At 43.1% G+C, this 141,751-nt stretch overlaps 10 protein-coding genes across 14 annotated transcripts in view; 3 read left to right on the forward strand and 7 right to left on the reverse strand.

Moving 5' to 3' along the window:
• Nucleotides 1–493: 493 nt before the first annotated feature.
• setd1a (SET domain containing 1A, histone lysine methyltransferase) lies at nt 494–23,932 on the reverse strand. The gene is made up of 21 exons (XM_080856921.1): nt 23,808–23,932; nt 22,312–22,456; nt 22,094–22,192; nt 21,551–21,821; nt 21,206–21,342; nt 20,305–20,561; nt 18,056–19,910; nt 16,847–17,821; nt 16,254–16,445; nt 15,975–16,062; nt 15,670–15,839; nt 14,826–14,865; nt 14,316–14,511; nt 14,097–14,152; nt 12,600–13,969; nt 11,335–11,746; nt 10,335–10,507; nt 9,945–10,055; nt 5,903–6,022; nt 5,424–5,561; nt 494–2,989 (listed from the first exon to the last, which is right to left on the reverse strand). Exons 2-21 carry the CDS (start codon nt 22,447–22,449, stop codon nt 2,816–2,818), a joined length of 6,972 nt encoding a protein of 2,323 aa, XP_080713047.1. The 5' UTR covers nt 22,450–22,456; nt 23,808–23,932; the 3' UTR covers nt 494–2,815.
• Nucleotides 23,933–26,701: 2,769 nt separating this feature from the next.
• Nucleotides 26,702–31,764, forward strand: gcdhb (glutaryl-CoA dehydrogenase b). 3 transcript variants are annotated; one of them, XM_080856745.1, is made up of 12 exons: nt 26,702–26,727; nt 27,204–27,320; nt 27,439–27,477; nt 27,622–27,762; nt 27,839–27,901; nt 28,318–28,488; nt 28,658–28,787; nt 29,549–29,765; nt 29,879–29,982; nt 30,123–30,248; nt 30,342–30,502; nt 31,088–31,764. In XM_080856745.1, the coding sequence occupies exons 2-12, from the start codon at nt 27,218–27,220 to the stop codon at nt 31,159–31,161; spliced, it is 1,329 nt and encodes a 442-aa protein (XP_080712871.1). In that variant the 5' UTR covers nt 26,702–26,727; nt 27,204–27,217; the 3' UTR covers nt 31,162–31,764. The 3 variants fall into 3 exon arrangements, with proteins under 3 accessions (XP_080712871.1, XP_080712869.1, XP_080712870.1); XM_080856743.1 differs by having other exon boundaries at nt 26,715–26,766; XM_080856744.1 differs by lacking the exon at nt 26,702–26,727 and adding an exon at nt 26,783–27,008.
• A 517-nt stretch (nt 31,765–32,281) lies between these two features.
• On the reverse strand, nt 32,282–33,258 carry syce2 (synaptonemal complex central element protein 2; the record flags this gene model as incomplete). The annotated part of the gene is made up of 3 exons (XM_080855805.1): nt 32,282–32,689; nt 32,926–33,130; nt 33,227–33,258. The coding sequence occupies 3 exons, from the start codon at nt 33,256–33,258 to the stop codon at nt 32,486–32,488; spliced, it is 441 nt and encodes a 146-aa protein (XP_080711931.1). The 3' UTR covers nt 32,282–32,485.
• Nucleotides 33,259–41,368: 8,110 nt separating this feature from the next.
• On the reverse strand, nt 41,369–51,145 carry farsa (phenylalanyl-tRNA synthetase subunit alpha). Its single transcript, XM_080855925.1, has 14 exons — nt 50,789–51,145; nt 50,173–50,310; nt 49,695–49,793; nt 49,417–49,535; nt 47,909–48,001; nt 47,578–47,706; nt 47,268–47,383; nt 46,995–47,079; nt 46,588–46,687; nt 46,297–46,392; nt 44,590–44,758; nt 43,224–43,301; nt 42,795–42,909; nt 41,369–41,979 (listed from the first exon to the last, which is right to left on the reverse strand). The coding sequence occupies exons 1-14, from the start codon at nt 50,933–50,935 to the stop codon at nt 41,874–41,876; spliced, it is 1,590 nt and encodes a 529-aa protein (XP_080712051.1). The 5' UTR covers nt 50,936–51,145; the 3' UTR covers nt 41,369–41,873.
• A 1,594-nt stretch (nt 51,146–52,739) lies between these two features.
• On the reverse strand, nt 52,740–65,839 carry ilf3b (interleukin enhancer binding factor 3b). Of its 3 annotated transcripts, none has more exons than XM_080856723.1 (19): nt 65,686–65,839; nt 63,865–63,961; nt 63,176–63,402; nt 62,729–62,909; nt 62,362–62,509; nt 60,854–60,945; nt 59,642–59,737; nt 59,383–59,494; nt 59,161–59,258; nt 58,873–58,984; nt 58,642–58,755; nt 58,285–58,490; nt 57,932–58,105; nt 56,928–57,065; nt 56,465–56,608; nt 56,129–56,255; nt 55,977–56,024; nt 53,691–54,089; nt 52,740–53,548 (listed from the first exon to the last, which is right to left on the reverse strand). In XM_080856723.1, the coding sequence occupies exons 2-19, from the start codon at nt 63,865–63,867 to the stop codon at nt 53,424–53,426; spliced, it is 2,544 nt and encodes an 847-aa protein (XP_080712849.1). In that variant the 5' UTR covers nt 63,868–63,961; nt 65,686–65,839; the 3' UTR covers nt 52,740–53,423. The 3 variants fall into 3 exon arrangements, with proteins under 3 accessions (XP_080712849.1, XP_080712848.1, XP_080712850.1); XM_080856722.1 differs by having other exon boundaries at nt 53,691–54,092; XM_080856724.1 differs by lacking the exons at nt 52,740–53,548; nt 53,691–54,089 and adding an exon at nt 54,282–55,071.
• Nucleotides 65,840–70,844: 5,005 nt separating this feature from the next.
• On the reverse strand, nt 70,845–75,636 carry ptger1b (prostaglandin E receptor 1b (subtype EP1)). The gene is made up of 3 exons (XM_080857178.1): nt 75,315–75,636; nt 72,821–73,695; nt 70,845–71,936 (listed from the first exon to the last, which is right to left on the reverse strand). Exons 2-3 carry the CDS (start codon nt 73,652–73,654, stop codon nt 71,670–71,672), a joined length of 1,101 nt encoding a protein of 366 aa, XP_080713304.1. The 5' UTR covers nt 73,655–73,695; nt 75,315–75,636; the 3' UTR covers nt 70,845–71,669.
• Nucleotides 75,637–110,307: 34,671 nt separating this feature from the next.
• wizb (WIZ zinc finger b) lies at nt 110,308–131,831 on the reverse strand. Its single transcript, XM_080856429.1, has 18 exons — nt 131,725–131,831; nt 130,995–131,211; nt 130,647–130,851; nt 129,303–129,387; nt 128,702–128,841; nt 126,975–128,546; nt 126,241–126,429; nt 125,361–125,771; nt 124,460–124,822; nt 122,724–122,876; nt 121,632–122,198; nt 119,556–119,999; nt 118,339–118,917; nt 117,468–118,040; nt 116,982–117,193; nt 116,305–116,572; nt 115,837–116,002; nt 110,308–113,317 (listed from the first exon to the last, which is right to left on the reverse strand). Exons 2-18 carry the CDS (start codon nt 131,133–131,135, stop codon nt 112,930–112,932), a joined length of 6,456 nt encoding a protein of 2,151 aa, XP_080712555.1. The 5' UTR covers nt 131,136–131,211; nt 131,725–131,831; the 3' UTR covers nt 110,308–112,929.
• A 1,773-nt stretch (nt 131,832–133,604) lies between these two features.
• On the reverse strand, nt 133,605–136,068 carry pglyrp6 (peptidoglycan recognition protein 6; the record flags this gene model as incomplete). The annotated part of the gene is made up of 5 exons (XM_080856155.1): nt 133,605–133,619; nt 133,920–134,214; nt 134,346–134,556; nt 134,829–135,668; nt 136,005–136,068. The coding sequence occupies 5 exons, from the start codon at nt 136,066–136,068 to the stop codon at nt 133,605–133,607; spliced, it is 1,425 nt and encodes a 474-aa protein (XP_080712281.1).
• An 858-nt stretch (nt 136,069–136,926) lies between these two features.
• Nucleotides 136,927–138,802, forward strand: trappc5 (trafficking protein particle complex subunit 5). Its single transcript, XM_080856773.1, has 3 exons — nt 136,927–136,951; nt 137,396–137,668; nt 137,775–138,802. Exons 2-3 carry the CDS (start codon nt 137,399–137,401, stop codon nt 138,069–138,071), a joined length of 567 nt encoding a protein of 188 aa, XP_080712899.1. The 5' UTR covers nt 136,927–136,951; nt 137,396–137,398; the 3' UTR covers nt 138,072–138,802.
• Nucleotides 138,803–139,225: 423 nt separating this feature from the next.
• LOC308379028 (mucolipin-1-like) overlaps nt 139,226–141,751 on the forward strand; it is a gene marked incomplete at its 3' end in the record, with an annotated part of 9,741 nt that continues 7,215 nt past the window's right edge. Inside the window, exons 1-3 of the mRNA XM_080856075.1 lie at nt 139,226–139,324; nt 139,783–140,033; nt 140,178–140,345. Coding sequence (XP_080712201.1) covers nt 139,270–139,324; nt 139,783–140,033; nt 140,178–140,345 — 474 coding nt within the window. The 5' untranslated portion in view covers nt 139,226–139,269. The remainder of the gene's footprint in view (nt 139,325–139,782; nt 140,034–140,177; nt 140,346–141,751) is intronic.

The raw sequence follows: 141,751 nt of genomic DNA on the forward strand, positions 1-141,751 counted from the left end.
TGAAGGCAACCAGTCACAGCTGTCTGCAATGGTGGAGAGTAATTAAAAGAATCTGCGGTGAAGTTGCCATCTGATATAACTCGTTGCAATCCTGACATAATATCAGGCCTGGTATTTGTTCCATCCTTAATGTTTTTGCCAAATGGTCGATGGGTGAAGGGGTTTTCAAAATATTAAAATCTACCACAATTTGCAGGAAAGAAGGTTAAGAGCACCATTCAACAGGGCATTTGATGAGTTTGAACATTTCAAATGTCACTCAGCACACACAAACACACTAGTCATCCCCACCCATTCCCTTCAGCTCCACGGGGGACCAAATCCCCCCATGGTTGTCTCCAGAAATAAAAAGGTAAAGAGAGAAAGAATAAAATAAATAAAAAAGGCCCTAAAAGTTGAAAGGGCCCCAAATAGTGATTACAACTGAAAAGATTCAAGTGGAGGCAGTCAAGTTTTTTAAAAAATATTTTAATACACCATTAATAAAGGGTCCAACGCATTAATACAAGAGAAATATTGCAAATAATATTAAAATAATAAATCAAATTAGGAGAAAAAAAAATACAACAACAGAAAAACAAAAACCCCAATAAAAATAAGGTACGTGAACAGTAGGTATGTACAGATTTTTTTTCTCGCTCTCTCTCAGGGAAAGTAGGGAAAAAAAGGAAGGACATATTTACAAACTGGAACCTGTGTGTTTCTACGAGAAACAAACACTTCTACAATATTTACACACTTTTCGTGGACTTTATGCTTTTTTTTCCTTTCACTCCAGAGGGTCAGTTTGTACTGAAAGGCTGCTGCAGTGCCTACAAATATTTTACAGGGTTCCCTCTTGCCAAAGCAACTGAGTGCGTTGAGACCATGTGACAGGATAATAAAAAACTAAAACATAAAACTGAAACAAAGTCAATGACAGACGACCAATTTCAGACACACTAAGTGACCTGGCCTGAGCCCAGAGATTCCATCAGGATGGACAGACCGTCTGTCCATGCCTCCTGCCTGAATGACCAGTCAGGTCAAGTCGGGTCAGATTTGGTGAGCACAAAATTCTATACAACCAGTCCCCTGACTTTAGGGAAACTTCTTTAAAATGTCATTCTTATCCACAAAACCTCACCTCCCCTGTAATGAAAAACAGGTTATCTCTGGCACACATTCTCTGAAACACACCCACACACATAAACACACACACTTCATTCAGGGATAAAAGGTCAAATGGAGAGGAGGGTCCAGCTTGGTCCATTAAAAGGGATTATTTGATTTTTTTGTCTTCTAGTAACTTGTCAACAATGTTTAAAAAAGGTCATATAATGATTCTCTGTTGACAGGGCTGCCAATATGGTAAAATAAACATGTATAAAATAAAAATAAAAATTGAATCTACTGCACTTGTCATACATCTCACTGTCCTGTTTATCAGCATTAAAAAGGAAAGCAGATGTTTGTTTTGCGCTTCGTTGGTTCCTGCACAAAACAACAGTTGCATTTCACAAGTTGAGCAGTGAGTTGCATGGGTATGGACTGAGAACAGAAGCGGTTCTATCCACGAAAAACAAGTATGCAAAAATAAAACCAATAAAAGAGCCAACAAAATCAATACCTGCATACAGCGGCAACCAGCCAATGACGAGCACCAGCCAAAGATGGGCACATGTTCACCTTCACTGTATGTTTCTCACAGTTCATGCCAAACTTTAAAAGCCTTAAGGAGTATGGTCATTAAAATACTAATAATGCTGAAGCTTTAACTCAACTGAGAACGACGCTGCAAACTTTGTCCTGAACACGAACACACCTAGCACGTCCAAGTGCTTCCATTATTTGAGAATGCATCCTTAAAGCGGCTAACTCTGGATGAAGCTCAATATGCCTTCCAACTGGCCATGGATAACTCTGGCTACTTGCAGCTGTGCACTTGAAGGTGTAAGCACTTAAGGGAAGAAAAAATGTAATATCTGCTGACATCATGAACATTGTCCGGGCAGATAGCAACAGAGCTGCAGAAGGTGTGAGTGAACTACAGAGAGAGAGAAATATGTGGCATTATCTTTTCAGACAACACCTGGTCATGAACTCCAGACTCTGTCATACATTTAAAAAATATTGATTGAGAAAGATTGAGAAAAAGATTGAGAAAAAAACTCTAAAAGGGCATTAGAACATCGGGGATCTGAAAAACTTTCATTTTACTCACACACCCACACACACACGCACGCACGCACACACACACACACACACACGCACACACCGCTCATTCAATACTGCAGCAAGAGAAAATTCCAGAACCTGGAATTCAGATGAAATTTGTGTTGAACAGACGGCTCCGGGCACACTGCCCAGTCTTCGGGAGAACACCACAGTGCCGAGACGTTCTCAAAGAGTCCTTCTGTGTGTTGTGTTGCTCACACACACACACAGACAGACGTCACCTGTGAGTTGAGTGGGTGACTGCGCGTGTTTACAAGTTCTTCTGCTAGTGAGAAAGCAGCACACTAGAAGAGTCCATGAGGTTGGTAGGCATGTGGGTTTGCCTAGGAGAAGGGCAACTACATTAAACATTTGGAGAAAGCCAGTCGGCACAGACTTCAATCAGCTGCTGGGTAGCGTGTAGTCAATGAATATGAGAAGCAGTGTTCTTTTTCTTTCTTTCTTCTTTTTTTTTGTGGGAAGGTGAGGGGGAAGTGGTGGGGTGGGGTAGGATCTGAATGCTGCGAGGCAGTGCTAACCAGGCAGGGGGAATAGGGGTGTGTGTGTGTGTGTGTGTGTGTGTGAGAGAGCACTGGGGTCCGTCTAGCCATGCGGCCTCTCAGTTCAGAGTTCCGCGGCAGTTTTCCGTACCACACAGGCAGGGGATCTTGTTTTCCTCGATAGGGAACTTGTAGTCGTAGGTGATCTCCTCGTTGACACCGATGGGCTGCTTGGAGTAGATCACGATCTTCTTCTGGGACTCAATGGTGATCACCTTCGCGTAACAGTTGGGCTGTTAGAGAGGGAACGGAAAAGAAGAGTGAGTGAGTGAGTGAACCATTTCCGTTTTTGGGGAGGCCCATTAAAATCAATGGAATATTCAGCAGCATTCTGAAGAGCCGTTTAACGAAGAGCAATAAAAGGAGGCCATAAAACACTCCTGGACGGCTGTATGCCTTTCCACCAATGAGGGAACTCTGACCCAAAACAATCTGATCAGACAGCAGATCTCCTGTCCTTGGACTCGCATGCATGACCATGACCTCCCAGCCATGACGTCACATTAGGACACATTAGACCTACCTTACCTTGACACATAAGAAGCATGTGTTCCAAGAACGACCGGCCATGTAACTCAAGACTAACTGTAAGTTAAAGCTGTGTAGGCAGAACAAGTTTGGGACATTTGTGAACTAAAAACTATAGGGCCTTATACATGTGCCACTGAGATCAGATCAGTTTATCGTATCGTATTCGCGTGTAGGTGTGAAGATTTTCAAGGGAAACGGCTCTTGTCGTTACCTGTATACATGTGCAAAATGTAAAGCGGTTACATTGCCTCGGGCATGCGCAAAGACCACGGAGATGTGCTCCCACCTGGTTTGTTTACTAACAACATCAACGTGGATCCGCATCGGGCACAGGCAGTGTAGTGGCTTAAAGTTCCCTTCTTTCTATCAGCATATAGTGCTTAATATTTTCTTTGAATAACCACTCTCGGATGGAAAGAAAACGAGTCTACGCGTGGATGTGTTTCAACAACGGTAGAAAACTGTGTTTGCTCCGTCTTTTACTGGACTCATAATTATATGACAGTGGTATTAGTTACAGTTGAGACACCCGAAATAACTTGCATGCGCAGCAATCCTGAGACGTGATTTTTAGTTTGCACATGAATCGTAACGTCTTCTTTGATCCCAGGAAATTTGAGCACATAACCCATCTCCCTTACGGAGATATTGGCGAAAGTTAACCTACTTCATTGCAAACGTCTAGTTTTTCAAACGTGTCTAGTTTTTGTGCAGTAGTGAATAGAGTCTCAGTCTACTACACCATACATAGCATATCATGTTTGTAGAAAATGATTAAGGTGCAACAAATGCCAATAAGCATATTTCAATTAAATGATTCACATTGCAAGCAAAATGGTGCGGCTGGAGCACAGGGAGGGACAACGGTGACGCAGTTTGGATGTAGCGACAAACATTTATGTGCTGTAACAAACAGTGTTAACCAGTATGTGAGTAACGTGGCTTTTATTAAAACATAGCGTGTGTAATGTGTAGCTATTTCATTCCGTTTATTAACCTTTCCGGCTGTCTGTATTACTAGCCAGCAGCAGACGTAACGGAAAGGGAGCATTTTACTCCCCGGCAATCTCTCTACAAACTTCCATACAGACGCGGGATCAGCAGAGGAAAATCTACTTTCCTTTTGGGAGAAACCAGGCCAGTCGTTCCCACGACTACAGCACCTTGCAAAACGAATTATATGCGTTCCAGCAACAGGTGCTGCGAGTGAGCGCTCCTTCAGTGCAGCAGGGCGCGTTATAGAAGCCAGGCGAGAGCGCCTGAATCCTGACACTGTAGATGCTATTTTATTCCTGCATAGTGCTAAGACAAATTCTAAATAGAACGAAGGTTAGGCATATCAGCAGAGGTATATTTTGGTTACATTAGGATGGCTACGTTAATAGCTTGCGTTTTGGGCGCACCACAATGCCAAGAAGTTTGTCGCGACTGTAATGGCATATTTCATTGTGGGGGTGATTGATAGTTTAAGGCTTACGAGACACGGTGTTTTCTGATGTTTTACTGAGTCCTCTCTGTCTCTATCACACACACACACACACACACACACACTAACGGAAGCAAAAAAGGTTTAAATTAAGTGACATCCCTCAAATGTCGCGTCTCCCGCAAACCTGCAAGCTATGAGTCAGCTGTCAGTATTGGAAGAAGCCTTAACGTCGAAGATGAAACTTCCTGGGTTATTTTGTTTCGTTAGGCTATTAGTTATATTTTAAAACAGCCAGTCATTGTAGCCTACCACTCATGGAATAAGGAATTTCAAAGAGATGATGGAGTGAACTTTCTAGCCTCCTGTCACCGTCTCCCCCCAGTCACGCACGGCCTCCCCCATGACACATCGGCCTGATTTGACACGCCCTTTTGTAAGACGAATTAACGTGGTAAACCACCTCTCTCGAAAGGCTCAGACGATCGGCGGAAAAACTAACGGTTTACATCTAGACCCCTTATACATGAGGCAATTGTAACACGCTCGCGAGTTTCTATCGTGGTAGGCGCAATGTAACCGCTTTACATTGACGCATGTATAAGGGGCTTATGTGTCTGACAGTAATGATGAGTTTGTGTGAGGGGGATTGGTTATATTTTGTGTATGTGTGTGTTTGTGGTTGAGTGGGTTGCAAATGGGACACTCACCGTGCAGCAGTGGTTGATAAAGCGAGCCAAGTTTCCAACCTTGGTGGCGTCTATGATAGTGTCGTGGTCAACTCTGAATAGATAGCTACTGCCAATGCCCTCTTGAGCGTAGCGCTTCTCACGGTTGTCAGCCACCATCTGCAAAGAAAGCCAAATGGTCAACACACACACACACACACACACTCCTATGCAAACATTAAAACAGCACGGCCTATTGTTTCACCTTCACATCAAAACAACAGTGTTTGCTAGCTAGGCAGCCGAAGCTCAAACTGAAGACCAAATTGGTGAGCAATGACAGACCCAGGTCCTAAAATAGCTCTTTATTCACTATAGGAACATTCATGTCTTGACTCATTGGTACATGGCTCATGGTGTTGCCACTCCTTCCACAAGCAGGAAGACCTGACTAACTGGGTCCTTGATATGATACTTCTTTGAGTATGAATCAAGTATTTTTTTTTCCGAATGAATGTTACCTGTCTGATGTTCTGGCCCACATATTCTATGACCATCTCGTCCGCTGCAATGGGCTCCATGGCAAACAGACCCCATTCGTGGATACGGCTGCGTCCAAAACGTAACTTCTTCTTCCGGAACTGAAAGACACACACAATGTGACACCCTTTTAAAATCAGGTAAAAAACATGTTTTATTACAGTTCCAAGGATAACTAGATAGCTGTATGACCTTAGGGTTGGCGGAGGTTTTACAACTGATATCCATTTTTGCATATTCAACCGTCGCAGAGGTCTCATCTTTGTGACATTTGGCTGGCATCCACTGCATGCCTCACAGGTCTCAGAGAACAGTAGATCTCAGCAGGAATTAATTTAAGGTTAAACAGAGCATACAGCCCTCACCCTTAAATTCAACTGGCATTTTCTCCAGAGCTGAAAGCTCAGTACCTGTTTTGATAGATTACTCAAACTTGAAGGGCGGGGGGAGCTGAAAGACCATGACATCAGTGAAATAGAGTGTCACAACAGTGGCCACCCACACTGAACCAAAAGTTGACTGAAGTGGAACTGGAGTTTGCTTGAGACATTAGATCGGTTTATTTGGTAGATATGAAAGTGGTTTTCCAAGCTTCCAAACTTTCCAAACTTCGAATTGCATACCAAGGGAACATCCTCCAGAAAATGTGTGGGGTACGGTTCTGCTGAACTCCAGTGCAGTTTGTTTTTGGTATGAAAGCTATCCAATCGAAAAATAGGAAGTATGATGTCAAGAGTATTTGTCGGGGGAAGTGCATGTGTTTATACTTGGATAAATTATTTACATAAGGAATACTTGCTCAGAAAACCATACTCCTCCTATGCTTGATTGAACAGTGCCACTCAGAACAGAATCCCAATGCAAGTCCTAAACCACCTACGTTTTTTGAAGAATGTATATAGGAGCAAATCATATATTCAAGTTTGTCTGTTTACACCAGGATCTAATCAACAGCTCTGTTAGTTCTTGTAATTAAGAAAGGCTGATGGTCAAAAACATACAGTTCTCCTATATCCCCTCAATTTCTTTAATTTCACAAATCATAGCAGTGTATTTAGCTCTAGATCTTTAAAGCAATAGATAATAAAAAGGCACACGCAGACAGACATGACTGACTAATTAACCATTTAGATGTCAGAAATGTCAGCCAACTAGTTTTGCCTAGCCATCTACTGCTACTAGGACAAAAGTCACTGGAGAGAAGCTCATCTTTTACGTGTAGTCAAATTACACATTATCTTGTGATAAGCAAGTTTCCCTGAATAATTCACATCTTGTGACTGCCTGAACTTTGGCACGTCAAGTGATATGCGTCATCAGCTGTATATTCAACAGCTCTTCTATTTATGTAGGTGATGCTCCCATAAATACACATATATCAGAGAAAGGCAGTTCCTCATTTCTACTGCAGTTTGTGACATCTTTGTTCACTCAAGAGAAAACTGGATGTTTGAGAGCTGAAATAAAGGACCTGGAGGAGTATCTTCAATGGATACATAATGATAATCAGAGGCATGTGAAACTCATGTTACTGGCAGACACTTTCCCAGTTGGAGAGATGGGTTAACCAATGGACAATGGCCCGTCCAGGTGGAGAGAGGTGCAAATGGTTGCTGTTTTGTGCAAGGGCTGCATCGCCTCCTAGCCAAAATGGGGTACCTTATCGTGTCTATAAAGGAGCACACAATGCTTTAAAGTATGTATGGATAAGCTATAAGCTTATGGTGACTGTATGGAAAAAAGGATCAATTCCAAAGATGTGGCATCGGACAGGTGGTATTTTTTTTTTTCTTTAGTGTGGTTGCATGGAGGCTGGTCTCCTATTTGAAGGTAAATAGCTTGATAGATGTTTCTGTGCGGAACACAGGAATCCCAGGATTTCCCAGATGTATGGAACATAGTAGCATGATTTGGCATCCATTTCAGGCAGCAAAGACAGAAGGTTAGAGACCTCAGTATGGTATTTTTGGATCTCGCTAATGCCTATGGATCAGTGCTGGATGCACCATTTTGCCGTTGGCATACACTACAACAATGGAGATAATTATAAGGGCATCTAAATGGGTTGTTGGTGATGAGAAGCTTCAGGATGGCACCCTGTTATCTCCCATCCAAGCTTATGGGCAACATGATGACTCTTACAACACCTGCTTCGTAAACCTGTCAGCTGTTAGCCCACTAGAATGAAAATCTGAGTGGGCAAGGATGAAGGCAGAGTGAAACCTTGTAAATGTAGAAGTGTTTTTATCTGTAAGGGAAAACTGGTGGAAGAGAGTTTATATATTGATAGTGCAGTGATTCCTTCTATGATAGAGAAACCGGAAAAGACTTAAGGGAAGAGGTATATTCCACATTAAGTGACCAAGGAAAGGTTGAAGAGCTTGGAGAATTAATTGTTAAGGCCTGGTAGATTGAAATTGTGGTGCTTGCAATTTGGAGTTTTGACATACTGTACGTTAGGTTGCCTTTAGGCTGTTTATAAAGTTGCTATTGCAGAGGTGGAGGGCGGTGGGAGCTGAAAGACCATGACATCAGTAAAATGTTCACCCACGCTGAACCCAAAGTTGACACTGCTTTCTTTAGAAGCTTGCTGACTGTGTCTGACCTCTTGCAAGATTGATTTCATGACTAATCATCCTGGTCACGTATTCCAAGGGCCATCAATGTGAGTCATGTGTGGATGTTAAGGGCCCTTAATGTGAGTCATGTGTGGATGTAAGGGCCCCTTAATGTGGGTGATGTGTGGATGTAATTAGTTTGCTTTCAGAGCTAGAGCTTTGGGTGCGGACTGAAGTGGAACTGGAGTTCTTTAGAGACATTAGATCGTTTGTTTAGTTGATATGAAAGTGGTTTTCCAAACTTTATAAACTTTATAAAGTTGCTATTGCAGAGGTGGAGAAATCTGAGAGAATTATGAATAAGGCAGCTAGGGAATGGCTTGGGGTGCTGCGTTGACTAAGTACTGTAGCATTGTATGGAAAAGGACATTTGGATTTACTAATGACAAGCTTGGTGAAGGAGTTCAAATGTGCCAAGACCAGCCCGGAGATACTTTATCTCAATCTAAGCATCTAGCAGTCAAGAACACTGCTACAATGGAGAAGAAGTGGAATCCACGAGAAGCAGTTCAACATGCACAAGGCGCATTACAGCATAGGGATGTTATTGGGCAGGTACAGAGTGAAAGAGCACTCCGTGTGACCTCAGACAGTGGTTGGGCAAAGACTGAAGCTACAAGTTGTGTCTGAGTGTTGGCTCATTGAAATATACTTTGTCTGGTTTTGAACTTGACCCAGGCAGCAAAAGAGCAAAGACCACAAGAGGCAGTAAAGGACACCAGGCACGTATAACCAGGCAAACAGTATTGGCCAATGTGACAAAGTGCAGGATAGGAAATTGTATTAAAGAAAGAAGTAAAGTGTTGAGCAAGATGTTTTGGTGCCTAAGGTCACCAGGGTTCATACATATCCAATTTAATTTCCTTACCCTAACCGTGTTCGTATCCCATTTAATTATCTTACCCTAATCCAGGTTCATAATCCTGGAGGGCTCTCCCAATCCCAACCCCTTCCCTTCCCCTAACCTGGGTTAGTATCCCATTCCTACCCATTCCTATCCAAGTATTGGAATGATGGTTGTAGTGCTAAAATAATGGTTATATAGCCTGCAGTGGCTGCCTCTTGATTCTCTACTTCAGTGTGTTTCCACCTTAAGGAGAATATGAAGCAAGTGACTCATGTGTCTGGTATTAGACTTGTCTTCTAGTGAATTATATTGGGCAAGCCACACAATAAGAGCTCACAACAGGAGCTTGGTGGCTCAGTCGGAGACGGTGGGTTGATTTTTTTTTTTTGTATGACTATGTATGACTTCCATTGTGTATGTGCGTGCGAGCGCGCGCTCGTGTGTGTGCTTGCGTTTGTGTGGGTGTTTGCGTGTGTGTGCGTGTGTGTGTGTAAAAAGGAGTATGTATGTAGTATATGTATGGGTGTGCATCAGTGTGAGTTTCAGAGGATCACCTACTTTGAGCTGATTGAGTTTAAGGAGATCAGAGTCCATTACTGCTGGTGTGCCAATGGCACTCAGGAGACGCCGCTGCTCTGAGCGCCTCTCGGAGAGCAGCCGGTTCGAACCCTGAAACCATAAAGATAGCCGATGGGTAAACAAAGCCATGGGAAAGGCTGCATCATTCTTTTCTTTTATTAAATCAGTTTAGATTCAAATGAATTGTCGTTGAGTAAAGTACAGGTACAAAGAAATACAGTTTGGCAGCGAAGCATAAGTGCAGCACACGACATAAGGGGCTGCCAGGCTGTAGTTGGCAACCACCACCCACCAATCAAAATAGAAGCTACTAATAGAAGAAAAGAAAGAGGGTAGAGCAATAGAGAGAGAAAGCAGATTCAGGCTTACCGTGACGTCATAGTCCTCCAGAGCGGACTCGGGCATGTCCAGGTCCAGGTAGACGTCCTTCTCTTTGCGGCTGATGGCGTAGTAGCCCTCGCTGCGGGCACAGCCGGTCACGTGCTCCCTCAGCTGCCCGTCCACGCTCTTCTTCTTGCGCCGCGGGCTCGGGAGGTTGGTAAGTGCACGGCCAAACGTTAAGGCGTCAAAATGACTCAGTGGGGTCAAACTTTATCATGAAAAGTAAACACTGACTGCAAATGCAGAGGGCAAAAGATGCCAAAAGCAAACACATCTGTTTAGGGTGTGGTGACACTTTGCACAAGAATCATGACTTCACATTAACAGGCGTTTGGCACAATCATGCAAAGCATTTTTGTGGGTAAAATGTAACAGCATTACGTTATGAAAATTTTCTTAGGAATGTTATTTTTGTGCGGAACGCCCAGAGCAGAGGCCAAGGCACCTTTTAAGGCGTTTATTTCTCCAGGGCTTTTTTACCCTGTACATGCTCTTCGCTCTCCTCTATATGGTTCCCCCTCTGCTTTCCTCACAAGTTAACATCTTTGAGTGTGTGTGTCTGTGTATGTGTGAGTACAAAAGTAAAAACGTAGATATAAACACACATTTCTAAAAAACAAAATACAAGCATGCTGCCTTTCCTTGCTGCTACTCATTACACCCCCCCTAGATGTATGCAATTTCCTTCATGCTTATTTTTTCCTTGAACCAATTCTCAAAGCCACAGTACATCTCTGCTATGGCACAATATCACTGTCAGATCAGAAAGCTCGTAACTAATTATTTGACAAACTGCCTAGCTTTTCGGTTGCTCAGAGATTCTAGTTCAAACTGTTCTCAAACTCACAAATGTGCTGCTCTGAATATTCATCTATGCACAGACTGCACTTGGTCGACCGCATTGCGTGTCATGAGGAAGCGTGACAGCTGTGTAACCACTCCCATAGAGCCCCTTTCCTTCCTGTGTTTTTTGAGTGAGCAAGGATATCAGTATGGGGGACCCAGTGGGTGTCGTTGAGCCAGTCAGAACTCTGGTCGTTCAGGATCAGCTTCTCGTACGTGCTCCTCAGCAGCCGCAAATCCTCGCCGTCCAGTCCCGAGTTCCAGATGTCGTACAGGATGGTCATCTGCTCGAACTCGCTGCGCTGGTCGAAGGTGCGCAGCTCCAGGGGCAGCGGCGGCGAAGGGTCGTGCGGTGCATGTAGATGGTGCTGCTGCTGTTGCTTGGGTCGTCGCTGGGACGATGGGGTCATGCCCGCGTCCTGCAAGAAGAGCCGCTCACTCTTGCGCAGCTCCTCGGGCTGGCCGTACAGCTCGTTGTCCGAGTTGGACAGGTCGGAGTCCGAGAGCTCGCCCGATTCCAGCTGTTCCACGTCTACGTCCTCTTCTGGCTCCACATCCTGAGGGAGAGGGAAGAGACAGAGGGAATAGAAAAAGAAGCAATACGGTTAATTATTAAAATGCTCACAAGCCACTTCTGAATGCTCTCCTGCAATTGTTTTGTTGAAACATTTATTTCGAAGCACACATATGACCCCCATGTAGACCATCTATTACACTGGCCTAGCTACAAGAACAAACACACACGGTCCACATTGTCTAGAAGAGCACTGCAAAATATGCTAGGAAAATCACTTTTAAGGTTATTTTTATTAGTTCGGCTTTTTCCCACCAAACATATACAGGAACTACTGCGTTTATTGCTCTTATTGTTTGTGGTTCCCCAACCTCATTTCCTCCTGTTGACAGGAACAGCAATGAACCTTTTCCAGTAAATGACAGATATGCATATATGAATGAACAGGGAGAACAAGGAGAATGTATTTAAAAAAACAATACAAAATGATTTAATGACTTTTGGGCCCGGTTCTGCCAAAACAACAGTTTTGACTTACTGACACTGGTGAACCACTGATGGGTTTTCTGACTTTGGTAGCCTACTGTGGCAAGAAATTAATTACTAACGAAAACGATAATCAAAAGCAAAATTAGCATAACCCTCAAAAGCCACAGGATTCAGTTATTGCAAATCTGGGGGTTCTCTATTTTCAACAAGGAATCGGGTAATGGTTCCTTGGTTTGGTTTCATAACCTGAGGTGCAGGACAAAGCATCCTTTTACGTCTTGCTTTGAAACCCATGTTTAGTAAGAATGAAAACTCAGAGGTTTCCCGCTGCGATCACTGCTTGCAGTCCACAAGGGGCCCGCACGCACTGTGGAAAGGCCATACATGCAACACACCATATCACATACCTCCAGCTTCCTCTTTTTCTGCTTTTTGGTTTCCTTTTCCTTCTGCTTCTTGGGTAGCACCAGTTCCAGGTCCTCAGAGTCTTTTCTCCTCCTCTTCTTCGTCTTTCCTGGTAAGACTGCTTCCAGCTCCGCCTCCCGTGCTGCACTGAAGCCTCTGCGTTTGGCCCCTGGTCCCGGTGGGGCAAGTCTCGCCGCCTTTGCCTGCGTCTCAGTCACATCTCCGGCCTCGCATAGCAGCCCCAGGGGACCGTACAGATCGGCCATGGTGGCCTCCCCGATGACCTCCTCTGGGGCCTCCAGCACGCCCGAGATGGCATGGTGGTTGAGGTCGGAGGGCAGGAGCATGGCTGGCTCCTGCTTGACGGAGGAACCCTTTCTCTGAGATGCAGGGGCAGGTGAGAGGAGGGGAGCTGGGGATCTGAAGTAGTTGTGCTCGGTGAGAACCAGTAGGCCCTCGGGGTGCATTGCTGACGGGGCAAGGGTCCGCCGGGGGGAGAAGAGGAAGTCGTCCTCCTCTAGCTTGTGCTCCTCTGCCTCGTCGGACGTCTCGGTCTCCTCAGAGTCGCCTGTGCCAGCGTCGCCGGGCTCCAGGGTGAGGGCCACGTCGGCCAACACAGAGAGGTCGGGCGTGGAGGCAGAGGCCAGCTGCAGCAGGCTGGAGGCCCCCAGCTGCTCCCTGAGTCTCAGTCTCTGCTCCCGCTCTTCCTCGTCCTCCTCTTCCTCTGGAAGCGTCGGGTGAGCGGGCGAGGGGGCAGAGAAGCTGGAGGTGCGGGGTCGACCTCGGCCACGACCCTTGTGGGCAGGGCTGGGAGGCGCAGGGTCCTCGTAGGCCAGCCGCACCATGGAAGCATGGTCCAGTGGGAGGTTCTGCACGGTGAGACACACTGGGGCGGGTTTGGGGGTGTCTTTGGCCCAGCCGCGCCGCTGCTTGGCGGGGGGCTGGGAGGGTATGGCTGGGCCCTTTTTGAGCTCCTCAGGCCGCAGCGCACGCACCGGAGGTGGCACGGTGAGCACCGTAGGGGAGGAGGGGGACAGAGCATTACCCTCGCCTGGGCGCGAGGCGAAGGGTAGGAGCATGGGGGTTTTGTTCGTAGAGGATGCAGGGAGTGTGGTGGCGGTGGTGGTAGTGGGTGAGGGCTCGGGTAGTTGTGCTTTGATTGGGAAGGGTGGAGCTGACTGGCAGGCAGCAGCAGAGGGGGACGGGGAAATGGGGGATCTGAACCCGGCTTCCTCCGTGGAGAAAGAGACAGTCTTTCGGCGCTTCTTGAGTGGGGGAAGGAGAACAACTGGGGAAGACGGTCGAGGAGGAGGCATTGGAGGAGATGGAGGACGCTGGTCTTTTGGTAAAGGAGTGCCTTCTGCGGTCCCTTCTTCATGAGAGAGAGAGAGAGATAGAGAGAGCGAGAACACAGTTAGAACATGCCTGTATGATTCTTGATCATATTAAATCTAGTCACATGATGAACACAACCTCCTGACGAACTTCACATGACTAACCTGATTTAATCTCTGAGCCAGCAGCTGCAGCTGATTGGTTGACAAGAGCTCGGTCACTAAGAAATGAGAAAGCAAGTATGATGTTATTCTGTAGTAACTATGACACATATTTTTCAAGTTTCTCTGCAACAGTGTGTTATTACTGATACACAGAACATGGGTCTGTCAGTGTACCAGTGTTTTGCCTTGTTCAGTGAGCACCTATATAACCAGCAGTACCTCTCATTCTCCTTCTCCGAGTCCAGTGCCATGCTGTCCATGGTAGACTCATCCATGGTGTCCAGACTCAGCCTCTCCCCCTCTTCCTCCTCCTCCTCATCTTCTGATGAGGATGACGAGGATAGGGATGAGGAAGAGGAACTTTCCGAGGAAGAAGAGAGGCTTTCGTCGTCGCTGTCTGCACTGACTGCTTCATCTAGGAAAAAGACACGATGACAAAGAGGACACGCATGTGTTAGCCACGGACACAACAGAAAAAGACTTTTAGAAATTTAGTGAGAGATTGCTTTGTTTTGCATTTCAAGTCTAAAACAATCCCCTCACATAAACCATATGTTCCCAGAGAATTTATAACCTATTGTGAGGTGAACGCAAAATAGTAGCACATAACAAATGCAACACAATATCAGAAAAATTATAAAATAGGGCCCAAGGAAAAAATGAAGGGGCCAGGATGAATGATTCAAAGTGCTTTGGAAAAGGAAAAAGATCTCTGGGATTTGGTCTAACCTTCTGACTCATCTTCTTTATCGCTGTCTTCCTCATCCTCCTGCAAAACAGTGAAACATCAGAACAGGGGTTACAAAATCTATAATAACTGGCAGTAGACAGTTAGTTGCCCAAAGCTCTGCCAGCATTGTTCTGCTCATTAAAAACAAACTTATCTTGACTTGAAGTAATCAACCTCTAACATTACCGGATTGAGCAGTAAACTGATATATAAAAACGGGCAATAAGTCCAAGCTTCTAGAAATCTAAAATTCCCTGGCAGATGTTACAATCAGAGAATAGAAAAAAATCACACGAAAAGAAATGCTGCCATCTAGCTTCAGGAATACAGTAGCAAAAAATAGATGTGCTGCAGATTGAAACAGTACACAGGCACAGCAAAAAACGGTTAGTAGTATTTTGTTCATACAAAAAAATGTATGTAATTCCCTGGATAATTCAGTGAACAGATGATTTTCAAAGTTTACAAGTTTTGTATGAGATTTGCCCAAATCTTTCCAAACCTTACAGAACATATTTTGCCTGAATTCCTTGGATTATTCAGTGTACCAATATCATAGAGACAACAGATGATTTTTAAAATATTTTTTTTTAGTTTTACTCAAAGTCATGAAAATAAGCCACTTATGAAAGACCTTTCCTGTAGCCCTGTAATTAACTGTGGGATTTTAAAGTGGGAATTGCATGAAAAAAAAAAGATAAAGTTGATGCAATAATCTGTTGGCGTACTTGCCTAAAGTAATGGGAATTTTACTGCTTCCACCACTTATGAAACTGATAACCACCTCATCATATTCCCCCATCTTACCGCCGTGCACTTAGACACAGTGAAAAACGCACAGACCTTGTCAGAGGAGGAGCCCTCGGACGTCTCCTCTCCTTCGCTGTCCAGGTCAAAGCCTTTCCTGCTCTTCGTCCTCTTCTTCTCCCTTCTGCTGCCGCCCCGCTCTGAACCACGACTGTCTCCATCAGCTCGGCCACCGGCACCGTCGGCAACTTTGCCCTGGTAAGAGTCTGGAGGAGGAGACCAGAGGAAGAGAATGTGTGATTGGGGGGGGGCTCAGAACAGGAGCAAACAATGTATCTAGTCTTTTATTTATATGTAATAGGACAACCCATGATTCCAATGTTTTGAACCTAAGAGCCTACCTTCATCTTCCTCATCGGGAGGTGTAGAGGGTCTTTTTATCTTCATCTCTCCGCCATCACCAAGTTCCTGCGGTTCTTTCCTTTTTACCTGACAAAACAATCAAACATACGTGCGTACACACGTCGTGTCACTTTCTGTGCAAATTAATGGGAAAAAATTATTACAGCCTCTTTTCAAAGCAATCGGTTAGGCCACAAAAATACATAATGTCAGGGAACAACCAACCACTTCATGAGTGTTTTTCAGAGTGTTAAAGTATGGTTGTGATTGGTCTGTACCTTGAAAGAAGGTAGTCGTAGCGCCCCCCGCAGGGAGAAGCCCTCCATGCCGCCACTCTTGGCCCAGTCCACCAGGGACATAAGGGGCTCCCGTGGCCTGCTGCTGACCTTCTCCTTCTCTTTCTCCTCCTTCTTCTCCTCTTTCTTCTCCTCCTCCCGCACGGTCACGCCTCGCATAGGAGTCTGGAAGGGCTGAGAGTTGGCAGACACAGACACGGTCACAGATGGAGGTTAAACCAGAGCAGCATCATCTGCAGATGGTCCAACCACTACGGCAGACCCACCCCCAATGTGAGGCAGGGGATGAGCACATTGTCATCATCACACTGGCTTTTTTCTGCCCTTACATGCCAATATTTACCAGACCTATATATATCTGGTCAAGTTCATTCCAAAATACAGAGTTGAAAACATGCTTAACAACCACCTATGGAAAAATTAATTGTGTTCAGTGTGCACTAAGTGTATGCCCACATAAAAACGTGACATTGAACATTGAAGCACAACATTCACATTTGTGTTCAATTTCATAATCCACACATAACAAGTAGTAGGTTCAACAGCCTATGCTTCTGGTCAGCAGCTGCTCTCACCTTGGCCTTCCTCTCCTTTCGTTCCCACCACTCGTCGAAGGTGCCAAAAGCGATGTTCTCCACCATCTTGCGCTTGAGGTCCCTCTGCATGATGTTCTTCATCTCCTGGATGAGCGCGGCCATGACCAGCTGCACCGTGGCCTCGTGCGGCGTCTGGCCCAGCATGGACACCTGAGGGTCTGTCTCTGCCCCGTACGGCTCCCCCTCCGCACCGCTCAGAGTCCCAAAAGGCGGAGGTGGATAGTGCGAGGGGTAGTGCTGGGGAAGGACGTGCGGGGGCCAGGCCGAGTGTGGGGGTGGCAGGGTGTGATGGTGGGGAGGCGGCAGGTGGCCCGTTTGGGGGTCTGGGTACGCGTAGGGCATGTGGGGGGGCATGTAGCGAAGGTCTTGGTCGTAGTGGGTGCCTGCGGTGCCCTCTTGGTCCATGTAGGGGTGGTGTGGCGGGGGCGGGGGCATGCTGTGCAGGTGGTAGGAGGCTCCCGTTGGGGGGGCCTCACCGGGGGGAGGGGCGGCGGTGCCGTTGGAGGACGTGTTGCGCAGCTGGTGCAGGCGGCTCAGCATCTGCGTCTGCATCTGAAAGGACATGGGGGCGCCACCACTGTACTGGCTCACCAGCTCCATGGAGGAGGCGTAGTCGTAGGGCATGTGGTGAGGCGGCGGGTACTCCGAGTGCAGCTCCATGTGCGACAGGGGTGGGGGGATGCCCGGGGGTGGGGGCGGTTGCAGGGAGAAGCCCGGTGGGGGAGGCAGGTGCGGGGTGTAGGAGTGGATGGGTGGCGGTGGCATGGTCGAGTTGAAGTGCTGGGCGGAGTCAGAGATGGGAGGTGGAGTGGAGGAGGGGTCCGACGTCTGAGGAGGCAGGGCAGACTGCGAGGAGGCTGTCGGGGACGAGGAGGAAGACAGGGCTGTGGCGATGGGGTTCACCTCCTCCTCGTCGGAGATCTCCATGTCTTCCCCAGAAGAGTTAGGGGAGGCCTGCAGAGGAGTAAGATGGACGGAAAAGAGGGAAAGACAAATGAAGAAAAGTTGACGTGGAGGCCATTGCTTATTTTAGCCTTCCCTCTAGACATTACATTACATTGCTGTGTCAAAATAAAAAAAGCTGAGGAGCAATTTTTGCAGCCATATTATGACCATGACACTGAATACAATGCCCTCCACACAAACAATTTGAACATCCCACTCCATACACCGCTGAAGGTGGCATACCTGGGCTTGCCCGTTGTAAGTGGGTGGCGTGCGTGCCCCCTTCTTCTGGCTGTCAGCAGGCTCTTCCTGCCCGTAGGAATTGGGGAGGCCACTCTGGACCTGCGGTGACTCCATGGCAGTGCTCGGAGCGGTCAATGAAGAAGGGGTTGCCACGGCGATCACCGTGGGGCTCTTCCTCCCATCCTCTGCTTCATTGGCCCCCTGCTTGCGACCGCGGTGTCTGCGTCCGTCTCTTTCCTTCTCTCCTTTCCTCCGGGGCTCCGCTGTCTCTCCTCTCCTCCTCTGACGCTCCCTCTCTCCGCCTTCCTCCCGGGATTTCCTGCTCCTGCTCTCCGCCGTGCTTCCCCCTGCTCCGGGAGCTGTTGCATCTTGCTGACCTCCTGGGCCTCCTGATCCCTTCACCCTGTCCTCCCCCTCTTCTTCCTCTTCATCGGAAGCCAAAAAGGAGAACTTGGCTTTCTGCTCTTTCAGGAGCATCTCGATACGCGAGTCCAGGCTACTGCTGTGGTGCATGAACGGCAGGCTCTCATTGGTGGAGTCCGGTTCTGGGGAGGAGGAGTCTCGCTGGGGCAGGGAGGGCGAGAGGGAGGCCGAGGAGGAGGAGGGGGGTAGATGGTGGGGCAGAGAGGTAGAGGAGGGTGAGCTGGAGGACGAGGGCACGGCGGGATGGAGCGGCGAAGAGGGTGGTGGGGAGCGGGGAGGGATGGGCGGCGTGCTGGGACGGCGTTTAGGTTTGGTCCATTGCTCCTCACGTACCGGGCTGTCCTGACCAAAGTCCAGTGCACCCAGCGTCTCCGCCACGGCAGCCGCGATCACCGATGCAGGAGGCAGAGGTGGGGGAGGTGGCACCGTCGGAGGGGGAAGGGGAGTGTGGTGCGGTATACCCCGGAAGTCACCGTCAGAGGAGCTTCCCAGGCCCCGGTCCCCAAGACGAGAGGGGGGAGGGTCCAGGCGAGAAGAACTAGGGGGTTCATGGTTGGGTGGTGGGAGATGGTCTTTAGACGCGGAGGTGGAGGAGGAGTAGGGAGGCGACAGGCTGCTGGAGGAGCGGTGGTGCCCTGAGGAGGAGTTGCCGTAGCGCGGGTCGGAGTTGCTGCCGTAGTCGGGCCCGTCGCGCTCCCAGTCGCGCTCCCGGTCCCGGCTGTCTCGCCTCCGGCTGGCCCCGTGGTGGTTGTGGGAGTGGTGGTGGTTCCGATGCCTCTGATGGCCGTGGTCCCCCGAACGAGAGCCCACGCTGTCCCGCCTGTGGCCCCGTTCCCGGTCCTCGCTGCCCCGCCGCTCCCCATGATGTCCGTGGTGCGAGTGGTGGGAATGATATGCGGATTTGGCTGAGGCTGAGGCGGAAGAGGAAGCAGAGGAGGTGGAGGAAGTGTTGGCCTCCTGCGGGTGCTGATAGGAGCCACGGCGGGAGCTGATACCTCCGTAACGTCCACCCGAGTCCCTGTCTCGTTCCCTGTCTCGGTCCCTGTCCCTCCCCGGCCCCCTGTCTCTGTCTCTGTCCCTGTCTCGATCTCGGTCCCGGTCCAACGTGGGTGGCTGCTCGTACTGTGGGACTTGTGAAGGAGGGGGCATGGGTGGGGGAAGGGGCATGTGATGGCCTCCAGGGTTGGCGTAAGGCGGGTAACAGGGTGGCTCGTTAGGGCGGAAAGGACCGGACGGTGGGTAGCCAGGACGACCTCTGTGAAACATTGGTGGCTCCTGAGGGGGCATGTGGGGGTCGTCGTGGTAACGAGACCCCTTGTAGCCTCCCAGTGACGAGGAGGAGGAGACAGCTGAGGAGGAACAAGAGGACGAAGGGAGCATGTCCTGTGGTGGGAAGCCGCTTCCCACAGGAGCCCCACTGTAACCACCATGCCTGTGACAGGGAAAAATGACAATTGGAGAGAAAAACTAAATGAGGACAGATTTCACCCACAGATGTTGCATGACATTGTAGCCTCAAACCTTTATGAGGCTATAAATAAATATACAGTGCCAGTCAAAAGTTTGGACACACTTTACATTTTTTGGAGAATTGTTTTCTTTACTTGTATTATTTTCTACATTGTAGATTAATACTGAAGACATTTAAACTACGAAAGAACACATATGGAATGATGTTTTAAACAAAAAAAGTGTTATCTACAATGTAGAAAATGATAAAAGTAAAGAAAAAACTTTTTGTAAGGTGTGTCCAAACTTTTGACTGGTACTGTATTTAACAGTTTAAAACTACCAAACGGAGTCTAACTTGGAAAATATAAGAATACCTTCCAACACCAAAGCCAGAATCCTGGGAGAAAGGGGTACCAGAGCGAGGGGTGAAGGGAGTCCCTCCTCCCTGGGAGGATGTGGAGCCTGGTGTATACGGCCCACCCAAGGAAGAGGGGGTATTGTCCAAACGCTGATCCCCAAAGCCCGTCTCCGCAGAACCCGGCGTGGTGCTACCAGGGTTGACGGGGGGTACGGGGGGGCCAGAGGGCATCGTCAACTGATCAGCTGAAAGCCGCCGCCTAATATCTGAGGACTGAAGATGAGAGACACAAATAAGAAAGGGGGAAATGTACACCAATTACGACCCTTTTCCCACCTGTATTTTTCACACACTAAACCAAATGAAAGGGAAGCGCCTGTTTATATTTATAACACTATTTAAACTAAATTTTACTAAACATTTGAACCCAGAGGCCAGGTTAAAAAACACCTATGGTCCCCTTTAAGTGTATAGCTGCTAAAAATGTATTCCACTAGTCACAGACCCATTACTGCACACTTGATGTACCAACGTAAACCTTGCAGATCAGAACCAGCTTTTAGATTGGGTTTGCATCCTAAAGGTTCAAAGTGTAGTTTTGTTCTCGTGATCAGAATGTTTCTGATGGAATCAGTCCAAAGAATCATTGAGCGGAGGAACAAAGAACACATTTTCTTATGCAGTTCTGTTCTGTGTTTCACATGTTTTTTTTATGCATTTAACTAAATTCTTCATAGTTTTAAAAGCATAAGGAAATTCAAACTGCTCACATCGTTTTTTGCAAATGTAAACAAATGTTTTCCAACATAACAATGGCTTTGCAGCTTATGTCTTCAGGGAGGACTGTGTACCCTATGCAATACAACATGCACAAGCAGCACTGAGCCTCATGCCCTCAACTTCTGACCTTAACTCACCGTGTCTGGCTGGGCAGGTGCAGGGGCAGGGACAGGAGGCTGAAACCTGTCTGTCAAGGCTTTCCCTCCGGTGGGTACTGTCTGTGGGGTGTATGAGCCGTTTACTATCAGCTCATGATACTTCATCCTCTGCTGGCCTGCACGCGCGAGAAAGAAAATGAATGACAAGCTAAAAGTCAATTCTGAGCTGAGGCAAAAGACATCCATGACCACTTTAACCTGAAGGAACAATGTTCAATCTGAATAACAACCAGCACAATATGGTATAGATTGCAGATTTTAAAAAAGAACCAATGTTTAAATTGCCAACCTACAACAGAATATCAAAATGAAAATAAACTGCACCTTTAATGTCAAGCTGAACATGGACAATGTTGCCCATGACCGAGGTGTTGTGCAGGTGCTTGACTGTGTCCTTCGCCCCCCTAGTGCTGGTGAACAGCACCCGTGCAAGGCCTAGGTGCTTTCTGGTCTTCGGATGGAACAGAATCTCCATCTCCTCCACCTCACCAAACTTGGCACACATCTCCGCCAAAAAGGGCTCCTTGATGTTGTCATTGAGACGAGCAAAAGTCACCTCCTTCAGTGGGATGGGCCCCACATAGTACTCATCCAGCTGTGGTGCAAAGAAGAGACTGATGATGTTTCAGTGAAATGCAAAACACAAAAAAAGACTGCAAATTCAACAAATGATACTGAACAAAAGTGGGACACCCATGAATTGACAAATCTTATATGTTCAAGGATCAAGTGGAAATGACAAGACTCCACAAGATAGTTGTATATCAAAATGTTACAAAGATGTGACTGGAAGGAGTCATGTTAACAAGAAGACAGTTCAGTATCTTACATAAAGCATAGACAGGTGTGGGAACAGCAAATACAGACCTTAAATTTGGGCAATGGTAGCACCATATCAGTATGTCGGGACCAGATCCGGCGTGGTCGGGGGTCACGTAACTCCCCAACAGGTGGGAAACCTGAATCCTGGAGAGGGCAGTACAATTATGTTTATCAACTTGCACTCAATTACATTTCTAAAACATGTAAGAGTAAAGTAAATATATGCAAACAAATACACAATCAAACTGACTCAGACCACTTACTGGAACGCTGAACTGAATTCCATCGTATCTGTAGATTTTCTGGGCAACCCTCCTTATGATCGGGTCCTGAAGAAGCTTGTAGCTCTTCCATTGCAGACTGAGAGCACGTTGTGAGTCTGCCTCACTATCTGGATCCATGCTATTTCTGACAAATGGGCAGAATTCACAATAAGCTGAGAACAGACACCAGTAAAGTTTCAAGAATAATAAGTTATCAAAAGCAAGGGTCTCGTTGTACTTTACTCATGTTATATTCCAAGATATATAAAGTGACAACTTGACATTGAATACACTGGATAAAGTTCGGTGCTTACTTAATTTGCGCACCCACAAAACTAAGTGAGAAAATTTAAGTTAATTTACTTTTCACTTCAGATTAATCTTAATTACAAGTTATCTTATTACGATGAAAGTTAGCATATTGCTCAAAGAACGTCAGCACACTAAAGCATTATATTGCTCGTAACGTCGGTTTGCATTTGACTTGGGCTGTCCACCAGCACTTGCAGCAGGTGACCTGCTTGTTACTGGTGTCATCACTTGCGAGTTGTACCTCAACAATGTTATGCTATCCGTAATAGCTAGCTATCAGTGACAGTCAGGTGGATTAGGTACTGACTGGCTTGTTAGAGTTGTTGTCATCATCATTAAGTGAACAGGGGGCGGAACAGCAAGTGGCAAAGTTAAAAATCTAGCTAACAGCTGACTTACTAGGTCCAACGTAGAACGCTAACTACACAGTTGTCGTGGTTACTTTGCTGGATGGCAACATTAGCTAATGAATCAAATATCCGTTACTGCTCTACCCTAGCAAAGAAAATCACATAACATTAGTGATGCTTGACAAGTTAGTATCAGAAACGTCACGATCTAGCATAATTTACTAAACAGCCAAGTAGTAACCCACCTCCTCAACCTTTAATATTACAGGTAACAGTTAAAAAACATCTAGCACATAACTACATGTTAACAGTATCTTAACTACATTTCAAACCAATTCAACGTTACTATTTTAAAAGGCTAACGTGGGCTAGCTAAATGGTAGCCTAAGTATGTTTTGTTGGCTATCTGCATTTACAGCTCAGGTAAATAGCAGGCGATTTAGCCAACTTATGTGACAGATGAAAGTAAACGTTAGCATGGCAACCGATTGTTTTTTGAACCACGACTGCGTGCTAGGAAGTCAAAGAGAGCTGTAACTAGTAACTAGGCAAATCACTTTGCATCCATTTACATTACCATCAAATTGCAGCTTGTTTGTTTGTTACGTTAGCTATCCCTTGCTATGTTAGCCAAATGTTAACAACAGCTAGCTAACAATAATTTTGAAGTCAGCTAGCTATCGTTAGCCAGCTAATGTTATCTAACAAGCCCTGTGAGGAGTATCTATGGAATAGCTATGTTTGACAAACATTTACACATTGTATGATATTACCACTACTTCTGCATCTCTTTTTATCTCAAACCACCGCCTGCATTTCAGATTTCAAACTCACACAAACAACCCCGCTCCTTTCTAGTCGGGTGCCCGCTTCACCGAACTACCAAACCGCCGCTAGTGAAGGCCTTAACTGAACGGGAAAAACAGAAAGTCCTTTACTAAATTGCGAGTCTGATTCCGATCGAGAGGCCATGTGATCCTCCTACAAAGGTGTCGCTAGAATTCCGGTGCTGTTTCGAAGCACTGGCTAAGGTCAAATTTCACTTCAAAGTAACGTTTTGCTCAAAATCAAAATAATACAGTGCGCGGCCATCGAATTACTAACCAGAAGCCTCGCCTGTTCTCTCCATCAGTCACTGAGAATAACATTCGTTATTTCCTGTGGGCACTTTCTACACTAGTCGATATACTTGGCTAATAATAACATGCGAATAAATGAGTCATAGAACGTACTAACAACAGACGAAAATTATCAGGGCAAAGTCACTGAATATTATTGTTATGCGCATATAACAGAGTCGTAGTGATAAAGGCCGTCTAAAAAGAATCGACTTACCCTTTTACACCTAACAGAATGGCGAATATAGAGTTATGGTTTCATTATTAAATTTACCTACTTTTCAACAACATTTATGTTAGCGGGACGGTCGGGAATTGGCCAGGAGCAGCTTCTCCGAACATTGTATATAACACATTTCGTTGTTTAATCTTCAATGTTCCCGCTCGCATGAACATTAAGTCACCAATGCTTGCCGACAGGGAAGCCACTAGTTTGGCACCCAACTACTTCAACTCAGGTCTTCGCATCCTCACGTTCATCATGTTCTCCTAAGAATGACTTTGCAACGGTTTGTACATAAGAGTCTTCCAACTCACCGCAGGAAATAGCAGTGTGGGTTCAAAAACCTAGGGAAACTACTGTATGGTTTACGTTTGTCTCTTGGTCAGAAAGACTCAATAAGCTAGTTTACCTCACCTGTTTGGAATGATCAAAATTTCTAAGTAGAAACCCTGCAGCTCCAGCAAGGCGACACAAATCTTGTCCACTAAAGTTAACCTTTACATTTTGACATCCAGGCCTACACATATGCAAGTGTCTCCTCATAAACTAGAGCGTAAAGCTACTTTATAGGGCCTACTTTCCCTACAATGTGTAGAGGGTCACCTTTGGACAATTTTCCTTTCAGAGGTTTAGTTAGTGAGGCAAACACTCCAGACATCAACACTGCATAAATGTATCACAAAATAAACTGAGTGCTATACTCTTGTATGACATAGTGCAGGCTACACTCTGAGCATAGCCCACATTTAGTGAAGCACAGGCAAGTACAAGTTAGGTACATTGCTGGAACCTTTGCTAAATTAGAAGCCCGTAGTAAACTATTATCTTAAAGGTTAGCCATAACATGTTGTCACAGCAAATCAACGTGGTTATTTCATCTAAAGCTGGTCGAACCAGAAGCACCATATTGTTAAATTATAGCCAGGACATTTTCTGACGGCAAATAGTATTGAAGGTTAAAGTTTTTGAATTGCTAAACAAAATGTGTGGAGTGGTGTGGCAGATTACAAATGGGGTGCTTTTCAGACTACAACAATATCACTGCTTTTGAGGAGGTTAAAAGGGACTGTATTATCGGATGTTTTAAAGATACAGTCATGGAAGACTGAGCAGAAGGTTTATAGGCTTACTTATCATAAATTTGGTCTATCTCTATTTAGGTTTTAAAATCTGATTCTGATTCATGATTTCAAAACATCACATTCAGTATCATTTGGATATTCAGCTCGGTAAACTTTGGATCAGTTCATCATTTGGAATCCAATGCAATATTTCCAGACCACATAGAATACAGTGAATGTGAATGGGCCATAAAGGGGGTCAAATAGCAAATCACAGTATTTTGCCAGTAGCCAAATAAAATAAATATGAATGTTTGAGTACCTTTTAGCTAGTAGGGTTATTCTTTTTTTAATATTGACATCACTTAGAAGTTTCGAATGATGCTAAATGATTAATATTCTCTCACAAACATGGCTTAGTGGAAACTGGATATTAAATGTTTTGTTAAATAAATGTATGTGAACCTAAAATCTTGAATGTGATTATGGTTGTTATCCCATAGCGATTAAAGAAGTCCAAGGAAAGTACCACTAAACAGCTTAATCCTCAAGAGTATGCTGCAAATTAAACAAAACTTTTATATGTCTAACAGTTTACAATGAGGCCTAGTCACTCATGAAACACAGGCAAATATTTTATTTATCATATACTCAAGATAGACTTGAGATAGAATATGGTCTAGTAGTGCCAATGAACATCCAGCCAATGACAAGACACTTTTGTTAGAAGTATTAGGCCTCTATATGAATCTTTTCTGTTATGCTTATGTTAATATTTAAATATGTTTTTAATTGTATTGTATTATTTTAGTTATTTTCTAATATGTAGGCACTCTGAGATTCCTTTGAATGAAAAGTGCTTTAAAAATAAAATTAATTATTATTATTATTATATAAGAAATGAAAAATGAAAGGATCCCTACGCAGATATTTAAGTACACCACTTTATGAAGTGTATGTTTGTGAAGCTTTGACATCTGCGACAATTTGGTCATGATAGGTACAGAACTGGTTTGTCACACCCCCTTTGTAGAGCCAATCGGACCACAGGAGCAACTCATAGGCATCTGAATTTGGTCGCAAGGTTTCGACCATTTTGAGTGTTCCACAGGAAATAGGGCCAACGTGACGATGTATCAGACTCTTTTATTTGCACATATGATTTAGTATATTTTAGTAAAATTGTATGTTTTATATTTGCATCGAATAATAAGAGGACATGAAGTCACAAAATAATTATATACACACACGTTACCCTTGGAACTTGACTCTTTCAAGATGGCTGTCAACGATTACCACTCCACCCATGGTCTTTCGGAGGAATGGTCAGTGGATTCTCATTCGATAGGCAGGTAAGGGTGAGGAGCTACTACCCCCAAAGAAAACAACTGGTAAACATATCCTAGACATATGTGTTAGCATGCACTCAAGGGGTGAACTGTTTAAAACATAATTTAATAATTAATTGTCGTACTCGACACGTTTAGTTGTACACCATATCTATATCAAGCGCGTTTATATCGGCTTGCAAGCCAGCTAGCCACCAACAGAGCGTTAGCTTAGTCAACAGTAAGCGTAGTCACTGTCACCTGTCCCTGTATGCTAACGGGATATTGGTTTCGTAGTTAACTTTGTAAGTGACATGTGTATCCGGAACAAGGTCTTGATAGATAGGTAGTCAGTGTCTATTGAGGTTATTTCTGATGATGCTATATATTCCCTTTTTGATAAGTGATAGCCTATCACAGCTTATTGGCATTGAGATTTCACCACTGCTTCCATGAAGTGCTAACTGGGACTTTAATTTTGATCAAATTGTTCTCCACAGGAACAGATTCAACTATGGCATTAGTAAGTGGTCTGTGTCGCCTTCTGGTCAATCCTCAGAGAGCAGTTTTCATCTTAGCCTCCAGATCACAGGGAACGGCAGTAACGCCAAAATGGGGTAAGGGTTAATATGACCAGACCTTGAGCCTGTTTGGGTTGAAATATCCAACCTGCCTTTCAGACAGCCTGTGTTATTGCTAGGTTCGTTTTTAACAGTAACGTGCCTTCATTTTTAGAAGCAGAAAAGGAAACCGCAAAGAAGCTTCCCAAAGCACGTATGTTGATCACAGTCCAACCAGAGTAGGCTTTTACTGACAATCAGGTCTTGTAATTTTAACTATCCACTGTGTTCTGTTTGGATAATGATGGTTATGTCATTGAACTGTCCCCTGCTTACTACACTTCAATTCTGAAATTAGCCAAGGTGCAGTTTAACTGGCAAGATGCCTTGAATCTTGAGGGACTTTTGACAGAGGAGGAGATCATGATCAGGGATTCCTTCCGCACCTACTGCCAGGAGAAGCTCATGCCACGCATTCTTATGGCCAACAGGAATGAAGGTACCAGCCAAGACCTAGGCAGTGCATCTGAATGTCATATTTGAATTATGGCTTATATTATGTCTTGTTTTTCAAGTCTTCCACCGTGATATTGTCTCTGAGATGGGTGAACTAGGTGTCCTAGGCCCAACAATTAAAGGTAAGCCAATTGTAAATTCTTCTGGTCATGAATTCCAACAAATAAAAATTAGTCTTTAAGTGTCTTGTTTTTCTTTTTAAAACTGAGCCATGGATATGTGCACACTCTAGGCTTTCTAAGCCTTGACATACATTTAGAGAGTGGATCTTGTGTGGTGCCACAGTACAACTGAGGAATTGCACCATTCCCTTCAGTGCATTTTTCCATGGAAATATACAATTATTGGAGTCATTTTGAAAACCATGTTAGTTATTATTATTGGTCAATTTTCAGTTGGTCATTTTTTTTTTTTTTTTTTAATAATTTAATTATTATTTTGTATTATTATAATAATGTAATCTCTCTCTCGGAGGGAAGATAAACAAAAGTGGCACTCTGACATGTTTACATATCTCCATGTCTCCCTCGTTGTTTAGGCTACGGCTGTGCTGGCACAAGCTATGTGGCGTACGGTCTGATCGCCCGGGAGGTGGAGCGGATTGACAGTGGCTACCGCTCAGTAATGAGTGTGCAGTCCTCTCTGGTCATGCACCCCATCAATGCCTACGGAACTGAGGAACAGAAGGAGAAGTACCTGCCCAGGCTGGGTAAGAGCCAGAGACCCTAGAGTCAGTAACCTTTGGCCATGCCACTAGTTGTGCCAAGCCAAATAAAATCACACGAGAGTCCAAACAAAACAAAAAAAACAAATCCAGTGTTTTTACTGCGTATGCAGAACCACAGGTCATGTTCTGGGGCTTCGTTTTCCTCTTACAGCTCGGGGCGAGATCCTTGGCTGCTTTGGCCTGACTGAACCCAACCATGGCAGTGACCCCAGCGGTATGGAGACGCGTGCCAAGTACAACCCATCCAGTCGCACCTTCACCCTCACCGGCTCCAAGACCTGGTGAGCACATCCTCTGATCCACATCCTGTGCAGCATTACTATTAGATCCCACAAATCCCTTGAACTGTGCTGTGATATTGGTAGAAGGCAAAGAAATGTGGATAGCCACTTGGCTTTTGTTATTCTTGTGTAGTTTTCCATGCAATCATTTTTTTAATCACTAAACTAAATGTCCTGACATGAAATTTGGAAGAAATATAGTTCAGTTGGTCCTCAATGTCTCTGAAGGTAATCAATGGTTTTTTTTATCCACACAGAGGTTTTAAATATTTTGAGTATTCTGCTGGGCAGTTGTTTAAATATCAATGCCAATAAAGTATTATTTTTAGTTCCTCTATTAATAGTGATTGGGTCACATTACCCAAGGAGAGAGACCAGTGTTGTTTGCTTCTGGTCTCTGCATTATGGCTTAATTTAAAGGGAATGACCAAGGGAAACAAACAAAACAAACTGGGAGAAGACAATATAGTCTTCAAAATGAGTTAGAGCCGATTTGTCTGCCTGTTCCTAACCAAGGTTAAATGTGCCACAGTATCTGCCAGACTTGTAAACAAGTACAAAATTCAGTGACTGCAAGAGTCCACATGGTGGTGCCCTTGTGTGACTTCAGGAAATGTAACCTAGCCTCATTTCTGCAATACTTCTATCAGAACTACTCTATTCACTGTCATATTATTATCAGAACGTGTGATTTTAAAATAATAATAATAATAATTCAAATCAGTTATCTCCCCCCATTCTCTGTTCCTCCCCACTTAAAGGATCACGAACTCCCCTGTGGCAGACATCTGTGTGGTTTGGGCCAAGTGTGAAGATGGCAAGATTCGGGGGTTCATCCTTGAGCGTGGCATGAAGGGCCTAAGCACACCCAAGATTGAGGGAAAATTCTCCCTCAGAGCCTCGGCCACTGGCATGATCGTCATGGATGAGGTGGAGGTACCAGAGGAGAACCTGTTGCCTCATGTGTCAGGACTGGCTGTGAGTACCATCATCGTATACACCATTATGAATGTGCCATGGTGTCATTTCTCTGTGAGATACAGAATTGAGTAAATATGAGGATCATCTTTTGTCTGTGTGTCTTCTACCAGGGTCCATTTGGATGTTTAAACAACGCCCGGTATGGCATTGCATGGGGATCGTTGGGTGCCGCTGAGTTCTGTTTCCATGCTGCCCGCCAGTACACAATGGACAGGTTAGAAGACATTGGGTCTTCTTTAGAAATGTTTCCCTCAGTGTTAGATGACTGTTTTATAACAACTCATTTTTGAAGCTTTTAGTGTTATTGAAGCTGTCTAAAGTAATGGATGTATTAACCTCTATGAATGTCCTCAGAATACAGTTTGGAGTGCCCCTGGCCAGAAACCAGCTGATGCAGAAGAAGATGGCGGACATGCTTACCGAGATCACCATTGGATTGCAGGCCTGCTTACAACTTGGCAGACTGATTGATAACAAAAAGTATGAAATTATTACATAACATGATAAATAAGCTTTAAGGCCACTTCCCTGTATTAATTGGTTGACTGGCCTCTTCTGCCTTGTGTTTTCTAGAGCATCCCCTGAGATGATCTCCATGCTGAAGAGGAACAGCTGTGGCAAGTCTCTGGACATTGCCAGACAGGCTCGTGACATGTTGGGGGGCAATGGCATCTCTGACGAGTACCACATCATCCGCCACGTCATGAATCTGGAGGCAGTCAACACGTATGAGGGTAAGTGAGTCTGAGGCAGTGAAAGCGGCAAGTAAATTATATTTATGACAAGCTATCAACTTTTTGTCCCATAAGCAGGTTTCAGTAATGCAATTTTCAACAGTATCTTGATATCTAAGGACTGGAACGTGGTATTGATGAGATTCTTTCACTAGCAGTCCTAGTTGACAGCATTTTCTTAAATCTGGTCTGCTGATAATGGACCAATGGTATTCTCTGCTTTGGGCCACCGTAACTGGCAAATGAGAAGCACTGAGCAAAGATGAAACTGCAGAGATAAGAATACGAAACAGATGCCTGGCTTCCACACATTCATGTTTTTGTGAATGTTTAATCAATATTTAGTAGTGCCTCAGCTTTCTGGAATAAAGTTACGGTACTGAAATCAATTGCATGCCGCCTCATCAAAGTGTTGTTTAATCAAGGCAGGGCAGTTTTTTGAAGGAACAAAGGAAGTGATATCAGCGTCAATTCCAAACCAAAAATATCATGCTTCTGTATTTTGTTTGCAAAATATTTGTTTTACTTATTTCAACTATGTGGCTTTTTTTTTAGTTTTGAAGGTATTGTTTCCTTCTTTGACAGGTACCCATGACATTCATGCACTGATTCTGGGAAGAGCCATCACAGGCTTGCAGTCCTTCACTGTGGGGAAATAGGACCCTGCTTTTCTTTCATGCCTGTGAAGGCTCTTTCAATAGCCAGCTGCTGCCTTTGAGAAAGTGGTTCAAAAATCTGATAGTAGGAATTTCTAAAAACAATTGAACAGGTCTGTATTCACCAACCGGGATATTGTGTTGGAAAGGGAAAATTGTTTGGTTTAATATAAAGTACAAAAGAAAGGAGACGAAAAACTAAAAAGAACCCTGTCAGATATTTTGGACTATGCTGTAGTTCAACAGAGTATTTTTCTATTCACACCATACCTTTACTATCCCAACAAGAGTAGTTTGTATAGCGATTGGTGTTGTAAATATTAGTTTATTGAATAACATAGCTCAGAAAGAAAACACATTTTATGTTCATTTACAAATGACTACTGCATTCTGAGGCAAGACAAAGAGTGCAACACAGTAATAAATCGCATTAAGTATTTGAGATACATATTTACAGTTGATGAATGAACTTTACTTGGGATCGTTTGAAATAATATGATTTCCAATCCACTATCAGGATCTTTTCTCTTGCATGGTTTGAAAGGCATTTGTTTCAAATGTAAAAACTTAAAATGATGCCTTATAAATAAAGCCGGTTGCAGTTTAGTGTTTCTGTTTTTCATCGTGTTCTCTCCATGTTGTAGGTCTCCATTTACATGCCAGGTACAACACACACCTCTGCTGTGATTAACTGGCACAGCTTAAAAGCTGTTTATCCCTAAGCATGTATATCTTGGTATAGCAGAATTACTTATCTTCATGGTCATGTCAGTCCTGGAGTAACAAGAGTGGTACTGTTATTCAAAAATGTTACTGAGCATTATCCTGAAGATTAGTAATGCGATGGGGCGAACCTTTTTCTTTTTAAATGATGCTTCATTCTGCTAGTTTGTGAAGGTGTTGGCCCATCCATGAGCCATCCATATAAGCTACAGCATAAAGCAAATACACACTCTTAACATCCAACAGCCAAATGCAATTCACAAAAGTCACTTAACCACTGTTGAGTGCAATTTGCTTTTATTGTGCTTAATTTGAAATGCAAACTTTCTTGTTGCTATTGCTGCCCCATTGACTATTTAGGTCACATAAAAATGAAACAATTGACTTTATTTCACTTTAACTTGTCAAACTTATAATGTGCCTATACAGTTCCTGTGAACCTCCATATTAATGTATTAACAAATAACATAAAATATACTACATCAAAGCACCACACGCTCCTTGCGCACTGACCTTGTGCAAAAAACACAGCCTACCACATCTGGTGTGAGCAGGTTTCTTTTTAAAGACAGAAACTGTGGATATACAGTTGTCCATTGTGTAACTACTGCTCAGACGTCTGCTGGATTCCCTTGTGGATGGCGACCAGAGTTTGACTGGCACCCTGAAGCTCCACACTGAGCTGGCTGCTCCTCCCCAACACCTCAGACAGCTCCTGCAGCCGGGCCTCCATGCCACAACTCCATGCTCCTTGCTCTTCATACTTACTGAACATGTGGTCCTTCAGTTCCTGACATGTCTCCGTCACCTGCCCATACAAATGAACTGTGTGTGTATAGAGTGCAGGCAAATACAGGCTGTTGAGGTGATAAGTGATGGCTCAAGGAATGCTGTACATCTGAACCAAAGCAAACACAAACTTGTTGGTTTAGACAAATGCAAATAATCCATACTCATCCAACAACCTACAATTAAGCATATTTACAAAACACAACTTGCATTACAAAAAAAATCACAACAGTAGTCCACTTGTCCTGCAGGTACCTTCTTCATCAGTGTGTCCTCAAAGTCAGACATGACTTTCTGGTCCATAGCACGCCTGTGGTTGATCCGCTCTATCAGGTCTTGAGCTTTCTTCCCAATCACATCAATCCTCTTGTTCAGAGGAAAATAGGTAATATTATTATCTTCTGCTTCACTGGTTGGTGAACTGCACAACAAGGTGGAAGTGCAAATGCCCGAGTCTTCACTTTTCATGGAAAGAAGAGGATTGTATCAGAGAAAAATGTATACCATCTTGTCCTATATTTCCATAATAAAGCAACTGAACATTTTTATCTCTTACATCTCTGGTTCATGGCTATCATCCAAAGTCATACATGGCAATGTTTGGTCTGAAGAGTCTTGAACTGTGGCATCTAGATCCTATTAACAAACAATTAACAAAACAAAACAAATTAAAGTTAGCCTAAATAGAGAGCTGGCCTGAAGGCCACTGCTAGAAACAGTTGGATAACTTACAAATTCAAGGTTTCACCAGTACAAAGTTATTTGCTGTATATCATGTCAGAACAATAGCGTTTACAAAAGGAATATTAAAGGATGACCGTGCAAGGTTTAAACTTGCCTTAAATGATGACCGGTGGCGAGTGTTGTTACTTTTTGGTGTAGACTGAAATAGAGGTGAGGATGGCTTCTCAAACAAATGTTGATCCATGTCCTTTAGCTACTAACTAAACAATGGTAGTTAGAGACTGGGCTTGTGAATTTATTTGACGCAAATATTTAAACGAATTATATAAATAAAAAAAACGACTTGTTTACGAGCTATTTGAGTCTACATTTAGTGGATTTGTTATCCAAACTAGGATAGTAACGTAAACTTGTAGCGATAACTAAGTTGACGTTAACTTTAGCTAAGCTACGAAGCACCAGCTAATGCAGAGATTTGACAAAACTTCCTTCTCTGCTTTTATAGAGCTATTTACCTGTAACTTAAATAAACTGTACTAGCTAATCTAATGAAATATTTGGAGGAATTACAAGTTTCATATGACTAAATGGCTAGCTAAACGTAACATGTGTAGCTTTCATGGTAACCTATCTGAGAGGAAAGGGGAGGCTTTCCCTTCTGTTTGCAACGGTCACAAGGATCTTGTTCACGAGCCACAATCTGGTGTCAAAACTTCTGACGTGAAACCTTAAACGGGTTTTAAATCCCCATTGGTTTTTACCATACATATTTCATGAATAGTATACCGCTATGCCACAGTTCTCGGTATTTATTTCATTTTGAATTACCATATCAAACAGAAATGTCGGAGAAAAGAATCATACTTAACATTTGGTTACATTTGTAGTTTTTGGGATCCTGTCAACCATATCAAATGATTTGTCCTTGGACTAGGCTACACAAGGGCTTCCCCCAGAGATCCCTGATGCCCATTTTAAGGTCGCTTATTCATCTGGCCAGTATATAATCCCAATCACAGTGCTTAAACTAGTTGAATTTCCATTTGGGGGAATACATATTTATTTGAGTATTAGCTATTTTCTACCTTATTTTTCAAAGACTGTGAACAGACTGTGCAGCACCTGACTTGAGGTGTGATTTCCTCAAAATTATAACATTGTTATTGCGTTAAAATTGATGTAACTCCGGTAAGAGGACTAGGCTACCCAGGAATTACGTAAATTAGCTGCCAAAGATGGGGGCGTTTATTGCTTACTGGAATTGAGTCCTCAGATAAAACAATTATGGAACAATTTAAATTCACTGAAAGTGAAATTAGATCTCAACTTTAAATGAACAACAAAAAGAACAGCAACACATGAGTGTTTTGCATCAGCAGTGGATCATTTTAAGCACCTAAGAAAAATATCATAAAACAACATATGAGTATTTCAAGAGAAAGTAAACTTTAACACAGTTTTTCATGAAGCTTTTAATTAAAAAAGTAACGCATGATTATCTGATAATACAGTACTAAAACCACATGGCACAGTTCTCAAAATGCTTTTTTCCAATAAAGCTGCAACCTTCTTAGATATCCTGGGACAATGCATGGGATATTTTGTGAGAATAAAAATAGCCCATCACTATCTTTAATTTTCAACCTTTGCAAATGGCTCAACTCAAACAAGGAACCTGAAGTATTTCATTATTCTATCACTTTGCTACAATACAACTATTTCCATTTCTTTGACCCTTATCTTTCAGATCAATCTCTGTATGTCATAATCAAATTTGCCATTAAGAGGCCAGTGATTTGGTCCCAAATGGAACAGAAGCTATTTGTAAAAACTCAATAACACAGAAGAACGCACTATAGGCTACCACACCTGGGGCTTCCATAAGAGGTTCTTTCCTCTCAGGTAAAATAATCACTGTCTAGCAAGACAATCCCCCAGGAAAATCTATCAGCTAATGAAAGTACAGAATAAAAACCACTCATACAGTAGGTGAGGCCTTTCCCCCTCTTTACATTCTAATAGTTTTATATATCTAAACTGTGCTGACACAGATGTGTGTGTCTTTGAATGTGTGTGTGTGTGTGTGTGTGTGTTTTTAAATGAAGGAAAATAAGATGTTGCAGCATTTTGTCTCATTTGCAAAAATCATCACCCAAGTCCAAGAATTAAAACTTGACATTGTTAAGGGTTAGGGTTAGGGTGACTTAAAGAAGCCGATCTAAAACATTCAGATCAACACAATTCTTTACGAGAAGTGAGTATTAAATGTGGCTTTCCTTATCATATTGCCTGTTTGTTTAAGTTAACATAGAAAAGAGACTAGCAGTCAGGCATTTACTGTGTGTATCTGTTTGGTCAGTGATCAGGCTGGACATAACCTGCTGGGCTAAAATAAGAAGATAATTTGCAAGTTTCTGGTCCAAAGTAATAACACATTGGGCTATCGTTTTACAGTTAAGACGTAGAAATTAACCATAACTAGAAAATGCATTTCCTGAAGGAAATACCAGTGCATGAAATGCAAAAGTTAGGAAAGGAAGAAGAAAAGAAAGAAGAGTGAAAGAAGGAAAGAAGAGTGGAAGAAGGAAAGAAGAAAGGATAGAAGAGTGAAGAAAGGAGAGAAGAGAGGATGAAGGAAAGAAGAGTGAAAGAAGGAAAGAAGAAAATAAAGAAAAGTGAAGAAAGGAAAGAAGATGGAAGAAGAAAAGAAAGAAGAGTGAAAGAAGGAAATAATAGTTGAAGAAGGAAAGAAGAGTGAAAGAAGGAAAGAAGAAAGGAGAGTGAAGAAAGGAAAGAAAAGTGAAAGAAGGAAAGAAGAGTGGAAGAAGGAAAGATGAGTGGAAGAAGGAAAGAAGAGTGAAAGAGAAAAAGAGAGTGAAAATATTGAAAAAAGGAGATAAAAATGGAGTGAAGAAGAGAGATTGAGTGTGAGAGAAAGTAGACTGAGAGGGATAGAGAGAAAGATGGAGAGATGGAGAGAAAAAAAGTAGAGAATGGAAGGTGTCTTAATGTTCCTAGTTACAGTTAAATTGAGAGGGACAGAGAAGAGGTTCCTTAGATCTGGCGCAGCTGTCAGTGAAGCACAGGTGCAAGCCAGTTTAAAGACCCTATTATGAAGTCATAATGGCCCAATGTAAGTCAATGGGAAAATTTAGATTCGTTTTTATTTAATACCTTAAAAAGTATAAAGTTTAGAAAAGTGAAAAATACATAGCATAAGTGTCATTTACAAGACCTACGCGACAAAGTTTGAATGAAGTTTCTACGTTAAGCGGTTCGGGCTGAATTAATCGCAGAAAAAGGTAACAAGAATAAGAAGAAGAAGAAGAAGAAGAAGAAGAAGAAGCCTAGGAATAACAATACAGGGCATTTCATGCACTGTAATTAATGACAAATAATTACAGTGCATGAAATGCCCTGTATTGTTATTCCTAGGCTTCTTCTTCTTCTTCTTCTTCTTCTTATTCTTGTTACCTTTTTCTGCGATTAATTCAGCCCGAACCGCTTAACGTAGAAACTTCATTCAAACTTTGTCGCGTAGGTCTTGTAAACGACACTTATGCTAGGCTATGTATTTTTCACTTTTCTAAACTTTATACTTTTTAAGATTTTAAAGAAAAACGAATATAAATTTCTCCCATTGACTTACATTGGGCCATTATGACATCATAATAGGGTCTTTAAACTGGCTTGCACCTGTGCTTCACTGACACCTGCGCCAAATCCAAGGAATCTCTCCTCTCTGTCCCTCTCAATTTAACTGTAACTAGGAACATTAAGAGACCATCCATTCTCTATTTTTTTTCTCTCTCCATCTCTCCATCTTTCTCTCTCAGTTTACTTTCTCTCACACTCAATCTCTCTTCTTCACTCCATTTTTATCTCCTTTTTTCAATATTTTCACTCTCTCTTTATCTCTTCATCCAGAGGCACTCTTGTTCACTCTTCTTTCCTTCTTCCACTCTTCTTTCCTTTCTTCTTTTCTTCTTCCATTTTTCTTTCCTTCTTCCACTCTTCTTGCCTTTCTTCTTTCCTTCATCCACTCTTCTTTCCTTCTTCCACTTTTCTTTCCTTTCTTCGCTCTTCTTTCCTTTCTTCTTTCCTTCTTACACTCTTCTTTCCTTCTTTCACTCTTCCTTCCTTCTGTCACTCTTCTTTCTTTTCTTCTTTCCTTCTTACACTCTTCTTTCCTTTCTTCTTTCATTATTTCACTCTTCTTTCTTTTCTTCTTTCCTTCTGACACTCTTCTTTCCTTTCTTCACTCTTCTTTCTTTTCTTCTTTCCTTCTTTCACTCTTCTTTCCTTTCTTCTTTCCTTCTTCCACTCTTCTCTCCTTTCTTCACTCTTCTTTCCTTTTGTCTTTCCTTCTTTCACTCTTCTTTCTTTTCTTCTTCCTTTCTTAACCTTTGCATTTCATGCACTGGTATTTCCTTCAGGAAATGCATTTTCTAGTTCATTATAACATCGTGATGTTCAATGTCCTACTGCACTGATACTAAAGCTGTAGTTTGAACCGAGGGGCGGGTCGTAGGGTATTCATCCACCAATGGGTGGAGAGGAAAACTTGGTGGACTGACGTCTTTATAAGGCGGACCATTATTCAGCACCAAGGAGAGTGATATGTTGATCCTAAGGCGCGCGCATTATCTCCCTTCTAATGACCAACAATCTCTGGAGCTCTATTCAAAGACACGGCCCAGACACTATCTGGCTGTTGAGGGTAAGATTACGTTTCCTTCATTTTGCTACCAACAGTCAGAAAATAATTTGACACAAATGTACTTACTTTCTGTATACTATAGTACTACCTACTATTCGTGTCAAATGATTCATTCGGCAACTTTTCCTGCATTTGAAAAAGAAACCTGTCTAACTAAACTGTATTCTTACAAATCAAACTTGTTATCATTTATATCCCTTGCTTTTAGACAAGAAAATGAACAACGGAATCTTTTTGTTACGTGTTGGTTTGACGAGGCACATGCGCTGACAAGTTTGTGTTCGACGTAGCCTGCATACCAAAGGAACTCTAGGACTCAAAATACTGTAGCCATGAATTCCTTAAACGTTACAAGCTTTAACCACACGAACCACAAGGGGTATGCATTTATCCCGACGGAGGAACCACTGTACAGGCAGTACAAACCAGTGGCAAGGGACCTCATCCCACTACCAAAGTCAGTGCTGTACATGCTGATGGCTGCGGTGGTGGTCGTCGCTGTGGCGTATGCCATTGTGGGACATCTAATAAAGGATCTTGCGATTGATATTGCAGGTAATATAATCCGAAATTGTCAAATGTTTTTGAAGGCAGTGTATTTGAAAAGTTTGTTTTAATTTACCTGTGAGAGTGAGATAAAGATGGGCTGAGCTGTCTGAACTGAACTGATCAGTTTTATAGCAATTGTCCCCAACACCCTGAGGTGAAAGGTGAGTACCTCCAGGAAATTACAATTCGAACTTCATTGCCATTGATTTTTTTTGTCAAACTTTTGTGTTTTTTGTCATTTTATCACTTGTGCATAGAAATTGCCAAATATAATTTTTGTCTACCACAGTCCCATGACAGAATAATCAAAGGACACAACACCTTCCCCTCTTTTTGAATCTCTAGAATGTATGATTGGCCCTGCAGAGGACCCTACAGAGAAAGCGAGTGATCTGAAAAGTGTCTCCCCCACCCACATATCCTCCGGCATGAACCATTTCAACGCCTTCCATGTCTGGGATGCAGATGAAGTGATTTTTCCTATGCCGGATGATGAAAGTCCCCTGGGCAGCCCGCTACTGATGTCTGCCATGCCCTACATCCCCTTCTTCCCCGCGCACAGCTCCTACAGCAGCCCAGCTCTGCTCGGTAGTCCCAACGTCATCACAGCCCGCCCACAGGACATCTGAAAAGGATCTCAGAAGAGCCGGGCCCATCAGAAACTCTTGTAAACCAAACAAAAAATGAAGACGCTAAGCTGAACTCAAAATGCAATCAGAGAAGATTTAGTGTGAGGAAAGAAGCACTTCCTCAGTCCAATCTCGGCTTTGGAGAAGATGAACTGACATCATACTGACTGGTACTATTATGTTTTTTCCAGCCATGTAAGATGACTTGTTAATGCACAAACCCATCCCCACCCCCATGAAACATCAGGTCACTGTGAGGATTAGGGTGAAGCCACTCTGACCCCTAACAAACCACAATGACTCAACAAGATCAAATGTACTTATTGTACTTGTATGTTTTCATATTTTCCTTACGTAATGTTTTATCCCCAAATTCAGATTGAAATAGACGAGTATCCCTTTTCAGTATCCAGCCCCAAACAGACCTGCATTCAAAAAGTGCTAATGTTTCAAATGTCCGCTTCCCAGTGCACAGCCACATGATACCAAAGGACAAACATAGAAATTAAGAAGGGAACAGAGGTCTGACCAGAGACCATCTCTTTTTTTCGACACTTGGGCTTTTGGAGTAAGGATACAAAAAAACTCACTCATCAAGGTGAAATGAAGAGGGACTTTGAAATGAACAATGTACTGACTTTCACAGAGCCATTTAGGAAAACATTTCCTGCTCTTTGTGTAGGGCAGTGAGCTCTGATTTCAAATGGTCAGAAGTATCTCAAATGAGCAGCTTTCAAGCAATATTGTCTTGTGCATTACGTCACAATTATTTTGGAGGATCTCGAAGGCTAGAATTTTTCTGGAAGTAGTAATGATAACTAAGATGATTGTCTAATCAAATGTGAAAGGGAGCAATTTGCAGTTTTAATTGTGAAAAAAGTCTTTACAAAAATGCTTCAAGACCAACAATTGTTGTGAAATTCTGAATGAATAATAAAAAGATGATGTTCCCAACAAATATGCTCCTGGTTTATTTGATTCTGGCGTTTGTCCTGCATTTGTTTACATTTTCAGGCCATGGCACATGCAATAAAATGCCAGAAACAAAGAAACAAGACCGCAATATTAAGAACTTTGACTTTTGACCATGCCATCAGGAGGATACTCATTGAAGGTCTCCTAGCATTTTTATATTGTCAAGAAATCCTGAGGTGTAATACAAATCAACAGTTATGTCTGACCCAAGGCATAGGACACGTCCAACAGTATGCTAACAGGCCAAAAAAGTGCCTTTCTATGTTGTGCTTTAGATTTGGTAGTAGTAGAAGGTCCTTCTAGTTTCTTCAGTAGCCCAACAAGCTATTTTCGGACAAGAGGGATAAGCTCTCTGAATAACACTAAAGCGGTTACCGTATATTCAGACTTGCCTACACAACATTTAATCCGTCTCACTGGATTTCCTCGATTTCTACACCTGCTCCCTGGCGCAGCATGTTTACTCACAAACTTGTGAAAAACTATTGCCTTTTCATGTTGACAGCACATTATCTTTGGAACAATGTTGTCAAGATGATCCTATGTCGTGGGCTTTAGCCCATTGGTGCACATCTTATATGTCTTGTACTGTGAGCAAGTTGTAGATTGTAAAACACCACATATGGCAACAAGTGCAAACCAGCGGGATTACTTGAGGATTATACCTTAGAATGGAGACTAATTGGGAAATGACATGTAAGCTCAGGGTTAAACGAGAATTTAAGTCTTTAATTAACCTCAGGAATTGCGCATACAAGTTACAGCTTTAGCGCAGTCCTCAAAATATTTCCTAATTAGTTAGTCCGCAGCAAAAAAATACACACATTTCATGCTTCTACCGAGAAGACATCGTTCGAGGAAAGACCGTGTGTGGAAAGGAACCGTAATCCAGTGGGGTTTCCTGGCAACACACAAATAACTTTTAAGTCTTCTTTGGTGACATGCTGCTACAACAACATGTCCATCAGCTTCAGAGAAGATGTCAACTGCAAGGGTTCTTACTAATCAACTTTTAACCTACCCCATTAACACTTGCCATTCGTTTTACACTTAATACTGTATGAAGTAACACTTCATCAGATTTATTTTAACTTCTCGCATTTCAATAAGATAATTAGCACACTGACACCAGTATTCTGGGAACAACTTTAATAAACCACTTCAACCCTGGGTGAATTTCCCTTCTTTCGGGTTCACACAGGTTAGAGTATTGTTTTGTTATGCTTCTTTTTTACAAACATAGCACGGAAAAAGGGAGAGATTAAGATTTTACACAAAGCATCCACTACTGCCAATGCCAGACCCTCAGTCACATCCCTGGCTGATAATACTAATTCCAGGCCAGGGTCATGACAGGTCTATCTGCTAATAATAAATCAGCGTTTTAAGTCAACCATCCATTTTGACATTGACAATCACATATGTGATTTGAAAAACAGTGATTAATAGCCGATATCCCTCACACTGCCTAGAAGACAGAATTCTTCTTTGGCAGTGTAGCCATGATGTGTCCGGCAGCCACACATCGACAGAGGGCAGTATAAATAGGAAACCAGAGGACTGGCCAGCCTGGAAGGGCCAGAAAATATGAGTCCTTAGTTGACAGCTGATCAGGACATGGAGTTGGATACCTGCCCGGTGGAAATTCAAGAGTCTAGTCGACAGATGGGGCTATCGTAGACCATTTGTAGGTTGACCTTGTGTCCCACAAGCTCACGGATGTTGTTGATTCCATACTTGATCATAGTGGGCCTATACAGAAGGAAACAAAAGTCATAATAAAATACATAAGTGAGATATCAGTCTACAAAAATATGTGCATGTCATATGACATATGTCAAGTATGGTTGGAACCTATAATTTTAAGTCATTATATTTCACATCATCCTTTACAATGGATCCCCCATGATGAAAACTATTTCCTACCTTTAATCAAGCAACTGGTAGCAAAAACACACATCAGTTTAAGGTCTTATCATTCTTTTTTCCTGACATTTAAATAATATAACCTAAATGTAAAGCTTTTCCTTTAAATTGGTCAGCTGGGCTCCCAGTGCTGAGTCAGAGCCAGATCCTGGCCGGACAGAGGTTGGATTAGGGCAGGGTACGGACTGTGGCTCCGGAGAAGAGCACACGGCAGAAGCTAAACTGACACTAGTCAAAGGGCATGTGTAGAGCTGCTTAGATGAATTAGGTTGGATGGAGCAGACAGAAGTGTTGTAGAAGAGTCTAGAATATTTTGGCTTTATATAGGATGGAAAACAAAGGTTGGCTCGGATTGTGTCATGAGTTACATGTACGCGCGCCCAACCTTCATGAATGTCCTTTCCTTACATTTAGGTCACAGTAAAGTAACGGCGTTAGAAAACAATCTCTATTCTTAGACCAGCTCACAGCCTGGAACCAGACAAGCGTGTAAACTGATACAACTCATTATTTTCAATATGTTCTACATTCTATTGAGAGCAATAAGCAGCCTAAAAATGAACAAACAAGGTCGCAATAATAATAATAATAATAATTATTATTATTATAAATAATATTAAACGAGTTATGAATAACCGCACCTCTCTAAGGATAATCCCCAGGCAATAACAGACACCTCCTCTGGGATGCCCATCGGCAGCAGCATCTCAGGCCTGAAGACTCCAGAGTTACCCACCTCCACCCACTTCTTCAGCCCTGATGAGAGAAGGGAATAGGGAGGCAACTAAGTCAACTTGAAAACAAACATAGATGCTTCCATATATACTTTTGTTTAATAAATGCTACCCATAGTGAGGGCATTAGGAATCTTAAAACAACTGACACCTCCTCTATGATAACATGAAGAAGATATTTAAAAACTGAATTGGATGCATAGATGTTGGTAGATAAAGCAATGGTTAAATGACGGCTATACCTTCATGGTAGCTGGTAGATAAAGCAATGGTTTAATGACAGCTATAACTTCATGATGGCTGGTAGAAAAAAATATGGTTTAATGATGGCTATACCTTCATGATAGCTGAAAATCTCCAGACTGGGCTCGGTGTAAGGGTTGTAGGCTGGTTTGAAGCGCAGTTTGGAGATTCCTGTAATTATAAAAAAACATATGTTCATGAACATAAAATACTTTGAGAAGCACCAAATTTATATCTAAACTGGTCATTGGAGGATGTATTGAAGCAGTTTAGAAAACTGTTGCAGGCACATCTACAAAGACACTTGGAGAGCGCAGACCTCCACCAAGGCCAAATGTTGTACACCATATATCGCAATGTCAGCTAAAGTTAAACTACATTTGTGTATCTGTCAGCCTATTGGGAATGTATGGGAGAATGTTATGGTGTGTTTCTGGTTTGCGGTGACTAGTGTGCTGTTACATTTATTGATTGCTGTGATTACTTCCTATTGGGGCTAGCCAATTACCTTATTGCTTTAACCTGTAAAAATACCTGGACAATTATCACCAAACCTATCAACGGGATCGAGGGGCAAAGAGGAAGGGTATAAGAAGAGGGAGCTGTAGACATACTGGGTGCCCGGCGGGAACCACGAGACGGGAACGAACGAACGAAAGAAAGAACGAACCGGGCTGGGACAGATAGAGGCAGACGGGTCAAGGTTAAGTCATCGTCGCGGAAAACTGCGGTTGTTGGGTGATCATTGCTCATAATCCCTGAGCTAAGGGACGTAATCTTTCTTTTATATTTTAACGTCCAATTTATACTGTGTACATGGCCTGCGTTCTGTATTGGACCGGCTGAGTTGTGATTACATCTGTGTATGGTGTATGTGGCTGCTGGTTCAGGGAGGACACGACTGACGTCACTGGGGATTCCAGGAAATTCCATCGGCATGAGGGGGCGTCGCCCACGACGTCACGCACCAAGCTCTACACCAAGATTATCACGATCTTGCATTGCTGCAAATGGAACCAGTTGTCTAGGACAGCTTGTGACTGAACCTTCTTATGGATGTTTAATTAATTTAAAGACTGCTTTTAAACATACATTATCTTCAACATTTTAATACAAAATAAAGCTATTTTTATATTTAAATGCTGTTGGTACTTCTGTGTCCTGGGCAAACCTACATTCAAGGAGAGGCCATAGGCCTGACATATCCACCCAGTGAATCTGATGAGCTCCAAATTGAATGGGTTCTTCCTTGGCCCATACTAAACCTTTCCACTAAGTTTCAGGAAAATCGAGCTGATAGTTTTTGTGTAATCCTGCTTATAGACAGATAAACAAGCAGCACCAAAAACATTACCTCCCTAGCAGGCATAAAAACATTTGCTACTAAAATTAAAAGTTTAGAAGGTCGCTATTGAAATAAAAATACATTTGCTACTAAAATGAAAAGGTCAAACCTGACCTAATTTTGTGAAGAACTGATGTAGAATGCCCATGAGGTCACCAAGGGTAAGCCCATAGTCAGCCACCACACCCTCTATCTGATGAAACTCAGCCAGGTGAGTAGCGTCCAGGGTTTCATTTCTGAACACCCTGTCAATGGAGAAGTACTTGACAGGTGTGAACTTTGCCTGAAAGAGACATGAATTAGACATGGAATTAGCACATTAATAGTCAAACAGACTTAAAGTAGTGTAAGCAGTGAATGTAGTAGAAGTATAGTTTTTCCAAGTCTTTTACTTCACGTTGTATAAATGTAGTACTTGCTTTGCTTCATGAATATGAAGCCATTTTATGAGTACAGGCTCATCGCTTCCAAGCTTGAATCTGAATCACAAAAGTGTCATCTTGTGCAAATAAATCTAGCATCAAATCCTATCTGACTGAGCCTCTGGAACCTGATCTTGGTCACAATTTACAGCTTGGCCCACTAGATACGTACTCTGCAAACCATTGAGTCATTTTTAGTACGTTTTATAACTGGTTTTCTATTGCCATTCAACCAATGAAACTCATTTTGTATGCTGTGGTCCTCTAGAATGGGTCAAATTCACTCCCAAGACTTTTACAAACATGCTGAACTCACATGAAACATCTTTTCTGCTCCCCTAGACAAATTGCCCCCATGCTGTTTGATGTGGATACTTACTACTGGACAAATTAATCCAGAATTCATCACTGAATAAGGTCAATGGAAATTCTCAATAGATAGATCAATGTATAGAACCCTATATCTTTCACTTTCATCCCAAACTAATTAACAAAGCAGAAACAGACCCATGTTTTAACCAATATTCAGCATACTATTTCCATGCACCTTAAATAACACACACATAACAACCACTCTTGAACCAATGAACTAAATTCCATAAACCATGCAACACTCTCTCAAACCAATACACACTGAACTACACAAAAACATGCACACAGAAAAACCATTCCCAGAGTTTCCGGTGAAAAATTTGAATTGAATTGTCCTTAGGTTCCTTCAGATGTTAGGTTCCTTTGTATCTTAGGCTCCTTTATATCTTAGGTTCCTTTGTATGCTATTAGACTAACATTCTCCTGGTAGAATTACGCCAATCATCGCTAAAGCTCCACCTTATCAACCTCCAGCTGGTTATTTTATGATGTCATTAAACAGACAAGACAAAAAGTTCATCTCCTCCTCAATGCAATATTGGTTATAGATCAGGGTGATGATCTGCAGAGCTGCTCATGGTAGGCACTGCTTTGCCCCAAAATCATTCCAACAGCAGGAGTTTCCCCTTCCAGTGCTATTAAAAGGAGGCATGATCAAAGAAGAGCTCTTCATCTTTTTCTCTCAAAAAGTGAGCAACATTGACCTGTTTATGGCCCAAAGCAGAAAGGAGGTCCAGAGCATCTGAATCCCCATTAAAGTCACTGAGCCTTTGCTTTGTGTCCATCTGGGTTATTTGACTGCGGCGTGCAGGCAGGTCTGAGTGGCTATTAAATACGATTAGTGAAGCATTTATTATGCGTAGATCGAAACCAGGACTTGTGGATTAACGAAACCAGTGTTTGTGGATTAACGGAACCAGTGCTTGTGGATTAACGGAACCAGTGCTTGTGGATTAACGGAAACAGTGGATGGTTTAGCACAGCACATGCACTCCTTTAACTATAGCACCATCTTGCATGCATCTACCTCTTCGCTTCTTTTTCTTCTTCGTTTACCACCTCTTTTCTTTTTATTTGGTTGCCCTTCTTTTTTCGCTATTTTTTTCTTTTCTTCTTGTAAGCACTGCGGGACAGGAAAACCTCAGCTTCAGAACTTAGAGATGATGAAGCAAAAACTACACATACAAATGTAGGGTCATCCATCTCCAACTGAAGGATTGTACAGATATTTGGTATACAAAAGTGTATGTGAGTGGTCATGTGTTTGTTTGAGTGTGTGTGTGTGGGTGTGTGTGTGGGTGTGTGTAAATATGCATACCTGCTGCGCCAGCTTGTAAAGCATGCGAGCGCTTACAGCTGTGGTGTGTGTGCGGAGAATATTCTTCTGGGCCTCCTCTATCTTCCAGTCATACTTGTATCTAAAATATGAGGACAGTTTTGTTAGAACTAGGGAACTTTAATTTAAGGCCAACATATTATTAGTAAATGTATCTATTCCGAATGGGGATTTAGTAAAGCAGGTGAGATGCTAAAGCATTTCTGTCTCCAGGTTCTTAAATCAATATTATTAGATCAACCAAGACAAAACTACACTTGTCTTGGCTCATTGTATGCAATATTTGGCTATGTCTATATTTCAACCGTTATTCGTTATCAAGCCAGAGGCATTTAAAGATATGTATGCAGACTGAAGCTTCTGTGAATCCATGTCTAAACGAATCATACCCTTGTGATCCATAGCCACCTTCAGAATGGACCTTCTTCACTCTCTCCAGGTAGTCCTGGGGAAACTCATGAGACACAGCGGGGTCTGCAGTAAAGGCAAACATGTTGTCAATATTGATCACATTCTGCTATTAGAAAGAACTTACACTGTTTGCAAGACTGAGAAATGACTGACTTAACACCTTGTTTTTGCTTTACTATGAAGCATAACCTCCCAGGTTTACCTTTGATACAATGTCAAATTAGTCCTAAAGGAACCAACACTCTGCTCACCAGATAAGAAGAATGTATCATGCTGGTCTCTTGCAGGATGCTGTTGCGGCTGGAAAAGGGAGTCGAAATTCCAGAAGGAGCTCTCAATGAAATTGTTTGTGGGCATTTCTGTGAACCTGCAACAAATCAATTTGAAATGAGAGCACAAGCAAACAAGGTGTAGAAATGTGAACTCTACCATCAGCTTCATACAAATGTGTAAAAACGCTTGTTTCACATTTCACATGGATTTTAAGAAACTTGGAACCCAAATGGAACCAGTCTTTTTGTGTTGAGAGGCTCAGCTTATTCCAATGGACAGAGAACCTACCCCATCTCCAAAAAGATCTGTCTGAACTGTGTGCGCACTTTCAAGAGTGGGTGCAGGTGTCCACAGTCCAAAGCTACACCAAGGGCTTCAAAATTGTAGGGTTTGAAAGACTTCTGTCGCCAGCTCCCACTGCGACAACAGACACAGGGCTTTAGTACTTCATATTACAACATAACCTAATAAAAGCTGTCTTGCATCTGTCAGGGTACTAGCCTTACAAGGGCATCCCATTTTAAAACAATAAACAATAAGCCATAAACGGTAACTTACAAGACCCAAAAGCAATATTTCTAAGTTTGTGATCATGGATATAATTTGCAGCCTGCCTCACCTAGCGATCATCTCGGGCGTGAGTTCAGTCTCCTGCTTGGTGATGGTGGTGCTGAAGGAAGGGCCTTTGGTGATCCAGTAGGACTTGACAGTCCTGAAATTCATGCGGAACACATTCATTTTAAGTCAACTGAGAAATCCAAACTGTGGTGCTACCTACAGGTGTTAACACTCTGTTCTCTTTAATGAATACTGGAATAACAGTATTGAAAAATATTTCATGACAAATGTATTTGACAGAAATAGCTTATAGCTCTTTTAAGACATGCAAGTTCTGAAAACCATTATGCACCCCAGATAGAACTTAAGAGAACATACACCCCAGATGGTCACTATAAGAGAACATAGACCCCAGCTGGGCACTATAAGAGAACATAGACCCCAGCTGGGCACTATAAGAGAACATAGACCCCATCATAACAAAAAGGGCCATGGCAGCTCATCCATGTATTAATGCAAGGGACCAGAATCTCCTACCCTTTTAGAGGCTTTTATCTTGGAGAACATGGGGACAAAGCACTGGGGAGTAAATAGGATGGAGATTTGGGGAGGAGCGCGATCTGCACTGTGCTTGGTGTCTAAGCCACATGCAAAAGGCAGGGAACACAGTGTGATTGCATCCATTTATGATATTAAAAAAGCAAATCAAATCACTACCACTCAAGCCCCCGTAAAGCTTCCCAGCTGAAACAGAGCCATGTGGGCCATCTCTGGGCCGAAACACGCCCGCGTCAGCTCAGAGCAGGAGCTGGCACCTCCCACAGGGGAAAAGATGGATTGACTTGTCTTTGTGACAGACAGAAGAATGTCACAGAACTCATGTAACAGTGCTTGACTGCTCTGTGCCCAGGGTCTGGATCAGACAAAGTTAAGCTCCTTTGGCAGACCACAAATGAAACACTATTTGTGAAAGTTATGAAATTGGTATCAGACTAAATGTCCTATTTCGTTTGTAGAAAACTCTACTATGTTTGTTTAAGTTTTAAAATAACTTTTTGGCTATTTCTCTTGTTCTTTCATGCATGGGCCGGTCTATAGCTTGTTGCTTAATGGTAAGCATAATGGAAACGTGAATACTGTGGAATGACAGACTATCGTAACTGCTTAGTGTAATAATAAAACACTTCTGCAATTACAATAAATTTGAAAGTGTTTTTCTATCAAATAAACTTAGAACCCATTTTTAAAGTAAAAAAAATCAACCTGTCATGTCAAACAATAATTCTAAAGGAACTGCAAAACCACAAAATTCTCCAGTATTCCTATACATTCAATACATCTTGAGTGAGTTTTTATTCATGCATGTTAATTTTTTTTTTCAAAGCTTGAAAAGAGAATCAAGACGCATATAATTCGTTTTTCAATCCAAACCTGCAATCTAGCTCCATCTGCTGACCAAAATACTACACTACGAAGGTAAAAAAAAATGTCCGAAGTTATACAGCTCAGTATCAATCACTATTGATCACTGCTCCACCACAGTTAATAAACAGACATGTTGACACTCACACTTCTGTCAACAGTTTACGTTTCTTCAGCTCATTCTTCTCCTTCTCATCCACATCATTAGCGAGGCCCTTCTGGATCTGCGCCATCTTCTCCTGGACGGAATCATCTATTTTCTCCACCTGCCATACATTATCCCAACCAAGGATCACACATTTCATTCTATGCATAGTTATAGCTGTTGATGGGAAAGACAAGAGCAGTAAATATCTAAATACATATGTTTGACAATATAGATAGTCACACATACAGCAATTCACACACACAGCAAAAAGACGCACCATTCTGAAGACTCTGGGCCCACCCTCATGACCTTTGTCCACACGAATCCATTTGTTGGACATGGCTTTGCTGAAGCCCACCTTTCCACTTGGCAGTTTCTACAGGGAAAATGCAGAGGGGCATTAGCTTACAACACTGACACGTTGAAAATGAATCATACATTAGTCCCAATGGCCAGTAGTTAGTCGATTAGTCGTTTGGCAGATGCTTTTATCCAAAGCCGCTTACAAAAGCAGTACAATGCCAAATTAACTCAAGATAAAAACCAGTCAATGAAGTGCTATGAAAAATATGATTACATTTCAGGCTTAGGCCCCAGATAGCCACTCTGCCACAAAACAAACATTATTAATATCAGCTATTAAGTACCCGCAACAAAATGTGGCCTATGGTAAAATGAAAGGATGCGGTCAAGTTCTGTTGCAGTGATGGGCGGTTTGATCCCTGCAGCTGGTGATTTGGGCATTGCAGACTCACCATAAGTTCACTTTGAGGAAGGCCCTCCTCAGGGATAGCGTTGTAGACACGAGCTTCATGACTCCCCTTCTCGGCGGTTTCTTGTCCCTCCCCAGTCAGCTCCCAGTGTTTAGACGAGCGCTGCTCAGCTGAGATTATCTGCAAAATCGCCACAAAGGTGAGATAGTAATGATAACTACTAGCATGTAAACACGTGGAGGTAAACACAAGAGTAGCAATGAAGATGAATGGTTGTTAAGATTAAGTATTATACAGGTATAACTCTCACTATTAATTGGCACGATTATCAAGTACGTTTAGAATTCAAACTTAAATCTCTTTTCCTTCATAGCCCAACATGACAGTATTATTGCAACGTTATGCTAGGGGACAAGAGAAAGCAGCTGCTCCATAATATACATTTTGTGGTGGGAAAAACACAATTGCAATACACTCGAGTAAACTATTTGAAGCGAAAACAACGTTTTATTTCTATTTGCAGAGTATCGCCATACTGTCTGTAATAATTGTAAGTTTTAACAGAGCTATTGCATCAGTTCAATAAGGGCTAGCTACAAATGACGGAGGCAACTACTTCCGCTAGTAGGTAATAGCGAATCGCTATAGTAAAACTCACATCTCCCAAGGATTGGAGACTTTTAACAGCACCGACAACAACTTGGTGGTCCACTGATAGAGCAATGGCCACATCCTGGCTGTCAACACCTCCGTCAACGACTTCTATTCTTTTCAGAAGTAATTCCACTACGCCGGTGTCTGCCATGCTTCAGCCCTTTCAATCTCCCAAATCGTCAGAGGGGCGGATGTGACATCACTGTCGCTACCGTAAATAATATAAATCCAGTGTTATAAGTAACTGTGTTGGTCTCTATTTGGTCTGTGGTGTCATCTAGGTCAGGGGTTTTCAACTGGTTTTGTCCCAGGGACCACCATTCTGACTAGAAAGTAATCCGCGGCCCACTGATGTGCCTACGCGCTCGCGTGTGTGCGTTCGTTCGTGCATGTGTGGGGAGAGGGGACACGCATAGACATGTATACGTATATATATGTCTATGGGGACACGTGTCAGTGTAATATCTGGGCATGGTGAAGTCCACACAGCCTGTCTATTTGTGGCGAAATGGTAGGCAGCGACAGTCTCATATCATTATCTTGCCCTGTACTTATTCTAAAAAAAAAATGCTCTCACACAGGTAGTTTGAAAGTTTGCAAAATACACCTCATTGCTTTTGCAGCAAGCTCTGGAAATTCGGTCTGGCAACTTATCCAGAATTTAGCACAGGCTACCATAGACTGGATAGGTGCAAGGCTACATTATGTCAGCGTGAATCACCTTCAATTTATTTTAAGACATATTTTTCTTATTTCAGGCATTTTTCAAGAGTAATCTGGAAATGTGTTGAAATATCAAAGCAATTTTTTTTAATTTTTAAATCGCGGACCCCCTGCAATACCACCGCGGACCACCGGTTGAAAACCCCTGATCTAGGTGAATTAATTTCCTTTTTTTATTCATTTAAGTGGAATTCTGTGTAGCTCGCACTAAGGTGCATACGTGATCAGCAGGGGAAACGGTGGGCGATGTACTGCAATGTGCACAGGATAAATTAGTAATCAATGAGGAGCGTCATTCTATGTTCTACTAACTAAAGTTATCTCCCTCTGGAACGAAATACTGTTTTCTGATTGGCTAATGGGGTGTACATTAAGTTCGTATAACCGGACACCTTGGACGTAGTCCCAGTAGAAACGTTAAATCGCCGTTCCATATCAATGCTCATGAATGGTTACCATTGACAACCAACGTAACGGTTTTTTTTTCTTCAAAAAACGCACTACTTTCTCTAACGGGAGCACTAGGCTTCAAATCAAGAATTCATCAGGTTATTATGCATATTACATTTCCTAAAGATAAAGGAAATTCTAAATAATAATAAAAATAATAATAAAAACATTTTTGGATGTTGTAAACGGGAGATAAGCGGGATAACGGCCTCCGAGCTGTCCAGTTCTACGAAGTTAATGGACTTCTGCGGACCAACACCACTCCGCTCCGCGTCGTGGTGTTCTTTGCCCCGCAGCGTCCATTAACTTCGTAGAACTGGACAGCTCGTCGGCCGTTATCCCTTACCTAACACCATGCAACAATGACACTTTTTGAGGTGTGGTTTTATAGGCAACTAGTTTTGGTACCATCCTCAAATTCGTTTTGATAGCATATGGTAATGTGAAGGACAGAAACACCCAGTGCCGCTGCTAGGCATTTTGGTGCCCTAATCAAAACACATTCATGATGCTTGTACTGTCGTTGCCATATAATAATGTAATGTATTAACCCGAGAAGATACTCGTGGGCCAGTACAATGAATGACTTCCAAAATGTACCTGTAAAACATTTCCTCCCAGCAGATAGTGTTCTAGTTCACCTCAAAGGGTTCACAACGTGAGCAAATTAAGGAAGCATAGGTGCCAAAATAATTTGTTGGATAATTGGATTTCTAGACAGTGCGGATGACATGCGACTTCTACAACAATGAAACTTCAAGTGATGGACAGCACACTTTCTTCAAAATAAAATTTTATTTCATATAAATTCACATTCAACATTTGAGAAAACACTTCCCTCCCAAACACACTGAATGCTACTTTTGACCTGGAACTCAATTATGTCCGCTTTCACAACTATGTCTGAAATGATTTGCTTGAAAACGAAACTCATATGTGCTAGTAAGACCGATACTCGTGCAGATTATTTCACGAAAGAAAGAGGTAAGGCTCACATTAGGCTACAGAATAAAAACAAAATAAAAAAGTCCAAAACTTAAAAACCTAAAAAGAGGGGGAAACGCTGCAATAAAACGTTCTGAGAATGGGTAGAAACATCATGGGAGATTGTGAGGTTTGGCCCATTCGACGGGATACTGAGAGACATCATCAGCAAAGTTCACATTACAAACATAAGGTCACAACATGCAGGTGATTGATGGAGTTGAGTTTTTAGATGGGCAGTTCACAGGCTTGCACTGATTTAAACATAAAAAATGAAATAAAAATAAAAGATTAAACACAGAAAGACTATTTTACCTTCCCACCACTGACTCACTCAGCTCATGCCCCCTTCGTGAACAAGCGGAGCTCGAACAGGATGTATCGGAGAGCTGGGCACCATGAGGGTCACTGCTACTTTTGTCATTGAGGGAGGAAGTAGAAACTGAGAGGAGAACTGGGGGGGTGGGGGGTTGTCAGTCAGTTTATCTATATTGGTAGTTCATGTTGGGGTCTCCTCGACCGTAGCCCACTGGGTTGTGGTAAGGAGCTGGATTAGCACCATAATTCTGTCCTCCCTGCGTACTGTAGCTTGACTGGCTACTATATCCTGCAAAAATATTACAAACAATGAAAAATGCCATTTAAAACCATAGCTTTAAAATATTTAAAGAATATGAAAGTGACTGAAACCTGAAACAGGGTCATAGACTAACATAATTGAAATGTGAAGTCTTCTTTACTCAACTCACCCTCATAACTGTAGTCCTGTCCTCCAGCTCCTCCAGTGACCTGGCTGGGGTAGGCAGTACTGTAGTTGGAGTATCCCCCCGTCGCTCCTCCAGAGGCCTGGCTGAAGTTCTTTTTGCCCTGGCCGTAGCCTTGTCCATATTGGCCATAGCCTCCCTGTCCTGGAGGTGGAGGGGTGGTCTGGTAGCTTCCTGGGGAAGCTCCGGGAGGTTTGCCCCCCTGGTGCATGGGGGCCTTCTTGCCAGGGGGCTTGGAGGCAGATGGAGTGGATGTGTAGCTGGAGTCGGATGAGTAGTAGGAGCTGTAGCTCCCTGTTCCCCCTCCTCCACTCTGATTGGCTCCTGGGCTTCCTCCTCCTGAAGCGGCGCCACTGCCATTGGCTCCTCCGTTGTTGTAGTAGTCTACTATGGAGCAACAGCATAGGTCAATACATTGATACAACCATTGAAAGAACAGCCACAGTCTACAGACAATACCCAATAAAACACTTCCAAAATAAACAGAAATCAAACAAACATTTACTAAAGTGCACAGCTGAAAGAGGAAACAAAATCTAACACGGGGTAGCAAACGTTTGAGGGACATTTATTTTTTTTACAAAAAGAAGAAAAAAAATGAACAAACATACAAAACAATTTACAATCTCAGTGCAAGACAGCTCCAGGCCAATGCAAATGTTACAGTACAACTCAAGTCAGATGGCAACAAATAAGTCATTCTTCAGTTTAAAATACAAGTACTTCATGATTGTAAAACGTAAATTGAAAAACAAGCAGTGGGATGAAAATATTATAGCTGTTTGTGAAGGCTGTGGATAAATTCATCTTTTAAAAGGGAGTTGTGTGTAAAATAAGGAAATTAACGTTTACAGGTTTTTCTTTCTGTGGCTGACATGTAGAACTCTATCTATTTATGATTGAAAGTCCTCCTGCAAAGGCATCCTTTGAGTAGGGTGGGGGGGGGGGCATCCTGTCAGTCACAATCCTTCAGCGAATCAGACGGCTCTGGTGCTTTGGTCCCATGTAACTGACAGGGGCAGCAGCTAATAGTCGACCACAGGTTATAGGTTTGAGAAATCCTTCGGTTTTCGTGGGCAGGTGAAGGCAAATTAGGGAGGCAGTTTCCATCCATAAGAAAGTGGGATTGGGAAAGTGGAGCGATTCAGGCGCAAATGAGGTACTTGGAAAGGCAGTGCAAGGGAGTTCAGAGTCCAAGGGTGACACGTAAAGAAGTTCCTATTGCTGAATGCTACGCACTCTCCCATCCTTTATCTTGGGGTCTGTGTGTGTGTGTGTGTGTGTGTGTGTGTGTGTGTGTGTGTGTGTGTGTGTGCGCTTTATGTCGCAAACTCGTGGTAGCCATAGCAGTCTGAGACAAAGTCACCTAAAGAGTAAGACAGAGCAGAGAAGGAAAATATTAGATGCTTTTGCCTGCCGCCATCCAGAAATGGCATATGACAGTTACTTAAATTAGCGGTCAGATTTGTGTTGGTGTGTCAATTTCTTGATATTTGTCATAAATGGCAGTTTTAGATTTCTCTGCTCCTGTCACCCCATGACAGTGTGTCCTCAGAACATGCTACTGAGAGGTTGGAGGGGAGGGGGGCCTCATTTTCATTTTTTTAAAAGATGGTCATCCAAGTCCCATGGCTTCACAAAGCAGAGAAATGTAAAATCTTCGCACGAAACAATGTACCACTGAACGTCCTCGTTTTGATAAGGCGTGTGCTTTCACACACACACACCGCAAACACCGCACACACCAGTACTTTTAGTGAGTCGCTGGTGTTGTGTGAGGTGGTCACATTTTCAAGAGCTTGATTTATCCATCATTTATTTTGAAATGAAGGAGCTGTCATCAAGAAGAACAAGTTGCAAACTATAGACACCTCAAAAATCTTTGGCACTCTTCGCAGATGTTTAGAAAAAGGATGTGATAACAGATCTCAGTTGTATTAACATGTACTAAAGTTTATATTAATGCAGACAGGATCAATGCAGAACATTTAGGATTTTCTCATTTCTTGAGGTTTATCAGAGACAGCATGTATGAATTGACATCGCTTATTTACAAATTAAGGGAATGGCAAGTCCTCAAAATATTGAAGTTCTTAGAATTGGTTAACAAGAAATCTTTAGTTAGAAAATATAAATGAATCTCAAGGAAGAGAGATTTCATTGTAACAATAATATAAGAAACAGCAGATTTTGGACATTTGAACACAATGTCTCTACAATTGTTCAACATCTAGAGGGTTACTGTAGGGAAGATTTAAGAAAAATACTCACTATATCCCGAGTTGGCATTGTTTCCATAGCCATATGTTCCATAACCACCTGGAGAAACACATTACAGTTGAAAACCATGACAGCTGACATTCATGACACACTGTTTCATGAAAATTAATATCAGAAGCACAAAAATGCAGGATGTGCTTTACCTTGACTATAACCACCACCGTTATTAAACCCTCTGCCACGACCCCTGCCTCTCCCTCTGCCTCGGCCTCTGGGATTGGCTGCAGTGTCAGCTGGGGGTCCGCCCATCATGCCGAAACCTTGAGCATGCTGTGTTTGAACAAATCAATACTCTTAAGTCTGACAGCTCACTTGTCACAGAGTTAAGTAGTTTAACTCAAACCTTCACTAAAAAGAAACCACAGTGTGGACAAGTTAACAGAGGTACAAAATCTGATAACTCTGGCAAAGCAACTCGGGTGAAATCACTCCGGACACATTTCCGACAGTTCCGAGAGAGTAGGGTTAAGACAACTCACCATAGGAGGGAGCTTCTTCTTTTTGGCCGCTTCAGAGACTGAACCCTCAGGGAAGAGCCTCTCGAGTGCAGCCAGAGCAGCATAAGCCTTCGCCACCTTCTTATTGGAGCCTGAGCCCTGGAACTTCTGTCCATCAATCTCCACCTGCAGAACCAGGAACAGATTGACAGGTAGAGTCCCACACTGATCATAGAAGTCAAGGAGTCATGTGAGAGCGTAGGAGATGAAGGACAGGCGAGGGCAGCCAAACCAAGAGGAAGCCAAGAGTTGAGACGAAATTAAGGACAAACACCAGAGGGAGACATGAAGATAAGGGTAGAGGGTAGAATACTAGACTATAGAAGGTGGAAGAAGGGAGTACATGAACACTGGCAGAAGGAAAGTTCACAGATTCATGAGGCGGAGGAGAAAAGCAGCTGATGGTTGGAGCAGAAGGAACATGGAGAAACAGAGTGGGACGTACCTCCATGACAAAGCGTTTGTCGTGGCTTCCACCCGTCTCCGAGATGAGCTCGTACTTGAGGCCACGGCGCTTCTCATTCAGCTCCATTACAGGGTTTTTCCCATGCTTTGTAAGGATGGGGCCCTGCTGTCTGGCATTCTATTAGAAAGAAGGTAATCATAGAAAAAAAAATGTCAAAAACAAAAAAGAGCAGAAAGCTAACATTTGTAGAGAGAGAGAGAGAGAGAGACAGAGACAGAAAGAAAGAAATACAGACTGAAGTTAATAAGAAAAATACAACCAAAGGCTTATCCACCATCTTTAAGAGTTACTACTTATTTCATGACTTTTCCAAAACTTGAATTTACTAAATGTCATGATGTTTCATGGAAATGTAAAGTTCCATGACTTTTCCAGGATTTCCATGACTGCGGCAATCCCACTTAATAGATAGGTGGCATCCATAGGCATCAAATCTCAAAACGACCAAAAGCACAGCACAGCCTCATTCTCTCTCTTTTACCAACTCCCACTTCAAAAACTGAATATTCCACCAGGTATTTATTAGACATTAGACAGTAAACTGCCTCCATTGTCATTCTGAGGAATGACTTCCCATTATCACTTCTGTGGAGGACACTCAGCACTGCCTGCTCTTGCCTGGAGGGGACTCTAGCCTCTTGAAGAAACCGCTGGGGACTCAGCCCTCATTGGGCAAAAAGCTCTGCCATTATCTCTATACCACATAAATGGTCTAATGGCTGGTCAAATCAAAAGCTTCATGCGTCATGCGGCACTTGCTTTGGAACAATTATTTGGCTGGGCTTATCCAACTTACTTGTAAGTAACTTTAGGTAAAAGCATCACAAATCGTCCATCAAAAGTAGTCCAAAGACAAAAACAGAAAGGCAAGAGGGCAGAGGGGTCCCAAACCTCACTGTGCATGTCCTTACTGAAATAAACCTGAAACTTGAGAAGGCGTGGGAGTGATGGGATGCTCCAGAGAGGTCAGAGATTGGCCTTACCTCAGAAGAATCTGTGGCCTCTGGCTTGGCTGTCGGTGTGGCAGTGTCAATGTCGACTTCAGTGATGGTGACGGCAGGTTCCGTTTCTTCCACGCTGATGGGCGGCTCCTCTATCCTCACAGGCTCGGTCACCTTCTGCTCTGCGCCTGTTGGCAGACCCATGTCCTGCAGGACCTGTGGAGGAATTCCCATCGTTGAATTAAAGACTGAAAATCACTCAATAACTGAATCTCAAAATGCTGGAGAAACCCTCATCATCCTTCAAGACTGTATTAATACATTCAGACTGAAGAAGCAGTTTCTCTGAAAGGGACCCCCATGCAGCCCAGCCCCAGCAGGGGGTTCTCCCTCACCTTGACAGCCACATGCAGTTTGGCAGTGCGTTTGGATGGGCCTGAAGCCTCAAATGTTTTTCCATCCACCTCTACAGCCATAGTGAAAACAGGCACGTGCACGGGGCCGGTCTGTGAGATGAGTTTATACTGCAGCCCTGGCTTCAGCTGGTTCAGACGCATCAGCGCATTCATGGCCTGTGGAGGCTCTGCTTTCTCCTCAGGAGCTGCGATGGAAGCAAATGGAGCAGACGATAAATCTACCCTCTTTGTTTTGTTTCTTTTAGCTTGGAGAAACCTTTCCAGGTGAAACTATTTTTAGAATGAGGGATCTGAGCACATGTGAGGTTGTGGAGCAGGTGAGCTAAGGGGACTTACATTTCTTCTGCAGCTTCTTCTTCTTCTTGTTAGGGCTCTTGTCGTCATTGGTCTCTTCATCCTCGATTGGGCGTTTCATGGGAGGGGCATAGGCTGTGCTGGGTGGGATCTGAACTGAAGGAGCAGAAAATGCAAACCATGCACCTTGATTTAACTGAAATGAACCCAAAATAACCATCACAATTGGTCACAACCACTGGGCTCATCTTGGCCATACGTCGTATCTCTAACCTGTGTAGTCGATGGGGGTCTCACTCTTGGGTTTCTTGGGCATTTTCGAGGGCAGGGGATCCATTCCCAGGACTTTATGTAGCTGCCCAAAAGCGGAGAGCCTGAGCGCATGCTGCAACCAAAAAGTCAGAGGGTCAACCACAGGAATCAACCACAGGGGTCAACCTCACATGGTGAAAATGGTACTCAGCAGATGTGACCATGACCTTGCCACGGCCAGGTCACTAGTGCCTAAACACATGCAGAAATCAGATATGCCATCATGTCCACTCAGCAGCTGAAGCCTACCTGTGCACTCTGTGTGATGTCCTCCCGCTGCTGGCGGTCCATGTGACCTATAGCATCTGTCAGTTCCTTCTCACATGGGTCACAGATTCCAGAGCCATCTGAAACAAAGATAAGAAGTGGGGTGAAAGAATCTGGGAGAAGAGAAAGCCTTCATTTTTCAGAGAGTTTCCTGTTCAACAGTTCCCAGTTCCTTCCTTCTCCTGTCTGACGGCATGGGCTTACCTGCCATGAGAATGCCAAACGCCAGACACTCCAGTACCCTCCTAAGAGCCTCGCCAGCTCCCATTGGGCGGTTCCCTGTGCCAATGGCTTTCTCACACAAGAGTTCTAAGGGCTTTTCAGGAGAAACACACACAGTTTAATGTAGTGAGGGAAACATTTGGGAAAAAACAACAACAACAAAACACAATAATCCAAACAAACAACTGATGATGGCGACAACGTGGCTAAAAGGCCTGTTGGGCTCAGTGAGGCTACTCACCCATCCTCGCAGAGGAGCCCACACTGGAAGGCGTGAACAGAGGTCCCTCAGGATACGGATCACAATGACACAGGAGCGCAGTCCGTTGGCCCTGGCCTAGAAAAACAGACGGGGCAAACAAATGCACACTGCCTTAAAAACTGGAAGACATGAAACACACAAAATATTCATTACTTAAATGTCCTCTTTCTTCAGATGTATTTACTAAATGCACCTGACTGCAGTGACAATTACAAAACCAATAAAAAAGGAAAACAGAAATGTACATTCATGGTAAAATAGTTATGCTTTATCGTGCTTTACAGAAGCGATCAGGTTACAGTGAGAGAAACAAATCGTATTTCGTCTCCATTTTTTTGTCCACTGAAACGTTTGCTCTTCCTTCACGTCTTTTTAAAGAAAAAACAAGGCCAGTGGCAACTCTTCAGGACACCAGGTGTACAATCGTTCCTTTTCTGCTCATGTACAAAACAAAATGTCCTGTTAAATACATTTTCTTGAAAGACAAAAACAAAGTAACAAACCCGTCTTTAAAAAGAAACGAAAAGAACAACAACTGTAAAGGGTGCAATATTCCTTTGGAAGGCACACAGAAAGCTGCCAAACAGCCAGAGCAGGCAAGGAGGGGTGGGGTGGAATAGTGGCTACATATGCTACAAGGACGGTCTGCAGAGATGAAGCATTTGAGTGTACAGCGTTAATTTATTTGCTTTTACCCACGTTCAGATGGCATGGAAAATAGGTGGCGTGTCTAAATTAAGCGTGTGTTAATTCAAAACGAACAAACAAAGCAAACAAAAGAGACACCTCGAAACACTGAAAACATCACAAATTGTATGAGAAATATTGCACCAGACATTAGCCCTCCCATTCAGTACTGGCACAGGTGAACACTAGATTTTAAAAAGCAAACCTGATTCTGGCAGATGTTAGGGAATGTTTCTGCTGACTACACATACTGAATGCAAGAGGAATTGGGTTGTTGCTTGAGTTAAACCGTAATCAAGTTGATTACATGGGTGAAATATAAAGTGTTTGCCTTTTTTCCAACATCAAAAAACATCCAGTGAGAAGAGTACAGCAATGGAGGTGGTGAACTCCATTAAAAACAAAACCCACAAAAAGACATAATAAAAAAATTTAAAAAAATGAATACACAGCGTAAAATAAAACTCAGAACTACGGTTAGACAAATAAAGACAAGATGCAAACCTGGAACCACTTGGCGTGGCGAAGAGACGCCAAGGCAGTAAGGCATTTCTGCCTGTCCAGAACATCCGGGGGATCGTTGATTGTTAGCGATTCTATTGGCAGGTGGAATAAGAAGACAAGGTACAGTTTGACCAAGGGGTTTCTGTCACACGGCCAGGGGGAAGAGGCAGATTTTCCCAAACCACTGGCAGCAGGGGGAAGGGGAGGGGGAGCTCCCCCGCAGTGAAAAACAAAAAGGGTATGACCCTTCCAGGGTTGTCCTGACTAGATGAGGAGAAAAAAAAAACCACCAGCCAGTAAAGGCATGACGAGAACTTATAAGTTCCATCAATCTGAGTGGGGCCTGCCATCATGCTGTGACCAGCGGAGGCAGCTGACTGTTTATTAAGAGTGCATGCAGGTATGTACACAGGAGTGGGTGTTGTTCTTATGGAGGGCATCTAAAGCTTGTCCACACTCTACCTCGCACTGAAGTCAGAAAAGGGCAAAACGTCTCTGAGGACGTTTAACAATACTCTAATAAAACAGGGGGTAGAGCCCCTCCCCTTCGTCCCTTTCTCAGGTCTACTGCCTTGCCCCTTCCGAGACAGAGATCGTCCAGTTGGTCAAAGGTCCAGCGTCCCTAAAATGGACAAACTAGAAGGCTTGACAGAGAGAATCAGATTTTGAACCACAGGGCAGCAATAATCAGATGCACAAAAAGGTTAAAACAAGTCCACACTGCAGCAAAATTGATGGTGCCTCAGCTTGGAAACTAGACGTCTCTTCGTCTGTATATAGGGTTACAGATAGGGCTAGGTTCATTCCTCACTGCTGTCTACCTTTGACAAGCTGCTGAAGTTGCTGAGCAACATCCATCCACAAAACTGTACAGCTGTAAAACCCTGAAGCTACAATAATTCACCCAAATAATTGCTACCAGAATAGGTGGTGTCTACCCTGCAAAGCTTAAGCCCCTAGCGTTACCTATAACCCACTTTGCCTTTCGTTCCACTGAAAGGCCCAGTTTTTGTTAAGTCTAAGCAACGCCGCTCTCTTTAAACCTGTGCAACTCATTTTTGCTGCAATGCAAACTGTTCCACTATCGTTCACTGTTAAAACACATGCAAACAAGTCTGTGTTTTTTTTTTCTTCTCAGTAAGCCTTCATTAAATTGATTCTTTCAGGGAAAAGAGGAAAACATTTCTGTTTTGTTTTTCTTGAGCACCCCTGTCCCTGGAGCCTTCTATACTGAATATTGGGCCATCAGAGATGCACATCACATTACATGGAACTACGAGACTGATGTGGGGCTAGAAAAACATTGCAGTACTTCTTTTCATTTCAACACAGTCCCTCACATCCCCTAGCTCCATTGAAGGCCCAATAAACAATATCTGCCTAAGCTCTAGTCCTTGCCCTGTCCTCTGCTCTCCTTCAGTATGTTCACCTGCCCCCTGTCCTGTCCTGGGGGTGGAGAGTGGGGGTTTGGAATCACAGCACAACCTCGACTCCAGGGGAAGACCTACCTCCGGCTGCCTGCTTCTCTGCCTCCTCTCGGACCACAGGCGAGGTCAGGTGGATGGTGAGGGTGAGGGGCGGCTCTTTGGAGTTCTTGATAACTATGCTGGCATCGCGGATGCTGGCCGTGACCTCGTACTTCTCCTCTGCGATGAGCTGAAAGTGGAGGAAACGTAAAAGGATGAAAAATGGGAACCATGTCATCAGTATGTACACACGCACACACGCACTAGCAATGCAATGAAATAAGAGAACAGCAGGGATTCCAAAAATGCTTCAAAAGAAATTGGGCTGCATAAAAGTGACTTGCATATGATTCAATGACCATGTCTTCACAGGTTCCCTATACCATGGCATTCCAAACAACTGCCATACCTTCAGTTGCGCTCCCAAGTTGTCAGACACTTTTTTGAGCAGGTTGATGGAAGGCTTATCTTTGCAAAGTAGGACCAGCTCCAAGTCCAGGTCACCCTTCAGAAGCAGGCCTTTGGCCACCAACCCCACCCTCATGACTCCACGCAAAGACCGTGTGGGCTGCTCCACAGATTTCATCTCACTGAAAACAGAGGCGAAGCTGAGAATGAGCACTTAAATTAGGGCAGGGGGAAAAAAGGCAACAAACTACATTGCACTAAATAGACAGATCTACACAAAGACAGGTGTGGGGCATAAGCAATTAATTAAAAGCCAAAAATAACTAGGAGCAGCCAGTCACCCAGTGAACCGAGAAATACATTACACGCTGAAGCCTTGTTAGTCAGACATCAGCGCTTCTGAAGCCCGCCCGCCCGCCCTCCCTCCCCCTCCAGGCTTCCCCCTGACCTCTCCTTCTCTGCCCCGTCTGCGTCTCCCCCGCCGGGCTTGGCAGTGACGCGCTCCTGCTCATCCAGCCAGTCTGACACGGCCTTGAGGGCTCGCTCGGTGTGGGACACCATGTTCTGGACAGCCTCCAGCTCCTCCTGTGTGGGATACACAGCCGAGTGCTTGGCCATGACGTGCCGATCGTCATTCACAAAGATTCGCATGGAGCGGTGACGCACTGGGGGAGGCTGAAACAAAAAAAAAAAAGGAAAAGTACTTAGTTATTCATGCGTGAGAGATGTGAAAGAGGCTCTTGACACTAAACAAGATTATGCCAAAGTCGAGTCAAAAGCGCTTATTCTGAGAGACAAAGCTTGATTCACAAGGTCAACACGCCTTGTTAGTACAGGGACAAGTGATAGGATGGTGAAAGTAGCTAAGGACTACTATAATCAGTGCATTATAGTAAAACAAATTTTTGTTTTTGTTTACACTACTATAACAATTAAAATGCAAAAAAAAGTTTTTACAGGGAATGCTTGTGCAACCATGAGTCACATTAAAACAAATGTATTTATGTAGTGGGCCTAATACGCTTTCCTCACATCACTAGAAGCTGCAGAGAAATGTCCAATGTATGGCAGAATGCCAATCAGATTATTTTTGACAACTAATTAACACAAGACGGAGAAAAAGGACAGGGCATTTACCATGATTTGCTGGAAGGACTACCCACAGGTACGGAATGGCAGTGATTAATGCACGTTGGCAGATATTCTTTGTAGCTTGGTAATGCTGGCTCAAGACCTGTTGAGAAACCCAACAGAGCCGCTTAATCAAGGCAATGCTGCGAGGACAACTGTCTGCAACACTTAGATGTACGGCACATTCAAAATATAAAGTTCTAAACAGACTAGGATGTATCAGAATAAAATAAACACTTATAATCTTGTTTTGGGTCCCTGCGTATAACACTGGGTTATAAAGACTTTAACATCAACATGTGATAATAGGGAATGAAAGGCATTTAAGGAATGCTACTCTTTGCTATATACAACTGGTCTGTGTATTCATACTATTCTCATGTAAACAAATGCTCAAGGTGAAAGATTACACCCCTTCATAGTCAGGCTAAGCACTGAGTGGTTTACATCTTGTGAAACACAACCTCTACAAGAATTGATTTCTTGAGCATCACAGCACACCCCACCTAAAATAGCACTGCACCCATCCAAATCAATCAATCGACTATGGTTCAGAGGAGCGCCAGAAGCTGTTCCCAAAATGAAATATGCCAATTTGAACGCCTACTACTTACTGTAACGTATATCCACAAGAAGACAACGAGACAGTGGGGACAGGCGAGGTGCTTGTCAAGGATTGCAGCATGCCATGCCCTCTCACACAGCTAACTAATGATTTTGTAAACACATCTACTGTTGCAGCAGGGTCAATCATCATGCTCAAAATAAACTTAAACCTCGGTCACATAACTACACTGTCACTTACCACCGCTGTTTGTTGCTTCTATAATCATTTGTGATAGATCTTTTTGGAAATCTTTGAAAACAGTGAGTGGACAGTCGCACCTTCAGACTCGTCTCAGAATGGGGATACAATACAAGGGATAATGTAAATGAAATGTTAGCTTGCTATGTTAGCTATTTTCCTGCTACAGGTTGTTCGCAATATAACGTACAACAAACACAAGCCGTTTCACGCGTATCGAGTTCCCAGATCACGAAAACAACACATCAGAGTAACGGTAACTTCAGGTGAGGGTAAGGAATTTTAACGATGTGAGCCGCCATTTCAATCCATTTTTATTGCGCTATACAATAGCGGTTGGTAGCTCGTCACTAACAGCTTCTATAAATTGATAACAGCCAGCATTAGTTTTACACAAACCATCAGGATAGCATTAAATAACCCGTAAAACAACTAAAACAACATATGATCAGCAGATGATTTCGTTGTTGAGTGAACGGGGGACAACTACAGAGGGCCATATAACGCCTCTGGTAACATTAATATTAGCTAGCGTTAGCACTAGCGTTAACGTTAGTAGCCTACGTGTTGGGTATATTAAAATGGTCGTGACAACACTCGCCCTTAGAAACACCATCGCTATTTTCAACCTCTAATTTCAAGATCCGTTACGAATCAAACACAGCTGGTCCATTGTGTGAATGCAGCAAAGAAGAGTAAGTAGCAATCCATAGTTAGCAAGAAAAGTTAGCATGCCTCTTGCAAATAATAAGCTGGCAAGACATCACCCACTCAATTGGTTGGGGAGAGTGCTATCGCTAATTTTGCTAGCGATAGCTAGCTACAGATGTCTACATGGGGCTTGGTATGGACAGCTGAGCAATGAAACAAAGGCAGTGCATTTACACATAAAGCACATGTATTCATTGACATGCAGCTGCGAGAGTAAAATTATAATGTTCTTCTGTAATTTCACACACAAATCTTCGTTAAAAAATAAAACAGAATATCATGTCACAGGGGTAATATTGACCTCTACTTACCACCATCAACGACGGTCTTCTTCTGATTGGTAAAAAAAAACCTCGCTGAACAGAATGAGACTAGGGAATCTCAGAACGCTAATGATATTGGCTGAATTGACCATGTGACTGCAGTTCCACCAATTCCGTAGGATCTTTCGATTCCCATAGAAAAGCTTTACCAGGGGGCACGTTCAAAACGTTGTGCACCGTTTTATTTGGAATCGTTGCGCGCATTACCCTAATACGGCGGGGTTTATATAAACGTCGCTGCTGATTGGGGGACAACTGCGAAACCCACAAAACTATGGAAAACGTACATCAAAAGCTGTTGCATACCGTTTTTTAGTAAACATGTCGTCCAATACACGACATGTCTGGTCAGCAGGAATAATACAAAGACCGGTCACTGGCTTTCTGTGTCATGACAGGGGTATCAGAGCTGGAGTACCTCAGACAGAGCATGGCTTTGGACGCCATTAGCAGCCGCACGTCCTCTGGCCAGAAGGAATGATGCAAAGACTCATCTGGTCAGCAGGAATGATGCAAAAACCTGTCTGGTTGTCAGGAACAATTGCAAAGACCCATCTGGTCAGCAGGGGCAATGCAAGACCCGTTTGGGCGGCAGGAATGATGCAAAAGCATGTCTGGTTGCCAGGAATGATGTGATGACCCACCTGGTCGACAGGGAAAGATGCAAGACCGGTCTGGTCGGTAAGATCAATGTAACTATAGGGGTTGCAGCACTCTGCGCACCTGGGCCCGTGGGTCTTGGGGACCCGTAGGCGTGGGCCATATATATTTACGTCAATCTGAATAGTCTGAAGGCGGAATATGTGCGCGGGGGGAGGGGGCGTGGCGGCGGCGGTAAGTGATCTACCCTGACAACTTCACAGTTTCAAGTGTTATAGGCAAAATATGTGCACGGGGAGGCGGAGTGGCGGCGCCGGCAGTTACAAAAATGAAAAAAGGGGGTACAGGACTGTAAAATGTTTGGGAACCACTGCCTTAAGCCACTGACGAGGGCCCGTCATAATAGCCTGCACCTGGGCCCGTCGTAACTACGTTACGCCACTGGACAGGACAGAGGTTCTTCCATCAACAGTGGTGGTACGGAGGACCCTCAAACGGCATAGGGGCTCTGAGCAGGTGACAGTTAAACTGGAGGTCTCCAGGTGGTTCAAAATGCTGCAGCCTCTGTGACCGGCAGCTACGATGCAGAAGACACCTGGACCATCAGCATCAACACTTCGGCTACACTGGCTGGCAGCAACTGTACCACAAGCTTCTAGACTGACGACAGCAGCAGGGACCCCTGGGTCATTTTCATCAAAGTTGTGTTACCAGACGTACCAGACGTACCAGTACCAGATGTTCCCCAGCCACAACATCCTTGGTCTCGGCAGTCAACTGTGGCTTCAGTGTGCTGAACTCTGGGGCGGGCTGTAATGACGTGACAGCCAATGCCCCTCATCTTGCAACGACCTGGTTGAAGACTTTGGCGATGGGAAGTCCCCTTCGGAGTGGATGATGGCTGAGGATGGTGGCTTTGGTGCAGTGGGCTCTGGGGCAGGTCATGGGGACGTGGCAGCAGCTTTCTCCCGCTTGCAGGCTCCTCAGCACCGTTTATTCAGAGGACAACAAACTCAGAATGAGGGAAAGGTTCTGGGTCTTATTCACAGGAACAGGTTACATTGTAAGGGTGGACCTAGAGAACTTGTTCTCCCTCAAATCTCACTCGTGGTGGGCCTCGAATTCACTAACATTAACCCAGTCTTCTGATTTTTGATTAGCCCCCTATCTTGATCTAATTCTTCTTATTCAGACGTAGCATAACTTTCATGACCACAAATATAAATTGGCCAGCGATTTAATTTGCTTTTTTATTCATAAATGTATGTAAAATGCTCGGAGCAATGCATCATGGGAAATGGGATGACAGACATGTCATGTTACTGTTCCAAACTCTTTATTATCAATAGAAAAAAGAATTCATTTTCGCATATCCTTTAGTCTGACCACTGATATTAACTATCATAATGTAATGTTGTTAATTGGAGCTTGAATGTCTTGTGTAATGTGTTTATCCTCGTGCTGTGAAGTACCTTCTTCTAGGTTTTTCACGTTTTTTCAGTTGTGTAAATAAAGCGCTAAAGCGCCACCCACAGGCGTGAGGTATGTACTACAGTCGGTTCACCACAATCTGCTCCCTCCGTGTTTACGCAAATCTCTCGTTGCCAGCCTCCGTATTTACGAAATTAAAAGATTCGATTGGTGTGAAAAGTAAATCCGATTCGGAGGCCCTAGACTTCGTGTGCATAGCACCTAATACACGCAGAAACTACACAAGGCATCACACATATGTCACAGACTTGTTTGCTTACAGAGGTGTCATTACACAGAATTAACGCAGTGGCGGTGCGTCAATACAGGGCGCTGGGGCGCCGCCCCTCCTACAATTTTGTAGATGAAAAAAAAAAAGACATTATAAAAAACATTATAAATCAAATAATTGAAATAAGAAATGTACTGTTTTAACGCGTTAAATGTGTGCGGGAGACCGTAAGCCCCTGTCAACAACCACTTAAATGTGACCAAATATAATATTGCCATTCCTTATCAATGTGGGCGCCGGCCAACTGGAAGTCTATGGGAGGCAAAAACAAAATGGGCAGAAACATTTGAGCAAGGACAGCTTCTCATTGTCAGATGACAGTTCGAGCCATGGGCGCACATTTCTGCGCCCCAGCCAATGACAGGGTTTCTTATATTATCGCGACTGGACTGGTCTAATCAGAGACCGTTTGTGATTCCCTCACATCCCATATACGTTTCACATATCTGCTGGTTAGCGGGCTGTGCAGTGAGTAATGCGTTTTCAAGTTACATTTTGTTGATAGCTGTTATTCGATAGTGTTGAGCACTGTGTGTTCTTGAAATAAAGCTTTGTTTTTTTTTTAATATTGTACGAAAGTTAGTAATGGCGTAACGCGTGTAGCTCCCTCAGTTAAGATTAACATATCGATACATTTCATTCGTAGCCAATTCAGTGGTAATAGTTAAGTTGTTAAACATGCTGAGTGCCTAGTTTTCCTATCATCATTGTTTTCAATACGTATGTGAGGCATTGTGTGCGTACCTGATAAAAGTAGGTGTGTTTCATGAAGTTATAGTGTTTGTAGTGGGCTTTACATTGCTATTAGCAGCGATTTGCGATTAGCATAATAATAGGACAATTTACCCATTAGCATGTTCTCTTATAGGTTCTCTAATATTGACTTATGTAATAAGGATGAGTTCATACTGTTCATACTGTAAATATAATACGAATGAGATCTATGTTGCTTAGTGTAATGTCCACTATGATATGTGTCTTAATATTGTTGGTTATGTGTAATTGTTATAGTGTAACAATCATTCATGTTGATGTAATCCAGTGCAGTGCATGCTGATTGGTCCCTATTCCCATTGCAGACCACACCCATATGTATCATCTCATGCAGTGTCATGTAGTGAAAGCAGAAATATACAGTCCTTTAACCTCAGTAAAAAATATTCTACTCAAAACCTGTTTTTTTCTCATTGTGGAATGCTATTTAAACCGTGCCGCCCAACTGCGCCCCCCCCCCCCCCCCCCCCTCCAAAAAAATCACCAGCCCCCACTGATTAACACACTTCGTAGCCTTTCATATTCTAGCTTTGTTTGCAGGCTATGAACCCATTTTCACAACTCTCCATCTTTAAAGAAACCTCTGGGCTAAGTCAAAGCCTCAACCAGATTGGACCTTTACACAGCTAAAGGCTAGGTAGCCCAATTTTAGCAAACTGACAAGGAATGATTTGTGACTAAAAAAGACCAAATGTAAGTTGGCTATTAGGTCTAGACCTACACGTAAAACAAGTGAATAAGGAACCTTTGGCCCCTATAGTCTTAACCAACTTTTAATTCAATTTGTATTAAAGATAAGTCTTAAAGGGCCATTCAACTGTCTAACTTTACATTCAACCATACAGCATTAATATATTTATGGTGGTGGCCGTTTTTGACAGAACTGTTGCTCCCTCCACTGAAAAACCCCCTTGTGCAGAGACAGCGGTGCCCACAATGTGTGCCAGAACAGGGCAAAGGAGAGTGAACTTCAGCAGTGGATATGGCACCTATGGAGTGGTTTGTGTCATTTTTGCAACTGTGGACAGAGAACTTGGTGCGGGATCCTTGTTAAGTGTTCTTTACAGGAGTTGTTCTGTTTTTCCTTTGCAGTGCCAAGCAGTCCCATCTCTACATTGGATATTCATTGGCATTTTTAATGGGTACCAGGGAAGCTTATGGGCAGAAATATATCAGCCTCTACTGAATGAATAAAAGTAGATTAGATGTCTATGTAGTAGTACACTCATCTTATTCATCTGCCATATCGCCTGGTATAAAATATATCAGCAGGTGGCGCTGGTGTAGCACCAGTGACCAAGGTCCAGATTAGGACTAGTTAGGAGCACTTTTTATGTCGGTGGAAAATCATGGGTAATAAAAACCTACACAGGAAACACAGTTCACAGCAGTTCACAGCTGATACAAGGAATTCTCTAGGGTCCAGATGATCAATACTCAATTCAGTCATTGAGTTTACTAAATGAACCACCACATTATTTTTAGATTACATCATGTTAACAGCAAAACTTGAGAAACTAATATAGTCAAACCACTTATAGTGCTAAAATGCATGTATCACATTCAATAGTCATTGTAAAGTAATTTATTGTTCAATGTCCACTCCCTGATTCAAGTGAGATGACAATTCCTCTCATTTTGGAGATACTCTAATGTACCCACTCCAGCATTTAACATTTTTTGAAATAACTGAAATGTCTGCATGTCATATGATCCACAGGATTTAACTACTCTAAGTAAGTAACCTCAGTAGTGTTTTCATTGAGAATGGCGGGATATCATTGCAAATATGTGTACAGTATGCCTTGTGTTAATGGTTATTTTCAAATATTTTGGTATAAAACTTTACTTTGCACCTTGTTTTGGAGCTGTAAGTGACTGAAAATGTCATTTGGCCTGCCTAGAGTGATTGTTGCTCTTGCAATCATGTTGTCTTATACACTGGCTTCATCTAATGGAACAAGTACAGTATCTCTCATCAGCTCCAATCACAGGATAGGGAACAAAAGGGCAATAGACAACTATACTTTTATTGTTCATTATGACATTCAATAGCTTTTTACATCGAATAGCTTAATTTCAAGTCCTCCCACATAACTGGGAAAACAGTGCTTTACACAATAAATACACAAAACAGCAATAGCATTTCTCCGCATAAAACAAAAGAAAAACTTCACTTTTTCATTGTGGCCATACCGACATAAGTCACTGATTTTACACCTTGTCAAGACATCCACAGCTATTATGCCAAGCCAAATACAAAACAAAAAAACAAATAGCCAAACAATTGCTGTCAAGTACTGAGTTATAACAATGTTGAGATGGGGTTAACAAAGCAACTTTTTTAAGACCGTAAGGCAAGACTTCCAAGAAAACTCAAAGTAGTTTAAGGTAGTTGCATTTTAAAGCTTAAAAATATGTTACATCCTCAGACATTCCCAAACAACTATCTTTCTGCTCAGTTGTTACCATATACAATATATTATCAGTTTTCTTTTGAAAGTCTTAGCGGCATCTGCTGTTCCTTATTCTTTGACTACCATACCGACACATCGCACAATTCCCTTTTTTCGCTGGCCAATTACAGCTGTCATAGGCATTTGTGACTTAAACTTAAAGCCATGGTTTTAAATACATTCACATTACAAACAGACTTACATGGTGGGTCTGTTAAGGGACAATGAGTCCTTTGAATAACACTTTTAACCTCCTCCTTTATACCTGAAAGGGAAAGAGAGGTTGATCCATCATATGGGCACCTTAGATCTTAATCTCAGTCCATCATGGTTTGTGATTCTGGACCCTCACTTCACCCTAGCCTAGCCCGGCGCATTCCTCAGATTCGATTGACAGATTTTTTCTCTGAGCTCTGCAGAGAGTTTATCTCCCAGTGCCGGAAAGTGCTTCCTTGGAGGTTGACTCTCCCACAGGTGGTGAGACAGTAGATTTTGCGCAGGACTGCCCGGCGCAGCAGGATATACACCCATGGGTCCAGGACCTGGTTACAGGACGCCAGTCGCACTCCTGTCAGAAGAAGCCCATTGTAGTAGTCCTCGTCCAATTTACCACGGTAAGACTGTATCACTGACATCAGGTCAAATGTCTAAATGGCACAAAGGCAGAATAGAACATGAATACATTTAGCCCTTATATGAGTAAAGTAAAAAGAAGGCACAGAACTCCACACTGTGGATATTTTCCTTCTGTAGTTTCTTCACAATAATGTTAAAAGGAAGAGGTGAAGTATTTAGCAGGCACTATTGTCATTAGCAAATAACAAAGACATCCAGCATGGGCAAGGAATAGAGTCTGTGTCAGCTGTTTGGAAGTCAGCAATGCTAATCAATGTACTGAGATACAATAGTTAGAGATTGCCAGGACCTTGTTATGGAAAATATCTGATTTTGCCAAAAAGAGTTCTGTGGTGCATAATCATTCTCATGCCTCAAATATTCTCATGTTAAGGCATAATAAGGCAAAATAACTTTTCATACACCACAGTCTTTATGCTGCATGGCTCTCTGGTACATAACCCTTGTAGCATCCACAGGTATTTTCCATTAGTCTCTCCTCTTATATTTATGTCACACTGGTTAAAGCTCTGTGGAGCAGCTCCAAACTGTTCTCAATTCATACCAAATATGTACAAGCCAATATAAAGCATGTGTCTCAAAATGCTATAGCATACATGGTATTATACATACTTATATACTTATATCCAGCCTATACTCCAGGTGTGTGATATTTGGCAACAGTAAATAACCAGCTTGTACGTCAGTAATGTTTTTGAGTTAGTGGCGTGAAACATGCTTCTTTCTTTCTATTTCTCTCTGCGTGTTTTTCAGTGGTTTCACTGTCTGTGATTGGTGTGTCACACATTTTTACTGTACATAGATTACATAGATTAGGTACACATAATACAAAAAAAATGCAATTAAAGAACAGAAATGTTATTTGTCCTTCTCTCTTGTGCCTACTCCTACTCACCAGCAGGGGGATCCAACAGATGCAAGAGGTGACCATGATGCCCAGGAGCTGCACCACCATCTCGATGTCATGCGACTTGGTGGAGCCCCGCGAGCACGTCCTCCGGCGTAGCCTCGCATGCACCAGCGTGATCCCGCTGATGGTGTTGCACACCAGCGCAACGGCCAGAGAGGCCATGCCCAGTCCGGAGAAGATCAGGACGAAGGCTAAGTCACTGGCCATTGTCCCCTCCACCACACTGATGAAGCACCAGGACTTGGGGTGCTGGTACGTGTAGCGGCCCAGATTAAAGGACGGCAGAAGGGCCACAAAAAGTGCCATGAGCCAGATGAGCGCAATGGCCAGCTTGGTACGAGCTGTGCTGACCAACGAGGCGTGGAGCAGGGGCTGCGTCACGCCCAGGCAGCGCTCGGCTGCCATGGCGCAGCCCATGAAGAGCGGACATAGGCCAAAGAACACCATGCAGCCTCCAAGGAACTGGCAGGATGTGTCTACGCTCACAGAGCCATTCAATGAGTCTGGGCTTAATCCCTCTGAGTAACGTTGAAGCACCAGGGCGCCTGGGATGATATGTCCAGCTAAGTCTGTGGCCACCAGGGAGCTGGCGAAGAGCAGGAAGGTGGCCTTGGAACGCCTGCGCATGCGATTGTAGGCTTTGGCAAGGATGAAGAGGGCTACGATGTTGGAGAGAATCCCCAGGGTCATGGACACTACTGCCACAGTGGGGGATTGGGCAGTGACATTCTTCGCCACTGCTGCCACTTTGGCCATGCCATGAGTCTGGTTGGATAGGGGAGTTGGAGAGGCATTGTAATGCTGCATGGCCAGCATCATTTGGCCGAGGAGCACATGGAGATCCTCACAGATACAAGGCACTGAAAGAGAAGCACCAATTCAATAAATGAATAGAACCCACAGCACATAAAATGATACTCAAATACTGTATGCTGAGCTGTATGATTTACATTGTAGAATACTTTTTTCAGGTATATTAGAGAATCGATTTATGATGGAAGTAAAGTTGGAAAAAAAAATCTAAATATCTATCTTCTTCCACATCACTGAAGTGCCAACATTATTGTCGAGCCTTTGACTTGATTTAAAGATGTTTGTTCCTTCACATTTTGAACTATAACAAGTATACTGAGATTGTTAAACGAAGAGAGCACACAGAAAGAGAGTAGAATCTCAAGCAATATAGAGGACGTTGTATGGCAGCAATGTCTTTGTTGAGGGAACCGATGCAGAGTGGTTTGATGAAACTCAAAGCTCTGGGTGTATTGAAACTACTCTGCCACAAGGTTGCCGTTATTTATCGTTCTGTTCGTAGGAACTAGATTATACCTTTAAGGTATAGTATTGTAGCGTGCATTGGTCGTGCTGGGCGTGAGTTGTTCTGAAATAATATGAGTATGCCTTCCCTTTTGTGTCTGGTATGAGCATGTCTGACTGTTATTATTGTGTCTGTGTGATAAATGCTTTTTGTTTGATGCTTGTGAAGTGCAATGTGTTAATAAGTTTAAATGTCCACAGTCAGTGTCATAACCATGTCAGAGTATTAAACCTTCCTTCTGTCTCCTTAGTGGGTGATCCTTGGTACTCCTGGGGTCTTGCGGTGTATGGGGTAAGGAAGTTGCACTAATTAAGTAGCATTTCCCGAGGTCACACAGAGTATGGGGTACAGGGCTTGGCTATAAACCTGAGATCTCTGTATCTGTCTCCATTCATATGGGCCAGCTCGCCACAGTATGAAGTTTATTATTTGTATTGTATGCTGAACCTTCACCCAATATGATCTCCGAATGTTATTTATTCCATCTGGGTTTTTCTTCTCAGAGGGGAATGTGAGGCGAGTCAGGACAAGCACAGCCTAACAGAGTGTTGCTTAGCATTTTGAATCTAGGTAAATACCTTTTTTCAAAAGGCATTCATTCATATCAGCATGCTTTGATTGCTACCATAAGCCCCATTAAATGACAAAGAGGTATTTCTTAACTCCTATGCATTCTTGGTCACCTGTTATCGCCTTGCACTTTCTATGATATGGGGATGCACAGGAGTCACTTTTATTCCCCTTCTCTGCAGAACACAGTGTCCTCACACTGCAGCCCCTGATTGCTTCACCTTTTCAGTCCATCGCGAGATGGAAAGATTGGTTTGTTGTATTTAGAGTTTCAGAGTTTCAACTGCAATTTCAACCAAAGTTTGCATTTGAAACACTAGGCATGCTAAATCACTCCCAAATTATTTAGTTATACTCAGCAATTAAAGATATTATTATCAATTCACTGAATATTCTAACATTTTGATTTATTCTCTCAGGGCTATCATGTGAATAAAAACATTTCTTTCTCCAAAATTGTATCATTCTTCTTCTTCTTTTTCTTCTACTTCTTCTTCTTATTACACGTAATAGTATAGTTTGCTATGTAGCCTATATGCAGAACATGAGCATAATATGGTTATGTCAAAACTATGAAGAGGTGCACATTACCTTAACGTTTGCAGCCTTTGAGGCACTGCTATGTCTCCCAACTTCAAATATAAAAATTCACCCATGGTTTAAGAAAAAATTAAGTTGAGTCTGTGTTTTCCAAATTTAGTCCAGAGCGCAGAATCTTATCCAATTTATGGTACAGAAATCAAAGTATTTTCTTTGTGGACACGTCTCTCTGTTTGTCTCTGTATCGAATGTAATGGATTGCAAAATAGTCCTCATTATCCTCGATGCCAGATGAAAGAGAATATGTTTAGATTTGTGACAAGACAGTCACTACTGTTACACGTGGAGACACGATCTTGCCGCCGGTCCACAGTCTTGCCGTCTAGTGTCAAGTTCTCAGGCTATTTAGTAGGATGGAGTCCTTTCAGAGTGCAGCCCCTGGGCGTCTCCGAACAGCGCCTCAGCGTTCCGAAGGCGCGTTCACAACAGACATACCAAGATTTTTTGAGTGAAGAAAAACATTTCCTCAAGTATGCGTGGCCATTAAATCGACGTGATTCAAAATCAATAACAACAAATAAAATGCACTCATTCGATCATTCATCATTTCTAAAGAACACACGTCCTGCACACATCGGGTGCCGTTCTTCAAATTTGCAGTATTTACAACATATTTCATTCATGCCTGATTATAACTATTATGTTATGTGCAGTTTTATTATGTACGATTTCCTTTTAATGGATTTAGTTTTTAGACACAGTATTCTGTTCATCTGGGTTTAAGGTGGGATCAATGCAAGCATACCAAAGCTGCGCTGTTTTAAAATTGAGGTAAGTGCCTGTAGCTACAGCTGGTTCTCTGCACTAACTGGGGCCTCCTCTGTGACTGACCCAAACATCAAAGAAAGACAATTTGACGGGTTATGCTATGTTTCCCCTGACAATATTAAGCTCAGCATGACCCTTCTTTTAATATTATGGCACACATGAGGGAAAGGGCTAAATGTCTTTGGGGAGAAATCAAGTAGTTAGGTAAGCAGTTCTTCTGGCATGGTGAACTACACCATCTGTTTCTATAAACACCACATTCTCCAAGAACACAGGTGTTTGTAAGGACTGCACTTACACCCCCATGTCTTTTGAGCTTCTTGACGTGAAAACAAGCATCTCTGCACGGCAAAGCATAACGAAGTCTTCTTACAGCTAAACAGTTGTTACCCGGTATTTCCTTCATCTGCTTTCCTGTCATGCACACCAAGAAATATTTCAAAGGAAACTAGCCACAGCTTGACTGACAACTTAATAGGAAAATTCATGGAATTTACCTCGTCTTTGTGCATGGGGGAATGTATGTGTGCTAGATGGAGAGAGAGAGAGAGAGGTAGCATGCCATTATTCCGACGCCCCTTTGGTCCGACCCGTCAATATTCCGAAAATTTCCCATTAATCCTACAGCCCACTAATTCGAAATGATTAACATAAACCCATTGCTCCGACAGCTCAATGTTCCGACCAATGGCTGTTTGGGGTCGGTCAACATAATTCCCCAGGTCGTATGTTCCTCGCCCCTCTTTTACCCGGTGCCAAGTAGACTGCCGCTGTGGACAGACGCACGTTGTTGCTGCTCTACTTTGCGCCCAGACACCAGAGACGCAATTGAGACAGATACGGACAAGTTATTTCGATTTTTGGTCGAGCTAGAGAAGTCTAGGCCAGCAGCGTCTTTGCAAATGTAAAATAAACAAAACAAACCAACTACGGATGGGCTAACAACAGCATAGGTCTACTGCAGCCACGCACAGTTCGAGGACGGGAGGATAGCTTAATGGAAAGAACCCTGTTTGCGCTGCTTTTCGAGAGCTGTCATGGAAAGATGATTCCGCTTTGGTTTTGAGATTCACAGTTTTCTATCGATTTAGCCTATATAATTATAGTAACAATAATAATAATAATACTATAGGCCTGTAGGCATGCATTATTTTATCATGAGGTGACGGTGATCTAAAGCAGCTTTTGGTCGGAACATTGAACTGTCGGGACAAAGGGTTTCGATTTATTGGTGAAAATCTATCTAAGACTAAGGGCTGTAGGATCAATGGGACATTTTCGGAATATTGACGCATCGGACCAATGGGGCGTCGGAAAAATGAGCTGACCCCAGAGAGAGAGAGGGTCTACTCCACTAGTATTTCTTAGCGTCTTTAGTCTTGACAAAACCCGAACCTGACATTGCAGTTGTATATGGCCTAGACTCAAAGTAAGAACATCTTACAGGAAAGAACATCTTTCAAAATATTTTAGTGGCCCTCTATAACCTTATTTTAATCTAAGGTTTGGCTAGTTTCAAGCATCATGTGTGTCCATCAGGCATGATGTAATATATTTCCACAGCTAAAGCAATAGCACTAGGCCTAACCTTCACAACTGGATATCCACAGAGGCATAGGAAAAGGAATTACCACATCCGGGACTCCAACAGCTTTTCAAATAAACCAACCTAGACAGTAGTGGCATGGCTGATGGGAAGGGACTGCAGTCACCGCAACAGGCTTTGTGGAGGCCTCCCACATAGACCACATGGCTTTGCTCTTTATCAACCTTTGTGTTTTATGAACACATAACGCACTTAATGGAGCCAAAACAACCACAATTATATAGAGAGTGAACAAAAGGCCAGTGTCCATTCATCTCCACCATTAACCCCAGAGTTCACGATCGCATGGTTGAGGAGGGAATAGTGAGGAATTGACTTTAAACTGCACGTCTCTCCGAGAAGCCCCATGATCTCTCAAAGGAACAGACAACTAAGGCTCAGGGTGACTTATTTTTTAGTTGAATGATAGAACTGACAAAAAATGTTTTTTTTTTGTCTTGTATCTTCTATGGTAATGGGCCACAAGCCCACAGCCCTATGGAGCCTTCCCTCCCACAACGACTGCGAGTGTTCGGTTTGGCTTAAAAACACATTTTCCACTCCTGCGTTTTGTGGTCTGGCCCCATAAATCCATATCTTGACACAAAGTTTTGCTGTTGAAAAGCTTGCCATTTGGCTCACTCCACTCCTGGGTCCTCCAACACCACAACCCCACCTTCAAGTTGTGTTTTGGGAGGCCAACATACTAAGGAACCTCCTCTCTTTTTCAGATGAGTCTCTTTCAACTTAAAAGTGGCACACTGTCAACTTACAATTATTACTCTTTCAACTTAACATTTGCACACTTTCATCTTAAAATTTGCAGACGTTCATCAACAATGGTAAAGTGCTTTGGTGTCTTTATCTAAACATTGAGGAAGCACCTTCTGAAGCTTCTATAACAATCTTGATAATGCAGGTAAACAACACATGAATAAAACTGTCTATCATCTGATGAATACCTATACTGAAGAGTTGCTCACTGGCTTGAGATCATAGGCTAACCTAGCCTGACGATGTCATACTTATAATTCTAGTCAGAATATGAGTCTGATACTGCTCCATTGAGCTGTGATTATGGGGCGTGTTTCAACGAACCAGGAAAGAAAATGCCTCTTCACTCAATTGGATACCTAGAACCAATCAGAGCAACGTAGTATGACCATCTGATACATTAAACTTTTACCGGATCCCGTAGGAAGGACGGCAAAAACGTCTTTTCGAACGACAAATGCCTTAATCGCGTTTCTCTGTTCCTCTTTCAAAATGAATGCGCTGTCAATATCTGTGCGATATGCATGCTCACGTTATACTTATTAGCAGCGAGGCTAGCTAGCTACTATGTGTTTCAATGGATTTTTGGTCTAAGCGTTAGCAATAACCTAACAATAATGGTCTAGAGCTTCAGTTAAGACCAAAAATACTCTGCAACATTCGTGCAGCACATACACAACTAACCGAGTCAATGTAGGTAGACATAAAAAAAAGTTGTGTAGATGGCTTAATTCACATAAAATATTTCCCACTAACAGGCTCCCGAGACGCCGCCATCTTGGTACGATTTCGAATCTTCCGTGAATTCAACTCAAGCCATCTGTCCATCATCGTATGAAGCCCGCCCCGACAATTTGATTGGCTGTCTTGTTTTCGACTGGGAATAATTTCTCCCCAACGGAGCAGTGCCAGACTAGCCTGGATGCCAGCCTGAATTTAGCCCGCCCACAAAATTTGAGGTTGGGAAGTTCGGTCTGGCACTGCACCGTTGGGAAGAAATTATCAGAGGGCAGGATTCTGCCAGACCAATCAAATTGTCAGGGCGGGCTTTGTACAATGATGGTGTTTATTATGACCCAGACAACTTGTAGAGCAAAGTGCTACTGACACAGAGGCTATGGGTTCAGTATCACTGCAGGGGATGTACTGAAAAAACCTGTACAATTGTACAATACCTTGCCTTAGATAAAAGCATCTGTTAACTGTAAATGCAAAATGAAAAAAAGCTCTGATGACAGCCCTCTGTAGATCTGTCAAATTCTAACATGGAAAGACGTTTGAACAGTTACAAAACAGACAAGTTTCTGGATCAAATTAATGTCATTTCCATTTGAACTTGGGTCTTGCTTCTTGTTGTGTATACAATGCACTCTCTCAGGGATTGTAGGTCAGATAGTTTGCTGAAGTTCCTGTCTGTTGAAATCCCAAATTTCTTATGCAACAGAGGATTAGTTGGTGAAAGTTTAGAGGGAGGACATTCTGTAGCCTGACTAGCTTCTGATGACTTCTCTGTGAAGTAAAACCCCTGACGATAGATGAAAAGCTTGTCCAAATTAAGAAATACTGTGTTGTTGAATTGTTCCATCAGCACCTTTTCCTTTTATCCACCCATGGAAAAGAAAATAAGAATACCCAGATTTTCTAGACAAGGGGCAAATTGAAACAACTCACTGGCTGGCTTTAAGAGGTAAAGACTCTTTCCACCTCAAAACTGTACAACGTTTATGAGATGAAGAGATAGTCTGGACAAGGACCTGAAGCAAACTCACTTCAGACAAGGGCTTATAATAAACTACCTGGAGGTCTGTGATGTCCAGCCCCCTTCCATGACAGAAATGTAGAACAGGGTGTTGTATTCATCTCATGTTGCAGTAGCGAGGAGGCCACAAGGGTATCAGTAAACAGAACAAGGCTCTGATGAATGAAGCCCAAGTTCCCCATTTCCACAGAATTCCTGTGGCTTCCATGGAAGCTGTCTAACTGAGACTTGGTTGACCACACGCAGGGAAAAAATCTGTCCTTCCCCATCCTGGGATCACTGTGGTCCTGGGGTCTGCAAGGGGATAAGGGGGAGGGGTTGAGGGTCAGAGCTAGGATGCTCCTGCAGACATTCTTTTTTTCTTATTTAGGAATAACACTTGCATCCATAGAGACCTACATTATAGCACAGATATACCAAGCATGAATCAGTTCCTGGGTATCTATATTGTGGTCTAGGTGTTGTTAGACCAAGACTGGACCAAGACTGAATGACACTTGTTAGGCTTCTAAAGGTGGAGTCAACAATTCTAGAGAAAGTTCTTGCCACTTGGTAGCCTTAGGGCAGCTATTTCGGGCAAACAAAATCAGGCTCCTAATCTGAATGAATGGGGAGAGATCCTTGACTCTACATAGGATGGTCAAACAGACATATAAATAAGGCTATGAAGGACTTTTTTCAAATGTTGCGCCACAGCGATTGCTATGGTGATGGCAATAAGTACAACGTTCAGGTGACAGTTATGCCGTTTCCAACTGTGTGATTGGGTCTTTATAATACAGGGCAGGACAGTTACAAATCCGTACATTTATTGCATTTCCTGATTCCCTATTAATTTTCCCATCAGTGATTTGATACTCTTTTATAACGTCTCTGTTTAAAATCAGCAGCCAAACAAATACAACCCTCCCTTCAGTGCTCCTTCACACACACATACTTACATGGAACAGACACACAGTGCACACACAAACAACCCTGTGCTATATTTTCCTTTTATTTTCTTCATATAAAAAACATATTTACAAATAATTACAAATGTTGTCAATACACTATGCCAAAATGTATTTGATTGTTTAATGCCCTGTATTTTATTTTCATTTGAATACTTCTGTAGCTTTATTCGTTGCTTTGATAATGTGACCTTTGAACCAAAACCTGTGGGAACGGGAGTTGGATGGTTGATGAGGGGAGAAGAAGAGAGAAGATGGACAAGAGCGGACAGCTAGTCTGAGCTCGATGTTCCTTACGTTGTCATTACACGGTTATTATCTATGTCTAGGCTGTAGGACCAGATTTGAACTGATTTAAGTTGTCGGACAGATAACTACGACATCAGTGACCAGTGACTGTGCTCTTGGACAGTTTATTGAGTTTTAAACAAAGTGAGTAGCCTGCTTAGTGACACCTCGCATGGGTGCCATTTTTTGTCATGGTGCTCGAGTCAGAACCATTGTTCTTGGTGCAGACGGACTTTGACGACTTTTCTTAGTTGCCGAGAAAGAGGAGGAATGGGTCGGAGAGGAACAGGGCTCCACACACGTTTTCACACAAGGGACTCTCCACTCTCTTATCTTCCAATCTTCCTTTCCCTGTTTAGTTTATGGTCACACCGCACCCAGGCAATGAACAGGCCTGCAATGCAGGGACGTGCACAGGAATTTTGAAGGGCAGTTGCTTTGCCCTGGAAAAAGGGGGCAACACCTTCATTTTTGTCACCGCCGCTGCCACGCCCCAGTCCCCTGATCGCGAATTTTGCCAATATCATGTTAAACTCTCACTAACCGATGCTGCCACGCCCCCGTCCCCTGATCTCAAATTTTGCCAATATAATTTTAAACTCTCACTAACCGCCGCTGCCACGCCCCCGTCCCCTGATCGCAAATTTTGCCAATGTCATTTTAAACTCTCACTAAGCGCTGCTGCCACGCCCCTGTGCCCTGATCGCATATTTTGCCAATATAATTTTAATCTCTCACTAACCGCCGCTGCCACGCCCCCATCCCCTGATCGCAAATATATATATTTCCTTCGGAGGGGCAACTTCAGTCGAGGAGGGCAAGCGGGTAGTTGCCCGAGCAACCTTAGCCCACTCCTGTACACGTCCCTGCTGCAATGTAAGTTGTTTAAGCACCTCAAGTTAAAAGTTAGTTAATTTAAAGTGTCATGCCCATTGTAGGAGCATGGGGGCGCTACACAAAGAACGGACCGGTAGCAGAATGTGAGAGATATTAACTGAATGTGACAAAGGCTGTATTGGATTCGTACCTTTAAGACCCATAAAGAACCAGTGCATCACAGAAATACTGTGGTATATGTATTGTACTTTTTCTCTTTCTGGTAACATACACAAGGATGCATGTAGAGAGAAAAAAACATAGTTTGCATTGTTGATTTTTCCATTTGATCTGACTGGGGATTTATAGTGGTACTTCAATATTCAAAAAAATCCAATAAAAATCTCTCCAAGTATTTGGTGTCAATCATTTGGAATGATGAAGAAGGATATGTAAAGCCTTTGCCTTTTCACATCCAGTTTGAGCTCTTTCACCAGTTACACAAGCCTTTCTGCAGAAACAATCCTTCCGCTGAGATTCGGAGTTGAGCAATTAGTCTGAGTGTCTGAGGTTAGAAAACTATCTGTTTGCATCACATAGAGAAGATGGATCAGAGCAGAGACAGGGAGTAAGAGCAGGATAACGGATAAGGACTGACAATGTTTAAAGAAAAGCAAAGCAGGACATCCAGGTATCTAGCCAACATAAGGGAGAAATAAATCAAAATAACACACACACACAAGTAAAATAAATAAAATTGGCAATGGGCAAAAGTCACAAGACCTGTCATAAAAAAATCTAAATCCAGACAAGAGAGAACGCACCCAACATGTGTGTGAGTGAATTGAGAGTGCCACTCAAACAACAGTAAAACACTGTTCTCTCTGTGCGGTGTGGTATTTATACTTGTCAGTATTTTGTGAAGCCAATATTGCTCTAAATTTCAACCACCAACACTGAAGAATGTGGAGCACATATATTTAAATACAATTCACTATAATGAAATCAACTTATATCTTCGATAACAACCCATACATGTTTAGTGGCATAAGTGTAGATCAATCTGCTGTCCACAAATGTACTAGCATGGATTCTTCAGGAAAGGACTACAATGTCTAAATAGAGCACAACAAAGCCCTATATGGTTAGAGGTGGATTAAAGAGCTCTTTAGACTCTGGCTGTCACTTTAGGCCACGTTGGGACTTCAAGTCAACAAATAAGATGTGAGAGGGTTCTCTAAAAGTTACCACAGCTTCCTCTGTTATTCACAGACTCATGTGAAGATGAAAAAGCAGCTGCACAGATCCCAGAACTGCTGTATGCAATACAAATGACACATTTTCCACATACAAAATCAACCAAAGCAGGTTTTAAAGTCCGTTAACTCCTTAAAACGTTCACATTTTTCTAAATTCCAAATTTTCGTTGTATGCAAATACAATGACAATAAAGGCTTTTCCTTTTGTATTTCATAGGCACAAGTCATCATGAAAATATTATTCATGTCATCTGTCGTAAACATGTTTCTGAGATAACATTTAATTTCACCCATTTCTGTGTATATTTCAACTTGCCATTTCTGCATTACACATAACTGACCTCCGTTTATATTTTTCTTCTTCAATCTTTTTTTATTGAGCATGATGGAAAGATAGGGAGGTCAGGAAAACAACTTTGTTCCATCTCCCCAATCTCTGCTCGTTCAGTGTGTGATGGGGAATAGAGGCTGCTGTAGCCCACCAACCCCTCAAATGGGGTAGCATTAAAACTTTATTCTGACAGAAGACCACATGGAAAACTGCTAGTCCCTGGAAAGCCAGCAACCTCTACCATGCTGTGGGACCAGTGATGAATGGCTTTACACCACACTAAAGTTATGGAAATGGTTTTCTCAACCGGCTTTTGTTGGCCGTAATGAGAATCAATATTTGATTAATGGCAAAGGTGATTCATGGAATCAAGGCTGACATCATAGGGATAGGAGCTATAATTCTGGGCCACCAGCCGAGTGATTAATGGGTCGTTTAGGCCTCGTGTCTTTATCGAGCATTCAGTTTGTTCAGTTCAGTTTGAAGCAATTTCCCTATTGCCATGTTGTAACTGTGGGTCAAATGGGGATGATCATATGGATTTTATTATAATTCTTGAAGTAAAGTGGCAAACCCATTTACTTACATGACTCCAGTTATTGGGGTCTAATTCCAGTTAGTAAAAGCAAGGCATACTAGTATTGTTATTGCCTGTATGTTGTTCATGTTGACTGATCTCAAGGGTTCATCAATGATGATCTAAATCACTACTGCCCAGGGTCAATGAATTTTGGAAGGCGTTTTCAGTTTTAGTGCCTTAATTCACCTCTCCAAGAATATGACAACAATATGAAAGTTTCTTGGCACAGATAACCTCATGGTCCGTGACTGGACTGGTGTTTCTTTTATGTAAGCCTCAAGATCGGCGAAAGGTGACGGAACTCTGGCCTGTTGCCTTAGCAAGACAAGAATGTTTACATCACGCCCTGCCAGGCTGTACTTCCTCTTGATCTGACCCTTGATATCACAGATGACAAGTAAGCTTAGTTAAGGACAAACGCTTCATCTGTCAACTATGCACTAAGTGACAGCCTCACAATGACAATGTAGCTAACAGATGCTGTATAAATCATTGGCTTTACATCTGAAGGGAAGTTGTTCTGTTGTTGTAATCTTATCTCTTTGTAGCACAATGCTCCTCACAGGTCAAAAAATGGTATAGTTCTATAATGGGGTGAGCACACACAGGATTGTCATAAATTTGCCCCTTTGGAAAAAATGTAGGTAAACAGACACCCCTAACATTGACATGTAACTTACTGCATGAATCATTTACCGAAACTGGCCATGACGATGTAACTATGCAGCAGTAGAACATTAATAAGCTTTACCATATGTTGGCCTTATGTATATTAGGAAAAACACAGAGTATGTAGAATGTAGAAGGTGGTCTTTACCCTCGACACATAACGGTACATTGTATTTGTGTGTGTGTGCATACACACTCACACACGACCAGATGGCAGCTCACATTGGAAGAGCCTGCTGAGCAGCCCACAAGACCTGAGAGCCACCAACACAATCATGAGACTTAGACAATCATCATGATGCAGAGCAATAACAGTGTGTCACTCAGCTGGCACAGTGCACAGCACATATGGTGTGCTTACAGACTAACATCAGACCAGGAGAAAGTCAGATGAAGTTAAGGGGGAAATGGTGTCTACTGAGACGGCAGAAGCTTAGTACCAGTTACTTTCTAAGACATCACTTTTTGATATTCAAATGAATCATCATAAATGTATTCCCGTTTCTGGTTGATATGTTATGTTGTTAACCACCACACAACCTTAATAATTGCCTTAAGCAAAAACAAATGCTTGATTAAAAGACCTACTTGCAGAAACATGCGTGTCAGTTGAATTCACACATCTGCATGCGAGATGCTGCACCTTTGCTCAGTTGATAAAATGTAACCTATTAATAATCTGGTGTTGTAGGGATGGAATATGTTTTAGAATTATAACAGGCTGGATGTGAACCCACTGCCTCCAAGGCGCAGCCTTAGGGTGTGAGACAGTAGGCCTATGTGTTTCAGCTTACTGAACCACAGAGCTGTCAACAGATTTGGGTTTATTTTTATAAACAACCCTTCAAAGTAAATATGTAAAGGCCAATAAAATTTTATTGAATACAGCCAGCAATTTTACGAGGTAAGCTTATTTGTCAGGTTGATGAAAAACTGGAAGTAACGTTGCGCAATTGCATTGCAAGGCATCTCAGTGAAGACAAACAGCTGTCCAATTCAATGTGTGGAATTACCCTGTCGTTCTAAGCTTAATAACGGAAAATGAATTAATACATGCATTTGATGGGATACTTTGCGATGGGTTGCCAGGTTGTGTAGCTGTCTTTTTTTACGGAATTTTGCCGGACATGACCTCACACAAACCAGATGAATAAGATCAAATGATAGGCTCTATGATGTCATAGGAATGTGGGAAAATGACTCATGGATGAAACTGAGGTATCCCAAGTCTCAGTGATGTGTCCCTCGGTGAAGTATGCAGGTGTGCCAGTCCACATGCTACACTGGGCCTACGTTGAAGTTTGAACTACTAACTAACATGGTTCAAACATACATAGTGTTATGTTGGTACGACAGTTTTGGGAAACAGTCATACTTCACGTTACTTAGTTTATCAATGGATCGTACCTTGTTAGTACAATGCTTACTTCCGTCGTTGTATGGGAAACACACCCCTGGACAGGTGTCAGAGGCTTGAAAATAATGAAAGAAAAAAACCTCAAAGAGGCTCAAATAACACCTTGTATGAGTCCGTTTATAAGAGCAGGACACTGTTTATGGCCCTTAAAAGCCTTTCTTGCTTTCTTGCAACTAAGCCAGAGTGCTTTACACCAAGCCCAACATTACATTATTTATTTCCATTTCTGACCCACTGGAAATAAGACAGACGGCAAGAAAACACAGAATACTGGAAAAAGTTTGCATGGGGGCGACTGCTGCTGCCCTGCAACATCCCTGCCAGAGTGTGTAATCACAAGTGAGGGGCTGGGGCATGATTTACAGCTGCCATGCCTCATGGAACTAAAAAGAAAAACAGAGAGACACGCTGTTCACAATCCTCCTAAACAGCAAAGCACACATAGCAACATAGCTACTGAGAGTTGATCGTTTAGAGGGAGGAGGGGAAAAATAACACGCCACTGGTGAGGTAATCAGCCAATTCCTGTGTCTATTTACTGAATAATTGCTGGCACCCATTTCCGGCACAAGCACTTTTCTCTCGTATACTCCCAGTCCCTGTGCAGGTTTTCATAGAGGACCTGTTGACCTTTGGTTAAGCACGTACCAGATCTTCTGACAAAGCATGCCTATTTCTTACCATATTATCTCAAATGAACTATGTTGTTCCTGTAAACAAAAACAACACAAACAAACACACCAGTGATCAAGATAAGTGTTAGATGGGTGAAGTGGTGTACTTCCCCCTCTGGCTCACCTCTTGCTCATGCTGTAATCACATTAACATGCTTCGGATATTTACTGCATCTCAAAATGATACGGCCACAGGCTATTTTTAACCGTCCTCCATTGACACATAGCATTCCGACACAGCCTCGGCTTACACATGATTGATACAGATGCGCCTAAACTTGTTGAGGTGCACAGTGGCCACAGGCCACCTTTCAGTTCAGCAGTTCAGTCCTGCCATGGTGGTCTTTTTTTTGTTTGTTTCACAACAAATTCATTGCATCCTGCTGAAATGTTTATTTATTTTTTAACTATTTTCCAACTTTACATTAAAATTTGCTTTGTCATTTGTAAAATGAACACACAATCTTAAAGATTCAAAAATCCAAGGTGACTTGCAACCCTAAAAAGATCTCCTGAAAGATCATGTCAAATGATAATGGAATTTGCAGACACTAAAGAACAGTCACAAAATATATGTAAAATATATTATTGGCCCAAATGCATATCACAGACATGAAGTATTCTCTATGGTGAAAAAAAAGGCTTCCTGAAACACAAGTGCATCGCCCGAAGCCATCCATTCAGAGTCACGATGGCCTTCAGTCCCCACTAACGACTTGCCTATGTTTCGTAACAGTGTGCTCTCTAAATCCTCCTGAGATTGTGGTGATCGTAAAATCTGCTGACGGTGTTTCTCTGAGGCTGACTACCTCTTCTGTGCAGCCTTGCCTCCCCTGAGTGCCTCCTGAATCCTCTCGCCACATCAAGCAGACCACTTTCCTGTCTATCTGCCTGCAGATAATTACAGTAAATGGCAATTATGCAAGTGAGAGTGTAAAGTCTTTAGTGGAATGGGTTTTCCAAAAAATAAATTGGCTTTCGAAAAAGCTATACCACAAGCAGTAATATTTCAAGCTGGCCATGAGAAATGAACTGACTGGAGAGGCTGAAGGACACAGTTGAGTTTTTAAGGGGGAATGTGACCACAGTGACAAGTGGTTTACGGTCTAGTGCAGCAGTGAAACGGTGACGTAGTGGACAGAGCATCTGGTTGGTGCCACATTCCTCATTTTCAAATTATATTTCAGTCTTTGTTTGTCAACTCCTTTTAATCACTCATTTAAACATAAATGTCAACCATTTCACTGAGACAGGATCCAGACAGCGCAATAAGTTACCCAACTATAGAATGGCAGTTACTCGCTATAAAATGACATTTGCAACAGCATCAATGGACAGAGTAACTATCACGTTTCTGAATGATTGTCTGCAGCAGCTTGAGCTCCATCTTCCTCTCAGACTTCTGAGAGAAATCATCTCGGTTTCCTTGGTCAGTGGCCAGTTCAACCAAACCTTTACCAGAAATGCTGACATTCCTCCCCTTGAACAAATGAACAGTCCATGGCTGACTGCATGCCCATCCAATTTCCACCCGCATGGAAGCCAGGGGTTATCTCCTCTCTCAGTATGTTGTGCTGCCCCTGTTAAATGGGTTAAATGTGGGAATATTTAGCTAAACACAATCTTCGGAAAAAGCTTAAGTTTAAGAATCTGATGAAAATCTACATTTTTGTGCTCAGCAATGCGTGACTCTCAGGGGACTGGAAGAAGCCGTTATGTTTGGAGAGGGCCCAAAAACCCTGAATGGCACATCATCAATACATGGGAAAATGATGGTGGCATTTTTTCTGTGGGTCAGATGAAAGATGATAATGTGTTTTGGGGCCATGGTGGGAAAGAGGGAACCTTACTGTAAAAAGCTCCATATTGGAGGCAAAATGGAATTTAGGAAATAGGAAAACAACAAATTGTTCCTTGTTTTCTTTTTTTGAGATACCAGTGTTTGAAACTCACAGTGCAGTCTAATGAAACACTTTCTATTTATATTTATAGTATTTACTCCCTCATTTCTTTATTAGATTTCTTTCTTTATTTTTCACTCAGATGGCTTTCCTGAGTAGGTCATGGCTGATAGTTTACCTTTCTGGCCATGTGTTGCCCCCCGTTCAGTGCCATTTGATACAGGACGCTCTGGTACAGGATGATTTCTTGTGTCTATATAAATATCTTAGTGGTTCTCCTTCGGCCACCAGTTACCACAACTATTATTAACACCATCATAGTATCCTTAAATGCAGTTGGGCTGGTGGTTTCTCTTAATTCTCAACCACAACCTCTGCCATCCCACAAAATCCCTGCACAGACTATTTTTGCCAACATTAACTGCAGCGGATCGAAAGACAAAGAGGTACCCCGGTGTGATGCATTAGCAATGAATAGTATGGCTTGGTAATGTAGACTTGATTTCAAACCCTGGCATGCGTTCACACCACTGGTGCATTTGGTAACACATGCACATAGAACATCTTCTTAATGATGTCCCCCATGAAATATGTTGGTGATTTGTGCATGGACTATTTATGGATGAACTTAATTTTCCTTTTGATTTGGCCCCTGATTAAAGCTTGTCACAGTGATCTTATTGTCTCATATAGTAAAAGACCTGTTTTGGACCCCCCCCCCCCCCCCTTATACATGCATGGGGCACATGACACTCAACTCAACTCAGTAATGATGTCTGAATCTGTGACACCAAGCCACTTACACATCTTCAAAATGCAATGTCCTAAGCATGTAGGAGGTCTTTAAGATAACTTAAGCTCCATTGATATTGTTGTCCTTACCAAATCTGAAATATGACTATCCTGTTTGTAGTTCTACAGGATCATGAGCTTGCCTTTTGAGCTTGCCTCTTGCCTCTTGCCTCTTGCCTACATGCCCCTGTCTATTTCTGCATCACTGTACCTGCGTGTCAGCATGTTGGGTGTTTTCTTTGCGCCATGTCCAGCTCTCCCATAATACCCCAATTCATGCAGTGCCAGCCTTGCTCCCAGGGCACAGGCTGAACTCGAAGCAGATGCCCTGGCTTTTGCCTGGCTCTGCCTCCTTAATGTACCCTCGTCCTTGCCTTGTGGATTTCCTGTTGGAGAGTTTGTTGTCTGTTGTATTTTTCCATTATCACCACCTCTACTGATTTCATCAGCCCCCTTTAAGTACTTTAGAGTGGGCAGAAATTAGGTTACATTTTTTAGGGGAGTTGAGCAGAGCAAACACGAGTCTGAAAGAAATAGCAGTGCAAAGGGGTTCTTCTTGCTCAGGCTATAATGTCTGGGTGGTTGAGTGTAAATAGAAAGGCAAACAAGCCAGACATGATGGTTGGAAATGACGGAGAACTTATTTATTAGAGTAATTAACAAAACATTTTAATTGCCATTTCCAAGCACCAGTTAGGTTTATTCCCGATCACTAGACACTCCCATAGATTTTCACAAGATAATTCAGACACAAATTATAAACGTCACCCCCTATATTCCATGTCACTAAAATGATAAATATAATGAGGAAAAAAGCAGAAACAGCAAATAATCTCCCTTGAGACATGGCACTTCCTCCATCATATCAAATGTCCAATCACCTGGCAGCATTTCCTCTTGACCCAGTTTGCAAAGGTCATCCCCATGGGGAGGGAATCTTTATCCGGCTAAACAAACGAGACGATTTGGGTGCACACCGGACATCCTTATTTAATGTAAGTGTATCAGCGGCTGATGGCCAAATCTCAGTTTGTTCCTTGTTAATGCCAAAGCATAACAAAAGCAAATAAAGAACAGGCCTGACCAGCTGGATGGCCTTAGGAGACACTCATCACCAAACAATGGACTACGCCTCAGTCAAGAGGGCCAGGGAGTGTCCCATCCGCAAGGGGCCGCTTGACTCTAGGGCCGAGGTTCCCAAACCTTTCATGGCAGGCCCCCCTTTGACAATGAGAAAAAATAGCCTAGAGCTACAGAGCTCTTGTTCAAAACGGATCAAATCTTGCCAGATCAAAGTCAGGGCAATGCCTGGTTATGTAGCATTCTATTCTTTGGATCAGTTCATGTTAGGCGCTTGTTAATTGTATTTAGGGTCTGTCCCTTCTAACATGTAGGCTAAATGGCAAATAAGCCCTGGCCATATTTTATATGTACAACTTAGGCTATAAACTCCCCACCAAATAGGCTAGTTACAGGCTACTACAGGCTAGCCCTGCCATACTTAATTTGTCCAGAAGTTGGTTGTTCAGGGCTTTCGTTCTACTTTTTAGCCCTCAAGCCATGTCCCCTTTACTGTGTCCATGTCCCCTTAACTGTGCCTATGTCCCCTTTACTGTGTCCATGTCCCCTTAACTGTGTTTTCAAATGCATTCAAGATGCATTCACAGTTGCACCCAATCCTCTCATTTCCCCCCAGAAATATATGGTAATTTTGGTTGTTTGACGTTTTCACAGAGCCAGAAATTACTTTGTTCATATCTCAAATACATTTTGGTTGCATATTGTTAAAGAACTCTGAGTCTGAATTATGCCTTTCAGGTCTGAACAGGATGGAGAAACAGCTATTTATAAATCTTGGAACTCCTCCTTGGGGCAACAGGTGAACATCATTGGGATCATATTGATCTCTCGCAGTAGTATATTTTGCAACTTCTATGTCTCTTTCAACATGCTGAAATATTTATACACACCAATGCATATCACATGTAACCTGGTGGCCACCAAATATATATTCCCCTTCCTGTTCCTGAATGACTGGGTTTCCATTTATCTTTTTAATGCAAATTTTGACCATTTAAATAGAAAATCCTGAGTGGTGATGTTTGAAATTACCATAAAATCCTTAAGTCGAATAAAAAATGAATTTACTAGAGAGGGGTGGATTAACTCCCAATTTGCATACAGTATAGTGCAGCTAAGGTTGATGGAAATGGGTCCATTCACATCAAATCACATTTGTTGAGATAGTAGATTAGTATGTGTTTCCATTGAAGTTGCCCAGACAACCTCAAGTTTTAAACCCACAGTTGTCGACAACTCCTCCCTGTAGGTTAGGAGAGTGTCCATTTTTTATTTGCATAACACAGCAGATGGAAACTCGTACAGACTATTTCTTTTAGCCGAATTTTCATAATTGCGCTGAAAATAAGCGAATGAGTTGGATGAAAACCCAGCTAATAAGGCCATTGTCTGTGATCTGGCAGCTCTACAACTCCACCCTAAAAAAACAAATGCTTCTTTTCAGCATGCTTGATCCTAATGTCGTTCACTTGCAAATCATTGGGACACAGTGTGCTTATTGTGTGTCTTACACTGATAAGGACTTTTTATGTCAGTCACAAATGTACAACTCAGGGTGCAAAGCAAGCATCGAACCCTTGATATTCTCTAACTGTAGTCCTACCTGCCCTCTCCTGCCTGTAAAGTCTATGGTCCTGTGCCTCCCATTAGACTTGAAACATCACACATTGACTGAGATGGTTTCCCACAACACAGAAGAGCAACCAGAGAGAGAATATTTTTCCAGTAGATGATGCACAGAAAGTCTTTATTTTGCTGCGACAACAGGTGCTAGTGAATACGGTATGTCCAAGTAAGTGGATGAAAATTAGGATGATAAAATACTAAATATATCAAGACTGGCTGGAGACAGCACTGACAAGTATTCATCATACTTTCCAATGATGTGGGCTGATGAGAATAAAAAATGACTCAACAACAAAATCTCATACTTTGAACAAGTTTTAGAACTAAAAGATCACATATATCATGTAATGTATTGTGAAATGTAATAAAAGACAAATACAAAAGAGTTTTCTGTACTATTTCCCTTGGCAAGATTAGGAAACGGGAAATTGCTTTTGCTTGCGTGTATTCCCCATCCCACTTCATTGGCTTGAGCGGGATGTTCTCTGGGTTTTTTTGGTGTTGGAAAATGGAACAAATCAACAGTAGGGGGGGGGGGGGGGGGGATGGGGGGGGGGTGTTAGTGTACAGGGAGTCCTCAGCCAACAGGACAGGGGTGAAGATCTGGTGATGAAAGCATCTGATTGACAAAGGGTGTAAATATTTGTTTGAAAAACACTTTTGGAAAAAATTGGTCATTGTGTTGGATGAGACAAAGTCAAAGTCAAAGTCATGTCACAAAGAGTGCTTTCGGCATTTCTGTTCAGGCGTGGAGTGACATGCAATGACTCATTTTAAAAAATGCATCAAAACACATCGTGAAAAGGCACGAAAAAAGAGGAAACTTTCCACAAATGCTCAAGTCAGACTCAAATTAGACTCAACACAAAGGTTAAATCAGTCAGATCTGTTGAGTCACCTGTGCATGATCGCTTTTTATGGCCTGCACCTGTGCAGCCCATTATCTAATGATAGATTTGCTGTGCCTTTGTTTCCTGGCACACGCAGGTCTAAATCCTCATGAATGAATGCAATTAATTGTTCAAATCAAACCAGTCATATAAAAGACAAGCTATCAGTTAGCTGTGAGGATCTGGTGATAAATCTTTATGACAGGCCTCCCTTTTGTTTTTCCTCAGCTGTAATCATGTGTAAAGAGTTACATAATCACAGCGCTGGATGTTGGAGCCAGGCCTCCAGATCAACGCTACTGATAAACTGGGCAGGGTGGGAATGTGCACATCTCACTCAGCGCCATCAGCACTGGCTCCAAGCACACGCCCGAGGTTCCAGCAGATCAGTAAAATCGAGGCTTTAAAGCGCGTGATTGTTCCTCTTCTCTTCAGGCTGGCTCTTTAACAGGGAGTCCTTCATTGCTTCATTATGTCTTAATACCCCAACTTATTTCTTGCCATCTAAAGGTTGTAACTGCCAACTGTAAAGCATTCTGTGTATGTCCTAGTTAAAGTTTTCCCTTTGAGCATTTTGAAAATTTGGGGATTTTGGTGTGTTATGCAATTTTCAACATTTATTGACTCCTGTCATTTTCCTAGAGAGGTTGTGTTCTGTTGAAATGTTAGCAATAAATCGGCCTGCCTCATGAATGGTGCACCTGTGCCTCTGGACTCGTACATCTTTTATAGAGGATAAGGCCGGGAAGAAAGAGAAATCTCTTTTGTAACCGTGCTCTAAAGTGATCATGCCTGGTCTCAATCTGAAAGACACAAAATATCTCTGACATTTACAACTTTGTGCTCAAAAATCTGGAGGGCATTTAAAAGATTTGTCATTTTTCCCAATTCAATATAAGATCTGAAAGATATTTTGTATTGAACTCATTCAGTCTTTTTATTACTTTTTATCCACTTCCACTTTTTAATAAGCCTTGAAGAATCAATAAAGTCAATGCAGTTTTATTCAGAATGCCTGAGACTGACGTCATGTCTTTTTGAAATTGTGTTTAATGGAGACATGCGCTTTTTATAATGTTAATATTATTTAACATTTTGTCCCTGTGTGAACAGATAAGGCAAAATCTCACAGACAGCTGTTAGAAATGGCCTTGAATAACCTTTCTCTTTCACATGCATTGTGTGCCTCTGTGGACAGAGGTCATTCTTGGATCTGGATAAAACTTTTGGACTGCTTGACTTTGAAGCCTTTCTTTTTTTCCATTGTGAAGTGCTTCCAAGTAAGCTTGGAAAAAAAAGAAAGACGCAAAAACGAACCTTGAATTGTAATGCAAAGAGGACTTTCTATGAAGAAAAACAGAAATGTGAAAATACACAGACATATCTGTGAGTAGCTGTTTGATAATTTATATCTGTGTGTTTCAGAGATCCTTGTCACCACATACATCGTAAATCACAAGAAAACAGCATAGGAAATGGGATCAGGCAAAATAAGTGTTTGAACAAAATGCTGTGCGTTCCAGCTTTTGAGTACATCACTGCTGTGAAATGCATTGAACACATTGAGGCCCATAAAGGGGCATTAGGGATCTGACGCACATCGTTTGTTTTCAGGGGATAGAGAACAGGGTTTGTGCTAGATACTAATCTTTCGCTTTTATCAGGTCTGCTGCATTAGACCAGCGTTTGTCCTTTTATTGTCCAACTGACCCCACATGACTGATTAACTGTCCTTGTCAAGATGTGCATCACACAAAAAAAAACACAGAACTAACTCGGGTCACCCTAAACAATTAACACAAGACTTTGGTATTTCCAACTCTGAAAGCTTAGTCCCCCTAACATGCATTGTATTACACCATTTACTTGTACCTGTATGCCCAGTGTCTGTCGAATCAAGCTGACTCTAATGGAAACCTACTGTATGTATTAATGGAGACTATTTACAGCCAGCCATCAGCAGTCAGAGCTCAAGATAAGAATCCAATATTTCCAGAGGCGATACAGTCGGAGAGGGTGATGTAAGGCCCAGGGCCCCTTTAAACACCTAATCTCTGTGGTCACCACACAGCGTTTCCCTATAAAATCAATGCATTATCCCCCAGCCTAAGTCCACGTCGTTAAGAGAGTTATATTAAGACTCTCAGCCATTGACACTGTGTCCAAAGAACACTGGGGACCTTGGGCATGGTACAGGGCAAGACAGAACAGCATCTTCCATGTCCTGAGCCAGCTGTGCTCACCTGCCTTATTTGGAACATCTTCAAGGCCTGACTCGGCACCTCTCTCTTTTCTGGCAAACAGTTTGCTCTTTGTTTCGTTTTACCCCCTTTCCTGGTTGTTTGCCTCTCTCACACGATCTCACCTCTAAAAGCTGCAAAATAGGTGCAGCATTACAGAGTAGCTTTTGCTGTGAATGCACATAGTGCTCAGTACCCAAGGATGCAAAAAAATAAATAAAGTACAAACATTTTGAGAGCTTCAAGCTGTCAGTGCAAACAGCATGAGCTAGTGTTGATTTAGGGGATCAGACTGCGGCCTGCTACAGAGAGGAAGCACACAGGGATCCGGCATCTATAAACAGCCAAGGGCAGAGAGGCTGGAGGAGGTGTTAAAGATTGCCAGATCTTTATTTGGTTTTATTTTCAGCTTGTTTAAAAAAAGCCTCAACTCTGACATCCACCCTGCGGACTAAAAGGTGACATCTGCGCACACTGACATATTAAGTCATCCTCTCAAATGATTATAAATGACTGTTGATTGTTGATTCCCCATTTGACGGAGCATTTGCTGCATTTCTTTAAAGTGTGTTTATAAATAAGTGTCTGAAGCATCAACTCATCCCTGGACTCCACCATGTTACGAGATTTGACGTAACCTCAGCAAGTATGTATAAAGGATGTGTGGGAAACAGTTTTAAATTTTCTTACATTTGAAGACCTGCTTGTGAGTGTGTGTGTGTGTGTGTGTGTGTGTGTGTGTGTGTGTGTGTGTGTGTGTGTGTGTGTGTGTGTGTGTGTGTGTGTGTGTGTGTGTGTGTGTGTGTGTGTGTGTGCGTGTGTGTGTGCGTGTGTGTGTGTGTGTGTGTGTGTCTGTTGGGTGTCAGGTAGGTCCTGCTATGTCATATGCCTATCCACAGATGAAGAAGAATGAGGAAGTTGAACACTCCTGTAAATTAACAAACATAGCTGGCGAGGCCCTATGAACATGAGCCCTTGTAGCCATAGCAACTTGTTCGCATTGTATTGTATGCCCTTTATTTGAATCTTATGGCTTCAGACTAAAAGCTTGCCCTGAATATTCTAGTATTTTCCCTAAAGATATCTTGAATACACCACTAAAATCTGCGAAGATTGAGCATAGTGAGGGTAAACATTGTGAGTTGCTAAGCACATTGGGTAAAGTTTTGAATTGACTGCTAACAAGATGCCAAGAGTGTGACGTGTTTTAAGAGATTTGACAATCATCGTCTATTCATTCAATTTAAAAGTCAAGTAGGACATTTAACATGAACTGGAAGCATGGACACATACTCAGTGATGGAGGAGACTCCCTGTGTTGAGAATTCCTTTGAGGCTGACGTCTGATGGAAGTAGTTTCTCTGTTGGCAACGTTAAACATGGAGAATAGTGCTGTTGAAACACATGTTTGGCACAATATCTCAGGCAACTGGCTCTTTCTCTACCTAAAACCAGAGGAAAAACAGGATTAAGTCCCTTTATTGTGAAAAAATAGGACTCCATATCCACAGGTAGCTAAAGCTGAACACAGGCTGAACAATACTGTGGCACTGATCAGGGTTAGGAACAAGTAATTTGTCACTGAGCAATTTAAAATACAGCCAATAGGAAGCATACGCAGACAAGACTCATGGTTTGAGTGGTTTGTAAGTCTTTCATTGTGTTTCAAGAGGGCTACCTAATTCCCAGAACTTAATCAATAATTTATACCAGGGCTGACGACAACGAGATGAGAGCGGTTGTCAGCTGGGAGCATTATTGATACATTATTAGTAAAGTCTAATGGGATTACATGAGTGAGGATCGGGGCTCCCACATATTGACTCTGTCATGGTCAGGAAGAAAGCAAGCCTATAAATAAAAAATGGCCTCCGGTGTGCGTGCTTGTGTGTGTACGTATGTGTGTGTGTGTGTGTGTGTGTGTGTGTGTCTACGTCTGTCCCAGACAGCAATTCAAAAGCGAGATCCGGACTGGTGGAACACTGCACGCCGGGGAGGAGACATAGAGGGGACTAGCGAGAGAAAAACTCTGGGCCAGGGGTTTCCCGGAACAACCAGTGGGGGGGCTCTGCCAGGACTGCGGCTCCGGGAACATCTGGGCGTGACGGGTTCTGGCCTGTCAGACAGCTGCAGGGTCTGGCCTGTTCTGTGAAACCCTGCAGGCTACAGGAACACCGCTGGCTATATGTTTAGCGGTGCAGCCAAGATGTTGCTACTCACATTCACAGCGGATTCTCTGTTCAGACTTTAACCTACTTCATGCTGTTTCAGCTTAGTGTCGTCACTTGATGTTGATTCAACACAAACTCATTATATGCTAGATTTGAAGCAGCTCCATCTGGGCTTGAGCTGGAGAGGGTGATTCTTTGGATGCACTCCATCTGGTATCCACCATGCATTTACGGCACCACAGGGTACTGATGAAGCGATTAGAGTGTTTACGGCCAACAAAACCTACAACCTTGATAGCCGCCACTCCCACATAAACCATGAAATTAAGCCAACTGCATAGGCAAAGAACACCCTGCACATCCACAAATCAGATGTGTTCCTCATTTTGTCAAGGCCCATGATGTGCCACTGAAGGTCAGAAATGGAGTCAGTCCTGTCTAATCAATCAAGGTAATAATTTCAATGACGGGCCTTAGGCAAAGTAACAAACAGCTAGCAAAGTCTGTCGCGCATGAACTAAAGCTGCGGTGTGGCGTGTGGGAGCAGTGCGCCCCTGTCATGTTATCAAATTAGCAAAATGATTTTGAGACGTTAATTAAGCTTTTAACATTAAATTTAGAATAAAGACATTAAGCTTTTTTGTGCTCGTGGCCAATTGTCTGTCAATGCAGTTAAGATGTTACTCCGAAGAGTTTGGAATGTTTCAGGTTCCATGTTACTTCACATTACCTGTGCAACAAAATTCACCCTAGTTACCTCAGGACTCCGGAGCTGCATATAAGTTGTGGCATCACAGTGGGCCAGCTTGTAGTGGGGTGTGGCATTTTCCTGGAGGACTGGCTGCCACACCTCAAGATGGCCGCCAGTCAAACTAAATCCCCCACAATGCAGCAGGCACCCAGGTGTAGGTGCTTAATTGAAGGAGCAGATAAGGCAGGTGGTGCCTGTTGTGTGAGAGAGAGCCAGAGAGAACAGAGCGCACCTAAGCACATGATTCATACAAGGAATATATTAATACAAGGCACTTGATTAATATATTCTTAAGTCATTAACAGTGCTTGGAAATTATCTCCATCAAAAATCTTAGAGATTTCAAATCAAATGTGGTGAGGTGTGAAAAACTAATGCTGTAGAGAGATTGATACGGTACCAAAGCTGACATTCAATGCACATGTTCAGAGATAAAATGCCAAAGTGGAAAGCAAATGTAAGCTTATGTACTTGACTGTATGTCTTGAAACTGGTCAGCAGAAACTATTTTATATGTATCTACTCAAGTCTACATGCACCACATGGCCCATAAAGGATTGTTTTCTAATTGTTTTCTCAGAGAAAGGCACAAAAGGTACACAGCAATCAACCACAGTCTTATCTGTGTCCTGTGATGGATCTGAGAGCTTAAACACACATACCCATGCGACATAGGAAACATAAGACATTCCCTTCATGGCTTCGACATGAGATGCTCAGAGCATCTCTGAGGACATGAACGCCTTGCCTAACTTTTCCAGAAACCAGGCCCCATCTGCAGAAAACCATTATCAGAGGGAGAGGGAGAGGGAGATTGGAAGAGAAAAAAAGGCCCTTTATTTGCCCACCAAGAAGCCAAACTATGAATCACGTTTACGAGAAAAAGCCATCTGAACTCTGCCGAACCTTTTGGAACAAGTGACAATTACAGTCTCATAAAGACATGTCTTTGACACAAATGCACCACGCTAATGTTCCACTAGATTTCATGCAGCAGCACACTTTTTTTTTTTCAAAGTGACTGTTGCTACCACCAGCACCAGGTGGATCCAATTTCTCGTACATAAAGTGTGCAAAATCAGGTGACATATACATATACATATGGCCACCCTCTCACCACAAAAATCTATATTTTCACAAATTATCCAAATTAAACACAGATAGTTCTTCACGGTTGTTTAGATTTGCCATTAGGTTGGTGAACTAAATAAACTAAAATAAAGAGAGAGAGAGTTAAAGAGAGAGAGAGACGCACTTGCGGGGTGGGATATGTTTGGATGTTGGCTACTCTTGTCTAAACAGAAGATTTCTTATGAAAAACAAAGCACAATTATTTTTTTTTCCCTGCATCTTTATCTAAACAAATTGTGGCGTTTTCAGCGCAAGTCACAGCCTCAGCATGTGGCCAACATAAACATGGATGTGTATGCCAGACAAAGAGGGTGAGAACAGCGGAGTGGGACAGGCAAAGGTAGAGAGCGGGTGACAGGTTTAGACTGAATAATTGGATCTGTTTCACCTCAGCTGAGTGCCCTTTGGGGGGGGGGGGGGGGGGGGATGTGGTTGATGCTGAGGGCTCATCTCTCACTTGGCTCTGGAACAGATCTACCCCATACCTGGCTCAGACCTGGCCCAGTTCTGCCATATCAGGGCCAGACGTTCTCCAGTCCATAATCAGGTATGGGGCAGAGAAGGTGCTGTCTGTGGGTCAGATCCACCAATAGGCCTGGGCTTTACATTGCTCAGTTGGATTAGATATTTTCAGGGCCCGGTTTTGTCAGACAGAATAGAATCCATCAGTAGATTCAGACAGGGTCAGCATGTGGCAAACAATAAATAGCGAGCGCCACTGAAAAGATCTAATATTTAGGTGAAGACCAGAAGAGGTCATATATTTAAGAGGTCATACCATATTTATGATTTAATATTTAGGTAAAAACCAGAAGAGGTGAATTAAAGATTTAATATTAAGGTGAAGACCCGAAGAGGTGATTGAGAGAAGAGGTGAATGGGAATAAAGCCACAGAAACCAAGTCTCTCTTTCATGTGAACGACGTGTATGAAGCATTAGTTTATTTGATGTTGGTTCTACACTGTGGTTCTCTAGATTCAAGATTTATGAAGTTGTCATCACCAACATGGAAGAACTGAGGAATATTGGCTTGTGTGGACAGCTGGGGGCCCAGTGTGGCTGAAGGACATTGATTGGATGACAGATAATCAACATTGTCCGTGTAATGGGCTAATGATCCATATGCTCACTTTCACCAGTTCAAGATCAGGATAAAGGCCGCATCCAACGGTGGATACTGGCCTCAGGCGTGACTCAGTAGGGTTTCTTAAATGTGAATATGTATGGGATAGGATTGAGCAACTCAGTAAAGATTTCTTACATGTGAATGTGTATGGGATAGGATTGAGAAGCTCAGTAGGGATTTCTTACATGTGAATGTGTATGGGATAGGATTGAGAAGCTCAGTAGGGATTTCTTACATGTGAATGTGTTTGGGATAGGACTGTGAAAGAATGTCTCGTTAGTACATTCCTATATTATGATGCATAGGGGCTCTGTATTTATGAGCGGAAAGGGGAGACACATCTTAGGAGAGGGGATTACGAAAACGAGCAACTCCATGCGCTCAAGCAGTAAATCAAAACAGTCAACTTACTTTTGACAGAGAACACAATTCCTTCATCCAGCACAGGCAGACATATGAGTGAGTTATCATGAAAGCATTGTTTTAAGTACAGCTCACTTCACTTCTTCAGAAGGATGGGGAGAGTCCAGGTGCTGTTCTTTGGAGTTACAAGGGAAATAGCAGAATGCATACTAGGAACCTCAGTGCCACACATCAGTAATCATCATTAACTTTAATCATGATGCATTTGAGAAACGGCGTCAATATAAACAACTGATGAAGAAAAATGCAAGTGTCGCAAAGCACGGAAACAGACCTGTCAAGGTACCAGCGTTGTATACTTTATTTCAGATATGCACAGGATCCCAGCCTGATATGACAGGGTTGCATTTCTCTATCACATGCTTATAGGCCGCACCTAGATGTGCGGTACTATATCTTGTCAGTTAATGCAAATTGTAAATGGGAGTATGAAATGCCTTCAAGCCACCTAAGAAAACAGCCTTAAAGTTGGGACACCACATGTTGTCTCCAAGGAAGCACATTTGTTTTTTTCTGTTTACATCCAGAGCAGATCCCAGTAGGAGAAAATGGAACTTCTGATGTGGTAATGGGTTAGCCACACAAACATTGAGTGCATAATACTAAAGCTAAATCTTTTGGCATTTTGCAGTGTACAAATCTGTCCTCAACAACCTATCAAACTGTACAATCTATGTCGCCAAACACAATTCATGTAGGTGTGTATTTCACCCAGCCTTGACCTACATGGACAGTATCTTGGACTATTATTAACAGTATATTCAAAAGTTAATAAACAAGCATTTCCCACCATACGTCAGCTGACGCTGGTCTGTGCTGGTCTGTTTATTCAGCCTGGGGGAAGGACACATCCGAAATAGAGCATTGTCTGACATATTGTTTGTTATTTTTCCTTAGACTCCAGGTGAGAGCAGTGAGGTGAAAGAGCATCCAGCTGATTTAAAATGTGAGAGGTGCCACAGATTCCTACATCAATGAGTGGCTCAGGTTGAGGCTGTTACATTTCAGAAATTTGAGAAATGTGGCTTTTTACACTTGCCATGGAACGTATGCTTCAGTCAAATCAACTTCTCCCTCTCCAGTTACGTTTAATCCTTGATTGGGCATTTTGCAACTTCACTATACTTATATTTTCTTTAAAAACCAGACAGACAACTACATTATCAAATTGTTTTTTCAGAATGTCAAAGTTTTTAGATGTGTCAGGTCCAGGTGTAACAGGTTTATCAACTTGAGACTTTTTAACCAGACGGACGCCAGTTACCAAAACAGATACCGTCATCAATTATCTACAGATATCAGTGAAATACCAAAAATATTTTCTGCAACCTTGTTGATCAAAGTCAACAGTTAAAACTAAAATAAAATGAACTCAAATGAAATTGTTCTAACTTACAGGGGACTTGCTTCCGGACAAGATTAGGAATCTGTAGTGCTAATAAGCATGATTAAACATAATCAATTTTGGTAAATCAATCTATGAAAAACATAATTCATGATTCTATTTTCAACTGACTATTTGTCACAGGTGCTTAGACACCCTCAGACAACATTTTTCATAATGACGCCAGTGTTATTGCAGATGTGTTGGGCCAGAAATACTCAGAAAGAGTCAATGTCACCCCAGGGGTCTCCCAGCTCCAGCAGAGTCTACAAACCTGTTCAATTTATCTTCTTGTTCTGGCCAGCACTAATGGCTATGGAAAATCCTCTCTAGATAAAAAACACATGTCCACACAGAGAAAGAGTGAAAAGGATTGAAAGGTAATGAACAGTCTGACCACAACACATTCTGCTAATGATTATCACATTTCAAAATTTGGACAAAGATTAAACCCGACTATACAGAGACTTCGGTCAAGGCTTGCGTGCGAAAGGCAGGATTAACAGGTCTGTGGTTTTGATCAGCAACGGTGCTTTTCTAAATGTTCAGATACGATAGGCCCGTGTCCGTGTGAGTGGAAGTCAGATCACACAAACAGATAGTACAAAGGACAGACCCCACAAAATATTGTATAAGGACCATCAGAGCACATTTCATTATAATCTTTTACAAAACAGAGGTCTTAATGCTATTATGTGTACATGTCATCAGTCATGTGCACTTGTGGTCTATTGGGTGCCAACTGTTACAGACCTTATTTTGTATATAGAATGCATTTTTGTGCTGTGACAGGCATTCATTTCTTACGAAACAATGTAACACAGTAATTCCTTTTGTCCACGATAAACTCAAAACCATGAGTATTGTGTCTCTTGCACTGAATTGACTGTTGTGCTTTAATTTTATAGTCTTTAAAGTCTTAATGCATTTCTCACTTTATGGACAAAATAAACTTGTTTTTATGTATGAAGGTAATTCTGTCCACGTAATAGACATCCTAGGACATCGAATGTTCACTTTGTCAACATAACAGTTCTGCTTTATTACCAAAAGTATGACAGGAAACGTGTTTGGTCTGATACATTTGGTGAGTCTGCAAGTTACAGAAGGAATTCCGTCCACGAAAGAAAGGAAAGAACTATGGACGTAATTCTTTTTGTAGTTTAGCATAACACCGATGTCCAGGAAAGTTCAAACAACCTTTGCTTTTGTGGAGGGGATACCCTCTGTATCATTTGTGCACATCATAGGTCTACTTTCTGTGATATCAGAACTGTAATGTGGACATAATGAACAATCAGTGGCCTAGGATATCAATTACATGGACAGAATAACATTTATCTGTAAAAGAGGTTATTTTGTGCACAAAGTGAGAGGTGCATTTTGCCTTTCGTCTACAAAATGAAAAACAGTCACCTCAGTGCACATCATGAATCATCTATTTTGTTTTCTGTGCACAAAAGAATACGCTCTCTGCAATATTTCGTGGACACAATGCTAACATGCTTCTGTTTGTCATGGACAAAAGGCATAACGGGTTTCGTAATAAATGAATGCCTGTTGGAGCATTGATTGCATTCTGTAAACGAAATTAGGTGTTACACTTGTCGCTTTGGTGAAGAGCAGTGAGCTCAACATTGATGCCATGCCCCACGGCTTCCCAATCAAGCCAGCATCAACTGCGCCTCACATTTACAAATATGAATGACTCCATTTCAAGAACAGGGAGATCAATATGAGAAATGACTCTCATTTGTCAAAGTGAACTAGATCAATTAATTGCTCTCCAGAGCAATGATGGCATAGACAGAGATCAAAACAGAAGGTTTCATACCCAGGTTGTACTGTGATAGACAAACCGCTAAATGTGTGGCCAGTGAATTTTGCACCGCAGTGTTCCCCATAACCCACTACACCTGTGGGGACAGAGTGAGACAACTTTTTTCAAGCCATAGTTAAAACACGGATCACTTTACCTATGTTTACGCCCAAATGATTTCAGAATGTCCTTTCAGAACTGGGTTGAATAGACTGCATTCCACCCCCCCCCCCCCCCCTAGTTGCAATACAGGAAGATCTTTTCAGTGTGAGGGATGAATATGTGTCACATTTAAAAATGAAGAAACTGACTTGCATTCAGTTTATCTGTGCGTGTGTACCTTGGCAGCTGAGGGCAGGACCGTGGCTCTGGCAGTGCACCATTCAGTCAAATGAGCGGCAGAAAGAGCAGAAAGAAACCTGAAAGGTGCTGCATGAAGCACTATAGCCTTGAATACATCTTTGATGGAACCATCAGTGGTTCTAAGACACTGATTTAGATGTAACATCAAAGAATGTGCTTCTAATTGAATTCATGGTTATGCATAAATGCACAACACTATACTCATTGCCTATATGCAAGCAATCAGCTAGTGGGCATCATAAGACATTGAAACACTCTTCTTTCACTGGCTGACTAAATCCAGTGTTTTGTAATGTATACCAGGGTTCAACAGCTGCCTTGTACATCTGTTTTTCATCATTTAGAAACATAAAAACCCACTCTCGGTTACCCTAGAAACTCAGGATTCCACAGTATTCCGCGCAATGCATATTTTTCTATCTGAGTGTGCAAGTGTCTCAGCAAACATCTGAGAGGAAGCCTATATGAGCCAGAAGTTTACAATGGGATTGAGAGGGTTATACGGAGGGTAAGTGCTGGACAAAACAAACAAGTACCAGAGGGAAAGCAAGCTGAACTCAGCGGTCACAATTTACCTTCCCATCAGCCTGCAGTCAGAGGTCGATTGAGGCCATCTCCTCCATTAAAGGGACATTTGAAGATACAAGGTGTACATTATTAGTTTCGATGGTCCTTTAAAGGGTCCTTGCCATTAGCTGCGTCAAATGAAGAATCATGTTACTTCTGAATTAATTCATATTTGTATAAATAAAATATATTTTCTGAACTCATGATTTCATGATGCTCACCATTTTCATAGCACAAAGAGGCTAGGTCTCAGAGGATAGTTGGAATTTATAACGTCACCTGTAATGATCTTACGGTACGTTAAAACATTTATTATAACAATATTGTCAAGTAATATGAACTAAAATATAAACAAATAACATTTTGGCTTGATTAATCGCCTACCATCTTCCACGTTAAGAGCCTTTTAAATATCTAAACTGTTATGTTTACAGGATTACAGCTGGTCATCGTTAAGCCAATCAAAACCAGCCCTCAAACATTGTTTTAAAGTCTGAAAATATAGTTTTTCCTTGGCCTTGTCATCGGCAGCATACAGTCTGACAGTGAAAGCAGTACTGCACGAAGGACTCATCCATCAAAGTGGATTTTGATTCAGAATTACAGAAGCATGAGTCATTTTAAAACCTTTAGAGTCTGTGAACGTCCAATTCACTAGTTACTTAAAAGTAACATAACTCTGAGAGAACGGTAAAGAGATTTCCCAATACTCCTTATCCATTCAAACATTTTCAGATGTTTTTGATGTACCTGTTTCCATTTCTCATACATAATTCCAAAATTTGGAGATTTCTTAAATAATTGATTGGACAGGAGATAGCCTACTGCAGAAAAACAACTGAAATGGAACCTGGCAATGTTTCTACTGATCTACTCTAAATTCGCTTCCTGGCCATACATCTGTTTATACTGTGCTCAATGATATCTTAACTTTTCTAACTAACATGCCTATTTTTAGGTTATTACAAAAGGGAGCCTTTAACGGTTTGTGTTTCTGAGGAAAGCACCACACAGAGATCTTCCATTCTGTGCATTCGCCTTAGCGATCAGATAACTGGTATTTTCTCTGTCCTGTTATTTCATCTCTTTGTGCTGTCCTGTTTGATGTAGAAACCCCTGGCTGTCCTGGCTCCTGTTTTGTTTTAGTTCTCAGTGTTTGAGGATCATGACTGCGCTCACGCCCTTCTCTCCTTTGCCTGGGCCTTATTGTCACTTACCCTACGTGGGGGGGAGGGGTTGGGGGGGTCATCTTTTATTTGATCTATCTGTTGTCATAATGGATGCCGGAAAATGTTTCCCCAGGAACCTCAGGCTTCAAGCTGACATAAGGGGAAACACATGGGACCAATCTTAAACAGGATTCAGTCTGAACAAGACACATGTGAAGAAACAACATAACAACATCTTTTTGAACATAAAATAATTTAACCACCAGCATAGCTGTGTTATAAGTAGTGGTAGATGAACTCCAGTCCAAGCTACATATATGTTGATCCGGTTGTAACTATGATCTTGTGACCTTGATCAGTGACTGCATCAATATAGAAGTGATTGGGTGCAATCCAGTGAAATACTTAAAACTTTCCTTAGAAACAAATAATTCCCAAATAGTGTCAAAATACAAGGCGATACAATCAATACATCAGAGGAGCCATGACTTGTTAGTTTAAAATGGTGTAAAGCAATTGGAGGGAGGCTTAAAATGTATAATATATTGTGCCATTCTTTCATTAATAATAGATGGACAATTACAAGGTTCAATGGTTCTTTGCTTGTTTGCAACTTAAATAAAGCATCATGTCACTCATAAATTAAGTCAGCTCTAATGTTAGCTGCAGTACCTGCCAGGAAACTAAGGAAAGCTCCATTTGAGGAAGTATGCTTGGGGTGATGAGACTGCTTGTAATTACTGGAGTTTGGTAAGGCTTTGCATTAGGGGGTGAAGCACAACTGCATGTAGGCTTTGACCTATTGACCTTTGTCCATATTGTTTTTACTAGGGGTGTTTATTCTCTGTTCCAGTGCATTGAAGTTACTGGAGGTATAGTGCTGTGAGCCCTGACAACTGATGAGGATTAGTAATTTTTTATTCATTATTGAAAATTTGTATTTTCTTTGTTCAAAACATTATATTTTATGGGCTAAGTGACTTGACAGACAAGATGTGCCATCGCAAAAGCATTTTAAAAGTATGTTAAAAATCCACCAAAAAACAAGAGAAGTTTTCAGGCTTTAAGTCAGACATCTGATATATTTGTGTGATATCACAATTGTAGTGCCACCTTGTGGTTATTAATATGTGGTTAATATTGGAGACATAGTTAATATTGTTGGTAGTTGATACATTAGCTGTACTGAATAAGTCAATTCATTGGTAAGTCCTGTGATCAACTGAGCAATTAGAAGTCTCTGCCTCAGGTCAATGTAGGTCCTTCATTGAAAACATCAGTAAAGTACCTTGGAATATGGAGTCACAAGACAGCTGTAAAATACCAGGGAAACAACATAAAAAAAAACTTGCATTTACTTGCATTTTCATTTGAACTGGACTGCATCAGTACATCTTGTATTAGTTATCAGCCCAATCACAGGCGCACAGCTGGAGTCATTATAGAGCCATTTCAACCCTGACAGGGTTTGTTTTATCAATAGCTTCTTTTTGAGTCTCAAATTAAGCGTCAGTCCAGTAAGTAATCACCAGAATCCACCAGAATTACATGCAAAAAATGCCAGAAAATTATGCCAAAGCTAAAAAAAAAAAGGAAATCAGCAGTGTGTCTATACCACTGAAATGTAGTCCAACTGGTTTACACTTTAAAGACATTTAATTATTGAAATGTTTTCCTCTTCATAATAGTATGCAGCCTCACACAGCACTGTGCACTGAGCCACCTACATTATGACCGCCCCTGCGCCACGCATGGCAGTCATAAAGTGTTTGTCGAAGTATTTTTTTCCTACTTCGGTTTCTTTTCCCACAAAATCTTGGTCGATTAGATCCCCAACCAACATGTCTGATACGGAATGTCATGTTTGTGTCCCTAGGTGTGCATTGCCCTTGGTGCTTCAGCGCCCCCTGAAGTGAGGTAGGGTCAAAGCACTTTCTGCAAAAGCTTCAAAAATTCTTAAATTCAGGAGGCGCATTACCTTAGCTCATTATGATTCATTTGTAAAGTGGCACCACCTAGTGAATAACCATCAAAGCAAATATCTAGCACTTCACTTGCCAATATCTTGGGATGTAAAGGTTCACACATCACAGAATGTGACTTTCTGCATCCGTACCACATTCTTTTGATGCATACTAAATTTTGTCAGTGATGGGCGCTGCAACTGACATATTCCAATATCTCAAGAACCGCTTGGAGGGACACTTTGGGGTTTCTCAGCCTGGGCCTTATTCTTGAATATATTTTGGGTCCAAACCTTTAAGTACAATTAACTAACTATCCTAAAATCGGTCTAGTATTGAGTTAGACTATAACCACCAACTGCCAAACGGCTATACAGTGTAATCTAATCTTCAAAATGTATTGTCTTCAAATCCTGACGTAACATTTACATTTAGTTTGAGTCCCTGGTGTGATGAGGCCAGACAGGGAAGTGAAGAGTATAAGTGTCATGTGTACGTAATTAGGTCAGGTGATGTGAATGTGACCGAGGTATACGTACAATGGAGCTCGTGTTGTTGCTTGTGATAACATATAGATTTATATAAGAATATGTCTTTTATAAAGTCACACTCATCCTCATGTTCACTAGACAGGTCTTAAAACAGCAGAACGTAACAAGTTCTGCTTCACAGTGAACAGCCGTCACATTTCGACAAAATTTCACAGAATAAGATATGCAACAAACGTCTAAACGTCTATTGTTGCCAGAAACGTAATCATTCAAGATAACACACTTCTATTGGAATAGAGAATTATTATCACTTATTTCTTGCTCAATCTCCATATTACAGCTTTTCTAGCGGTCAGTTAGATTTTGCAACATCAATAATTGCAGTTATAATGACTGGACATGCACATCTAAGATGCTCTAAGATTTGGGTCTTTGAAAAGGTCCCTGCACAGTGCACCATCACATTGTATTGAGACACCTTTGTTAGTCTGCAACATGCTTTCCTCCAACCACAACAGCACATATTGTCCATTAAATGCCTTTTCCCAGGAGACAGACTGGCAGCTTTCATCAGGGGGTGAAAGCAAACAGGAACCATGAAATGACAGCTAGTGTAGTGTTCCTGTACTTTCAGCTCCGAACCTTGATCTCCCAAGCTAGTTTTATACTGTATTTATTTGTTGTTCCAAGAAATCAACAAACGCAAACTACCAAGTCTAACCGGCTTGTATGAGATGTCTTGGTTAAAATGATGGGTACGGATTAATTTGAATGAGCACTCACGAACAGTCTTCTAAGCAACTGTTGACACTCTGAGGACAAATAGTAACATGGTATGGTAATGGTTAGATGACTGTTCACAGACAGGTAGCTCAGCGTTTGTTGTAAAGATGTGAATTGTTCTAGTGAATACATAGCTACTGATAGTGTGCTGACTATCCCATAAATATAGTCATTACATTACATGCATTACAATGCAGTGTACTCTAATTATGAATAATACTATCTTCATGATGACATGTATATTAGCAGGACAGATTCAGAACAACTAAGGTTGAGTTTCATCTGACATTTAATGTTTGTTCAGGAGCTGATTTTGATAGAACTCCCTGCTGTTCACATACAATACAGTATTTCCATACAGTATTTCCATCACTGCTGGGTCCTTTCACCAACTCTCTATGTCTTACCCTCCAACACACACACTCACACACACACACACACAAACATACATATGCACAGGCACACACACACACACACACACACACAAACACACAGATGTAACTGACATGCAAACATTACCCCCTGTAACCAGTCATACTAGCTTACGGGGAATAAGGTATCTTAAAGGGCAGTTCAAACATCCAGTCAGGCACACAAGTAACCTAGTGCAAAGGCTGGGTCTGCGCCGAACCTTCCCTTTAAGATACAATGTTTAGAGTCCCTCTTCAGTAGGACACAACAGTCAAAAGTTCCCCCCATCTTACACATGATTCTCTTCATTGCATTATCACGAGCACCAACTTGTCATAGTTTTCAGCTTAGAGATTTTGAAATAATAATTCCTTGAAAAAGAGCACTAATCTATTTCACTGTCTATGACGTCAAATACAGAAACACATGTAGCGACTGAAAACAAACAAACAGACGGCATATTAAGTCAAAAGTAAATTCACAATACATGGAAATCAAAATCACATTGTCATGACTAGCTGTTAATAGAACTGTTAATGTCTAGTAATAGTCTTAACCATGTCATACATTTAGTTTACATTTACTGTATACTGTATCTATTTTTCCCCATGGGAGTCTTAACAGTCAGAAATGTCAGACACATACGGTCAATAGTATGCATGATGTGGACCCTTTGCTTATTGCTTCAACTCGCAGACATGATCTGAAGCAATGAAAAAAATGGGAGCGCTTGGGAGCTCGGGCTGTCATCCACGGCGGCAGCACTCAGCTGAGCGTTTCGGTCATGTCAGTGCCAAAACCAAAAAAACAAAACAAAACAACATTGTTGATTTGTTATGTCTGTGTAACTGTGGTGGACCTGGGGTCAAAGTTCAAGTGAGGTCTAGGGCAGTTTTGTGCATCTCCGCCATGTGCCAGCGGGCCACACGCGAAAAGAAAAAAGTTCCCTTTTGCTTAAAGGCCATGTCCCTTGTCCAGTCACACACACTGGTAGACTGAGCCTGTGAGAGTCTGGTGTAAACGGCTCACAGAGGTGGGGTGTGTGAGGAGAGGAGAGAGTCTTTGGCACACCCGTAGGGACTGGTGTATGCAGCACGGTGGCGCTCTTGGCATGGTTGGGTGAGAACTGGCAACAGACGATCTGAGTCACTTTCAAATCGTTTTCATTTATATTACTTTATCAGTGACTGTTTATACACAAATTCACTGTCACATACATACACGTACACGTACACACACACACACACACACACACACACACACACACACAAACATACATATGCACAGGCACACACACACACACACACACACACACACACACACACACACACACATGTACACACACACAACTGCAAATTAAAATACAAACATGAATAACTGCAAATTATGTGCAATGCACTTGTGTGCATTCCTCCATTCATACATCTATGACCATTTTTGCCATGGAAGTCTCAGATTCACTGCATTCACACATGCAGCAAATGAGCTGAAAAAGCTGGTTTAAAAGGCTTGGGGTCAGGGGGATTGGAGGTATGGCAAAGCCCTTTAGGGGCTGACTACCACAATGTAGTCCCAGTACCGACTGTGCCAAACTGTATTCTTTGAGAACCTGGACACAGGAAAAATAATAAACAAAAAAAAACCTGGAGGAACATGAATAGCTACCACAACAAATGTGTGGTCGAGCACTGCAATGAGAACGGAAGATATCCTTCACTTATGACTACCTAAAACTTACAATCCTCTTACATATTTAGAGTTAAAATACAGTTTACACAACATCTTACATCGTCTTAGTTACTTTGACTAACTAAATGACCAAAAAATCGGTCACAAAATGCAATATCAGATGGGACTGGGTCTGCCTTGATTTAGTGTACAATTCTTGCTTTTTTAAAAGTGCCAATGTTTTTTGTGTGCCATTGAAGTTCAGAAGGTGCATGAATGAACAATTTTGGTGGCACTGTGCCATGGTGAGTTCATTGTGGCACAGTTTTAAGGGGTGTGGCTTTGTGTTTGCGTTTAAAAATAAGACACATTCAATTCAATTGGATTTTTATCCCTGCCACTTGGAGTAGGCATTTAGGCTTTGGCCTGGAGCAAAAGCTTTGCAATGATAAGGTTAACAAAGTGCTTAAAAAAAAGACAATGGCCAAAATATAAATAATGGAACAGCACGTTGACAGGTGTTTTACCATTGTCTTGAATGAAGAGCAACTGAGTTCATGTGTTCTCCTGATTCATAAACAAGCTGCCACTAGGTGGCGCTACTCGTGTAGCCATTTAAAGCACCGGAGAGAGGCATGGCAACAGGAAGAGAGGGCTTCATCACTGGGTGAGCTTATCTGAGCATGTCAATCCACATGCACTCGTATATACACGATCATAACACATACAAAAAGAAGGAAGGCCTCTCTGCTGAAGTAGCCGAGGTAGCATAAAACCCCAGCAGCTTTTGGACGACTTGGACATCTCTAGGTTTGCCTTAGCCTCCCTCTTCTCAATGGTTGAAGCAGCACAAATTCCCACATGTATGGGCTCATGTCATGACAGTTCACTCCTCCTCCCCCGACAGAATGAGTGCTTGGTAACAGTAAGGAGACGGATGGCATGAACACAATAATGAAGGCAAGATGGAGGCACATGAAAACGTCTATGTGGCGGAACTGGGAAGAGGCTTAGCCGCTGTGCATGGGGTCAGCGTGGATCCCATCGCTGTGGGGGTGGGCGTCCTTGGGGAGGATGGGGTGGGTGTTGCCGTGGGAGTCTGGACAGGGGTTTGAGGAGCAGTGGCCGTTGGCGTGGGGTTGGGGGTCAGGGTTAGGGTAGCAGTGGTGATGGATGCAGGCGTGGAGGTAGTGAAGGAGACTGGGGCCAAGGAGGTGGGCGTCTCGGGCGTGAGTTTGGTGGTGGCGCTAGGGTCAGGGGTCGTGCTGAGGGTAGCTGGCTTGGTGTAGTTGAGGTTGAGGATGTGCTGCTGCAGGTGGCGGATCCAGTCCTCCTGCACTGAGAGAGGCCCATGGAACTCTACCTCACAAAACCTGACAGACACAGACAGAGGGAGAGAACATGGAGGGGATACAGAACAAAGAGGGATAAGAGAAGAAGGTAGGCCTGCCTTTATCGTTTTTAACAATCTTTAAAAATACAGCCAAGAATTCACCTTTCAAGGGAAACTTCAGTCATTTTTAACCTGGGCCATCTCTGTAGTGATCCTTTCCATTTAGTCAGACACTAATAATTACATTATGATCCTGTCAGTGGCGGGAAAAATGGCACACTGCATGCCCCATGGGATAACATTGTATAGCCGTTTTGCGGTTGCCAGTTGTAGCTTTGTAACTCAGTACTAGACTGATTTCAGCTGTAATTGTCCTATGTAAAAGTTTGGACCCAAAAAGATCTAAAAATCCTAAAGTTTCCCTTTAACTTCAGGAGCAAATAACGTCCAAAGACATAAACTTCACAGACACATGGGGCCCTATCTTGCCGATCAGAAACGCAAGTAGGACGGCGCCAAACGCAAGTATCTGTGTGGGCGGCTCTATGGCGCAGTTGCTATTTTAACGGCGGAAAAAACACACTTGCTCCCAGCGCAGGTGTCAAATGGGTTGGTCCAAAGGAGGTTACTCAGCCGTAGGTGTGGTTTGGGCGTAATATGCAATAAACCAATCAGAGCGTCATCTCACATTCCCTTTAAGAGCGCGGAGCGCATATTCCATAGCGGCTTGTTATCGTAATGGCGGAATTACCGGGAGGAAGACCGTGAGGCCACCAGAACGTCTGTTACCAGAAACAATCACGTCAATATTTTCTCATGCTTGTTTGAAGAAATGTTTCTACTTTTCATTTCTCGTTTGTATTACTAGCATTCGCTCACTGAATCACTAGGATATGTATGCATGGTAATAATATTGCAATTTGCTCAAGCAATACTGGAGATGGCAATGGTTTGCTTACATCATTATAGAGGAAGTAGAGCTTCTGAAAGTTGAGCTCTCCTCTCTCGTGCTGCTGCTGGGGCATTTCGGTTTAATGGCATCGGCACATGCAGTTCAACCTCACGTCTTCTAAAGTCCTCTAATCTCTCCTCGTTTATGTCATTGTCACATCCATGATTCATGGCAATGTTGTGTAAAACACAACATGCCACAAAGAATGCTGCGACTTTTTGAGGACTGTACTTTAAGGTACCACCTGACCTGTCCAAACACCTGAAGCGCATTTTTATAATGCCAAATGTGCGCTCTATACGTGTGTGTGTGTTTTGTGTTGAAATTAGTTTCGCGCACTGTTGCAGGGTTGATAAAGGGCGTCATCAGCCAGGTTTTTAATGGATAGCTGTTGTCCCCCAACAGCCACCCATCAAATGGAGGATTCCCCTCGAAAAGGGCCGGAATTGTTTGCCAAAATGAACGAATCGTGGCTTGAGCCAGGATAGTTGGCAAAAACGTGACAGACATGTTAAGTGGCATCGCAAATAGTTTGGATGTTTATGGAATGTGTTCCCTTGTGGTTTACATAAATCAGTGCGTTTACTGGGGGGGCACGTATTTGAACATGGGTGCAGTCTATAGCGCCAAGGACGCCAGGGAACCCCAGAACGCCTGCTTAGCTCTCGCTTGGCTGTCGGGTGTTACGGGAAATTGTATGAATTCCCCAGCATGTCGGACTAGACCTGACGTAACTGCATGTATAGCCGAACTTATTGAAGACTGTGAAATGCCTCCAATAGAGCTGAGGGGGTGCTGGAACGACCCAGACGCATAAAAATGCAGTGCCGTTGTCACTTTCACCGCAACGGGGAGGGCATAGGGAGAGTGTGCGTCTGTCCCCAGCTCATCTGCCAGGAGATGGCAGATATCAGTAACAGCCTGACGGGTCAGGCGTAGCTTTCGCCTACATTCCTCCTCAGTCAAAGCAAGGTAGGTCTGCCTGGGCCGGTAGACCCTCTGGCGTCCGATCCTCTGCCCCAAGACAGGTGTCTTTATATACCTATGTGTCATGCCGCTATTGGCAAACCAGTCTGGTTTGAACCGCCATTACAATTAACCTGAATCATTTGGGTCAATGTGTACGCTAGATCTATGCCTATTTTTAAAATATCTTAGATATGGATATCACAATGATTTCCTCATGTGGTAAATACTTCCTTGTGTATATGGCTTGCCAAAAAATTGGTGTAAATCTCTCGTGTAGACGACAGAAGTAAAGTGTAGCCTATAGGTCCTATACTGTGCGGGCAAGCACATGCGCCCTTAAAATAGCGTTCTGAATACGCGTTACAGACTTTAGACATTGCGCCTCTGACATTAGACCAGCTTTTTTGTGGTCAATGGCGCACGGCGTTGTTTTGAAACTGCAAAATACCACTTGCGCCAGAGAAAAGCCTTCTCTGTTCCGCCCCCGCCCATGTCGCTGCTAGTTCATTTCGAAGCGCGCCTCTGGAGGGAAAATCGCGCTGTGCACCGGGTGCAAGATAGGAATGATACATGCGTCGGTGACAATGTCAATTGCGCTGGGTGCAAGATAGGGCCCATGAAGTCTAACTGGTACTGACCGGCACTTGAGGGAGTATATTTTGCCCACTACTTTGACCAGCGGGGTTGATGGGGGCTTGGGCACCAGAGCAGGAACAGTGCTGGTGCGGGGGGGTTTGGGAGGGCCGGTCTCTCTCTCTCCTGCGTCTGGGTGGGACGGGTGTTTGAGGGGTCGCCGCTCAAAGCCTACACATACACAATGACAACATCTAGGGAGGTAAACTAAAGCCTACGAATACACAATGACAACATTTAGAAAAGACAGTTTTCAGCAGTTTTTCTGTTGGTTTCAGCACATAAATAATTAACAAATATTTACAAACATAAATAAATGTTTCAATACATGCAAAATTCATCCTCAATGTTACACTACAAATGTTTACGAGGGAGGGAGGTTCAATTTAACCTGCCCATACAACTACTCCTCTGTAGCCAAGCTTACGTATGTGTATTTGTATGTGGGTGTGTGGGTGGCATTGCGTTCGTACCTCGTGGCAAACGGACGTTGAGTTCACTTCGGGCTACCTGCGCATGTGGTAGAGCGGAGCTGGAGACCTGATGGGCGTGGCCATGCTGGGAGGATCGGTTCTCTGCTCTGACCTCAGTTGACCTCGACGAACCCCACTGACCTCCAGCAACCTCATTGGCCCTATTTCGACTCTGAGACAGAGATGCCCACAGGGCCGAGGAGGGCTTCTGGGATATTGGAGAGGTGTGGCCCGAATCTGACGCAGGTGAGAGAGAGGAACTACCCCTCTGCAAACACACAGGTAACACACTTAAACTTAATAGTGACAGAATTAGACCAACATGTATTGATAAAGTTGGATTACAAATAAAGGAGTCTTTCAGATGGTATAGGACCATACAGCACATTATTTAATCCCTATAACAACATGGAGTTTATATTATATACTTAGTGTGTATATGAGTGTAAAGTGATCACACATCCAAATGTTTAAGTTTACCAAACATCCATTGCAATGATTCAATTCACCACAAACTAGAAATTCAAGAAATTCTTGCAGAACAGTCAGGCACGGAAAGCTAGTTTATGGTGGCTAACAAGATATTATGTTAACATCAAGTGCTAAGTGTTGAGGCAGGTGGGTAAGAAACCAACAGCATCAGGCAGCTGTGTTTGTCTGTGTTTTGGTCCTCTCACCTTCTTTGTACCGGAGCGTCCGCCCTGCATGTACCCACGATGCATCTCTGCCACCTTGTTTGGCCGACTGCGCATCCAGGCGCTAAGTGTCTCGATGGGGGAGCCGTTCACCGACCATTCTGTCACGCCGAACTGTCGCAGGTGCGCTCGCGCGTGACTGGCTAGAGCCTTGCGGTTCTCAAAGTAAAAGCCGCACAGTTCGCAGCTGGCATCTGCAGAGAAAAGTGAGTTCATGCTCTCTCATAATCTACCTCTGAGAGGAGAACAGGCGACCAAATCTCCCCAGTGATTGAGTCAACCACCTGCATTCTCTGGGTTAACAGGATTACTGGGAACTAGGAAGAAGTTAATTGGTGTTTAGCTGGCTAAGACACACACACTGAGGGACCCTTTATTGAGGCTGAGGCCTGAGGCTAGTAGAAAAGGTGGAGGAGGAGAAGGAGAGAAAATGAGAGGAGGAGCATAATATTAAAATCCATGCCTTACCCGAGTGGCCTACCCCATGCTTGTCTGGTGATGACTTCCCCTTGAGGGAGAAGTCATGTGGCACTGGTGAGAAGGCTTTCGGCTGGGGCCCCTGGTTGCTCATCCTCTCAACTGGCCGCACTTCTTCCCCGGGGGGCCTCTTCCCCTGCGGGGAAACCACCGTGAAGAACTTCCCTGCTGGCGGGGTGGTGGACATGCCCGCCAGCCCCATGCCGTGCTTGTGCAGCCTGGACCCTGAGTGCAGCATGTTGAGTGGGTGTTTGCGGGTGAATTTGGAGGGCTGCTGCCTCAAGCCGTCCCACGTGGGGCTGCCGCCAGGGCGGGGCTCCTTCTTGACTCCGCTGGAAGGGGAGCTGGATGGGAGAGTGGCGAGGGCCGAGTAGGAGCCCCCCTGCTGCTTGCGCATGATCTCCCGGAGCGTGTCGATGGGGGAGCCGTTCACCGACCACTCCGTGATGCCCATCTGCCGCAGGTGGGACCGGGCGTGGCTGGAGAGGCCCTTGCGGTTCTCAAAGTACTCGCCGCAGAACTCACAGCGGATGTCCCGCGTGGGCTCGGAGTCATGAGTCAGGCCTAAGGAGGAGAGATAGACGAGGAGAAAAAAGAAAGGGAGAAGAGAGGAGGTAGATAAGTTAGGATGTAGAGTGAGGAGAAAAGAGACCAAGAAGATGGACAGGTGGAAGAATACAGTAACAGCCGATGTCAGACACATGAAGCATGACTGACTCCACATCCCTCCATCACTCTAACAGCACTTAGAACATTCACATATTAATGTTTTGATCCCGCTTCTTTGTTTTTTTAAGTAAGGTGTTCCACATATGTTTCACATCCAGTGTAAGCAGGCTCTAGGCCAAGCATCCGGACTCACCCCTGCTGATAGGGTGCAAGCTGTCTGCGCTGGCCCAGCTGGGGCCCAGAAGCTCCATGGTGAAGCCCCCTGCTCCACCCTCTCCTCCATCCACCGTGGTGCCTGGCAGAGTGACCTCTAGCTGGATGGGCTCCGGCTTGGGCTTGAGCGGGGCACCCGAGCTGTGGGTGGCAGGGCTGGCAGAGGCTCTGGAGGCAGAGGCCGAGGCTGACGCCTCCATCCTGCGAGCCGTGGGCTGGTGCTGTCCTGGGGGGTGGGTGAAGGGGAATGGGAGACGCCTAAGGAGTGCCCCCGGAGGTGAGGCGGAGGAGATAGAGGAGGGTGGGTGAGAGGAGAGGGGGACTCGCGGAGGCCCCGGGCCAGGGGTGGAAGGGGGGGACTTTAGGGGTCTGGGGGGCAGGGCGCAAGGCAGACCGCGGCGGGTGATGATCTCCCGGAGTGTGTCGATGGGGGAGCCGTTCACCGACCACTCTGTGATGCCCATCTGCCGCAGGTGGGACCGGGCGTGGCTGGAGAGGCCCTTGCGGTTCTCAAAGAACTCGCCGCAGAACTCACAACCTACATCTTTCAGTGGTTCAGCTGAGGAAAGGGAGATACAAATTGAAGCAAAACGTGCTCCATGAATTACATGTTTACTAAACCAGGTTAACAAGGTAAAGGTTTTAAGGATAATGTCTTTATACCAAGGCTATTAACTTGATACTGTAATGGGGCTATATGATCTCATCTTAAAGCAGCACAATGGAGGAATTGCTAGTCGCTAACAAGATGCTAGCGGCTAAACCTAGCGAAACCTCTTGAAACTTGCTTACTTTGACACTATGACAAACTAGTGAGTCAACAACTTTCCTAACAAAGTCAAACATCAAGCAAGTGCAACACAAGACGGCAAATAAGCTACTTACTAGTTCGGCAGACAGTAGTAACCAGGCGGCTTCAGACACACTTACATAACATAGTTATATCCCTACGGACCCTGGTATGGCAATGGCACGGAGGCGATTCTCCATATTAAATGTCACTGTAGCGCCCCAAATTTTTTTAGCTGTTATTTTAAGGTAAAACTGCCAATCCTAACCCTAACCCTAAAGTACAATTCCTACATAATGCCACTTTAAACTTATATTAAAACTCTAATATAATTACACCTCACTACTATAGCTCATGCAGATGAGGGCAGGCAATACTACAACGCACTCTAGGAGGAAGAGGCTTACCTTGGGAGTAGGGTGTCAACTGCCCACCGCTCAGGCGGAAGACTTGCTGTGGGGAAGCTCGAGGCTTTTTGCGGGGTGGCCCAAACAGGGAGGAGGTAGTTTTGGAGCCTGCCGCACTGGCCTTGAACTGCAGCGGGGAAGCAGATGAGTTGGGCAGAAGAGTTTGCTTAGAGGAAAAGTGGGGAGAGGAGGAAGAGGGTAAGGAGACCAGGCTGCGGAGGTCCTCAATGCCAGCTGAGGGGGAGAGACCCGCCACCCGGCGCTTGAAGTCGTCGGTGAGGATGAGGCGGTTGAGCAGGTCGATGGGGGAGCCCTTGGACTCGGAGTACTCCACGCCAAAGTGGCGCAGGTGGGCACGCGCGTGACTGGACAGGCCTTTGCGAGTCTCAAACCACGCTCCACATAACTGACACACTATGTCTTTGTTGGGGTCAGGCTCCATGGCTAGAGGGTAGAAGAGATGAGAGAGAGGACAAAGTGTGAGATCAGGACTGAGAGAGAATAAGTGATGGATATACTTAGACAACACCATGTCCTCTGCGTACTTATATACAGCCGCGGAAAAAATTAAGAGACCACTTCAAAATTATCAGTTTCTCTGGTTTTACTATTTATTGGTATGTGTTAAAGTAAAATGTACATTTTAGTTTTATTCTATAACCTACTGGCAACATTCCTACCAAATTTCAAATAAAAATATTGTCATTTAGATCATTTATTTGCAGAAAAATGACAATTGGTCAAAATAGCAAAAAAGATGCAGTGTCTTCAGATCTCGAATAATGCAAAGAAAACAAGCTCATATTCATTTTTAAACTACACAATACTAATGCTTTAACTTAGGAAGAGTTCAGAAATCAATATTTGGTGGAATAACCTTGATTTAAAATCACAACTTTCATGTGTCTTGGCATGCTCTCCACCAGTCTTTCACATTGCCGTTGGGTGACTTTATGCTACTCCTGGCGCAAGAATTCAAGCTGCTCGGCTTCTTTTCATGGCTTGTGACCATCCATCTTCCTCTTGATCACATTTCAGAGTTTTTTTTATGGGATTCAGGTCTCGAAATTGGGCTGAGTCCAATTTTCAGCTTTGCCCAACACACGGTCGTCTGATGGTTAGACGGAGACCTGGAGAGGCCTACAAGCCACAGAGTCTTGCACCTACTGTGAAATTGGACTCATCAGAGAAGACGAACTAGGAGACCCTCCAGTCGGCTTTGGTTCAATCCTTATGGTCTTTTACAAACCTCAGCCAGGCAAAGTACAACGTTGTCCCGGAAGAAAAACTTGCTTCCTTTTGCTCTGACAATGTTCCCCAACTCTGAGAAGTGTTTTTTCCAGCAGGGCAATGCTCCATGCCACACAGCCAGGCCAGTAAAGGTGTGGATGGAGTATCACCAGATCAGGACCCTGTCATGGCCAGCCCAATTTCGAGACCTGAATCCCATAAAAAAAACTCTGAAATGTGATCAAGAGGAAGATGGATGGTCACAAGCCATGAAAAGAAGCCGAGCTGCTTGAATTCTTGCGCCAGGAGTAGCATAAAGTCACCCAACGGCAATGTGAAAGACTGGTGGAGAGCATGCCAAGACACATGAAAGTTGTGATTTTAAATCAAGGTTATTCCACCAAATATTGATTTCTGAACTCTTCCTAAGTTAAAGCATTAGTATTGTGTAGTTTAAAAATGAATATGAGCTTGTTTTCTTTGCATTATTCGAGATCTGAAGACACTGCATCTTTTTTGCTATTTTGACCAATTGTCATTTTTCTGCAAATAAATGATCTAAATGACAATATTTTTATTTGAAATTTGGTAGGAATGTTGCCAGTAGGTTATAGAATAAAACTAAAATGTACATTTTACTTTAACACATACCAATAAATAGTAAAACCAGAGAAACTGATAATTTTGAAGTGGTCTCTTAATTTTTTCCGCGGCTGTATATGTAAATAGCAACAACCTTATACAGTTCATGACTATCATACAGTTCATTATTATTAACAGTGGGAAGGCGGGGACAGTTCCTTTAAAGTGTCTGTAAGCCAAACAATTAAGCTGTCTTTTTCTTACTGAGATTGAGGGGGGCATCAGTCTCCTGTGGAGCCCAGTAGGGCTTTGAGGGAGGAAGGGGAGGAGCAGAGATGGTCTTGCCCAGGCCACCCCTTCCATCCAGGGAGCGCAGCGGGGAGGACACAGGCAGCAGTGAGGAGATGGGAGCCTTCCTCAACACAGGTGAGGGAGAGCGAGAGGGCGAGCGAGACCTGACGAACGGGGAAGAGTGCAGGGAGCCGGTCAGTGACGGGATCGAGGGCGAGGGGGGCGGTTGGACTGCTGACATCAGGACAGGGGGTTTGACGTCCAGGTCCTCCTCCTCTTCGTCTTCCTCATCCTCACACCTCTCCTGCTCTTTCTGTCGAGGGGGGCTAGGGGAGGAGACGTTTCGAGAGGGCCTCTTGGGCTGGGGGGGTGGGGAGTGGGGCAGAGAGCGCTCCTTGGCAATCTGGTAGAGGAGGTCGATGGGGGCGCCACTGCTCTCAGACATGCCCACTCCGAGCTGGCGCAGGTGAGAACGTGCGTGGCTCGACAGGCCCCGCCTTGTCTCGAACGGGGCTCCACAAACCTTGCACTTTAGAACACCTGTGCATGGAGGGAAGAGAGGGGAGTGAAGGAGAGGAAAGATATATATACCCCATCATAAAGCCTAAGACGGCAAACATCGGAAATGTATATCATATTTCACTTTTTTTTTGCAAGCCAAGTCACACTTTGAAATACAACACACAATAAACGCTTGATGCACTGAATAGCCAACAAATAAATTACTCTGAAGAAAAACAACATGGGTAAATACTTTCAATCATATCTATCCTATATGATTATTTATAATGGAGGGCCGATATTTTTACACTGAAATTTAAACTAGAGAGAGCTGTTACTGTTTGCAGAAAGGAATTTAGAACAGATGAAATTGAAACAGAGCTAGGATTAGTTTATTCACTGAACACCGTACATCAATACCATAAGCTGAATAATGGAAGAAGACAGTAACAACTTCACACTGGCCATAGTGTCATGGGTCAGAGCCAGGTCATGTAAACTTCTAGTTCTCCATCCTCACATGCTGCTGAGGAAGAAACACCTGCAACCTGCTCTGCTGCTCACCCTTGCTGTCAGTGTCCTCTCTGGGGGATTGGTTCTCTGACTCCAGGGGGGAAAGCCTTGTCTCAGCAGGACTCTGGGGCATGCCATCCAAAACGGGCATCTCATCTTCATCATCTTCATCGTCATCCTCCTTCTGTTGCTGCTGTTTCTCCCCTGGCACACACACATACACCAACACACAATGAGTCGTTTATGAATTCAAATCAGATTGATCTTTATCCTTGAATAAGAGGTCAGGACTAGTAAATTATAACATGTCATCAAAGATTACGAGGGAAGTCCAATTACAGTCACTGAATAATGAACACGTTATTAACAGATAATGGAGATGTAATTACTGAACTGAAGCGATGGCCTTTAAAAAAATGTCATAAAAAGTTTATATGGTGGAAAATGTACACAGGCAACACACTCGTGATCAAAAAACATTTATGTCTAAAACATTATTTAAACTTTACTTGTACTTAAATTCAAAGTAACAGCAACATATGACTGCAGAAAAATAATCGTAACATGTCTATAATACATCGGCGCATTGTTACGGATGAACAAAATGTGCGAGCGAGTGGGCGTTCCTGTTGCTGTCATTAGATCGCATTGCGCTCCCATAGATCTACTGGGGAGTCTCTTCGCTTAAGACAACAGAAATTCCTTTTGCAATCCAAATACCGAAATCTTTTGTTTTACCTTCGACACATCGTAGGCTACCTAACGTCTGACTTTGAGTAAAAAATGAAATAACCACGTAGCCTACGCGTGAGTAAATGAATACAAATTGGGAAGAAAAAATATCCTTCAAAACTTTTTATTCGGGCAGGCTACAGTCTGAGTGCTCCATTTTCCAACTATGTAAAATTATGTTCAAAGCGCTATTTCCAGACACTGAGGTAAAATGGCGTTACTACAGGTAATATGGAAATCACACCCTAGCCAACAGAAAACGCTGAAATCGACATTTTTGACATGACACAACTAAATATATTTATGACAATATGCTTCGCAACAGTAGTTTCAATTTATACAACAATTTACAGAACAACGTGCTTTCACTCCCTAATAAAATGACACGGGCTCCGTCGCACTGAGTTTAGCAGTCATGTCAATGATGCAAGCCAGACAGACAGTAATTTCAAATGGTCTCATATGGCTTGATTTCTGATGGCTGTTGTGTCTGGCGCTCATCGCATTCATAACGGGACATGAAAGCTTACAGGAATGCCACGATGAAAGAACATTTCCCGTGCACGCACGCACGCACATAAGTTACGCGGCACTCACCACCCCGCAGATGGAGAGCATCAGACTCCCGGCTGCACGGATCCGACAATTTTTCCACTATTGTTTTTATCTGCGGAGAGGTGGAAGCAGCCATTTTGCCCCGTACAAATGCGCCGCCGAACTAAGGCGTGACCAATCGAGCAAAGGCGGAGACCGAATCAAAAACCACTTCATCACATTTGGGCCAATTCGGGCTACGCATTTCTTCAAATATGCATTAAACACAGACAAGTCAGCTACAGAACAAACAAAGTCATGAAGTTGTCGTTATGTCTACATGAGATGAATGATGCCATGTAGAGTACCTGACAGAGAATCAAGTTGGCAAATTTACCATATAAAGTTTTGGGTGATATTCCTTTCTTTTCAAGTTCACCAGCTTGTCATGGGCAGTAACGTAATAGGACTCTTCAGGTCTTAAACGACCAGCTCTCTAACAAAAGGCCTCATTGACTCACCCTCTCGGTCGCAGGCGCTATGTGTCTTCCAAGGTAGAGGTGATGACTGTTTTGGCACATCAATATCCTCTTCCCTCTTATGTCCATCTGAGCCTGGTTTATCTGCCTCAGAATCCAGATCTGGGTCCATCTCCTCCCCAGATGTTGGGGTGCGTGGTGGAGCTGTAGGCAAAACAAGGTCTGGCCTGCTTGAGAAGAGCTCCCGGAGGATATGGATGGGTGAGACGGTCACCTCCCAGTTGGTGATGCCAAAGTCACGCAGGTGGGCACGCGCATGGCTGGACAGGCCAGCTCTGGTGTCGAAGCCGGCACTGCAGAACTCACATCGCATCACGCTGAAGGTATCTGGGTCGAAGTTGGCAACTAGTCATAGAGTAGCAGTAGAGAAAAGACAGAGGCTTCAGGGTCATCAAAGTTGAGATTTTGACAACACGCTATAACAGAAGTCTTCTTGCTAAAGTTACAAGAAGTGACATGGTTGGAAGGGATGGGTTAACTTAAAGTATATTTTTTGATAAATCCAGGAGGACTGTCTGGCTGCAGCACCCCAACAGATATATTCTTTTTATTGTAATATTTTGTTCAATTCTACTGTGTTGAGTTGTATTTCGCTACACACAGAGCTGTTATGGTTATCGCTCAGAATTCCTAACTCAAGCATTTCTATTCCCATAAAACCGACCCCACACATGTCTAACTCACCAAACTTGCACCTCCTGCACAACTTATAATTCCGCACATTAATAAGGCATACTTAAGGTGAGTGCTGTTTGCACATACATTTTCAATTCACTCATCCACAACTTTTTACACCCCTCCATTCTCTAGAACCTGCATTAATAAAGCGTCTCTTTACTCCTGCTAACCAGAAATAGATTTTTCTTCAGCAAATATTCTTCACCTTTCTTCCTTTTTTTCTGGTAGGAAAACTTTGTCTCAATTGCATTGACTTCCTCGGGGGAAATGAAATGACGCACATTGTAGCTGACCCCCACTCTGTTGAGGTGTCCTCTAACATGATTTGCCAATCCAATGCCATTATGGAAGCACTCTGGGCAATATGGGCACTTCCTTTCCACGTTTTTCATCAGCCCTTCATCTTCATCATCATCATCTGACAGGGGCTCAGTCAGGAACCTCTCAACATCATCATCATCCTCAGCTTCATTGCCATCGTCCTCTTTCTCATTCTCTAGTTTAATGCCAGTGGTGTTCTCCATGCTGTCAGTAGTTTCTTTATCTGGTTCCTGCTTCAAAGTTCTCTGTTTGGGGGATGAGGGGGCAAAAGGGTGCTGCTGTGTTGATGGGCCATCTGTCAGGTAAGAATAGGAGGCGATACATAAGTTGGCAGCCTCAAGCCTTGTGGGGTTTCAAGACACAGCAGCTCAACTTGGGTCTGGGCAGTGCCAGGTCAATGTGCTATGTTCGCCGGGCCAATAATCTAAGAAGGACATATCAGGAATTCTTAAGGTGAGTTCTGAAATAATAGTAATAGCCTAGCAGAAAATCACACAGCAGCCTCTAGGCTTCAGGACCCCAGTAATTCAGGGTTTTTACTACTTCAGAAACATTAGATGCACACAACATGACATACAGTGGCATGAGGCAATGTGGATGAGTCACACAAACAGAATCATAGAGCCCTCTCAGCACCATCAGATAGACTATGCAGTTAGACTGTATTATAATCCAAAATGGTAGACATGCAGTACCTCACACTGGGGAGATATGTCATTTTAACTACTCTATGACCTCAACAGCTCTACCTGTGGCACACTCACCCAGTGTTTTGCTTCGCTCCCCAAAACCGGGGTACGAGAGGGGAGTTTGGGAGTCAGGGAAGAGGGACTCAATGAGGACCAGGGGCACCATGTGTCTGAGCTGAGCCTGTTGCCCATCTGTTGCCCCCTGTAGGATGGCTGAGAAACTGCATTTCAGCTGCTTGGCTGCAGCGGGCACCTCCACAGGGTCTGCAGGGGAAGGGGGCGACTGGGTTCAGTTACAACGGAGAGACGTGGGAATACTCCTTATCTACTGCCCAGTAGACAAAGACTTATGGGCCATATGGGTAGACTGTGAATACTGTAAAAGAGGCCAATGCAGCTCAATAAGCCAGTGCTTACTACTGACCACCTACAACAAGATAGATATGATGAAAGAAGGCATCCATCTACCTTCATGCCACAGCGGGGGGTTTCAAATGCCATGCCTTAAATGCTTAGTTATGTGAACACTTGTGACATGTTCAAATTTCAGGACACGTTTCCCATGAACACATGAGCTGAAATTTATGGTGGTCAATAATATCCTGGAATATTATTGCACTTGACAATGTCTTGAAATGTTTCAATGACTTCAGAGAAATTAGGTGGTGTCCACTGTTATCAAACCAAAGCAGAGATACCAGCAACAGAGCAGTGCACTATTGCAGCCATGCCACATCAGAGCCTATGATTCATCTGCTGAGACCATGAGTGGCTGGAGAGGATTTGCTGTATGAAACAATCTGTCTTACCTTTGCTATTGTCCCCGCTGGATCCAGCTGATGCCTCTGGAAAATGTTGAGTCTTCTTCAAAGGTTGGTCTTTTATTTCCACCTGGCTCTGTTCCTGATCTCCCTTCTCAGAAGCGTTATCCTCTCTGGCAAAGGAGCGTACTGGTCTGCTGCTCCCCTTACTCCCTCGAGCTGACCTCCGATTTCCAATGCTCTTGAAAGCTACCTCCCTCTTTGGTGGCGCGGGCTCTTCTGGATTTTCTGGCTGTGTCTCTACCGACTTCACCTGGTGGGAGCAATCTTCCACGGCCGCATCGCTCCCAACAGGAGCACTGGCCACTTCTTGGCTCAGTCCTGCTTGTGGAGGAGTCTGTCTGAGCACATTGTGCTCCTCCAGAGAGTCAGAAAGACCTTGAGGAGTGTCAGCGAGATCTAAACCAGACTCTGCACGTGGGCCTAGCTCCTTTTGTCTCTCCACCTCTGTGGTAGTGGTCTGTGAGGAGTGAGCTGGACAAAGGTGCTCACATATCCCAGGACTGCTAGATTCCTGCATGGAGTGCTGATCACAGGACAGTGTGGTAGCAAGGCCTGAGGGCCTGGTGCCAGGGGACTGGATTTTTTCTGCTGAGGAAAGTTTTGGCTGGAAGCGAGGGGAACAGCGCAGCATGCCAGCTCTCTTTCTAGGAGCATGTGCCTTGGCATGGTCAGCGAGCTCTTGCGGAATATCTGTGCTGAAGTTGCACTTAAGACAAACAAACTGATGGCAGATGGGAGTGGGCTTTTTGCCTTTGGGCTCTGTCACCCTGCCACGTCCGCTTCGTTCCCCTGCCTTTTTCCCGCCTTCATTTAGCTTGCTTATCTCTTCCAGGATCTTACACCGAGACTCTCTGTGCCGTGTCTGGTGGTTCGTGAGTGCCAACCTGTCCTCCAACACCTGTCCACATTCCTTGCACTCGAAGCGAGCAGCCTTGCCTCGCCTGCTACCCGTGCCCTTGCCCCCAGGTCCTTCCTTCTGGCTATGCTCTCGCATGTGGTCCCGTAGGTGGCACTGCTTCTTAAAGTAAATGCTACATTCCACGCAGGTGAAAATCTCTGGGCAAATATCTTGGTTTGGCTCCTGTGGTGTCTCACTTTCTGGCATCTTTTCTTTCCCATCCGGCGCATCCTCCTCTTCCTTATCCTCCTCTTTGTTATCTTCATCTTCTTCGTCCTCCTCTTGCTCTTCCTTAAAATCAAAGAACCCATTATCAGAGACTACAGTCCCACACTCCTTTGGTCTAAGGGGGGTGACCCTTGATTTCCGGCTAGACCCTGGCACTGTGCGCTGCCAGCTGCCTAGACCAGAGAAAGGCCTCAGCAGGGCCCTCTTCTTTCTCCGGCGTTCCACAAAGGTGCAGTGTGCCCAGGGGGCCGGAGGAGGGCTCTCAGGATCTGAATCTCCGGGGAAGCTGTACACATCCATCTCTGGACCCACATCTCTAGCTTTTTGCTTGTCATCTTTAGCCTCCTCCTTGTGGCATCCCCCCTTTGGCTTTGCTTTGGGCAAAAATGTCTCTTTTTCTCTGGATACATTCCCAGCGTCAGCATCTGACACTGTAGACCAAACAATAGAAGGCCAGTTGTAATGTAGCCACTTGCATCCTAATTCATTTTCAAATAAATGAGTTGTCTATGGTCGCACAGATTTTAAGATGGCATGTAGTTAACTATCTCTCCAAATGATGAGTTACACTTGAAAAATCTCTTACATTTTGGTTCTGTGGAGAGAATTCTCTTGGACCCCTCTTTCTGTGTGTTGACTGCTGGGTCCTGGAGAGGAATGAGTAAGTCTTTCTCAGGGAGTGCATGCTTAGGTTTCTCTGGTGTTTGGCAACCATCTTGGACTCTTCTGTAGATATAAATGTAATAGTATGTTTTCAACACTGGGAAATGTATACTGGGAATGTAAAATGAAATATATCAACATACACTCTCAATGAACAAGGACAGTAATATTATCCCTCCTGGTTTGCATTTGATTTATGACCTGCTTGTGGTGTTTATTACGTCATGCTCTAATCCCTGTTCCCACCTGCCCTTTGAGTTTAATCCATACTCTGATACCCAGAACAGACCACATATCACCTCACATATCTTTTGGATCAGCCTCAAAAGGACACCACTTCCAATCCCTGTCTACATCTCCTCAGATCTAACCAGTGTCTCTCTCTCTCTCTCTCTCTGCCTTCATATCTTTTGAATCAGCCTCCACAGGCCACCACTTCCAATCCCTGTCTACACCTCTCCAGATCTAACCTGTCTGCTGCTCTCTCTCCCCAGTGACCCTCTCTGACCTGTTTGACCTCTCACCTGTCTGGCTCACATCCAGAGGTGGGTGATCCAGGGCTGTGAGCGACGAGGCCATAAGGGTTACAAAAGTGCTGTAGCTCCTCCTCTGGCACACACCACCACCACCACGACAGAAACACAAGAGACAGGACAGAGAGCACGCATGTCACTTCACACAGGGTACTTCAACAGCACTAAGGCACACTCACTGGAGAAACATCAGGGGGACAGAGGGACAGAGACAAGAAGATCTAAACAATTAAAGTGTTAAGTACTGACTCTTCTGTAATAACATAGTAACAAAAGACTATCATGATTGTTTAAAAGAATTGACTGAACAGTATAATATGTTTTTTCTTTTAAGGCTGCCCAATCTGTCTAGAGACAAATATCCCATCCCATTTTTTTTTTTCAAATTAAAAAGCATCCACAGACCAATACACATTTATAGTCTATGACTTTAGCAGCGCATCTCTTCTTTACTCTTTGTCGCTGAACATCAGAATTGACAAAATTACAAAACACAAATTCTGTTTAGTGAGAGGACAAGTATGTTGTCATAAAACTTTATTACAGAAGTTCCAAATGATTTTGGTTATGCAATACAGTGTATTCATAACAATCTATGCTGCACTGGGCTGCCACATGCCATATGCCAACCCAGCCTTGCCAGCAAGGAAAGTAATATAATTCCACGTGTCTATACTACATTTACAACCTCAAAACACACTATATATGTATTTCTGTCCTGGAAGTATTAGTGATAATTACTACACATACTAATGACACTTTATATTCTGATGGAGATTTGTTTAGGTTTTTCCAAAATCAAAACGGCATAGTCCATTAAGATCATTCTGCTTACAATGCTGTATTTGTGCATTTGACAACGAGTATTTTAAGTTAGAGTGGACTACTAGCCAGCTACAAACTAAGCATCTGTATTAGTCTCAGGAAGGCAGATTTAGATGCATCTTACTGCAGTATAAGGGTCAGATCATTTGGAGTTCCCAAATGATGTTTTCTATAATCTTTCACCATATTTGCACACAGGGAAGCCATCAAAGTTAATCTATGTATTATGTGACCACTGCCTCTGCTGCTTAGAATCTAGATTAACGTTAAATCTGTCAAACAGAGCAATTCTGTTGGGTGCTGATATGAGGATTTTATTTTGCCACAAAAGCACTTTTTAACTGTGTGTAAAATACGATGAATGTGTTTTCTACTGGTGATACACTAGAAAAGCCACCCACTTTCCGGATTGAAAAATGTTCTTCAAACTGTCATTTGTATATAGTGCATGAATGAGCTTAAGTTTTTTGGGAGCAGATATATACACTACTGTATGAAGCAGCAGCCTACCGTCTTGTGTCTCTTTCTCGGAATCAGAGTCCCAGGTCAAGGAGGAGGGAAAGGCTGAGGACTTGGAGCTCCTCTGTGCATTCCTCCCAGATCCGACCTTAGAGAGCAGCAGGCCCTGGGCGCCCTCCGAGTCCCTGTCTCCATTCTTGTTCAGCAGGTGCACACCACATGGGAACTCTTCTTTCTCATCTGAAGAGCTGGAACCCTGGGTGATGCCGTGCACACAGAAATAATGGTCTCACGAGATGCTACTTTATATTATGTTTATGGTATCAATACAAACAACAGGGTTGTAACTATTTAAAGAGTTCAGCATAGTGTACAATGAGTATGTGCAGAATTGCTTACCTGTAAGGTGCGGTTTAGAGGTGTGGGTGATGTTGAGTCCTGTGCACTGACTGAGGGCAGAGACCCATGCTTGGTCCCTAAGGTGCACTGATCACCAGAGGGGTGTGCACCCCCTCCAGATTCCATGGTCCCCTTGTGCATTGAACGCTGTTGCCAGACCGTCCTCTATGATTACATTGTGCAGAATGTATCCACTGCTGCAAGAACCTCAACTTCCCTGGCAATTAAATACAAATTGAACAGCTTGTACACGATAAAAGTGGGATTCAAATTGTCCAAAACGTTAAATCCATCATATGACCCTATTATAATAAACCAAAAGACTAGAAATCCGAGTTCAGAAACTTATTTTTAATAACAGCGTTTGCAGTGTGCGTAAATTCATCTGCATCACGTTTGTCTCACTGCATCTGCGGTTTGCAATTCGGGACGGTCTGACCCAATTTGAGCTGTCTGCAGTTGAAAAAGCAGACTATTCCCTCTTTAATGACAAACATGTAACAAAGATGTTTTTCCATATTTCAACATATGACACCGTTAACACATTACATTGCTGCCAAGGCGGGGTGTTTACAATGAAGATTAATCATTTCAGCTTGTGACACATCCTTGGCAAAAATGACTGCTTCCAAACGATGCAGTCGTAGCCGGTTTGAATGTCAAAGCTAAACCTTAGGCACTTCAGACTTAATTTCCCTGGTGACAGTATTCTGCAAATAACGTTACTCACGGTTTTCGGCCTGGTTGATAGGATTGGTGTAACCTTAACCAGCGGTCCTCATGCTTTATTTCTATCGATGGTGTATACTCTTACGGCTGGCACATGCGTCTCTGTGTGTCGCCGTGTAATCCTGATCACGTCGGGGATCACATTGGTATGCAGTTTTGACTGTAAGTCTTTCGTAGTAGCCAAATTCACGACTCCATGTTGTTTGCCTGGTAGGGACGCCACGGCTGCGCAAGTGACGTCGGTGAGGAGGGGTAGAGAGTTTTGTAGCAGAAGACGGATTGTTTCAGCAGTAGGCTGAGGTAACGAAACTTGAAAGTCTCTTGGGAGCAGTTATAACTGTATGAACCCACCAGACCAGCCCACTCCTCAACCCTCCCATAGCCTACTCTATTCCCCTCGTTTTCTTAGTTTAAAGAATCTATCACGAGTCAGTAATGAGCCGCAACTGGAAACCTGAGAAAATTTGCCCTTGAAAGTAGGCTACAGTTATGAATTGCTCCAGCAAGTGTGGTGGAGGTAGGTATTTATTACACGTAGGTTACGATCGATAATTAATCTAACAAACACTTTAAAATAACTTAAAGTGGACGTGTCCTGTGAATGTGTAATACAACCCCTGACAATTCTGATTTGAACAAGAGGACATTTATGTTGGTTAAGGATGCACACTGAAATCACATACTATTATCCATCATGAAATCATACTGTTGGTTGTGAAATAAAAATAAATCGTTGGATTTAGAAACCTTAGAAATCAGTAACTGCTGTGTATGGCAACAGTGCACAAATCCCCCAACAAAGATGTGCTACTCACTATCAGGAGGGAGATGGCTCATCCCCCTTTGCCTTTTCTCCTTGAAGAAAACTGCCAACAAGGCTATGGATGCCCTTTCTTTAGCATGTACTGTTCCTGATAAAGCCTATGAGGTGCATAGGCGGAACACAGGTGCCTCAGGTGAGACTTCCACATTAGCTTGAGGCCCCCATAAAATATGTATTTTTACTTTGAAGGAGGCCTGATTGTCTTGGTTTAGAGACAAAGTCTTAGATGCACAATGGGCATTTTTGTTGTTAGAAAATAATTATAGAACTACAACAAAGATACAACAGTGTGTGACTTTACTCTTGTGGATTCAGAACATCTTCCTTCGCCTCCCTTCTTCTGTCTAAGGACTCAGGAATGTTCATTATGACATAGTAACATTTCATTCACAAAGTGAAGAAGCATTGAATGCTCAAGAATTTTGTCAAATTTTGTAATTTATAGTTTTCCTGTAGAATGACACCATTATGTCTGGAAACATTTACATTTCTAACTAAAACTAAACATCGAACCATTAAAAACATGGGTTATGTTTTATTGTTCACAGACACACTGCCTCCTTGTCTAGCTGAACTTACGCTGATATAAAAGGTGTCTGAAGAACACATTCCAAAACAAGGAACCAGCTCTGGCCATCTTCTCCGTATGCAACAGAGAGTCTGTTCTGGGGAATTGTGGCTGTGGCTTTTGATTAGAATGACATGATTGTAACTACTCCATGTCATTCTCATTTTTACCTGAGGAGAGCAGCAGTGTCTTGAGATCACAAGCATCACTGCCCTGTGATAATACAGATAAGGTTGATAAGGCATTGTTCTCATAGTCTGTGTCACAAGTTTGCATTGTAAGGCTTGGCCTGACTCTGATTTGTCATAATATCTAATGACCGGAGAGTAGAGAGCATAGTGCAAGCTCTGGTAGGTAGATAAAGCTTTTTTACAGCCCTCTGTTAACACAAGCTGAGAGTAGAAATAAAGAAACGATCTGAGTATTAGGTCATTATTTTAATGTCATCATCTTGCTTGCTTCAAGATAAGTTCCCTCTGCCTCGTAACATTCAGGTCTGGATTTCCTGTAGAACAGCCAACAGAGGTTTACAGGTCAAATGAGAGCATGAGTCACATCAGATATGGAATGTGTAGATGATGTAATATTTTAATTTGTTGTAACTCTTTAACATCTATGTGGCAGACACACTGCCAACTCATAGTGAAACCATCATTTTGTGATGCCTGGTTCATTCAGTCTTTATAGGAATGGAGGAGGAAGTTGAGTAATTGCCATTAAAAACTACTCTATATTACTACTACTACTACTACTGCTGCTGAGTTTCTACATACAACCTCTTTCACCAAAAGCAGTTTTCTCTTACCTTGTAGTGCTCCCAGGTTTGCACATTTGTATAGAGGGCATCACCAGGACAGGAGGTGTTCACCAATTGTCTGTGTCCGTACACAATGTAGTCTGCTACCAGCCGTTCACCACTCACTGCACACATTGCCAGCTGGTGCCTCACAAGGTCCCGGGCACTAGTGGACGGCAGGAGCTCCATATAGTCCCCGATGAACGACACCCCATAGCCCTTGGAGTTCTGTCCCTTAGTGTGGGCCCCTTGCCAGTGCCAACCACGACCCTCATATAGGTAGCCATCAGACCCCGCCACGAAACTGGAAGACAAAATCCAAATCAACACAAAGTCACACTAGATCGATGGTAGCAGGTGGACTTAATTAATGCTTCATTAAGCCTGTTGGATACAGTATAGTTTTTTAGTTCTTCAAAGGCAAGTGAGTTGTACCTGTATCCAATATCATCCCAACCACGGTCTTCCTGGTGGAAACGCTGCATAGCTCTCATGTCCCGGGAGCACTGTTCAAAAGTCTGACAAGGCTTGCCAGGCGTGTGTGTGTGGTGAATGTACATGAAGGACAGAGGCAGAGAGAGAAGGGTCGGGGTGCCGCGATATGGTTTTGCTTCCCACTGGCAGCGTGGAATGATGGCTGGACATACTGTCAGTGCCAGCCAATCATTGGAGACAAGATGACAAAGAAAAGTGGAGATGTTGAGATGTCATTTAGAAGATGGTATAAATATGATGTAGCTAAATAAATAGAAGCAAGTTGTGCTTTAAAAATATATTTAACACGGCTGTTTAGAAAATGTCTAGAGATGCATGCAGATACCATTTATATGACAAAATATACTGGAAAAGAACTGTACCCAGTTACACTTTATATGTGTTTGCTAACAAGTTGTCATAGCAGCTGATATTTTCACTTACCAGTGTACCTGTGTTCAAATGCATTGATTCCTTCCCGTTCAATTCTTTCCAGTGTTTCTTTATTTGTCTTTCTCTGTTTCCCTTGACCTTTATTGAACTTCTGGTACACAGCCAAGGTGCCCATCACCTGCCTCTTCAGGACACCAGGTCTGGACAACCGCTTAAAGTTCTGCCTGCGTCTGGGACTAACAAGCCTGGGAGCACTATCCAGCCCATTGGCCCTTTGACGGTAGTATTGCATCAGCAGGGTGCTCAGCTTGGCGGGATGACGGGAAGGGTCGGATACTTTCATCCCCAAAATCACCCCATCCATGCCACCGTTCACCTGAGCGTCAGTGACCAGAGAGGCGACATCTGCAAGGGTGAACACCTTAGGGGAGCTCACATTATCCCAGCATCCATCTGAGCCCAAACGATGAGCGGTTGAAGAGCTTCTTGAACGATGGAGAAAGGACACAGCCAAGGTTTCGGCCAGTGCCAGTGGGTAGAGCCCACGGACACGTCCTTTGGAAACTGACTGCAGGCCAGCTTCAATGCCCAATAGGAGGGGAGCCAAAGCAACTGTTGTGCCATCACTGGTAAGAACGACACCCTTCTCCACACCTGACTCCGTCACCATATGATGTATTGCTGTTGACAGGTACTCAGTGACAGTGGAGTTTGTCACCAGCCTACTTCTCCTCTGGTCCAAACCCCCCAAATAGTGCTGAATGAAGGAGCTGTCTAACCCAGCTGCTTTACGCAGTTCCTTCAGCAAGGCAACTGGCTCCAGTCCAGGGTCTTGAGCTTCTATCCACTTCACAACATGGATGAAGTGATTCATATGACGAGGTGGGTCCACTGAAACCAAATGTATTTGTTACTTATAGTCCACTGTCACATTTAATTCAGAATTCAATCCTCAGTTTATTTCTACACATTGAAAAGTGAAAACATTGCCAGTACTGAAAGTGTAAAAGCCGATCTTTCTGAACTTATACATATTTTCTGTTGTAGACTTATTTTTTGATGAATTCACACTGTACAGATCATCAGCCATCTCAGCGCAAAAATAGACCATGGATAACAGTTTTAATTCATATAAGATTAAACTATTTCTTGATAGATAATTGTGTGAGCCAAGTCACAACACCACCATTTGTTCTCTCTATAAGAAAATATATTTGAACTACTTACCAGCTGCATGACTGATGGCATCCACCATAAAAATAGTCAGGAACAATTTCCAGGGAAAATCCATGAGTGGAGTGAGCTTCTCTTCTGTGTTTTCTCCGCTGTTGTCCCAGAACGGCTCCTCTGACCTCTACGGCCAACCAGCATTTATATGTACTAATGGCCTTTTTGGGTGTGTTATGCAAGAGGTGTGCTGAACTGGTATCAAAAACACAGAGTCATCAGATAGAGGCTAATGGTGGGAGTGAACAGGTGGCATGTGTGTGAGTGCAGATAACATCTACTTAAGCGTTCACCTGCATGTCAGTTACCCTCATTAGACAATATGTTTGGTTTGACCTGAATATTTTGATCGCAAACAAAGATTTAATAGTAGCTAGTTTGCGCTGTTCTGTGACCGGGGTGGACACAGCTGCATGAATTCCCATGTCCTGGCATCCCTGTCATCCACATTTAGCAGCAGAATCACGGCTCTGGGACAAACCCCCTGTGAAATGCACCCGCTGAGTCCCATATAAAGATTAACCATTGACAGGGTTGTTTTTGTGTAAAAGGGGTAAAAGAAACACCTGTTCTCCATTTAGGCTGTACAAATGACGTTGCATGAAACTTCCCAAAGTGGAAATGGAAAAGCAGTTTTACAGACAAAAATGAGAAGAACTAGGCCTATTGAATCCCTATTGGATTTATGTCCTTTTAGTTGCCCTGTAGATTTGAATTCAGTGTGTAGGCTAGGTGAAATAATTGATGCTTTTCAGGGCGATGGGGCGTTAAAAGGATAATGTGTTCTATTTGACAACACATTATCCAAAAACAAGAGTAGCCTAATGTTGAAAATGATCTTTGCTTCATTGTGACAAAATATGCTGACGACTTTTACGTTACAGCACAATACAGCGACTTTTATTCCGACGGAACAGGAAGAGAAGTGGTAGCAAAGACGGAAACTGGTAAGTCCGAGCTGTCAATATAGATGGTTACCAAATTTGTCGAAATGTTTGGCGATAACGTAACCTAACCTTTAGAATTCACCGGCTATCTCATTTTATTGGAGATAGTGTGGTTTTGAATGTCCGGTGAATATTTGCGTGCTCATTATTTGCTCATTTGATCCAGTTTGTTGGCCAGCACAATTAACCCAGCTAAATTTTGCTAACAAGGCTAGCCGATATTTTGTTTACAGTGTTAGCATGGGCACATCCAGGCTTTATGCATTTCCAGCAGGCTATCTGTCAGTCATAGAAATTAATATTTCTTAAATTATGTCATTTTCTTAAGAGACACATAGACTTGATACATTAAGAGCTAACTGAATGTACATTGACTGCCAGCCAAGTGTTTCAGGATGAGTATTTTGACTGGTGGACAACTAACGATGATTTTCTACGTTTAAGAAAATGGATACCCGTTTCACCAAGGGAAAATCGGCTATCCTTGAGCGCTCCCTGACCCGGCCAAAGACCGAGGTCAGTGTGAGTGCTTTCGCCCTGCTGTTCTCCGAAATGGTCCAGTACTGCCAGAGCCGTGTGTACTCCGTGTCCGAGTTGCAGGCCCGTCTGGCGGACATGGGTCAGAGTGTGGGTGCCAGTATGCTCGATGTCTTAGTACTGCGCGAGAAAAACGGCAAGAGAGAGACTAAAGTTCTCAACATCTTGCTCTTTATCAAGGTAAAAGTATTCAATAAATAACCCTGCAATACTTTGGCAATGCATGCCCCCAAAGTGACCCCATACGAAATATACGAAACTCATCCTGACTTATTTTATTATACAGGTATCTGTGTGGAAAGCTCTATTTGGAAAGGAGGCTGACAAGCTGGAGCAGGCCAATGATGATGACAAGACCTACTATATCATTGAGAAAGAGCCTCTCATCAACGCCTACATTTCTGTTCCCAAAGAGAACAGTACGCTGAACTGTGCCGCCTTCACAGCTGGCATTGTGGAGGCCATCTTGACCCACAGTGGCTTTCCAGCCAAGGTTACTGCCCACTGGCACAAGGGTACCACGCTGATGATCAAGTTTGACGAATCTGTTATTGCCCGTGACAAAGCTCTGGACAGTAGATAGAGTGTGTAGGAGTGATGTAGGAGTTGGGTGGATTGATTCATTTGTACAGCCTCACTGGTGAATAAATACCTGAGAGACTGACCTGTGACTGAAAGATGAGTAATGAATTTTACACGATTTTAGTATGTTTTGGGATGGATGTTCTTTTCTGTTAAATGTCATAAAACCACTCATTCCTGCAAGACACATTCATGAATATTTGGGTCACACCCTATTTGTATCAGTGAACGCTTTTAACAAAGCGTCTTTGGGGCTTTTACCTGTTGATGTCTGGGGGACCTGGAGTGCATCTATATCTGAGCCTGAAGGTCCAAAGATGCAGTAGTTTCATTTATGCTGGTTTAATGCTCATACCAGTTCAAAACATGAAGATGATGTTTTAACATTATGTTCTTATGTTTATACCTCCTAGTAAATGTGTGAACATTCCAGTGAAGCAAATGTTGTGTATGTCATCATATATCAGTCACACTGCTGCAAAACAGTTGTTGTTTTGTTCTAAAAGAGAATGGTATCAGGATACCATGAATGGCTCTAAAACTGGACTCATGAAGCGGTCAATAGAATTTTGTTGTGCTTTAAATCTTTGACCCAGGGAGAACTGCTTTAAAAGTCTTGTCTAACTCACCTGTAACTATTTAAGTGTGTCTCTGGTGAAGTAGGCTAGTAACGCAGGTAATTATCAACACTTTACGTGGTTGTTTACTCATAATAAAAAGAGGTTTGTTTCATTGTTTGTGACTTCTCTTACTGTGTACTGGCGTGAACATTTAACCGCTCAGCTTAGGAAAAACATGCATCCAATAGCATAGGCTACATCTTTTTAGAACGTCTAGCCACCGTAAATGTTTATAATAGCAATACAATCTTATTGTTACAGATGGGCGCTAATGTAAGGAATTTCTCCACGTTTTAGTTTTTAAAGACCTACTCATGGGTACAACTTACGACATACCAGAACATAGACATATGTCTATGTACCAGAACCTAAAATGACCCGTTTTCCCGCAGTGCAATTTGTAACCACATGGTATTTACCACGTGACCTACACGGAAGTTGAACAATGTTTACGTTGGAAGCAATGTTGCTGTCGTTCTGTTGTGCAATCAATGGGAGTTTAACTGCTAAGCATAATATGCCATTTCAATGAAGTCCACATTAAATGCAGCCCTTTAAGTTGTTCGTGCTTCCTATAAGATGGCCATGGAATCATCGGACTACAGTCGTTGCATCCCCGATGGTAACGTTTCAGGTTGGTGACAGGAAAATCATCAGAAGGAAATGTTGTCAATAGCTGAGGCGGTGATGCTGTAAACACTGATGTTGTATATTGATTCATACGATTAGTCTTACTTGTCTTATTGTTTGTTATGAATGTGCTAGGTATATTTAGTTTAGGCTAGTCATTGAGTCAATAGTTCTTAAACTAATGTCTGTCTTTAGCCGAGATGTGAGGGACACTGTCAGTGCAGAATGACGCCACGTCGCTGCCTTTGTGCAAATAGTATTAGGCTATTTTTACAGGTCTAGTAGTGAGTGTGCAACTGGATCCGGCAGTTAGACCATCCGAATGAAAAATTCTTCAAATTCTATTAGGATGCCCGTTACATTTATAGTAGACAAATATTACTACAGATAGTAATACCTGAGCCACAGTTATGTTTCTTACATCCGAGGTCTCACTCTTTTGTTTGCTTGATTTTGTTTCAGAGAATGACAGACTGCTAACATCTGTAACGTGCTATGGTTCAAATGACTGCAAGGGACGTCCTCAGACTGGCCAGCGACCTGCTGATCTCGAGGAGTCACTGCTGCAGCAACAGCTCGAACATGAGGAAGAGGAGCTTCGAAGAAAGATGAAGTACTTCTTCATGAGTCCATGTGACAAATACCATGCCAAAGGCCGTAAACCATACAAACTAGGCCTGCAGATTCTCAAGATTGTCATTGTCACTGTACAGGTACACCATTTATCCCAGTCCATCATGCCATATTCATAAGTGACAAGAGCCTGGCAAATATTTGTTTAAAACCTTCACTGTTGTTTCCGTGTGTGCTCCCCCCCATCCCACCCCACCCCCTCTCTCTCCTTTGCCCTGTCAAAGCTGGTGCTGTTTGGTCTGAGTAATCAGATGGTGGTCACTTTTAAGGATGAGAACACAGAAGCTTTCAGACACCTCTTCCTGAAAGACTTTCAGGATGACCCCGACACCCCACTGGCTGTGCACACCCAGAGTGATGTCTACAGCCACATAAATCATGCCATAGACCAGGTAAGCCCTGTACCAGTGGGGAGATACCAAATAGACACAGCAACCCCTCAATGGGGGGTGTGTCAATTATATCTCCTTTAGTAATCATTTATTATGACCGCCGCGCAACAGACTATAGGTTTAGTCGGAGTTTTTTTTCTGGTTATTTTTATTTATTTTTTTCTGTTTGCCGATTTTCTGTCAACGTTTGCCGGGACATTGAAACACCAGGGTGCACGAAAGTTGGTGTTCATGTAGCCTTTCTAGATTAGCGTGGAACCACTGATTTTCGTTTTGATCCGTTGCACCCCCGTCGGACTGGACCCCTTTTAAAGAGGGTGGGGCGATTCAGTTTTCTGTGAATAAGTCGAAAACCGTAGGGCTTAGGAGGACCACATTTTTTTTGTATGTTGGTCTTAAGAGGCCACGTCAACCATTCCACTACCACTTATTTCATGTATAGCGCCACCTAGTTACAAATGAAAAAGCAAAAATGGAGTGTTGTAAAACATTTTAATTGTCAGTTGACAAGGTGTGGGATCATTATGACACCTTCTGACTGCACGTTAAGTTTCGTGGGGCATGCAATAAATTGATTTATATGATTATACACCAACTGGCCTGTAGGTGGCGCGACACAGTTTTCTTCGAATATCCTGAGAACCGTAGGGCCTTGGAGGGCCAAATTGTTCTTGTATGTTTGTGTCAAGGGGCCATGTCAACCCATACCATAACCAGTCATTACATGTATAGCGCCACCTAGTTAAAAATGAAAAAGCAAAAATGAGGTGTTTTAATCGAATATATGTCAAGGTGCTTGAAAAATTACCTAATTTGCCAGGGACATCCAGCCTGTAACCGTCCATCTTCGGTAGAATTTTTGTCCATGGATGGAGCAAAATGGCTCTGTAGCGCCCCCTAGAACATTGCAAAAAAAACCTGCGCATTGGGGTTATTTTGGCGTAGCTTAACGGAATTCGGTACACATCTTCATCATGCTTGGACGCACCAAAAAGTCTCTTGACGCCATGGTGGCAGGTCCACAGGAAGTCGGCCATTTTGAGTGGAAGATGCGTTTTGACGGCGTTTGCACACCTCGCATCTGATCGAACTCCTCCGACAGCTTTAATGGTAACGCCTTGAAATGTGGTCCGGCTACTCTTCAGCCATGGGCGACTTAAAGTTATATTGGATTTTCTCTTTAGTCGGAAGGTGTGGGCGTGGCAGACCCTCAAACTTTGCCAACTTGCCAGTGCTTGCAACAAAACACAAAGGGCCTGATTTACTAACAGGATTGCGCCCATTTTCTGGCGTAAAATAGCGGTCGTAACGAAAAACGGTATTTACTAAGCTGGCGCAGCGCATATTAACGCTTTGAGGGTGTGTACCTGCAAACAGGTGGGATGGTTCGGAAACGTGGGTGGTAA

Source organism: Sprattus sprattus (genome assembly GCF_963457725.1).
Source record: "Sprattus sprattus genome assembly, chromosome: 18".
NCBI classification, from domain to species: Eukaryota; Metazoa; Chordata; class Actinopteri; order Clupeiformes; family Clupeidae; genus Sprattus; species Sprattus sprattus.

What these genes read in the sequence shown, in the direction of transcription:
- ilf3b (XM_080856722.1), bottom strand. An exon ending in ACTTGGGAGCGCAACTGAAG is followed by an intron (nt 62,510 to 62,728) that starts GTATGGCAGTTG and finishes CTCCACTTTCAG; the next exon opens with CTCATCGCAGAGGAGAAGTA. An exon ending in CAATGCCAACTCGGGATATA is followed by an intron (nt 54,093 to 55,976) that starts GTGAGTATTTTT and finishes GTTGCTCCATAG; the next exon opens with TAGACTACTACAACAACGGA.
- ptger1b (XM_080857178.1), bottom strand. Translation starts at nt 73,654, where the DNA reads ATGATGCTGGCCATGCAGCATTACAATGCCTCTCCAACTCCCCTATCC. An exon ending in TCTGTTGGATCCCCCTGCTG is followed by an intron (nt 71,937 to 72,820) that starts GTGAGTAGGAGT and finishes TGTGCCATTTAG; the next exon opens with ACATTTGACCTGATGTCAGT.
- trappc5 (XM_080856773.1), top strand. Translation starts at nt 137,399, where the DNA reads ATGGATACCCGTTTCACCAAGGGAAAATCGGCTATCCTTGAGCGCTCC. An exon ending in ACATCTTGCTCTTTATCAAG is followed by an intron (nt 137,669 to 137,774) that starts GTAAAAGTATTC and finishes TTTATTATACAG; the next exon opens with GTATCTGTGTGGAAAGCTCT.
- gcdhb (XM_080856745.1), top strand. Translation starts at nt 27,218, where the DNA reads ATGGCATTAGTAAGTGGTCTGTGTCGCCTTCTGGTCAATCCTCAGAGA. An exon ending in AGACTGATTGATAACAAAAA is followed by an intron (nt 30,249 to 30,341) that starts GTATGAAATTAT and finishes TGTGTTTTCTAG; the next exon opens with AGCATCCCCTGAGATGATCT. An exon ending in GGCAGTCAACACGTATGAGG is followed by an intron (nt 30,503 to 31,087) that starts GTAAGTGAGTCT and finishes CTTCTTTGACAG; the next exon opens with GTACCCATGACATTCATGCA.
- wizb (XM_080856429.1), bottom strand. Translation starts at nt 131,135, where the DNA reads ATGCACAAGGGGACCATGGAATCTGGAGGGGGTGCACACCCCTCTGGT. An exon ending in CGAGAAAGAGACACAAGACG is followed by an intron (nt 129,388 to 130,646) that starts GTAGGCTGCTGC and finishes GGTGTGTGCCAG; the next exon opens with AGGAGGAGCTACAGCACTTT. An exon ending in AGAGGACACTGACAGCAAGG is followed by an intron (nt 122,199 to 122,723) that starts GTGAGCAGCAGA and finishes CTCCATGCACAG; the next exon opens with GTGTTCTAAAGTGCAAGGTT.
- farsa (XM_080855925.1), bottom strand. Translation starts at nt 50,935, where the DNA reads ATGGCAGACACCGGCGTAGTGGAATTACTTCTGAAAAGAATAGAAGTC. An exon ending in ACGCCCGAGATGATCGCTAG is followed by an intron (nt 47,707 to 47,908) that starts GTGAGGCAGGCT and finishes CTGTTGTCGCAG; the next exon opens with TGGGAGCTGGCGACAGAAGT. An exon ending in TCAGTTCTTCACAAAATTAG is followed by an intron (nt 43,302 to 44,589) that starts GTCAGGTTTGAC and finishes TTATAATTACAG; the next exon opens with GAATCTCCAAACTGCGCTTC.
- setd1a (XM_080856921.1), bottom strand. Translation starts at nt 22,449, where the DNA reads ATGGATCCAGATAGTGAGGCAGACTCACAACGTGCTCTCAGTCTGCAA. An exon ending in GAATTCAGTTCAGCGTTCCA is followed by an intron (nt 22,193 to 22,311) that starts GTAAGTGGTCTG and finishes TGCCCTCTCCAG; the next exon opens with GATTCAGGTTTCCCACCTGT. An exon ending in TGGCTCAGAGATTAAATCAG is followed by an intron (nt 13,970 to 14,096) that starts GTTAGTCATGTG and finishes TCTCTCATGAAG; the next exon opens with AAGGGACCGCAGAAGGCACT.